Source organism: Leptosomus discolor, chromosome 8 (assembly GCF_034619465.1).
Source record: "Leptosomus discolor isolate bLepDis1 chromosome 8, bLepDis1.hap2, whole genome shotgun sequence".
Taxonomy (NCBI): Eukaryota; Metazoa; Chordata; class Aves; order Leptosomiformes; family Leptosomidae; genus Leptosomus; species Leptosomus discolor.
In genome coordinates, this window is record NC_141398.1 from 15,038,376 (window position 1) to 15,182,554 (window position 144,179).

Genomic DNA, 144,179 nt, shown 5'->3' on the forward strand with positions numbered 1-144,179 from the left:
AGGGATCTAGCGGTGAAAAGTATAAGGTTTATTTCCCTTCAGAAAAGCTCTTCCTTCATCAGCACAGTAAAATTATGTTAAAAGCAGTGTGAAGGTGTGGTAAGCCTTTGGGGGGGGTTCTTTCTTTCTGTGCTGTTTTTTAACCTACCTCTTTTCTGTCGGTGGGTTATTTTAAATCTTCCTGAGAACCATATCTTTAATATTTAATTAAAGGGTTAGCTAAAAGGAACATAGTGGGTGGATTGCTACCACTTCCCTCAAACCTACTTATTATGTGTCTTCTTAAGTGTGCTTTAAATAGTTACAGCAAACATCATCGCTAAAAATCACAGTTACTTTCTGGCTGTAGGAGGTTCTCTGTATCACTCAGAGTCTTGGAGCAGTAGGAGAGGCAAATCAAAAAATCTGGAGTACTTTGAAGCTGTAGCAGAAGGGGAGCAGAGTGTGTCTGATAAGCTGCAGCCACAAATCGTGCAAGGAAGAAAGAAGGAAAAGTACACTGCATGAACTAGGGCAGCATGAAGTTCCTGCCGCGCCAAAAATAAGAGTGCTCCTATTGAAGAAACAGCTTATCGCAGGAGCAGCCTGTGGTGGGGGAGATTCAGGAAAAAGGGGACAGCAGGGAGCACAGAAGCATTGTGCTTCTGACCAGGGAGGAAGGGAGATGGCTAGGAATGTAGTTAATTAAGAGATTTAGAAAGAGGGTTGATCTATTTTAGGGAAAATTAGTTCATGGTTTTTGTCTAGCTGTATGCTAGACAGGTTCTCCTTTCTCTGCAACAGAGAAGCCTAAAAAAAGTGAGTAAGAAAATTGGGAAAGGAAAGGTGTGTGGGAGGAAGGAAGAGAGCAAGACCTGAGAGAGAATAGTATGGGCTGGAGAGGATATAACCGGACAGCTAAAACTCAGGATAAAAAAAAAGCCTGATGATGGTAAGGTATAAAATGAGGGATCAAAGGAGAACAGCACAGTACCAGAAAAAGCAACAAGGAGGGCTGAAGGACACAGTTTAGATAGGACCTACTGCAGGAGGTGATTGCGGAGCTGCTCCAGGTGCTTTTCTGTTGAGGGGGCTTCAGTGAAGAAGATCCTATAATGGCCTTGTTGTTTGTGTCCTAGAAAGTGATATGTACTTCTCCTTGTTCTGTCCTCCTTCTGGCAGCTGCGAAGGATGTTAAGATTTGGAGCTGTGGTGTGGAACTCAAATCAGGCTGTCACCTCACTTCTGTGACTCAGAAATAAAGCCAAGTGTCACTCCCAGATCCTAAACTCGAGCAAGCCTAAATCGAAATAGGTTGGCCAGTTGTCTGCTTTGTCGAATTTCCTCTATCAAAGAAGTGGGAGGACTTTTTTTTTCTGCCGAGGGAAGTGGTGGAGTCACCATCCCTGGAGATGTTTAAAAAATGTGTAATGTGGCACTTCGGGACGTGGTTTAGTGGGCATGGTGGTGTTGGGTTGATGGTTGGACTTGCTCTTGGCTGTCTTTTCCAATCTAATGTTTCTATGATTCTATGATTTTGCAGACAGTAAGCATCAATATTCCCCCTTTATCCAGTCAAAAATCTCCTTAGGACTTCTTGTAAAATTAGCAGTCAGCACAGGTCATCCAGCTCTCATTAGACCCATTTTTATCAGGAATATTATTTTCCATCTGTTGTCCCCAGAATAGATCATTAATTTGAAACTAGCATCTGGGGAGGTGTGAAGATGTATTAGGAAGTTGCTTCCTGGCTTTGTTAGAATATGTCCTTTTGGAGGACCTTCTTTGAGTCTGAAAAAGCTACTTGGCTGAATACAGGCAGTGAATGCAGAAAGCTTATGGCAAAGGAAGAAAGTTGTCTCTGAATACCTAAACACTGAAAGATCTCCACAGAGCTGAATGATTTGTATGGGAATGTATTTCTGTGTCTTTAGAAGTTGGTCCTAAAAATTCAACAATCGAAAACTCAGCAGTCTAAGACCTCTTGAACTTGTTGTCTCTCCCAAAGGCAGCATGTCTCCGTCCCAGCCTGAACTTCAGTCCTGAATCCAAGGAAAAATAATAGCTATGGTCTGTTTATTAGGTGCTATGACACTGTATTATATATAAAAAGACACTTCATTCTCCTTGTCCAAAGCACTACATGAGAGCCTAAAAACGGAGCTTCTTGCATAAATAGCAGGGTTGGGACAAAGCCTTTCTAGTGTAACAAATCCATGTGATAGGACTGTGTAGTGTATATATATATAATTTTAGAAAACACATTTAGAAAAGACATTCAGAGTGCAGCTGCCAAGCGGTGAGCGCCGTGGTGGCCAGTGCTCTGATGCGTATGTGCTTCCCATACCACAGGAACTTGCGATAGAAAGAAATCTATTCTTGATAGGCTGCCTGTACAGAGAAAATAGCTGTAGAACTAACTGGCATTTGGGATTTAAATCTCAGGGTTTTCTTCACCACATTTTACTCCTCCTTTTCCCAAGGTTTTCAGGCACAGATGTGGAGCCATAGTGCCTTCGTTTTACACTAGCATTACGCCCAGTGTGGTTATTTACGTGACTCCAACAAGGTGGTCAGTCGTGAACACACTTCTTGTTGATGAAGTTTTTAGAGTTTTTAGAGTCTTCCAGCTGAATGCCTGGGCACAGAGCTTGGCTGATGTACTGAGGATTTGCTTTTCAGCGTTCCATGGGCAGATGCGATGCATGCTTAGGCATCTTGAAAGCTTAGCTGAAATTACATGGGGAAGTATTTGCATAGAGTCAGCATGAAAGGTTTGCCTCTTCCATGTAGTGGGTAACTTCTGGTGAAGAAGGTTCCTCTCAAACTGTACTATGAACTATAGAAACAGAATTATCCAGGACAACCTGCTGGTACAATAGAATTTTCCAGTTATGTGTCCTCTCCCTGACAAGCACCAGCCTATGTTAAATAGTCTGCCACAGGCGTCACATTTCAGAAGATGACAGTCAGTAGAGATGCTGAAGAAAAACTCCATGGTACATATCTCCTCCAGCCTTCCTGGTGCGTTCCTGGGGGGAAGATGCAGGCCTGATCTAAGTGAACAAGAGAGACCGAGAGGGCTGTGCACGTGCACCAAGAGCAGGCGCTGCCCTGCCAGGTGCCGGCTGTGGGAAGCTGGGGGCAACACGCCCCTGCCCTTACCTGGGCAATGTGCACCGTGTCTTGCGTTCATGCACCAATCTCACAAGTACCTCGCAAACGTGTGTGTTACTTGGACTGAGCCCAAAGGTTGAGTACATCTCTGACCTGAGTTCAGATCTGCAGAGCAGATGGGTTACTAAATATGCACTGGAGGTTTTCGTGTAAGTTAGTGACACATTTAAAGTTTTGCTTTGCTCGCGTTGAAGAATAAAGTGGCTGTCAAAGTAGGTCTGAGGACAAATAGGTTGAAAGTGAGTCACCTGCTATTATCAGCACAGCTGCACTGGAGAGGTGGTTTCCTTTGTACATCAAAGGGTAGAGGTGAGGTGCTGCAGCAAAGCAGCCAGTAGGACATTGCAAGAAGTTATAAAGACGGAGTTTGCCTCTCTGTTCTTCCCCTCCATCCCCCGGCCCCGCTTAATTGCATCCTTTTAAATGTACATTGCTCTGCTTTGTAAATTTTACCCCCCTTTATATCACGTCAAAGTTCTACTGATATGCTAAGGAAACCTTAAAACGAGTCATGTAAATTTACATTTAAAGCCTGCATTTCAATCTAGAAGTATGCAAATGCCATGCTGACACCTGTCAAATTTCACCAACAGGTTCCTCACACTAGTAAGTCTTGGACAAATCACTGATGACGGTGGTTAACACAAAAATAGGAACTGTGTGGTTTGGATGTTTGACTTGACTTAGTCTTTTCCCTAATTGCTTTGTCTTTCAGTTTGATTGACTTCAGATGAGAAAGTCAAGCTAACAGCAGTGAAACTGTCATAGTGTTGTTTATTTATAACGGTTCCTTTTGTTCGTGTTGCTAAATAAGGTGGCAATAAATATTCATTGCAGTTGTGTTTCACCAAATAGGCATTTAGAGCTATCTCCTCACACTCTGGAAACTTTGCTTTTCATACTTAGTGTTTGCCACCACACTTAGCATTCATTATCTTTTGCCTTCAAATATTCTTGTGTTTTCTTATTCAGTGACCTCATGTGTTTTACATTATTTGTGCTTTACTAACAGAAATATTTGAAGTATGTTGCAGGTCCTCTTGGCAAAATCAGTGAAACGTAACTGAACCAAATCTGATAAGTCTTTGTGATTTAGAGGAGTTCTCTCGGCATTTGCATTAAAAGATCTGTAGACTTTTACTGAAGGGAATCTTCTGAAGTTCCTCAACAAAACCAAGACTTAAAATTCAGCATGAAATCCATGCTGACAGGGATTAGCATGCATCTTGGGAATGAAAGCAGACCATCCTTAAGAGAAATTTAAACCATTTCTTCATTTACACCAGCATTGTTTAGTTCTGAGATAACAATACAAGCACAGGTGATGCCTTACACTGGATGAGATGATTCTTATTATTTAATTATTACATAAATATAGTTTTATAATGTATTAATAGTATTTATGATAATCCAACCAAATTGGGAGGAGTGATTGATATCCTGGAAGGCAGGGCTCACATTTGGAGGGACGTGGACAAGCTGAAGGAATGGGCCAACGGGAACTTCATGAAGTTTGGCAATGACCGGTGCTAAAATATGCCAAAAATATCCCTGTGAAGCTCTACAAGATTCAGAAAGCTGCTAACCTCCAGGGAGGGCCAGCTGATCATGACTCCATACTTAGTGTAAAATACCCACTTCCGAGCACCCTATGCTCTAACTTAACTGCATGGATGCAGGTATATAAAGTTGTGCAAACACCCACTGAAGGTGTCACTAATTAGTATATCCACACTAAAATTTTTACGTATGTACACCAGCTACCGGTCCACTGTTATAAATATTTTCCATGTAAATAGGTCTTTTGAAAAAAACTTCTAGTTCTGTTTTCCCTGGAGAACTTCAGGCTTTACAGGTTTTTCACGTTGTCTGTTTCCCTGCAATACAAGATTGAAAAATACTTCCCTCAGCAGAGAGAATAGGAAGGAAGCCACCTAAAGCAAGCCTGGAGCTTACAGATCGGATATTCTGCAGGAAAATTCTCTAAATTCTGGAAAGCAAGTTACTGTAATTGAATTTGTCTCGCAAGGCTTTCATGATTGCTAAGGCGAGCTATTCTTGAATTTCTAGGGCCATGTTCTCAACCTTGCCCTAGTTTTACCTGCATCCTCTAAACCTTCTGCAAATTAACGTCTGAGGTGAAAGGATTTTGGTGGCATTTCTGACAGGGACTTTAACCTGGAACGTATCACAGTGCAGTTCATCTGCTTGCGTTTGATGTCCCCATTCTGCTGCACAACAGATCCCAGCCTGGTCGATACACGTGTTTCCCCTGTCCACAGTGCAGAGTCAAAGACAAGGACCTGGATTTGTCTTTCCTTCCCTGCTCCCTGGTGTGCTTTGCATCACTCTTCCTGGATAGGAAAACCTTCTCAGATTGCGCTTATTTTGACCCCATTTCTGAGATAAATTTGTGTTGTCAAGTACCCCTCCCTCACAGGCGCAGTCAGAGCCCTTGGAAAAACAAAGGGATTGAACAAAGGACTAATGTATTCAAAGTGACTGGCCCTAGAGCACAGCTGTTAACATTGCCACAGTGAACAGAGCTGTGATTCAGCTCGTTGATCCTCTGCGCGGCGCGAAATGGAGTAACGCTGGAAGTGCGGTTGGTCCGAATGTTAAGCACCGCAAGAGCAGTTTTGCTGCTTTCAGCGACCACAGGTGGTGCCCAGCCTTGCAAGCAAGGTGTATCTCTGTTGGGTTGCCTGTCACCTCTCCTCCATCATCAAGCAGAAAAAAATCTGACCCTTGCCCTGACCTTCTGGACAGTTACTGTACAGGCACTCAGTTATTCTTGATGTATTTTTAATTTTTTAGATGTATCTTTGTTTTATATGTACATATATATGTACATATAGACAGATATTTTTATGTACAAACACACACATATATATATATTTATATACACACATACCTCGCCCTCCCTTCATACATCAGTCTCTTCCTTCCTGAGCAATGTAACACTTCGGATTGAACCTGAGAAATTACTTAAAAGAAAGTTTCACCTTGTCATTTTCAGAGACAGAAGTAATTTTAAAAAATCTCCATCCATTTTATCAGCACTAGTCAGAATAAAATAACCTTTTGCTTAGCGTAAAGCAACCCAACTATTTCAGAAAGTGGAAGGTGGCTTTGTGGAAATCAGTAAGAGTTAATTGTGGACTTCGATGGGATCTGTGTGTCATTCGGAGGATACGGTGGCTTCTCCAGATAGCTCTGACCGCCACAGCGCTGGGTGTTGGACTGAAGGATGCCAGAAGGCGCTGCACTGCGTCAGAGCTGTGCGTACCTTCAGGGAGCAACCGGAAAGGATGGTAATCATAGAATCATGGAATGGCTTGGGCTGGAAGGGACCTTTAAAGGCCATCTAGTCCAGCCCCCCTCCAGTGAGCAGGGACATCTTTAGCTGGATTAGGTTGCCCAGAGCCCCGTCCAACCTGACCTTAAATGTTTCCAGGGATGGGGCTTCCACCACCTCTCTGGGCAGCCTGTGCCAGTGTTTCACCACCCTCATTGTAAAAAATTTCTTCCTTATATCTAGTCTGAACCTGCCCTCTTTCAGTTTAAAACCATTACACCTTGTCCTATCACACAGGCCCTGCTAAAATGTTTGTCCCCGTCCTTCTCATAAGCCCCCTTTTAAGTACTGCAAGGCCACAGTAAGGTCTCCCTGGAGCCTTCTCTTCTCCAGGCTGAGCAACCCCAACTCTCTCAGCCTGTCCTCACAGAGGAGGTGCTCCAACCCCCTCATCATATTCATGGCCCTGCTCGAGCAGGTCCGCGTCTTTCTTATGTTGGGGGGGCCCAGAGCTGGATGCAGCACTGCAGGTGGGGTCTCACCAGAGCAAAGCAGAGCAGAGCAGAGGGGCAGAATCACCTCCCTGGACCTGCTGGCCACGCTTCTCGTGATGCAGTCCACGATATGATTGGCTTTCTGGGCTGCGATCGTACCAAATCTTCGTGGTTTACAGTGAGCTCTGGTTTTGTCTGTTGCTGCACCTGATCCCAGTATAAAGTTCAACATGCTCAAAGCTGATCAAAAAGGAATCTTAGTCTTCATATTGTTATGTGTGGGACAGCTTTGGCTAGTCTTTATTGCCAGGGCATTTGAAGACTCTGAACATGCTTTACAAACACACAGGCTTTTCCTAAAGAATGCCTGGCAATATTTATATATTATATCTCATAATCTTTCAATATTACTTGCAAATTTCATTCTGTCTTCTTGATATGCAATAAAAACAACTGGTTTATCTTGTGCTAGGCAAGATTTGAAACAGGCATCTGGTTTGTATTTTTGATATAGAAACGTTGAGATCAGTACAAATGAATTGTCCAGCTGGATGAGAGAGTCATCTAATTCTGTATCCTGATGGCTCAGAGGGGAGCATGAGACTCTTGTCTCGGGGATCAGAATGATTCAGGCTGGAATGGAGTTGATCTCATTCAACACCTTGCTCCAAAAAAGGCCAACTTCAAGGTTAGATCATGTTGCTTAGGGCATTGTCTCTCTGAGTCCCAGATATCTCACAAGGTGGACATCCCACCACCTCTCTGGGAAGCCAATGCTTAGTCACCCTCTGGGAGATTCACCTTTTCCTCCTGTCCAACTAGTGTCGTGGCTGCTGGCTCTTGTCTTCTTTCACGAGCACCTCTGAGAGGGGCCTGCATTTGGGTGAAGCGAATAAAACCAGTTCAAGAAAAGAGAAAAGCATCGTTACATTTTCCCAGTGTGTGTCTCAACATGACATCTTGGTGTTTTATCTGCCTGGGATCACCCACAAAGCAGAGGTCTCCCCTGAGCTGCGTACAGTGGTGCCCAGATCTCATCACCCTGTTGGTGTTCTCCATCTAAAATTCAAAGTGTTTGAACAGTTTTATCTTTTCCCTCCAGTGCTCTTTCCTTTGTATACACTATGGAGGGCCATTTGTCACGGTAGCCTCCATTTACTTGTCTTTCACTAGGTTCTTCTTCATTCCACTTGCCTTTTAATATTCTCAGGTTTTAACTAAAACAAATAGCCACGTGGCCTCTGCAGATTTTGCTAATTCACTGTTCACATCCTCTTTCCAAATTTAATATGTTACGCAGATCCACTGTTGAAACTTAATGTTTTTAAACATTTTGACATTTGTAATCTTTCGCCATCCTGAAAATTGATTTTGCAGTCCTACTCTGTTTTCTCTGTCATGGCCAGTGTAGCCATAAGAAGATTCTTCATTTTTATAACTCCTAGGAAAGAACTTCCTCAAAGGTTTTTGAATTATTAATTACATTATGTTGTCCTTTATCTGTTTGTTGGGTTTTTTTTTTTGTAATTTCAGATGATCAATTAAACCTCTTTGCCAGCTACAGACACAAGGTTTATTGGCTCTTGATTCTCTGGATCACCCAGAAAGGTTTTTTTTTAAATCTGAACAAAAACCCAAAACAGAATGAAACAAACACTCAACATTTTGCCTATCTTTAACCCTCTAGCACAAAATCGGATTTCAGTGAGAAATTAAAATTTAAAAATATGTAATACATATATGTTATACATTATGTAATACATATTTATATAGATAGAATGTGTAATGCAGTATATGTAAATGTGTCTAGGAAAACTTTACATTATGTTATATAATATATAAAACAATATTCAATGATATGTGATAAGATATTATGTAATTTAATATTATATAATCTATGAATATAAAATTATATTACATATGCATCTATCATATGCTATGAGTGATATATATTTATATATAAATGTATAGAACAATATAAATATAGAGTATATAATGTATGTAATATAATTTATAATATATAATGAATATAGTTTATAAATAATAAAATTAAAATTTTTAAATAATGGATTTAAAGTATAAATGAAACATAAGCATTTAACATAAATTTAAATTGATAAAATTAATTTTAGTATCTCTGTTTAATAAACATTGAATATAAAGTATGCATTAATATTTATAATGTGCTATATACTATAACATCATTTCATTTACAGTGCTTCAGTGCCAGGCTTATGTCCTTCCCAAGCTCTTGAACATGTACCAGCTGGGCCTGTTGGAACAGGCTACTCTTTTTCTGTGCCATTTTGGTTTGGTACCTACTGTTTTGTTCACCAGTTTGTTCTGGTACTTCCTGTGCTCGTAACACTTCATCATGACTCCCAAGCCCAGAACTGGCCCGTCTTCAACATTGTCTGCAGAGGCAGTTGCCATTAAGAAATCATGCCGCTTGCTAGCGAGGCCCTTAATTGCTGCCTTGAAGCACTCAAGAGACCAGCTCTTGCCTGGACGCATTACCCTCAGGAGCTGGATGTGCAGTAAGTGCATCAGTGCTTAAATGTGTTGTTCACTCCTAGAAGCCACTGTTTCAGTGCTATGCATACGCACAATGCCCCAGGTTCATCTTTTCTTTTTAACATTGGATATTTGACCTTCAAAATCCTTCTAACATTCCTCTCATCCACAGCCAGCTGCAATTTGCTTATTCTTCCAAATGTTGCAGGGTTCCTGTTTCTCCCAGCAATCCCCCAGTTTCCCAGGTTTCTCCTAGTGCTTATCCTTTGCCCTCCCACTTCTCATCCAGTTCATCACTTCTCCCTGAAACTTTCTCTCCCTTGAGGCCCCCCCGGGGACTCACAGCTCATTTCACTTTCCTGCTAGGAAGCACAGAGCGGTTTGTGAACAGACACATCCGCATGGGAAGAAGCAGGCAGGGCATCTTAAGAGTGTATTCGTAGTCAGGCCGAACAAGGTTTTCCCCAAACCAGGAAAGCACTGCAGGGGTGCCTATCAAAGGAAGCGGCTTTTATTCAGTGTTTGCAATGGTTCTGCTCACCCACTTCTGAGGGACCACAGAATCACAGACTGGTCAGGGTTGGAAGGGACCTCTGGAAATTGTCTAGTCCAACCCCCTGCTAAAGCAGGGTCACCCAGAGCAGGTTGCACGGGATCCCATCCAGGCAAGTTTTAAATATCTCCAGGGAAGGAGACTCCACAGGCTCCCTGGGCAGCCTGTTCCAGTGCTCAGTCATCCTCAGAGTAAAGAGGCTTTTCCTCATGTTCAGGTGGAACATCCTGTGGCAGCACCGCTCATGCACACTGCTCCACTCTGCAGTGCTTCTTCAGCGTCCTGGGCTCCTGCAGACCCATCCTACATCCTTCATGGGTGCAGGGAGACAGTGTTTTTGAACAGTTTCTTGAACAAGGTCACGCCCCCTACAAAGAACATTTATATAATGAGAGCCTGGGGAGTTGTTATCACAAGCTGCATATGCTTCAGCTTCTTTTGACGGGTTGTTTCTGGGCCGTGTCTTACATGTGCCATATGTGAGAGCAATTTGTTGCTGCTAGCACACGTCTTCCACACAGAAGGGGGTGAGCAGCTCTAGAGCTAGAGCCGACCTTTCTATCTGTGACCTTCAAGTTCAGTCAGGGGTCTGGAGGCAAATACAGTGGATTTCCAGTTATCGATGCATTTATTAGACTCCTGTCCTCAGACCTTGCTTGGAAACAACATTTGACAGCTTTTCTTGGTGCTACCAGCCATAAATTCAAGTGTTATCCTTACCAGCTGTTTGAGACTTTTAACTTCTTTTTATAATCAACATCTGCTTTTCATTTTTGCACAGCAGGCCTCTCCATTAGCAGTTTTAGCAGTTAGCCTGACGAAAGGTATCATTCATATAAATCTCTGTACCTTCTCTCTGTAAATCAACAGTGATTCGTTGGTAATTGCTCATTTCCTGCCCAGACCTCTCTGTTCTCCCATGTACTGTCATTTGTGTGTGTGTGTGTTAAACATGTACACTGTATTTCAGGAAAATACTTCATTACAGCTGTAGGAAGGGCCAGCTGCGTTCTGTTGAAAGCCTTCCCTGCAGGCATGGGTAAGCACAGGAGCAGTGCCCTGTTGCGGTGGACCCTCTGCCCTGGGACATTCCCAAGCCCCACCTGGACCCTGAGCAACCAGCTCCAGCCTTGAAGCTGGCCCTTCGTGGTGCAGGGGGCTGTGCTGCGCCATCTCCCCAGGTCCCTTCCAGCCCAACTTGTTCTACTGTTTGCATGGTCCCATGTTCTCGGTTTAGTGGACAGAGTCAGTTTGAAACACAGCCTCGTTTGCCTCAGAGCTTATAGCTCGGAAACTGATCTAGAGAGATGGAAAATTACATCAGCTTTTCACCAGACGGCTGGCATGCTACAAAGAAGGTATCAGGAAAAACACTCTGCTTCACGATACTACGTTTTCAGATTAACTCTGATTTAACATGCTTTTCTATGAACTTGAGGAAAGGATTGGGCTGAGTTCTGCTCTCCTTTCAACGTAGTTCACAGAGGTCAACAGCATTTCCCTATTATCGCAGCGCTTTACCAAGACAGAGCGGAGTACAAAATGTTAATGTTCTGCCCTGTGCTCAGACTCTTCAGAAAAAAAATATTTTTCACCATTAGTATTACATTATCCCTGCTATTTCTTCTCAGAGGGAACAGCACAATCTCTCTAATAGCATGATCAGAGATTTCATATTATTTTAACCCTGCAAACCCTTTTGTATGACATCAATTCTTAATAAAGCATGTCACTTCCATGGCTTGTTGTAATTTGTCACAGGAAACGTTAAAGAGTTAGTTCTTATTTGAGGGTTTTGAGTGAGGTATTATGTGAGTTATCCTGAACGCTGGATGTGGATTCAAATCCTCTTTGGATGTGAAAAGCAGAATAACTGGATTCTCCATAGGAAGCAAACAAATTGTCAGTTGTGATGACTGCTTTTGGTATTTCACATTTCACACATTTTTTCTAGGTTTTTCTTTAGGTCACCTTTTTTCCAGTGCAAGGCATACCAGTGTTGCTTGAAAGGCTTTGCTAAAAAAAAAAAAAACACAAACACCAAAAACTTTTTTTTTTTTTTTTAGAAAGAAAACCCAGATTAACTGAATTGCTTCTGATATTAGCCAAACACTGAAGTCCTACCCACAGGGAAGTAAGATTTGGTTGCTTTAGTGTCATCTCTGCCTGTCTTTAAGATATTCTAGAGCACCGGAAACATCTCCACGGGACTGGCTGATGTCACATGGGACCTACTGGATGCCCATCAGCACACGCATATATTGCTGCTCTCCACAGACCATTTCTTTTTGAGATGATCTCATGAGCCACCTAGAACAAAGCAAACAACTTGCTTGCTGTCAACACCTTCCACCAGTATTTCTTCCCTAGAGAACTTCCAAACCTCTTTGAAACATTCTGTAATCCTGCCAGGTTTAGTGCCTCAGGGCCTGTCCTTCCTTTCGTACTGACACTTCCTTTCTGAAATGAGGTAATGGAGAAACTGAATCTCTTGCGAACCCTGATTTGACCACATGCCAGCTGACGATGTCTTATATCCCCTGTGGTCAAAGCTCAGGCCTGGGCACAGTACTGAGGTGGCTCTCCTTTGGGTGGATGGCCATCTCTTGGACAAAGTCGAAAGGAACCATAGGCTTTCCTATGCTGTCTAGTAACTCGATAACCCTGCCCTCACTTCAGGCTTTTGCAGGAAATTAAAATGTTCTAAAACTGCTCAGATCTGCCCTTCCTACCTGAAATTCGTAGTCCTTATGTACAACTCATCCTCTGCCTCTAGAGACAATGTAACATTTACATCTGAACATATGACTTAATGAAAACAGGAGCAACTCAGATCTGTAGATGCCTCACATTGCTCATGTACTGCAGCTTCCTTCAGCTAGGAAACACAGGACACAATTCACCATCCTTGTACCTTCTGTAGTGTTACTGAAGTAATGGTATGGCGTGGTGGTACAAAATGCCAAGGTGGATGGTTGTTTCTACCGTAGCAACCTAACATTAACAATTTCATCAGCAGTTTTGGCTCAGTCTTCTTTTATCCTCTGATTTATGGTACAGTTGAATTAACAATAAAGTTATTCCTACTGCATTGTGGCAGATTCCACTGAATTAACTTTAATTACAGTAAATGAAAAGCACTAGCACTGCTAAACTACTGTACCTAGTCAGCAGGGGATCCAGTCACTGTGTTGTTAAACCATTGCACTCTGGTTTAACTTCAGTTCAACGTGCACATGCTTCCCTAATTGCTACAAGCAGTACTTCTGTGTCTGAATAGCCAGGGGGTGGCTGAAGGTGTATTGAGCAGAAGAGTCTCAGAGGGCTGTGAGTGTCTGTACGTAGCTGAAGGCATTCACCCGTGCAGTAAGCCTAGAATCAGAAAAAGATTAAGGTTTGAATCAGTTCTGGAGGTTAGCTGGTCCAACCCCCTGCTCAAAGCAGGGCTAGCTTCCCAGCTAGATGAGCTTGCTGAGGCCTCACTCAGCCAAGTTTTGAAGCTCTCCAAGGATGGAGATCCACCACCTCTCTGGGCAACCTGCCCCAGTGCTCAACGCCTCTTGCATGGAATAATTTTTTCCTCACGTCCAGCTGGAGTCTCCCTTGCTGCATCTTGTATCCTCTGCTGTGAGTCCCGTCACTTTGCCCCAAGAAGGGGCTTTGTCTTTTCTATAGCCACCTGTTACTGGAAGACAGCAATTATCTCTCACCTACCATTTCTTCTCCAGGCTGAACAAACACATTTCTCTCAGCCTCTCCTCACAGGGCATGGGCTCCAGCCTCCTAACCACGTCGGTGGTCCTTCACTGGTGGACTTTTAAGCAGAAAAAGGACTCATAAAAAGAGTGGAAACTTATTCTGTTTGCTAAAGTGAATGTAAAAGAATACATGCAGATAAGGAAGAAATATGTGCAAAATGAGATTCAGTTTAGCAAGAGAATTACAGGATAGTAAGAAATCATTCTCTGTGGTTTGTTCTTACCTTGTTGAACAGCCCAAAGAAAACACTGATAAATACATTAAAGGGAAAGGAACCAGCAGATGATTTCAAGGTGGATTGCCTATTACTTCTCTTGAATCTGTCCTCTCTAAATAGTAATTAATGTACCTAAAATGATGAACTAGCCCTTTAAAAAGATGAGGCTGTTCATGCACATAATATCGATGAAAAGGTCTCAGGGACCAGAGAAGGAACAAAATAAAGAGTAATGAAATAAGTTAAACCTAATGAAATAAATCAGACATCTTCAAATTAGACAAGGCTGATAAGCATAATCTAAGGATACATTGAGAAGTGGCTCTCACTGTTTCAGAAGCCTTAGCAGTCATCTGAAAAACTGAGTTATTGAAGATCAGAAAAGAGCAGATGTCTTTGAAAAGCTGAGAGAGAGGAGCTGGGAAATAATGGAACAATCAGCTTAACTTCAAGGCTGTCAATCTGGCACCTTTCACAAGATCTAAATTATTTTTACTATAACAATAAAATATACAAATCCAGATAACTTAAGCTGATTTTGCAGCAATCAGTTTCAATTTCCTCCCCCGCCCTGTGAAAATACATTACTAATGTGCAAAAAGAATACCTATTTCTAAGGTGTAGACACCTTCAGGTCAGCTGAATGCACTTGTCCCTCTACAGTTTAAAAAAACCTCCCTCAGATTCAAAGCTAGGATATAGAAACATATATAAAAAATAAATTTACTATAAACATCGTGAGGTCTGTGCCTATTGAAATGACAGGTTTAAAAACATGGAACAGACTGACTGAGACTGCAAAACTCGAGGTGGTGTTAAATTGTCCATAGGAGCAATTAAAGTTGCACAGGAGAAGTAGCAATGTCCAACCATTTTGGAAAGTGGGGGGTTGGTTTCTTTTTGTCCTTGTAAACAGCCATGCAGGCAGAAACTCATTGTTTCTGTGGATTCATGGTTAAGATCCTATAGGCACTAAGAAATTACATTACAGAAGACAGACGGAGGTTTCTTCAGAAAAGGTGTATATCTGATCACGGGCCACTAACACCCACCTCCACCTGTTATCTGTGGAAGAAAGGTGAAAGCTCAAAGAAGTGAGATCTCTTTCTCCACAGCTTAGAGATATTTTTTGTCAGTGTAATAGGTAACCTGTTGCATACAGAGAGATTTGCATTGTGAGGGCCTGGCACCAAGTGGTGCACATACTCTGGCCACCCTGGCTATCTGGAGGCCTCTTACCAAACCTAAGAAAACACATTATCTTCCATCCACCTTTCTATCATAGTCATCCTTTCAGTTAATTAGTTTTTTCTAGGAGGGGGAAGAAGTTGGTTGGATTCAACCCTCCTTGGAATCAGAAGCTCCATTACCTAAAATCCTAACCTACAGTTTTAAGAGGACATCGAGCTAAGGCAGAGAGCCCCCTCAGAAATCCAGACAGGACCTCAGACGAGGGGATGAGAAGCAGTTTGAATTGCTGTTTTGCTGGGGCTTTGAGATTGTCCCCAAGAGCAAGCCCACTATACACTGACCCAGAGAGCAAGACTCAAAGCACTCAAACACGCTTTGCCTGCAGGACATACATATGTAGGTGGTGGGTGAAGCTGGGAGCTTCTGGCTGTTCCTTTTTTTTTATCATGATGTGGTCATGCCCTTTGGCTCCATTCTGTACTGCAGGCAGAGCTGAGAAACATATCTTCTGCCTCCACAGCCCATACTTCTGGAACAATTTATTGGTCCATTGAGAAGATCATGAGGCATTCCCATAGGTTCCAGTCCCTTTCTGCATTAAAAGCTATGTATTTTGGGTCAGAAAAGAAGGTATGGATCTTTGCATTAAAGATGATCCATACATAAAATATATTTTTCAAAATAATTCAAAATATTTTACATTAATATCATGAGTATGTCACCACATAAAAAGCCCTTAGGCAATGATTACTGAAAAATCTCTGCATTTAATTTTATTTTCTTTTGATATTCAAGAGCACTATGCACAAAGCTAGTTATGTCTTCTTGTTATTCAGTAAATCGGCACATTTTGCACAGCTGCACAGATTTTTTCTGTCATCAAGAGAAAAGCAATTTTGAAAAATTAGAATATGAAAACGAAGTTAGAAGGCATGGAAACACACCAAGAATATTCTAGAATAAATGCAGCAGCATAAACTTCTTGAAATTTAAAACAGTCATCAAGTAGCTGGTGGTTTGAGGTAGTGATTATTTCCCTCTACTTGTTGCCTGTGAGGCTGCATCCACAGTACTGTCCAGCGTAGTCCCCCCATTATAAGATCTGCCAACAAACTGGAGAGTGAAGGCCCACCAAGATGGTTAGGAGACTCCAGTGTATGATGAATGAGGAGGGGAGGAGAGAGCTGGGTTTGTGCAGGCTAGAGAAAAGACTGTTAAAGGGGTTTCAGCTGCTCTCAACGCCCCAACAGGCAGTTGCAGAGATGAAGCCAAACTTTTTTCAAGGGCACACAGTGACAGGACAAGAGGCAACAGGCAGAAGTTGCAGCAGGGAAAACTCCAACTGGACATATGGGAAAACTTCTTCCCCACAAGAACAGTTAGGGATTAAAAGAGCTTGTCCAGGGAGGTGGTGCAAGTGACATCCTTAGAGATTTTCAAGGCTGATCTGGACAAAGCTTGGAGCAAACAATCCCAACCTTGAAGTTAGCCCTGCTTTGAGCAGGGGTTTGGACTAGCTGACCTCCAGAGGCCCCTTCCAACCTAAATCCTTCCATGTTCCTGTAAAATTATAATCAGAAAAACTGTCAGTGACTGACTGGCTCCTGATGTGCTGTCCTCAGCTGCTGTCTGTAGCAGGTCTTAATCTGCAAGCTCAGACTGGCTACCCCTCCATGGCAAGTATGTGGAACCTACAAGGCTGCCTAATCACACACGCGATTCCTGAAACACTTCAAAAATATCTGCTGAGAACCACCCTTCAGATAGCTCACCCTGAATCACTGAAGTTACCCGCCAGCTGGCTTTGCATCCTACGTATCTGCATCCAGCACCATGCGTGTTACTGAACAGTTCCTGTTCTGTCCTCCCTTCTCCCACTTATTCTGCCTTTTTCTTTGAGTGAAGAAACAAACCAAATGCTGATAAGTTAGCAAGTGGGTTTCAAAAAAATATCCTGGGAAGTTTTAATTATGCTGGTTGTCATTATATTCCTATTTCTTATTGGGAGATCCTACCATGTTATGACAGTGTTAGGTTCATGATACTGTTTGCTACCACGCAGGATCCAGAATTTCATTCCCAGGAGATTTTACATTTGTAAAAATTCAGACAATGGAAAATGAAGAGGTGGAAATTCAAAGTTTTCTACCAGGTAAAATAGCTTTAAAAATCTACTTAGAACATCTGAAACAGTCATTTTTAGTATTTCAAGCTGTTTCCCCAATTCCCTCCTCACTGCCCTAGGGTGGCAGCTGAAGATGTGGGCAGACAGCTGGACAGCGTACCAGACAGCTGGCTAGGGAGACATTCAGACCTACAAGGGCAAGAAATCCTCGTAACAGGATGTTCAGCGTATCACCTCGTTGCATGAGTTAGTTGCTGAATTTGAAGCCTGAGAAGCCACAGGAAATGGGAGTTGAGGGGGTGGATCTCAAGAGCCTCCCAGATAGATTTCTAGGTTGAGGAGCCCTGGAAAAGCCAGACGTCTGACTGCTGTGCTCCTAAGGAGACACTTTTTTCCCTCCAATAAGCTAGTATTTTCCAGATGAAAAGCATTCTATGAAAGAATTTCGTGGACAATTTTTTTTTAAATATTAGGAAGAAAGTACTATACTCTTTGGTGCTTGGTCATCCTGCTGATTAGCATTTTGATGTGAAATTCCTCTCCTACGATCTTGTCATAATGAAACGACTAGCTCAGGCTCCCTTCAGAGCTGCCAAGGACCTGGAGACTTCCAGAAGACTATTCTGGGTGGGATGCAATTCAATCAGTAGCTATTGGTTTAGGTCCAGCTACGAAGAATGGCAGAAGGACCTTACAAGACTGAGCAACTGTGTGATGAAACAGCAAATGAAACTCAATACAGAGAAAAGTGATTTATGTGGAGAAAAATAATGCTAACATCACATGTAAAACAACAGGTTCTCAATTCCTGCTCAGAACATGATAATGTTATGATAGGCAATTCCACTGAAACATCAGCTTGATATTTAGCAGCACTGAAAAACGCCATCCAGGTGACTGGAGGACAGAACAGAGAGCACACACTTGCACAAATGCCACACGCTAAGTTAAATGTGCAGTTCTGGTTCCCCCACCCGCAAAATGACATAAAAACTGAGGAAAAGTTCAGAAAAGTTTGATAAAGTTGCTGAAAGGTTTGGAGTAGTCTCCATAGAGAGAACCAACAACTAAGTTTGGAAACAAGATGACTGATAAGATATGACGACTATAAAAATCACAAGTGTCCTGAAGACACTAGTCAGCCATCAGTTGCTTGTTGTCTCTTCCAATGCAAGAAGTGGGGATCATCAAACAAAACTATTAGGAGCCAAAAAAACCCCCAAAGGAGGTAATACTTCACACAACAGGTACAATCTTGGGACTCCTTGACACAGCATGTTGTGAGCACTAAAAATTCACATGGTGTCAGGGAGCAATTGGCAAATAAATGGAGGAGAAATATGCAAAGGACCATTAAACCCAAAGACGTCATCTCTGGTCCAAGAAACCCCTGGAGCCTGGGAAAGTATTCTGGGCAAGGATCATTGTGTATTTGCCCTGTTCTTAGACAAACTATAAGAACTGTTTTGGCCACTGTTCCTATTGTTTTCCCTTTAGGAATAGGCAAAAGTCCATTGCTAACACACCTGAAAGCCTTTGAGCTACACAAAAAGAGGAGACTGAGGAGGAGTCAGTAATTTCAAGGGACGACAAATGGAAAACCGAGTGGAAGATGCAAAGCATCACAAGTACAAAGAGGTATACAGGTGAGGCAGGAACACATTCCAGAAGGATGGTTCGGTGAGGAAGTGCCTGCCAAAGCCACGCAGGGGTAACTCCTTTAAAGAAAAAAATCAGGATTATAGGCAAATACCTATGTAGCCAACAGCCTTCTTAAAAGTAACGGAATAGGAATACCAAGTGCAGAAGTAAGAAACTTCAATTCGTAACACAAGCAGCCAGACTGTAAGAAGCAAACCAGATTTTTAGTCAAAAAACAATACTCAGGTTTGTTTAAGAAACACAGAGCAACAAATTAAATAATAATGAAATACAACCACTTGTTTGATACGAGGATCAGCAGTAGGTGTGGAAAACCCACCTGGAGTGACAGAGGCGACACCCTGCAAGCAACACCGCGCCCCGAGGGCGGGCACAGCACTCTGCCCTGGGTCCCCCCGGAACGGGCCCTCGCCCCCCTGGGCGGGCCGCGGGTCCCCCCAGGCCGCGGGCTGCTGCCCGACTGCCCCGCACGCCAGCTGCAAAGCGCAGCGGGGAAACACGACTTCATCAGGGCGTTTGTGGGGAGAACAGAGCCGCTGCTGTGCCCCTGCCCCTTCGCTGGGGGTTGTTTACCAGGTTTGTCCCGGGCAGGCGGCAGGGCAGGACGCGTGCCCAGCTCCGCTCTGGGGCACGAGCACGCCACCGCTTGCCTTCCCGGGTGGAGCGTTCCCAGTGGAAGAAAGAAACGCACTGATTTCCCTTTGCTGCAGCCTCGGAGGGGGGTTGTGACAGGAGCTAAATTGCCTTTTTTTACTGCTAAGTCTAAATTTGAAGTTTATAGGCAGGAATTTTTCTAGAGGTCTGTATACTTTGAGAAGTCTCGTTGACTTTTAACAGGATTCAGACATTTAAGAAAAAAATAAATCACCCTGGTGACACGAGATTATGGTATATTAATTTTGCGGTGAACTAAAGTGTGAAAATTCTAACAAACTTCCAAACATTAGGTAAATACTAAAGAAAAAGCTACAAAGGAGTATTGCATGTACTGTTTTCCCTCCTTTTCTCTCTAGGTTTTTCAGTCAAGATTATTTTCTGAAGGCTCCAGCAGCTTCTCCTGAGGGCATCTCTAAGCAGAATACAATCAGACTATTCATTTAGATGCAGGAAATTTGTTCTTGTTTCCCCTCTACGACCTACAAAATCCCCTGTCATCAGTGCAAACATCTGCAGTCCTGTGTTTCTAAAAACCAGCAACATTAACTACAGAAATCTCACAACATTTAATAGGGACTGCTTACAAGGCTGGACTTAACTCGTGAACTTCAAACCTAGTGATTTTTAAGACTTTCACATTTTCAAACTTAACACGATTACACACCACTTCTCTTTCATACTCCTTTCCACCTGACCACCAGACCTGCAGTAACACATAGCTCAGCAGAGACGGCCAAAACACCCCATTTCATCGGGCCCCCAGCCTGGGAAGCTAGGACAGTGTTTCCAGCCACTACCTAGAGTTTTGGGGATCTTCCTTTCTGGCAATCAAGGCAAGAGTAACTGGGACAGAGCAACTAGTGTAAGAAAACTTTCAGTATTTAAAAAAAAATAATCTACAATCTCTAGATTTTTTTGAGATCTGGAGTAAACTGCTGATCAGCACAAGAAAATTAGAATCCCAGTTTCTTGGCAGAAATCTCCCACTTGCACTTGACAGGAAAAAAAAAAACCCACCTCCAAAAAGCCAAGAGCAAAGAAAAATTTCACAGATAATGCAGGAAAATGGGACTACTCAAAGGATTTAAAATTATGCAGATGTGGGCTCTTATTCTGTTACAAGTCTAAGTCTTAATCAATTTCAGTCAGTTTATGATCTACTTTTCTTTAGCTTCCAGATAAAAGCTTTCTACTCTCACTTTAGTCCGCCAGTGGTAAGCTCAGTCAAAAAAAAAATGAGGACCATTCATTTCCTTTACAGTTAGCTTTTTGCCGACTTAATTGTCTGGATTGTCTGTATCAACAAGCATTCTTATCAGCTTAACTTGTCATAAACTCATATCCTTAGCAGAGTCACTGACTGCAATGAAGCTTAAAGTGCTGCTCAGGGACATCAGTAGAAACAGTAACAGCAGGCATAATTCAAACCAAATTCTGGTTTCTTCACAGGAGTGAGGATAACTTGACCTTCTGATAATTTATGGAGCTCATTAGAGCATAAAAAGATTAGATGGATTAAAATCAATCATCCGCAGGGCTGAGTACTGCAGACTGTGATGGTGATGAGGACTTAGAAATGGCACTGGTCTTCCACCCTTCTTCCATTTCAAACACTCAATATGTCAGAATAAATGCAAAGATATGAAAAACAGTGTTAAGTTCAATGCTTGAAGTTTCAAGTTGCTATAATTTTTTTCCCCATACACTTCAAGAATTAAAAATGGTACCTTGCATATCCCTCCATTCAAAACAAGACTCCGCTATGCTGCTCTTCAGCCGAAGGAGCGGTCAAAAAAGCCCCTGTCCAATTGCAGCTCCCGATTCAAGAACAAACTCAAACCTCAGCAAAATGCAAGGGCAAGGACTGATTTTTTTTATTAACCTATTTTATGGACTCTCAGGAGGAAAATGAGTCCTGTCAACGGTTCTTCACTGCATGAGACTAATATCATATCAGAGGACATGGCATTATCTCACTTTCATGCCTCTCCCTTAAGGATACTTCCTTTGATGAAGTAGTTCAAGGGCAGGCATCAGCAAGTCTGTTGTACCAAGGTACAGCAATTAGATCCAAGCCACATTAGGACTTCATCAGTAAAAACACACAGAGTCAAATTCAGTTTGACAAGCAACACTAATATTTGCATCACCATGGTCCTAGTGGAGGACAATACCTTGTACCACTGGTCACTCTCCTTTCAGGTCAACTTGATACAAGTACAAAGAGTATTGCTGAAACTAAGCCACAAAGGATGGAATTTGTATTAGAAGTTTCTGAGGTAGCCAACTTTTTTTTTTTTTTTTTTTAAGTCAGATTAAGTAAATCCTCCTTTTGGACCTAAGTAACCCCTTTTAAATATCTATTATACAACAATATATATGTATCACCACACTTTTTTTTAAAGCATTATTTCAGCTATAAACAAGTATCTTGCAAAAATTAGAGATGACTCCGTACTTGAAGAAATGGCAGAGAAACAGATGACTGCAGTAGATCTAAGGGACAGTGAGAGACTCTTAAACAGGTACATTTCAAGATAGGAGTTGGAGGCATACGCAGCGTATCTAAAGATCTAGTTAACGACATTTACTAGCTGTGCCTGTCAAGCTGAAGAAGAATCTCAGACATCAGTCTCTGACAAAATGCATTCTGCATTTTTTTTTCTAGATGCTGTGCATGGGTTTATTTTGAATGAATGTTAACATCCAGGTTGTTAGTTTGATATCCTCTATGTGCATTTGTATGCATACTCACACCGATTTCCTTATCCACTAAAGAATCTGTGCAAGTAGTAATCAGGTTGGGTGGTAGGTGGGGTACGCAATCGTAAAAGAAAAAAAATGTTTTCTAGAAGTTATGTGCTTTGAATGAAACCCCATTTTTTTCTTTTGAAGGAATTCTCGACCAGTTACATAGGCAGTTCATTTGTACAAACCATTATTCCATTTCAAATATGGGCTTTAGATTTTACTGGTGCATGGTCCATTGCCAGCAACAGATACACAAAACCACCAGTAATACGGAGCTTAAAATGGTAAAAGACGACACACAGAGAAATCTCTTTATAGTTTTCATTTAAAAAATAAAATAGGCAAAACTTTAAGAGAGGAACATCCCATTCCAACCAAAATCTTAAAATATACTTCCATGCTAAAAGCAAAAAGTTTGGATCTGAGCCTCACGGAAGCTGCCAAGTAGTAGAGAAACAAACCTAATCTTTCACATTACTTGTGCCAGTGTCTTTGCTTCCCTGGCTTACGTGATTGTTGGCATTTTTACTAGATTGATCCAAATCCTCAATTTTGTTTTCCACTTCCATAGCACTGCTTTCCACAGGACTGCAGGAAGCTTCTTCACCTATTTCTGCTTCCGTTTTTGTGACTAAATCACATTCTTTATCTTCCACATCCATTCCTTCCTCTGTTTGTGCCAGCCTACATTGAACTTCTTCCTCTGCTTTACTTTCTGATTCCTCCTCTTTCCTCTTTGCTTTAAACACTTCAACTCCCATCATCCTCAGGTAATGAAGTCTCTCATTCTTGGGCACAAAGGCACGGAGCGATGTCTTTCCTTGCCAGCCACACAGCACTATAGGACACTGAAGATCATCAGGTTTTCTACAAACAAGCGGTTACATTCAGTCAACGATGAGAAAGTTAATCTTCAAAGCTTAATTTTATAGTGATACCCTGATCAATAAGTGCACAATCTTTAGTAGTAAATACATTTTATAACTATTTGTAGAAGATGCAAGTACATTGGTCTTAACTTTGATATTTAAACAGGGACCTGCTTGTCTACAAGCAAGCAAGCAAAAAAAATAAAGCTCAATGCTCTTAAATTTTTGCGACAGGCAAAATAATTTTCTGGCTCTGGTTTCAAAACTAATATAAGCAACTGCAAGATGAAAGTTTACATCTAAAAAGTTCTCAAGAGCTTCTAACACTACTTCATCAACAAAAATGAACAACAAAAAATTTAACTTTTTATATTCAAATGCTGGACTTCCCAGGGAAACAAACAAACGAGTCACATGCAGTGATACACATGCAGGACCTCTAGCTCTCCTTTATAAAGCTAAATCCTACAGTTGTTTTAAAGACACACAGGCAAGAGAGCTTATTTCCCCCTCACATTCTGTGTATCCTGCCTGGCTTGACTGTTGACCTCGCTGCATCTCTATGCCTCTGCTTCTGTTTCTGCTGAGTGAAAATAAATTCTTGTCCATGTTTTAAAACTGCATAAACGGGAAGCAACACATCTACTTACTCAGGGTCTGGGTCGTACTTCAGAACTATACTTCCCATCGCTGCAGGGAAGGGGGGAACAAAAACAAAACAGGTGTGTTACTCGGTGCGGTGTTACAATGATTGTAATTTGAAAATGTTCAAGAAAACAAGCTTTTAGACAACTGCTAACCAGCTCATGCTGTGTGGCTATCTACATCAGTACAGCAAACTATAGACAATACCAGTTTTTAACTAGTTCTTATTCTTTTTTTTTTTTTTAAGACCAAAGTATTTATATAGTTACAAAAGTAACTGCCAGCCCTGCCCCCTCCCAAACACCAAACAAATTGAAATACAAAACCACATAGCGGATTAATTTACTCAGTGAATCTAGCAAGGAACTTTTACTTAAGCAAAATGAACATAAGAGAATGCCAGCCCTAACTTTGAAAAATTGTTCTTCCCAATTTGTGTCATCAAACGCTGAAGTACAAGGACCAGCGGAGACTTGGAAATAAAACAAGATAAACAAGAGACTGAAAAGTAGTCTTCGTTTCTTCAAACATCCAAGTGTAGAGGAAAAAAAAAAATAATATGAGCAGACATTGCTGTCTGTATTTAAGAAAATAAAATCGGAATAAATCATGACAAACAAACAGTTTCAGCTGGAGCACTAACAGGTGTAAATATAAGTAGCTTATTCAAAGTCTTTATTCCTCAGATATTTCAAATGCTGCCTCACAGCACTGCTTCACAGAAGTCACACGTTTGTCAGCTCTTCTGTTCTCTGGAGTTCATAAACCTTAAAGACTGTGACCATAAAGGACTACAGTTTCTAGTAGCACACTGGGTTTCAGTAATGCTTACTTAACTAATTAACAAGTATATTTAAGACAATTTAGTTAAAATTTTTAGCAAACAGTTTATGTGACAATTTTCATAGTCTTCGATGTACTGTATAATAACCATTTTGTCATAGCACAGATTAAAAGGCTTACCCATGTCTTTGACTTTCTTCTGTGTTTCACTGCTAAATTTAGTTAAGAATGGATTTTCCTGGGTTAGCAGAATTTTAACATCTTCTATGCAGACATTTATAATCCTTGCATGAATGAATGGGTACAGAGTATAAATTCCCTGTTTAATAAATAAATATAATTATTTCAAAATGCAATCTCTACTTTCTGAAGGAAAAATGTTAAAAACAGTACGTCCTTTAGCTAATATCAGAAACCAATTTTCACATTTTGAACCATACTAAAAATGCAAATTGTCATTAATCTGACAAAGTTAACACCAGCTGTGCTGTAGGCTCTAGAGGAAACCAAAGCATCTCCTTTGAAAATACCACGCTGTGTAATTACCTCTTGTGCTAATCTGAATGCACATCCAAACTGTTCGCCATCACTGTTGCGAGACCAGACTTTTATCCCCGTGTTAATAACCTGCAAACAGCAAAGCCAATAAGCATCGTTAAGGCATATAAATTCCAAATTATCACTCTGAACTTTGTTTTTTCTCAAATGTTTGACTAAGAGGAGGAAGAAAGGATAATTCTGCCACAATGGTTGTTAATCTGCACTGGACACCAAATTAAATTAATGTGAAAATTCATTCAAGAGAAAAAGGAATTCCCACTATCAAAGTATAGTTCTCTCTCAACATGAACATCTTTCACTCCTTTCCACGTTGAAAACTGAACACTGTGAGGAAGTGACAGTCTTAGAATGAGGGCAATGAACTATCAAGGTCTAATTTTAATTTTAGTTCGAGTAAGAATTTTCTGGGTGATTTTGAGAGAGTCAGTCAAGGACGGGATTTTAAAAATGCACAAGTGCTTTATATTAGGACACTCTATCCTTTGTGGTACCCAAAGTCTCACTGCCTAATACAATGCACCAGTTTCTTAAAATGTTGTCAATTATGTAGCCATTTCCTGAATGTGGGATAAAAGGATAATTAGTTATCCATCTCAAAGATCTGCTGCAAAGATATAATGAGTATACTTGGAAATTTTCAAGATTTGACTGGACAAGGCCTCGAACCGTATCTGATCTAGTTTTGAAGTAGCTCTGCTTGGGGCAGGAAGGAAGATGGACTAGATGACCTCATTCTAACCTAAATTATTCAACAACTTTTAAGACAAATCTTTAGTACTTGCAAGGCATTTTCCATGGGGAGGAACATAAAAAAAAAAAAGCATAATTTTTCCTCCTAATTCACAAAAACTATTTCTTATCCCATTATCATTCAGCTTAACAACTTTTCAAAATGTTCAGTTGTTGAAATTACTTTGAAACAATGTCCCCATGTAACACAGTCAGTTAATAATTCAGCTGAAGTCATCTATTATTTTTGGTAGGTTTTCAAAGCTCTTAATACTTTCCCAATTAAGGGCCTTATAAATACAACAGTGCCCATGTAAACTTGTGAAGGTACCTGTAGACCACATAAAAATGCTGGTACACGCACAGCAGTTATATATTCCCTTCCTCTACCTTTAAATTCCCTTCCATCTGACGAAAAACATACTGATCTTAATCTTGGGCGCTGTTATTTACCTTTCAGAGACAACTCTTCATCTCTTTTACAGAGGAAAACATTCATCCAGACTAAAAAAAAAAAAGTCTATCAGAGGGCTAATCCTCTATATAAACAATAAGCTCGGCAATAAAGTATAAGGAGACATTCACTGACACTTATGATCTCTGTTGTGAAAACCTGAAGAGATGAATCATACCTTCATCTTCTCACTGTTGTTCAGAAGCACATTCCTGAGCTCCTTAGAAACCATGTACAGCTGTCTCTTCTTTCCTTCTTGAGTTCGAGTTAGTAAATTCATCTTGGGAAATGATGGGTCCAATGCATAAAACTTCCTGTGGCCATAATAATTGTTTTGATTAACTGAACAATGAAATGACACACTCAAAATGCAGGGGTTAGCCCACTTCCTCGAGCTACCTCAGCAAACACTTAACACTTTGGCTCCAGAACACAAAGATTAGACTTTCGAAGATGCATGACATCAGAAGAGACAAGCTGTCACAGATACTCTAAAACTTCCAGTGCAAACTGAAGTTCACTACTTTCATTTAAGAAGAGTTTAAGTGTTGAGGAGAGGGGCACCTGGTGCACAGTTAGGTAAGAAGTTTTATGTATGACTAACTAGACCCATCTTTTGCAATGATCTGAACTACTAATATTCCTAAACTACTAGGAATCTTACAGAAACGTTTTCTTCTTACTGGATAGGAAGGAACAGTGGATCATCTTCAGGGAGAAACACAAAAGGGTCTTCTTTAAAACCAAACAACTTCATTTTTTTAGATGGTGGTGGTCTAAAAAGAAAATACCGTTGCATTGTCAATTTTAGTGAAAGTACTTGGTTTAAAATCAGTATATTCGGTTCATTTAGTCAACACTTGCCTTATGGTAACGATACTGGGCCAAACAGAATACTGACATTTTCCTGTGGTTCACTAAGATGACACTACCCACAACTTCACTTCTTAAAATGACAAAGTGAAAGAGTGCTTGAAAACAGAAACCACAAAAGCAAGTAAACAGAGATTTCTGAGGGAGTAATTGTGAAGACAGTAAAGATCTTCCAAAGGTTAACTTCTGAAAGTAGTTTTTTCCTTAACAGAGAAGAAAGGACTGACTTTGCAAATGCTAATAAGAAAAGTGGTTATTTTCCTAACTTGCTGAAATACAAGACAGAAAACATAGGACAACTGAGCAAATTCATTAATTCTTCTTGACTGCCTTCTAAATTAGTCCAGTAACAAAAGAACTATAGAATACTCAGCAATTATGAAGCTGTCACAGGACAAATACTTAAGACATGGTCTCTTACCCACATACTCCTTCCTTTTTGCTTTGCTCAGTGTCGGAATTCTGCAATTCTTGCATTTTCTTAGACTCTTCATTTTCAGCAAGTGTTGGTTCTTCAGTAACACATTCAGAACCATTATCTGAATTAGCTGCTGTCACTTCAGTATCTCCTGTTCTTTGTGGTAATTTCTGATGAACCTGTTTCAAATTATAGTATTTTCAACAAAGCAAAAGTAGTACCTAACTTGTAACAAAATGTACCAATGTTCTCTCTTTGCAGGTGCTTAATTCTCATCAATTTGTATGTAAGTGCTTAAACAGATCCATTTAGGAGTTAATCTGATTACTAAGTCAAGATACCATTATAAATTGCATTTACCCCTAGTACTGATCTGAACAATTTCTTACCAATTGTCCAAGAAAGCTATTTTTGTACCATTTACAAAACCACATTGAAGTAGAAGACTACTTTAAGTCAGGATCTGCTGCTTTCCTCCTAGCACTCAAAGTGACAAACAGGTCCTGCTACTGCAAACTTTCTGCAAGAGTGCTGCAACACTAAAAACTTAGAACAGCATAAACTATTTGGATGACGCCTGCTTACGAATAAATGCACTTTCCTTACTGCCACATACATTTTACTCATAAGGTGTTCTAACAAAGCAAATCAAACAAATAGAAACAGCTAAAAGGGATTCACATAAGAAGTTTCTCTCAAAGACATGAGCAATCTATGAGATCAAATGAATCCCGTCAACTTAAAATCCTGTTGCCAGGATTTTAAAGACAATTGACAACAAATGGATTAAAGTCAGATGGCTGAAGCTGCTGCTGCTGCTGCTCCTAACAGTTTTACATCCATTCCCCCTGCTGCTGATCTGCTACACTAATCTGCTAGTGAATCACTCCTGAGCAACCAGCCACAGAGTAAGATAAACTGCCATCAGAATTAGCTTACAACATCACAGAAAAAAAGCCTTCTGCAAAGGGACCACACACAGCTGAAAGAAGTGACAACTTTAGCTACCCCATCTAATCTGCTTCTGTAATTCTTTCAAAGCCTTCATTTTAGGTTCAAGTTTTATCTTGCTATCTTACTATGATTTCAAAATCCCCCCTCCTTTTTTTGTTTTCTATTTTAAAATGAGAGGTTTTTTTAAAGTTCTGAAGGGATTGAGGAATTTATTTTTCATTGACACACTGAACCATAACTGAAGGGCAGATACAAAACAGTTACAGGTGTTTTCTGTTACATAAACTTTCAAAAAAATTCCAGAAATGTTACTAAAAGTTAACATTTTAGCTCTCTGAAAAGAAGTTACCTTCGGCTGGCGTTTATTCCATGGCATTGGAGATTTTTTTATTAACACAGCCACAAAGAAACCTCCTGTGTTCTGGTGATGTGGCAATATCCTAAGACTAGGGGAAAAAAAAATAATAAAAAATTAGCAGCATATTCATCATCAGCATCCACGCTCTCACAAAGTACTAGAAGTGTCACATTTATATTTACTTTCAGGATAAACTAAGTATTCCTAGTAAGATTGTCCAGATTTAATTTATCAAGCTAGAAACAGGATCTAAAATAGAGCATTCTGGCAAAATAACTTGCATCAGCGCAACGCATTCACTTCACCAGTCACATCTAAGCTTTAATGACTCATTTCTAAACACTATTTTTAGAATAGCTATGGAAAGTCTTTCATAGCAAATAAGTCATACTGTTAAAATATTAAAAGTTTTACATACTTTTCCAGTAATTTTGGCTATATATCTCTCTATCAGATGCAAAGAATTCAACCTGTTTGTGTGTGTACGTATTCCTTCCAAGCAACTTTCAGTAATTTTTCTCAGTTCACTGGAATTTAAATATTGTGTATTGCCATTACACATGAAGCAATCAAAATATACAAGCATAGGTCTACACTGCAACACATTCCTAATCTGACCTAATTATAATTTGCCCACCACCATACAAGGTAACCATCAAAACCTCATAAAATCTACTCTGGGAAAACTCACCAGCGCTCTAGGTTCATTGCCTTTAGCTTCTCCTCTTCTTTTACTGGAAACATAGTGGGACGTATTTGTGTTTGTCTGTTTGAAGGCACATCTTTCCACTCTTCAAACCACTGTCCATCTTTCAGCATTACCTTCAAAGGAGTAAATATAAATACTGTGAAGAATATAGGTCACCACTTTACATGTTTTATTTAAAATACTTTCAAACCAAGGTTTAGATGCCAAAAAAGAGAATTAATTTTCTGGTATAGTAAATTAAGTTCTTTAAAGTGTCTTTTTCCTTTGTGCATTGTACGTGTGCATTTAAAAGCAGGAGATTCTTGCCAGCTCTATCTCTTTGCTCCACTTTGTATGCGTCAAAAGGTGTGCAGTCAAGTAAAGACTGGCGCAGAATCAACTGCAGTAATCTCTGATAACCCGCTAGAACACACAGAACACCAAAATCTAAAGGAAGGACAGTGGTGGAATAGGTTAGAAGATTAGTAGGCCATCAGATTTAGGATGCTCTACTTTTTCTCCATGACTCTGGCTGTGAAAGGTTCTGCTATAGCCAGCTTCCAAGCAGTATACAGAAGAAAAGGGCTACTGCAGTCTACTCAAGATTAGAAACAAGGAATCCCTATTTCATTGCATTAAGAAAGATGGAAGAGTGCAACACAACAGCTTGGTAAGCGTAGAGCCCCATGGCACAGGCGTACATAGGTCATAGAGATGCTTTCAAGGAAAGTTACTGAAAAACCATGTCCCTGTGAATTTTCTAGTGTCTGTCTCTTTATCCAGGAGTCAGGACACATCTATAAATCCACTCTAAGATACTGGTACATCACCTCATTCTGTTTAAGAGTCAAAGCTTTTGAAGGACTCTTAAGATACAAGCAGAAGGTTAGAGCCACAACTCTTGCAGTAAGGCGTTTTGAATGCTCTTTAAGCGAGAATACCAAAGTGAAAACCAAACCAAAACAGAACAAAACCCCATCAGGGAAAAGTTTAGGTCAGATCTCCAGACACGTGGTTCTGTACTGAATGCTAGGGCTGTAAGAAAGGTCACATCTGGGGACGCACGGGGCAAATGCATAAAATTAATGACTGAAATGAAGGCCCATTTTTGTTGTTAAGGCAACAAAACAGAGAAGTCACAGCGATGGTGACTTCAGGACTGGCAAGTACTATGAAGCATTTCCATACATTTCGCTGTGATTGACTTGAAGGTTTAATTAAGTGTTCTACTGGAAACTGAAATGTAAGATTTATCTAGATTACAAGTGCACCAAGAATGTCAGAACAAAGATTTCACTGTCATGAAGTCTGGCATTTCTCAGCCACTGATCACATCACACCTAAAATATTGTTCCTGTGCATGTTCCTGAAATAGAAATGACTGTACTTCCAGAATTAGTATTTCAAGACCAAATACGCAGCATGTCACATTGCTAGATGGATACAAGACAAGACCATGATTCTGAACTGCTCTTCTTTGGAAGTCATGAGTTCAGCTTGAGAGAAACAAACAATGGAACTGATAACTGGCAGTGCAAACAAGTCTGGAACTATTTTGGATGTACTAGAATAACTGCCTAACATCCCTGCTCCGTTCAGTTTTGGTTTAGCAGCCTAACCACACAATGGTAGAATGACAAAGCATCAAAGAACACGCTGAACTCCTCTCTATTGCACCCTTCACTAGCCTCTTGTCAGGGTAGAAGGAAGACTAAGTGTTACAGAAGTAGATTACCAGATCTGGAGTTAAAAAGGACTCTTCCTTCAAGACTCTGAAATAATTCATTGGAGTTCACTCTGTCTGGCTTAAGGAGAGAGTACCGAATGCTATTGCTGCACTTAAGTGTCTCTTGAAAAAAAAGTTTATTTTTATTTTGCTATTTCCAGAGATTTATGGTCAATTGATGCTCAGGAATACTCAATGTAATCACTAGGTCACAGAGCTCCCACTGAACAGACGTTTCACCAGGAAACGAACGACTACACCAAGCAAAAACAGCACCAAAGCAAGCAAACGCATTCAATGACGAGCTAGCCAATGAGGCTTGAAAAAAATACAGTAGCAGCAAATAAGGGCTGAAGAAAGTCTTGCAAACTTTCAACAGATTTTATTACCCTCCTTTTTAAGGTATCCATTAGGGAGATTTATATGTCAACTGCAAACACTGAAATAAGTGTTACAGGGAATACAATATAGTACTAGTGATCTTTATATATGTGTGTGTGTACATATATACATATACAGTAGCTTTGTAGAGTACAGAAAAAAGTAAAATTAAGATCACAGAGCCACAGTTATGCATTTTACATTTATCCTTCAGGTACAAGCATACAATTTAAACTTTTGGAACTGGAAGAAGAAAGAAATCAGCTAGCTTCTAAGCTGGATTTCCAATGGCAGAACATATGCAAACCTTTATTCCATGCATCTTGTTCATTAGCCTACACAGCCACAAACCTGCACAGCCACTGCAACAGACTGGTGAAATGGTGAGAGAAGACAGGCCAACCAGTGGTGTGGCAAGGGCACACACTTATAAATAAAATTCAATCAGAGCTTCTTTCCTTACTAACAGGACTAGTCTGTTTCCAGAACTGAAATCACATTAAGGCCTGGAACAAAATACAGGATTCTATTAATATTCTAGGACTACCCACATCACTGCAGGTTTTACACTTACATCCATAAAGGGTTTAGCAGCTTTTACTTCCAAATGATTCAAATGGACCAGCTAAAGAACTGTAGCAGACTGTAAAGACTAGGAGGAGGGATAACTTAAAAGTGGCTGAAATTATGTTGCCATCTACAGGCCACGTACACACAACAGAAAAGTGAATTATATTAAGTATAAAAGACAGAGCAAAGTAAGCTAGAGTAAAATGAGGAGAGCAGATGAAGAGACAAGAACTTACCATCAGAAAGATTTTAGCCCTCTGCCCTACAATGCTATATTGCCTAAAATGCTAAAGAGCAAATCACTACCATTACTTCAGCTCAATCTAGTGTTTTGAAATGTTACACTTAAAAATTTCCCTAATTTAACACTCTACCACAGACCAAGAACTTCACAGAAATATCAGGTTAAGTACCTTCCATTTTGTAATTCCTGGCATCCTCTTCAAACCTGGTAACTCAGAGGAGACATCAGCAAGTTCCAAGGCACCTGAAATCCCACAAATACAAACATTCTTGAAAACAGAATTTGAGAGTTGTGTTCCTAATTAACTTTTCTAAGAATAGTCTTCCTTCAAGTTTTAAGACCATTTTAAAACCATTGCTTTTTAAAACTTTCAAGGACCAAAATTTTATACAAATTACTAGCGTATAAATTAACAAGAAAGATGGTAAGAACTGTTCATAATAACGACAGAAGTTTGCAACCTCTAAATCAACCAAAATACAATGGTTAGATACTTCTTGTAACAGCTGCATAGAGTAATACTCTGCAGCCTGGATCATTAAACATCACTGTTCCAGACAATGCAGTTATAGAAGTTTTTATTCTCACTTACCTTAGTATTTGGATTTACTACACCGATTAAGTATTTTTTTGAGAAATACTCTTTTGGGATGACTAAGCCTTTTAAAATGCTTGATATATTCTCACATTTTATGGACACACAATTTTAACATATTACAGCATGAGAGGAAAAAGAATTTTTTATTTTTTTAAATGGAAATGAAAATTCCAAACTGTTTAAGAGTAAGGTAAGTACTATCAACCTAACAGGACAAAAGGCCATGTGTCTAAAATATGTCAGAGATTACTACAGGAAACATCAACAGAGTAAAATTTAAATACCAAATAAAAACTTTAAGCTGCCCCAAGCCCAGAGAGAATGACATAAAAAACTTACTATTTAAATAGGTGACCTCTCTAGAGAAAAATAACCTTAAAATTTCTTTTTTTGTGATTCTGAATACTTAAGTTATTTAACAGTTAGGTAGGCTTTTCCTCATGTTGTAGGCAATTTCTCAACCTGTTCTACATGACTAACCATTTACTCTTTACAGTGACAGTTTAAGCAAGTCTTAAATAAATGAAAAAGTGATAAATGAATTCATAGACAAATTCCAAAATGACATTTCAAGTGTGATAAAACTTGATGTTTGCATCCATCCTTTGAATATTCCTGCCTGCCTACAGCATGACTTCAACTGATGCCTCAAGGCTACATCAGTCTGATCAGGCACTAAGTAGCCTGTCAGAAGGACTACAATTCCCAGTAGAGAAACATGGTACAAGTGGTTTTCCCTTTCCTTCAGCCCTAAGAGGACAACAATCTCTGACCTGCTCCACAAATAGCAGTGTAACACAGTGCTAGGAACTAAGTTAACACCTAAGAACCAACAAACCTTCAGGACTGACCTGAGCAAATCCTTGAGGTCCAACGCCCCTTGCAGATCACGGCACTACCTCACCTTTCTTTACCTACACCTATGTTCAAGCCCCAAGGACAACACTCTCTCACTGGGACACATCATTGCCTCTAAGTAAATACCTCCACTGGACAGAGACAAGATCCAAATGCCACAGCCAGTCACGATCCTTACTTCCAAGTACTGAATTTGCCCCGGATGCTGCAACTGTTGGCCTCCATTAACACCCACACTGTTTTGTGCTCCTACCCAAACTAGCCCTTACTGCTTTCCAGGCGGAACTCTGCCGTACCACAGCCTTCAACGAGCCAAGCATACTATAATTTACTGAAACATCTCTATGTTGTTCTTTGACTCAGTCTGCCAAAGAAACTACCTCTAAATAAAAATATCCTTTGAGTGAAAATTAAATATTCAATTCCTAATTATCTGCAGGCATTTTAGCTAAACTGCTGTTTCTGAGACAAAGAAATTTCATGTGTAATTTGGGGCCAGAATAGCGACTGGCACAAAGAAAACATTACACAAACCAGGCTATTTACTTCCAGAACCAGCTGAGCTCCAGGAGCAATAAATGCAGCTGCTTCTGCTCTGTACAAGGCTCAACTTCACAAGGCTCGTGGAACTTTTCACGCAAAATCCAATTAGATGTTTCCAAACTTCAGGTTACTGACTCGTGCAGCTTCCCAGCTCACCTCAATTCTTCCACCTCTTGTTACTTAAAATGATGGACACTTAATAGAAGGATGCTAAAGGTATCAGTGACTCCCACCTTACTGGTGCACAATAACATTCCTCTAACTGCTTAAGTACATTCTGGGCTTTTTACTCCTATAGCACACTGCAGTAATGTCCCACACCGTGTTTTCCGAGGAAATGTGAATGTCAGGCATGGACTTCAACCACTGGAACCAGTTGGCAGAAGCCAGATAACAAAGACTGAATTCCATTGATCTGTAGAAGTCTTTTGTGTATCAATAACAAAACTTCTTCAGGTTTTATGTTTCACTTGATTTAGGCCTATTTAAGAAGGCTGCTCCTATCAACACCAATGAAATCTTCTGGTACCAAAAAACTGCTGTAGTTTCGCATTCTAGCAGCACGTTACCTACACTAAGATTATTACTGGTACTATCACGCACATACCCTTTTTCAGGCTGAGAAAAAAAAAAAGATTCCCCCACTCCATCCAAGCTTCCATTCTCACCTTGACTCTTTTCCAGCAGAGATGCAATCACAGCTTCATTTTCGACAGGATTCAACGAACACGTGGAATATACCATTCTCCCACCTTCTGCCAGCTGTTCAACACCACGGGTTGCAATTCTTAACTGCAATCTAACAGAACACTCTTGGTCTAGCCAGGTATTATTCAGGAACCAGAAAGAATTGCCAGCAAATTTCTTGCCGGTGAAGCTATATGGCAAGACACATAACTCTCCACAGACTAAGCCAGCACTTACTGAGTTCCACAGCTGTCACCAGTACACAGATTAAAGTCAGTTTTAAACTAAGTCAGCTTAGTGCAGTCTATGCTGCAGACACACTCACAATCACACCTGTTAAAACAGCAGTTAGGTCAAACATAACACTATTGCATGGTAACTTCTAACATAACATTCTCTATTTTGTTCTTTCTAACGCCCCATCAAGTTCATTAGAAAGTACTCAACACCAGAAAAATAATACCCCAAAACCTGACACGTGTTCTGAGAAATCTAGAGTTACAATGACATGCAATTTGACTATTACAAATATTATGGACAGGGCTTGGCTTGCACTGGCCTTCTGAGAAGTATTGCTGAGCTGGATCAACAGCTTATACCCTACCTGCATACTTACAACTAAAATAAAACCTCTAATTATGAATGAGTTCCCAAGCAGTAACAAGTCACCATAGTTCAGCTGAGTCGCAGCAACTGACAGCATTCCCAGCTTGTTACAAATGCACGGTAAAACAATCTAAGCTTTTTCATCTGTGTTTAAATTACTGCTTTTTACCATGTGCCTGTGCTAGGCTAAGTACTCATTCACCATCAGTCAACATAATCTCAGATAACTGAAATTCTTTATGTATGATCTCTAATACTCTAAAGACTTTAAAACATTACTATTAAATTTTAGAAGTTCCTGTATATCTTCCAACAGTATTTTACTGGACCAAATGCTAAGAATCCCAACCAAATGATCTGTTCCCTGTTTTATTAGCTACCTTGTCTAAATTAATTCCACAAACATTAATATGTCAGATATTCGTAAGTATACATGCAATTTAGATCCACTCACTCCACTCCTCACATCTGAAACACTACACTTTCTCTGAATAGCACATTAGCTCTTGATCCGAGAGAAAAGCGACTACTCCTAGTCTCCGCTTTGTCACACATTAACATGTGAATGCACGCAGATGTTAAAGAAATCGGAAAAGGAGGAGAGAAATCAAAGAAGTCCAGATGTGTAACAAGCATTTTTACCCATGGAGCTGCAAACTGTTTTGTGTTGTCCACTTCTTCCATACATCAATGTTTTTCCTCATGGTTCCATCTCCACTGTAACAGAGGTTGAACAGATTTGTGGGTAAAACTCATTTCATATCCAAGTCATGTATAGCAGCAAAAAATAAACAGTTCTTCTCCCATGATAACTAGTTCTCCTATGCTGTACTGTTTGTTTCTATACTCTTTGTATTTCGGTAGCCTGAGCGTAAGTTCAGAATTTGAAGCCCTTCAGCTGACCAAATTTAGGTACCAATTGGAATGAAAAAAGTTCACCTTGATTTGATATCCCCTTACCTAAGACAGTTTAAGGCATTCACCTATTTTGGAGGTTACTATAAAACATAACTCACTAAGCAACTCAAAAAGCAGAACTCAACACAAAAAATTCTAGCACAGTAAAATCTGCATATTGAAGATTACATGCAAGATACCTGCAGGGGACGTCACACAAAATCCTGTCATAGAAGAGGATCTCTTTTCTTCCATCAACATCTATTTGTAGATTAGGAATGCTGGAGGCATCATGATTTACCACCATGATGCATGGACTGTTTAACCTCTTAGCCTGATGAACCAGCAAATAGCAGCGCTTGTTGTCAACATCATTAGCAATTACAAAACCCTCTGTGAACATAAAATAGTGGGAAGATGCTTTACTATTTAACAGCCAAATAATTTTACATAGTTTATTGCCTTATCTTCAAAGTTGTGTAAACCTTTCACTAGAGATTTTTACTTAAAAGACTGCTTATGAACAGAGGACCCCTTCCTGAACAGAAAATAACATAAAGTATGTCAAGGTTTAACTGATGTGTCAAATACAGCCTCAAGAGTTCTAGCTTCCATGCAGTGGCAGGAAGACAAAACCAAGGGCCCTTCGGCTTCTCACTCTCAAAGTAAAACTCTTGTAACAGAGAACACCTGCGCTGTCACCAAAGACAATCTCTGCACATCAGCAGATTTTCAGTAGAACACAGTAAGAATCAGCTCCCCCGAGTTTCATAATTTCTAGGGGCAGTATTTTCTGGGAGCATCTAATTGAAAGTAAAATTCTGAAGCTAAAAAAAGAATCCAAATATCACGACCATTTTAAGGCTACAGCAGCTTAATCCAGTGTTTGCAGGATACCATTAAAACACAAGGGCTCATGGGCCAGCATCTACTAAATAAACCTGACTTGTATACAAAAATTAAGCTCTAATCACATCTACTGTAGTCTGAACTGTGAAGATACATATGTAATCCATCTCTTTCCTTCAAGTCAAGAAAACCCACAAAGTTTCAAGGAAAAGGTGGGGTACTTCCCATCTCATGTCACTCAACCACTCTGGAGATTCAAAATGTAGTTACATGCAGTTACTGAGCCACGATATTAAAAATAATCTACAAGAAAAAGCAGAAATTCAAAGTCACAGAAGTTTCTGGTAGTTTTTCCAGACTTACTGGGAAAAGGAACATTCATGTCTGCATGCAACATTTCAATGAGTTGTGCAGTCTTGGATCCGGGTGCGGCACACATATCTAGAATCTACAAAGACCAGAAAGTTAAAAAAAAGTCCTACCTTGTATTTTTTAAGTACCTGAGAAATTTATTGTGTTCTTGTTTAAATTAAATATTTTTGCATACATTTGCAGAATTATGATTGTTCTGAACACTGATTCGCAAAACCATCAAGTACAGTTCTGTTCTTTGTACGTTTTATCTGTGAAGGTCTAAAATATAAAAAGGACTTCGGTTTGTAGAGAAAAAATACATCAGCCGAAAAAAAAGACTGAAAGATAAATCTGAACATAGACACAGGGCTATGGTCCTTTTATCAGCTCACAAGCAATTCCGACTGAAGTTAACCGGAACTTTACATATACACACACATTAAGGCCGAAGTTAGATTCAAGAGCAAGTTCTTTAACTATCACTAAACAAATCAGACTACACAGTTGATTATACATATTTCATAAAAATGAACTGTGCTACCGGTTTCTACTTTTGTAGCTAATGCAAAAGATAACGAAGTAATAAGCAAGCCTAAACATGCTCTAGTTTTGCTAGTCCAGCAAACTGATCGTGAGGGAAAACTAAATTGTGAAAAACAGATTAAAAATGAGCACAACTCAGAAGTTTGACAGTCATCAAGCTGATCCTTGTCTCGGATGGGAATCAGCCTGAAAGACATGATGTACAGAACATGCCGATTAAGCACAAATATGACCTGTAATTCTGGTCATAATAAGCAGCTCAGAAAATAAGGCACCAAGGACCATAACGCGTCCTAAAAGGCAACAGCCAAGAAACCATTACAGCAGCTACTTGCTGTCTTGTCACCAGAGAGGATAAAGAACCTGTTCTGAGTCTGATTTATGAGCAAATTTGCGAAGTCTTACATTTCTGGAAAGTATTTGCTGAAATACAGTCACCGAAGTGAAACATTCAACGCAAAAAACTTATACTGCTAGCTCAGTATACGCAGTATAAGTAAGGTGTGTGCAAAAATATTCTCACAATTTGTGTTTTACATTAAGTTGAGCACATTCACTACCTGTTCAACTCCAGACAAAACTCAAAATGCACCTCACAGAATCACAGAATGTCAGGGGTTGGAAGGGACCTCGAAAGATCATCTAGTCTAACCCCCCTGCCAGAGCAGGACCACCTAGAGTAGATCACACAGGAACGCATCCAGGCAGGTTTTGAATGTCTCCAGAGAAGGAGACTCCACAACCTCTCTGGGCAGCCTGTTCCAGGGCTCTGTCACCCGCATAGTGAAAATGTTTTTCCTTATGTTAATGTGGAACCTGTGACACATTGGGACTGAATCTATCACTCAAGTTTTCATTCATTTAAGAGATGAGAAGACCTTGCCTCATGTAAAATAACCATCAGCCCTGTGTCATACATTGGGTTGAGAGTGGAAGAAAGCAAACTGAAAAGTTATGCATGCTAAGTAACGTTAATATAAAAATGAGTATGTACAAATGAGTCTGTAAAACATACAGGCCAGAAGCTTGAAAAACTTAAATTTTAAGAGACAGCATGAAAATTTTAAGAAAGAAGTGCACAACATGGCTGCTTGAGATAGCAAGGCACTTCTAACTAGCTCATTAACGTAACAGATTAAAATAATAAGGCCACCTGACAGATTCATTCTGCAAACAAACATAAGAGTATGAAAACACCACTAAGGTCAGAACAGGAGTTTTGCTGTCAGATATCCCCATTCCTACAATCTCTCATTAGAAAACATCATGGGCATTCCTTAGACACCTCAGCTAAAGTTAGCAACTTACACTCTTTAGCCACTATTAACAGCATGTTTCAGCTCACCCAAATTATTTTGCCTAACAGATTTATAAAGCAGAAGTTTGCAGCTTCTTCGAAAGGCATACAGGGGTGAAAACTACCTGGCAGAGTATGTTATCATTTGGATTTAGAAAACACTTGTTCACAGTGTGATGGATAGCAGGAAGTTAAAAACAGTCATCTCACTTTAAAAGGGAGTTGAAACATGAATACATAACTTGGATGCAGCTAAATACATTTACACTTTGAAAATAAGATTTTGCAACTACTTAAAACTTAAGTGTTTTATACAGTGTATTACGTGTAACTGAACAAGGTGACATTTCCCTGACAGCATATTTGTGATCTGAACACTAGTTGACTGCTGTTTATGTGCAGAAAGCATAAAACATACCAACACAAAACAAAACTGTGCACCAGCATTGATATTGATGTTGTAATTTGTAGTTTAATTGAACTATCTTCTAGGAAAAAGCCTCTAGTACACAGTATATTCTAGAATTACCTTATGATGAGGGTTAACATCAAGCAGCAGAGGTGGGATCATACTAACAGCCTCCTGACGACTGATATTTCCCTTAAAACGAAAAAATACAACAAAATCAAACTCCTTTTTATTTCACAAAAGAATGCATTTTTTTACACCTTTATGTAGTAAAATAATACAGCAATCAGAACCACACTATCATAAACTCAGGATTAAATTTTGTTAGCATTTAACAAACAATCACAGTATTTCACCCAGTTTAGATTTATAACTGCGCATTTACTCCAATTTTATTAATTCTACAGACGTAGTTTCTCCTCAAAAGACATGAGAAACTGGCCTCAACCAAGTGAGAAACATCCATCACTAAGAGTAAGTCTTGTTATGTACACAGATGCACTCTTTACCAGATTTAAGCATCTGCTTTCTGATAGCGAGTATTATTTTACAGGGACTCATTTTCACACTCTCAAATAAAAAAAAATAATTCAATTAGTTTAGGAGAAATATCTGTAACTGCAGCTATGTGCCAGAGTCATGGGATGAATCACTGTCAACAGCAACACAAAGTCCATGTTATTCCGAGCTACTTAACTTCTGAGAGAAAAAGTACAGTCTCAATTTCTCATAATGCATTTAAACAAAATGCTGCTCAGGATATGAAAGAAAAAAAACCCAAGATCTACCCCAAACTTACACATTCTGTCTCGCTAACCAGAAACTGATGAAACTTTTCCAGTTGCGGCGACTTGCGTAATATTTTTCTACTCAAGTTAGTGTGCCAGGCCAACTCTTCTGGGTACCTGGGGGGACAGAGACAGAAAAAGGGCAGAGGCAAAAGCAAGAAAACAACTCTCAGGCTCGATGACAGCAACGGGCACGCAGGAGGCCTTGTTTCACTCCCAGCCCACTTACCAGCTCAGCGGCTGCGGCATTTCGACTTTTTGGCCATCTACCTCCAGGTCCTGCAGCTCCCTGAAGTACTTTTCCTTCAAGCAGTGGAGAATCTCTTTGGCGTGGCTGCAAGGCAGAGAGACCCGCGGGAGAAGCGCGGGTGGGGACACACCTTCTCCAGGCAGCAGACTGCCACCGCGGCACAAGGGGGGGTGCCGGCCCGCCCAGGGCACCCCGGCCCTCCCCCGGCCCCTACCTGCGGTAGCCGGTGATGCGCAGCGTGGCGGGCAGCGGCTCCCTCAGCGCCGCCATAAAGGCGTCCCACTCGCCGGCGGGCACGATGCCCAGCTCCCGGTAGTACCGCTCGAATAGCTCGTTCTCCTTCACGATCTCGGGGTAGCCGCCGGCCCAGCCCTGAAACACGCCGCCGCCGTCAGCCCGGCGGCCCTGACACCTCCCCGCCCCGGCCCGGCCCGGCTCTCACCGCCTGGTCCCCGCCACCGCCGCCGCCGCCGCCGCCCCGCTCCTGCCGCTGCTGCAGCTGCTGCCGCCTGCGGTCGCGCGCCCGGCGGCCCATGGCGGCCAGGCACCGACCGAGCCACGACGCGCGTCCCGCCGTGGGGGCGGCCGCTCCCGGCCACGGGAACCGCGGGGCCGAACGGCTGCGCCGCCGCGTGCTCGCGCCAACACGCGCATGCGCGGGCCCTCCCCTCAGCGCTCTTTCCGGGCGGCTGCACGCCGCGCCGCGCCGCGCCGCGCCCGCCCCGGCGGAACTTCCGTTCCCGGGCGCCTGCCTCCACCCGAGGCGGCGCCACCAACCGGCGGCCGGAGGGGGCGGTGCTGGCCACTCCCCCGGCTCCGATTGGTCCGCGGCGGCGGTGGGCGTGCCGCTGCCCGGCCCATCGATGGAGGCGCCGGGGCGGCCGCGGCCGCGGGCGTGTGGTGCGCGATGGGTGCCGGCGGCGGGTGCGGGTTCTGGCGGCGCGTGTCGGGCCCGGAGGAGCAGCGGCTGCTGGAGCTCCTCTCCTACGGGCTGATGGCGCTGGGCGCCGTCTCCGCCCTGCTGCTCCGCTTCATCCCCATGCCCTACGGCCGGTACTCCTCGCGGCGCTTCGGCTGGCCGCTGCCCGCCCGCCCCGCCTGGGCGCTGCAGGAGCTGCCCTCCCTCCTCCTCCCGCTCGGGCTCGCCGCCTGCGGCGGGGCGGTGAGCGCCGCCTGGCCCAACCGCCTCCTCCTGGGCTGCTTCGTCCTGCACTACGCGCACAGGTGCGGCCCTTCGGCGGGGGCGGAGGGGCTCCCGCGCTGGAGCGCCGGGCGGGTGGGGGGCGGGGGGGCTCCTGCTCTGCCTTGCCCGAGGAGCGGGGGGCGGCCGGTGGCAGGCGGCGTGCGGCTCGGGGGCAGCCTTGGCAGGAGCGCCCGGCTAGCTTTTGCCGGCTGCCGGGACTGAGGTTCTGCTGTCAGTTGATGTTTGTTATTTAATGTAATAATCGCTGAAGTCGTCCCTGCTGTTAACTGACGTTTATTATTTAATAGAATAATCTGTAAAGTCCTTTCTGCTGCTTTACGTTAAGGTGATCTCTGTTTTTACAAGAGAGTAAAGTAGCTGGGGCGGGGGGGTGCTCGCTGCCGTTTGGGGGCTGGCGGTGCGCAGCGCTGCGGCGCCTTTCAGAAACGGCATAAAAACGGGGCGCCCGGGGCGTGCGGCGCCACCCCTCCGCTGGAGCGGTTGCGATGACCGCCCGGTTTAAGCAATGGCTTCGCCAGCTGGTCTTAAGGACGCGGTGATCCAACAAGGAGTGCTCAGCTCTGGATGCTGACGTAACTTTACTGTTGCGAAGCGGTAACTATTTTCTAGTTACTGTTTAAACGGAGCGCTCTTTTTTTGGGAGTTGGCCTCGATGGTCCTTGTGGGCGCCTTCCAGCTCAAGATATTCGACGATCCGTTAAAATCGTAGCACGGCCGAGGCCGAGTGCCCCGTGTTGCCGTGTAGTCCGGGTATTTTGTAAAACTGCTCAGGAGAGGGCAGCTTATGTGAAGCTCAGCAAAGGTTTTGGTGTTCCCTTTAAGTCATTGACCGCAGTCACCGGTGGTACTCCATCGGTAATTTTGCCACCATCCTGACACAGCACAGAGGGGTTTGCCATGGTGGTTTTAAACCCAGCAGTGTGTCTTTACTCCCTCTTTTTCTGTTCTTAAGAGTAAAGAGATTAGCTTTGGCATGGGATCTTGGCTCACCCTTGGTGTCTGGGAAAAGCTCGAAGCGCAAGGCAGAGGTTTGTCCTGGAGCTGAGCTGTACTGCAGCTTCTGTTTTCCAGTTGCTTGCTGCTATTGCCAGACTGAGGGACTGTTCTGTAGGGGAACACGGACTGGGAGAGACCTCAGTTATCCGATTCTGTCCGTTGTAATGTAGCGGGCTTTAAGTAATTGTATTAATGAATTTGTTACGCTTTCTTGAAAGCCGTTACGGTTTTGCTTCCTCTGGAAAGGCTCCTTCCAAGTAGTAGTCCTTGGGTAGGTGGAAAACGTGTGAAGAATGTTTGGGCTTCAATAATCGTGCTCCTCTATCATTATAGATTATAATTAAATTGATAGGCGATTGGGAGTTGGCTAGTTACAGGGATGGAGCACAAAAACGTTCACCTGCTTTTCTTGTTTGGAGCTTGTTTGTTTACTTACATAATCCCCTGGGAAAAGCAATGAAGATTGCCTTCCTAGATGAGATGACAGTTGTGGATTTGTCACATCTTTAACAAGTGTCATAGGGTAGACCAAGATTGGCAAGGCAAAGCAGTTAATGTTTTTAAGTGACTTTGAAGGCAAGGAGGAAACTGAGCTCAATGAGGTTAATTTCAAGGGCAGTGACTTCTCCCAGGAAGTGCTGGTGGGTTTGGTGTTGGGATTGTGGAACCTGGCTGGTTTCAGAAAGCTTGATGTTACCGCTGAGGATTTGGCAGCAAAAGAGCACAAAAATACCCTCTGCTTAACATCGGTTGCAGAGGACTGCTCTGGTCAAAGTAATTGCCTCAGATACAAAGTTCAAAGTTTCTGTCATAAGCAGGGAGAGGACTAACCTTGTAATTCCGCTTAGGCAGCAATTAACATTTAGGTGTTAAAGCAAACGTAACTATCCTTCTGAACCAGGATCATAGACTCCACTGAGCATTTGACAAGCAGGATAACACTGGATGTAGACTGCAGTTTGGACATCAAAAGTATCTTTTCTGTTTGTTAATGCAACAGGGCACTCATATTTCCCCTTCTGATCCGGGAAGGAAAACCAACACCACTTTTCACTTTTGTGCTAGCACTTCTGTTCTGTGTTTACAATGGATACTTGCAAGGCCGAAGCTTAACCAACTATGCAAAATACCCTTCAGGCTGGTTAAAGGATCCACGTTTCATTACAGGTGAGTTAAAACATGTGATGAGAACATTAGGTGTAGTTTCCCTTTGTCTTCACAGCTTTTTATTTTTTATTATGATTTTATAGTATCTTCAATCCCATTTCATAACTTTTCTCATAGTTAATTCTCTTGTTTGCTGTAGCTGGAAGCCTTTTAACCTTTTTTTTATTTCAGAGCTGTGAACCGACACTTCTTCCCACAATGTCAGTGCTAGATGAGCTGACTATCATCTTTATTCTTTAACACCAAAGTAAATACGGTCATGTATTTTTTTTCAAGATAGGAACTTGAAACCTTAAATGGAACCAGCAGCATACAGGTTTAGAACAAACAAAGCAGATCTTCCACATAACATGTAGATTAAACTAAACCCCTTGTTTCTTGATGTCGTAGGTACTGAAGGTTTGTATGCAGTTGAACAGAAGTGAGCAAATTAATGGAGTGAAAATCCAGTAAGGGTGGCTGCTGAATACCGAGATTCCACTTCTAATGCCAAAAGTCCCTGGTGCTGAGATATTTACGAGCGCGTGCACACACGCGCACCGACCCGCCCTGCCCTCATAATAGGAGTGGGCTTTGCCAAATAACAAAACTGGCCCCCAAGGAAGGGGGTGGAGGGGTTGACCATTCGCTCCTGTCAGGAAGTGAGGGTACGTTGCTACTTGAAGCCATGCACATGATTAAAAGGCTGAGATGTTTAGTGACGCACTATTGCCTTTGCCCTGGTTTTTGTTTCCTAGGCATCTACCTTTACCTGCTCTCAAAAACATAGTATCATTTTCCAGGGAAATCTTTACTGAAAGATTTTTTTGATCTGAAGATAAACCAGAATATTTTGCCTTGCCATTTGAAGGCAGAATACTGGGCTGTGTGGATCCTTGATCTGACCTGTTACTGTTTTTTGTTTTTCTGGAGGCAGAGCAAGTTAGTGTTTCTCCCATGTTTCTCAAGCCTTTTACAGCAGAATAAGAAGTTTTTATCTTTATTACAGTGTCATTGCAGATGACAGTAGAGGACCACTGTGCTAAATGCTGTCATGACTATAAGATTGAAGACGTTTTAAATCAAAGTAGATTCTTTTGCCAAGATGAGGAGTCAGTACTGCTTGTGCTCTAAAAATGGAGACATGGAGGTACAAGGTAATGACTTCAGTGGGCACTAGGCACTTGGATATACTTGAAATTGTATTGGTACTTTGGAAATTCCAGTCTCCTTAAACTTGGATCCAACAAAAAACTGATTAAAAGATCCATTGATCAAAACTGTTGAAGGCTCTGATCAATGTTTCTGGTGTCCTAGTTTGTATCTCAGTACAGTGATGAGTCCGGAGCCATAAATTGATGCCTCCTTACTGAAAGATCTTAAAAAAGTGAGGTAATAAGACTGTTGCTCAGGTTTCCTTGTTTGTTTGTTGGGTTTTTTTTTAATGGGTTTCACGGATTTCTGAAGTGTAGATGTATAAATGATAATTGTTAGGTTCATCTGCCTTCAGTTATGAATACTTCTGTGTATGAATGAGTTTGGTTTGGGTTTGTTTGGTTTGTTTTGTTTTTTCCTTTGTTTTGTTTTTTCAAATACTATCAGTTTGGAATTTCCAGTACTGTTAATCATAAGCAAAGTGTTGCTTTCATGACTATTTTAAGTCAAAATACAGTCCTAAAATGTTATCCTAAGAAAGTGAATAGCAGCCATTTTAAGTGTCACTTGCTGGCTTTTTTGAGACTGTTATTACAATAAATCTTTAGATAAAGTTTGGCATGGCTATGAAACAGCCAAACCTAAGATGTCTTGCTTCTTTTACTCCTGTAACTAGACGTTATCTATGTCATCTGGTGCATCATGTGGTTCTGAGAACCTACTGGTGTACACTGTGACTCCCTTCCAGTTTACAGATCCATGTTTCCCCGTGGTGGAAGCCAAGTCATCCAGATTGTGGTGCATAACCATCTCTTGGCTTTGTAGAGTGCAGTCCTAGGACTTGGCCATGGTGAGAATCTGAGCTTGAGGACAGCGAAGTACAATGCCCGCAGAGTATAGGTGCAGGGAACGTGGTTATGCAGCACTTCAGGGCAAAGCGGATATTCAAATCAAAGAGGGGTGCTGTGAAAATAGCCTACGTTCATTGGCTTGTCCATGAAGAGAGATCTGATTTTTTCCTTCTGACACGTGGTAGGAGGGGTGAAAATGTGCAGAATCAAACTAATCTTCTATAGTAATTTGGCACTCTTAAAGCAAGCTCCAGTCTTCTTGCATTATCTGAAAACTTCTTAGTAGTTCATATACTAATTGACAAACAGATACTAATAGGGAATACACAGGTAACATTCTCCAAAATTATGGTGGCATTTCAGACAAATCAAAGGGTCTCTAATTTCCTCTCCTGAGAATCAAATACAGTATTCTTTCTTGAACTAACTTTCAGTATAGATTGTTTCCTCACGCTAATACTGAAATAAATTAGTAGAAATATTGTTTCCATTAAAGTAGAATTAATCTATGTGCTTGTTAAGAAATCTCTTTTCAAATTATTGTATGGATAGTGATAAAGGCTTGTTTATTTAGTTGTATGAAAGCAAGGGTTGTTACTCAAGGTAGTCTCAGTCTTCTCTGGCAATTAGCAAATTGATATATAATTTCTAATGCTAAGAGAAGGAAATTATTTTTGTTGCTGGATGCAGTGGGTGTTCAATATTCTCTGTTTGGATAGAGTTCTGTTTTGAAGTAAAAAAGTAAAAATTATCTGTTTTCTTGAAAGTAGAATTCAACAGCATTTGAATTATTCACCTGTGTTTTTTAATATTGTCATATGAATTGGTCTGTAAATTCCTCATTCCATTGTTCTAACCTATTTCAAGATAATGTAATTACATTGAATATATAGTCGAAAGTATTATGGTAAAATTCTACCACAAAAGATACTTTACATATGGCCTTGATTGCTGATGGAAACTTGCTGCCCTGTGCTGCATGAACAAAAGGTGAAGAAACATGCTTGTTCGCAGGACTAAATTCTACTACTAGTTTTGTAACATAAGCAGATTGTAACAAGCTAATCAAGCAACATTTTTTATTTATACAGGTAAATATGGAGAGAGCTTTCATGCAGAAACCTCAATTTCTCTGCAGAGCAGAGAAATTCTTCCTAATCCATGTGGAAGCAGACAGCTAGGTCCTTTAGGTAAAGGCAGCCCACAAGGGATTGAGAGAAGCAAGGTCCCTATCTAACAACCTGTTTGAGAGACAAGGTCCACTTACATCTGTAGCTGCCCTTTGAAATGTGGCTTAAATCTTGGTAAAGTACGCTCTGACAACCTGCTAGTCTTGCACATCTGGTATCCGCTCAGTGTCTTTGCTGAGATGATCAAGCTACTGGATTTCTCTGTATTGAAAGAGAACCACCTGAAAGTTATGGGTGCAAAAAGGCAAAGCTTCCTTTACCTGGTGTGTGAAGTGACTTTGTGCTAGAAGTATGCATCACTGGCATTTTCTCGGTAATTTAAATAAAAATCAACAATTTTAGAGGTGGATTCAAAACAATACAAAGGATCTACCCTCAAAATCAGAATCTTGTCTGCTCCTAGTAATATGGAATGCTGCCTTCAAAGGAAGATAGTGTAGATAATGTGTAGCCAAAGACTCAAAATGGAAGGGTAAAAACACTGAATTTCAATCCTAGATTCCTTTTGGTTTATCCCGTGAAATCATGTCAACAAGAAGACATAAGGATGCAGAATGTGACAATAATCTCGGTTTCTATGAAAGCGTGGTATAAATGGTTAAACCATTTCACTGAATGACACAAGTAAATGGTGCCTGAATTCCTTCACAATTTTATTATTCCTTTTATTGCACAGAAGTCTGCTGTGGAAACTCTGGTATATTGCCAGTTAAAAGGTGGACTAAGATGTGTCCCTCTGGCAGGAGTGAGAATGGCTGTTTCTTTGTGTTTAAAATTTCAGTGTATTTCTTTATCTGTGTGGAACATAGGGAAATACACATATTACATCTGTATAAATGCACATGCATACATTTATATAAGTCTAGCAACATAAGAATGAACTTTATACTTGCAGTACTATTCTTATCTAAAGACCTGTTGATTACTGTGAGCTCTGCTGACTGAAGAGATCAGTGCGGGACTGGGACTGTGCAGGATGTCACCAGTCTTGCTTATACTGCTTGCATTACTACCCCTTTGGGATAATATGCCTAATATGTGACTGTAGTTTGTATTCTGAACAAGCACTTTGGCTCAGTGTATTAAATATAGTATTTTAAATATTTCTCTTCAGGTTTTATAGGGTGGTTGGTTGGCATGGCAATCAATATTCATTCTGATCATATTCTCAGAAATCTGAGAAAACCAGGGGAAACTGGTTACAAGATACCAAGAGGTGAGTAGAAATGTTACAGAAATTTATATAGTGAAAGATATATCTGTCATATAAGGTGAGGCAGAGAGAGCTGGGACTGTTCTGCCTGGAGAAGAGAAGGCTCAGGGGGATCTTATTGATGTGTATAAACACATGATGAGAGGGAATGAAGAAGAGGGAGCCAGGCTCTCCTCAGTGGTGCCCAGTGACAGGACCAAAGGCACTGGGCATAAAATTCAAACACATGAAATTACATCGGAACGCATTTTTTGTTGTGAGGGTGGTCAAACACTGGAACACGTTGCTCAGGGAGGTTGTGGAGTCTCCATCTGCAGAGATACTTACTCAAAACTGGACTGAACATGCTTCTGGGCAACCTGCTCTAACTGACCCTACTTGAGCCAGGGGGGTTGGACTAGGTGATCTCAAGAGGTCCCTTCCAACCTAAAATGATTCTGTGTAAAGATGACCTTCTAAGGCTTGGTGTATTTTAGGGTAGATAGTCACTTATGATGTAAGAGGAAATGGGAAATAGCAGTTTGTTGTCTACCTCAAGAAGTGATTTTATAGTGTGGGAAACATTTTTTTTCCTTTTGAGCCAAGTATTCTAAGGGATCCGTTTCATGATATCACGTGGCTTGTGCACGTCTATGAATTTCTTGACCAATCTTGGCTGTATTTTTAAAAAGTGGTAAAAATGTAACGTTGCATTCTACAAATTTTGTGAGAATCAGCAAGTGGGTGGACAAAGACCACCTAAATTATCATCCGAGTGTGGGGGCAGGAGAGGAAGGCAGAAAGTACTTGGCAACTGTGTGTGGCTGGTCCATCTTATGTTGTCCCATGTATGAAGAGGGAGGGATCTTAGGTAATTGGAGAACAACTACTGCGGTAAGGGAGAAAAGAGGACAGAAATCCAAAGGAAGTTAGGCATTATAAATTCTGGCTTTCATGGGAAAATGGAGGATATGAAAGGACTTCTTATGGAGCCTGTTGAAGTGTTAAGGTTTCTCAACACTTTTGGAAACGTTAGACTCTTCCAGGTGTATTACACTCAGTGAAAGCAGAAAAATAATAGTTAGCTCTGAATTCTGTTGTTTCTTGAAATTTTTCCTTCAGTTGTTGCTCTCTTGGTTTTTATTGAGATTTTAAAAATAAAACTGGAAGAACTAGATATATAAGGCAGTAGACTTATTTTTCATCAAGAAGGTAACTTTACAATTTTAATAGATGTAAATCCAAGTGTCCATGTGAAAAAACGAACACGGACATACTGTACTATGTTCAGTGTACAAAGAAGTTCTGAAGGAAATAAGATGTTATCTGCCACCTGATCAGGAAGAGTTGGTCTTTTTGATATTGCTTATCCAGCTAGAACTCTGCTTCTCTTTTGTCACAAAAGTAAAGTAATTAAAGCAAGGTCAAAACATATCTTGTGTTACACTTGTCAAGTACTTGTTTGTTTAGTCCCACTGATAAAGCCCATAGTGAGACATTATCAGTTTGTTCACTAACTTTGGAATTAGGGTGAAAGTTCTTCTTTTACAAAATTCCCAGCAGGTGAGTAGTGATTGTTTATTCGTAATTGGCTGTAAAACACATTTAAAGCAGACTGCCAATTACTTCTTTCACTGAGTGTCAGGGCTGAATCAGTAGACCTGATGGGAGATGGGAACAAAAGGGCAACACATTTTAAGCTAGGCAATAAATTTGGAAACTTATTTCATAATAATAATATTGTTCATAATTAACTTAATTTCTGAAGTACTTTGATTAAAGAAATTAAGCCTTGTATGCTAACTAACCCTATGAGTATTTTCTGTGACTTAAAGGGGAGCATGTTTTCTGGTTTTCCATATTTTAAAAAACTTAGTTTATGATTGAAGAGCCAGTTTGCTATCACTGTTAAGTAATTATTTACAGAGGCATGAACTTGCTTCTGATACTGTTTTTATTTCATGATTTAAAGAGGAAAAATGGAGCAGGAGAATGTCTGTCTTTGAGTACAGCTTGAATTGAAAAACACTGCCTTTAAAAATTATGTAGAGACATTGGTGATACAGCTCTTATTTCACTTACAGTAAAAGATAGCATTGGATATCTCCTTGACTAAGGTGCTTTTAAGATAACTCTGTACTGCTTTCAGGAGGAATGTTTGAGTATGTCAGTGGAGCCAACTTTTTTGGAGAGATCCTGGAATGGTTTGGGTTTGCCCTTGCCTGCTGCACCATTGAAAGCCTTGCATTTGCATTGTGTACGCTTTTCATCTTGGGTTCAAGGGCAAAACAACACCACCAGTAAGTGTTTGTGTCTTATAATTTCTGTTGTCTCTGTGCCACACTTCACTTCTGTTTCACAAATTATGCCCCATCCCATAGGGATGTTGCAGAGCAAGTCTTGTGAAAGGCTCTGCTACTGCAGTGGAGAGAGAGGTTTTCTCATGTCTTGTTTGTAGGGTGTTTCAAGTCTGTATTAGCCTCCCAGTGAACAGGTTTTTCCTACTATCCAACCTGAACCTTCCAAGCCTGTTGCCTGCGATTATCTCTCCTTGGTTGACCACATGCTGTTACTGAGCAGAGTCACAGAATATCTTAGGTTGGGAGGAGCATCTGAAGATTGTCCTGTCCAGTCACCTGGTGTGACCTGCTCCAACCAGGGCTAACTGCCTAGGGCCTCATCCAGTTGAGTTCTGAGAGTCTCCAGGGGTAGATGCCTCAGCACATCTCTGGCAAAGCACTGGAACAGGATTTTTCTCATTCTCAAGGGGAAGAGGGTTTTTTCCTTATGTCCAGTTGAAATTTTCCATGTTGCAGCTTTTATGCCCTGCTGCTTGTCCACTTTCTGTGCACCTCCAGGAAGGGTACGGCTCTGCCTTCTCTCTAGTATCACTGTAGGCAGTGGAAGACTGCAATTAGATCTGCGCCTCAACTTCTTTTCCAGCCTGAACAAGCCTAGCTCCCTCAGCCTCTCCTCTTGTATGTTCCAGCTATGCAGTCATCTTAATGACTACCTGCTGGATTCTCCTCCAATTTGTGGACATCTCTATTGCACAGGAAGCTGAAAACTGAAGGCAGTAATGCAGATGCAGGCTCTCAGCTGCTGAATAGTGGAGAATAAGCACTTCCCTTGACTTGGTGGCTCTGTACTTGTTCAAGCAGGCCAGTATGCAGTTAGCCTTCATCATTGCAGGGATCCATTACTGACTCATGTCCAACTTGTCCACCAGGGTGTCCATGTCCTTTTGTGCAGAGCTGCTATCTAGCCAGTCAGTCTCTGGCTTGCACCTTTGCATGGGGTCATTGCATTCCAGCTGCAAGGGTTTGCATTTCATTCATAGTTTTGCTCCATTGTCTTAAACAACTCCCCTTCCAGTACCTGTAGGCAGCAATAACAGGGCCCCTTAGTCTCTTCCTTGTCAGACTAAGCAATGCCAGGTTCCTCAGCCTCTCCTTGTATATTATATTCTTCAGGGTCAAATTCCATGGTTGCTTTCTGTCTATCTTAAGCCTTGACAGCACTCTTTCAGAGCTCTTGACTTACAGAGCATTACAAAAAGCTAAACATTGTTAAAGGAATTAATTTGCACTAAAGGAAAAATGCATAAAAATGGAAGAGGAGTACAGAAAAAAAACCAACTAAAAATAGCAACTCTGTATAAGTGTAGAAATATTTTGTTGTAGTCTGTTTCATTTGAAAAACTTAGAATAAATGACTGAAAAGGATAGTGTTATGCTGGTATTTCCCCAGCTGGAGGTTATCATGCATTGCATGCTCTGTTCTCTGCTTATTCCAGCTTTGATCTTGTAGTTAGCTATTGATAATATGAATACCTGCGCCTTTGAGGAGCCCAGATTAAGTTAATTCTTTTTTTTATGATTTATTTATTTTAGAGAATCAGAAGAATAAATCGTTGAAAATGGAAGTAAATGTGTTTGTTATATGTGATGACCAGACAAATAATAACATTTGGTAGTGCTGTCCATTTATTCTTTTTAAATTGTCTGGATATTAAAATAGTGATGGTCTTTGAGGGGGTTTAGCAGTAAGGCTAGTGTAACGTTTGTCACATTCAGTTTGCTTATTCAAATCCTAACCGGAACTGAAGACCTTTCTATCCAGAACAGGACTGTCATTCCAATATGTGAAGTATCCCTTGCTTCCACATGAACTCATTACACAATTTGACGTGTTATCCCCTTGAATGCTTTTGAGTTCTTTTTTTTTTCCCCCTCTACTTCGAAAATGCAGATAGGATGCATAACAACATACATTTTGCAACAACAGGCTATTTCTTCCCTGGCTGCTCTCACATCTGTTTGTTTGATTTCCCATTGCTGGCAGCAGTAACTTTGTTTGTTTCGTTGTAGTTGGTGGTTAGAGCTCATTAGGATGGGTGTGGTAAATGGCAGGTTTCTATCCAGAGTAGGTTCTAAAGGCATTTTTTGGGTTTGTAGCCAGTTTAATGTGTATTAAATGGAACACATTGTACAATTACTTAATTTCCTCGGCAGCAATTTGAAGACTCAATACTCATCAAGTTTTTGTGTTTGTTTTTCAGATGGTACCTTGAGAAATTTGAAGACTACCCAAAGTGCAGAAAAATTGTTATCCCATTTGTGTACTGAGCTGTGCTTTTGACATGTTTTTTAAATGGATGCTTTTTGTAACAGCTAACGCTTTGCAGGTGTTGGCAGGTTAACAGCATACTCTGACCATGGCTATGACAAAGCCTTTGCATCAGTGCTGCTGCTAGTTACTGCTTTTCCTCTTCATGAAAACCCCGAATCTGATGGACATGGTGAATAGGAACAGAAATGCTTCTCCAACAGTGGAGGACCATCATAAATACATTAGGCAGTGTATCTGAAGTCACATCACGGACAGCACTGCACAGGGCCTCTGGTGCTTCCTTTCCTGCCTATGCAGACTTCTGCTGTTTCCACTCAACCTAGCCACACCATCCTGAGGATTGTGCCGTCAGCCCAGTCACCCTCACTGCAGTCTGGATGGGAGTCCTGCCTCTATTTGCCTGCATACACAAATGGGGTTGATTTTTTTTTAATTTTTTTCCCCCTTTCCTTCCTAATCCTTTCTCCCCCTCACCTGCATTTCCAGGAGAACTGATGATGCAGACCAAGGCCATTAGATTAATATAGTTGCTGTTAGGTGAGAGACAGTGTTCTTCCTCCTCTTTGCGGTCTTCTTCAGAATATGGACACTGTATAGATAATGCTATTTACATAAACAGTAACAGATTAAGATTGTCATCTACCTCTCAAACTTGATAACTATCCTAATGTTCAGTATGTGTTTTCTCACTCAACACTGGTTTTGGAAGGCATTCTTTATTTGGGATACTTAGGCCAGTCAACAATTGTGTAATATCTTCTAACTTTATTTAAAAAAAAAAAAAAAGGATTTCTACGAAATTCTCTTACTATGCTGTTTAAAAAAGATAATCAAGTGCCTTCCTTCTCCTGTTGATAACAGTATAGATGATTTTATATTCCAAAAATCTGGAATCTTTTAGTGCTGCTTGTTTTATTTATGTCAGGTTTCATACCCCTACATTTTTTCTCCTGAAGGACTCTAAAAGGGTTTCAAAAACGTGATGGGATCCCAAGCATACAGACTTCTGGGTTTCAGACACATCTGTGTCCTTTGCTTGTGGTATTAAAGAATTTTTTAGAATTGCTGGGAAAAAAAATCTAAAATTCTAGAGAAAACTTAACAAACAAACAAACAAAAAAAACCCAACCAAATGAACAACCAAATAATAATAATTAAAAACAAACAAACAAACAAAGCCCAAAACTTCCCACAAACCCTTAAAACTCTGTGGCTAATATACTTTGGAAATAAATGGAAATCAAACTTCTCCCAAGTGTCTTCTGACCTGTTGCCATTGTGTATGTTGGGTTATGTTCTTCAAAACAAAATGGTAACACAGTTCTGCCAGATGCTGAGTTTCCCAGTACGGTGTTGCAGTAAGCTTTGTCTGAAGCTCAAAATCCTGTCTTTCCTGTTAAGTTACACTGCTGTAGGAATCAAAGTAATTTATGTGCTGAACTTTACCTTTAAAATTTTAGGTATTTGTTTAAAAAAAGTACATTCAGGAAATAGGCAGTGAAAAAGGATTTTGTGACCCAAGCGTCTGCGTAACAGTTGTTCCTTCCTGCCATGTTTATACAGTACTTAGTGCACTGAGGTCTTGGCTATTATTAGGCTATTCAGTGATGTACTTAAGTGTAACAAAAATTTCTGTTGTTATTGACTGAAATAGTTGAAGGAAGGAGTGGAGAGAAACTGGCAGTCCTGCAGCGATGATAACTTACCTACAGCTAAACCCTTGGACTGCCAGTTGCTCCTCATAATGTTGACTAAGATGACTGATCCTGCTCTTGGCCAATATCCATAACGTCCAAAATAAGCTTTGGGATGAACATAGGAATACCCATTCCTTTGATGCCGGTGTCATTACTTGATTCTCAAATCATTTAATCATTTCTTTAGTGTTTACATCTTTCTTTACTGTGTTATAGGAAGTTTGAGGGTTCACCTGTTATTTCTGTTATTGCACTATAATTTGACATCTGATCCTAGCTGTTTTGATGAACACTCAGTTGTGAAGTTCCCTGGGGACAGGATGACGGGGAGGATGATTTACTCCTCAATGCTAAAGTAGAGTTGGTGAACAGTAAATTCAGTTCAATAGGATCACAGTTCAATAGGATCACTTAGAGCATATTCTGAACAGAATTTCAGAAACCTGTTTACAGGCTTTTGCAGTGAGGCAACATTTCTGTCAGCATGTACGTGCCCATGTGCCCACACAAAAACACATGTGAGTAAGCAATTGTGAAAATTCCTATTGCAAGACAACTAAAGAGACAAGACTAAAACAAGGTTTGCATCTGAGAAAGTTGCACAACTGCAACTTGCTGTCGAGCTGCTTAAAAAAAAAAAAAAGTGTTTTGTACATCGCTTGCTTGATTCAACATGTTTGTTTTGAAAGCAAACCCAATACGATAGGTTTGGTTGTGTACAAGTATGTGGTGGAAGCAATAGGTTATTTATTCACAGAGATGAAAGAATAGCTATATAACGATTGGTACAGCATTTGGTATAATGCTTCTCCAGAGATGATGCATTACCAGCGCGCTAGCAAGAGCCTCGCAGTGACGTTGTTTGTCCCTGCTCCCTAATATTTGCAGCCTCTTTTTTTGGAAATGCCTGTCTAGCCTGGTCACAGTTTCTGAGAGGACACAGGTGGCTGGATCCAAAGAGGGAGCACTAGCAAAGCCACATGTTCCAGCTGCTCTAGGATGGAGTGCTCCATTTCTCTTAGTCTATTGAAAGGGGAAAAAAAACAGTACAAACTTAGATACAGACTTCTGCCAGCAAAGAAAGAGCTGTGTGATCACATCCATGAACTGCGGTTCAAATGTTAAGCAGCACCATCAAGACTAAATAAAGGCCTGTTCAGTGTGAGCTAGCAGAAACTACCCTAGGTATCCACTATTATTGTGTCCTGCTGGCTGCTGTATTGGTTGGGATCCAATCTTTTTAATCCATATCAGTTTATCGGTGAATGGTCTGAGAGGCTTCCAGCAATGCCCCCCCCTGCCCCAAGTGTTGTGTTTGCTGCAGACCAAGAACCAGATGCTATGCAGAGCCAGGATTTTGCTAATATGCAAGTGGTCCTTGGAGGAAACACTGTGAGAAAGAAGCCCAGTGCACTAATGCAGATTTGCAGGACTTTACTGTTTTGTAAGGGCAAATATGTTTGCTCTTTCATTGTCTCCGTGCCTCTTTGAAAAATGGTGGCTGTATCGGAACGAGAAAACTGACTTGAAAAGTCCCCAATAGTATTTTGAAAGTGTTTAAGTGCTAAAGCTTAAAAAAGAGTCATTAATATATACTAACATCAGTAACCAAAAATAAAAATAGTCTTTAGGATGCTTCAAATCATTCTTGAAAATTTTACTAGGCCTCAGAACCGAAGAGTAACAGATTAAGCGTTATATTTAGCATAAAACAATACAGCATATGATCATTACAGATAAAATAAAGTAATACTAGGAAAAGTAGTTTAGAAAATACAAATAGCTATGCAAACAGCATACAGCAGTGTAGTCTTGTGAATAGGAATCTAAATGACCAAGAAAAAATGAGCTGGGATATTTTCATGAGCAAAAAGAGAACTAGGTTGTTGAACAGAATATAATTTTTATTAATTTTAGATTAAGATAATGTATTTGTTTACATATTAGTTGTTAAAATACTAAAGGAAAAATCTGGTGCTGTGCATTGAACCAGCATTCACCCAGAGGTTTCCATCTGCCAGTGAATTAAGTAGGGGGTTTCTGCCTTAATAGTTTAATTCACGCTAAGTGTTCCCTAAGAAGTACTCCTGTAGCGTTACTCCCGGACATCATTTTTAGATCCATGGCTTAGGGTGGTAAGAGGGAGGGCATCATGGAGCACGTGGCAGCAGCCCTTATCTGAGGCATGCTTGTTGAATTGAGAACAGCTTTCTCATTGCTTTCTAGTGTGTTCTCAGCAATGTCTCCAAGAAGATACACTTAAATCTCTCAGACCTGTTTCTGAGAAAGGATGCTATTTGGCCTGCTGAGGTGGCAGACCTCTGTCCTGGTTTGGCTGGGACAGAATCCCAGCCCAGCCATGCCAGGCAGGCTATTAGCAGTTTTGAGTCAGCCAGGGCAGCTGACCTGAGTGAGCTACAGGGGTAGCCCATCCCGTCATGGCACGGTCGTTATAAAGGGGGAAGGTTGGCTGAGGAAGGGGAACTCCTATGAGGCTCCTGCTCTGGATTTTTCCAAGGACTGCTCTCTGTTTGATTGCAATGACTGGATATTCATTTGGCTGAGTATAACAGTGTATATCTCTGTTGGTATTGGTGGTGTTTCCTTAAATCTGTTTCATTTCCACCCACGGGTCTGCTCTCCTCTTTCCTGATTCCCCTTCCTGGCTGGTGAGGCTTTGTCAGGTGATAGAGTGACTGTTACAGTTTAGCTCTGGGTACAGGCTAAATGTAAACCATGTATTTAGTACCCAAGTTTGTTTGGGACCCAACTTGAATAACTCACCTGGGAGTGTTGTAAACCATTAATTAAAGAGTCTCTAGGGGCTTTCAAGTTTCAACAGGTTTTGATAGAGTCATTCACTATGTTGGTGTTTGCACTTGGTGGAATTTTTGGCTATTTGGTCTTAGAGTTGCTTTAGCAGCTATGTGCAGCTTTACTGCTGCTTGTTAGTGATTTTCTGTGGTTCATCACTTTTTGGGCATAGGGGTAGAAGTACTGCTTTGCTGGGTACTCTGGTGGTTGGTTATGGTATTATAAATTCTTTTGTAGCTACACCAATTCTTGTTTTCTATGAAATGGCAATGGGCAAAGACAAGTGGCAACACCCATAGGATCTTTCCACCACCATGTTCATATTATCAGTCCTTTTCAGTATCTTTCTGCTTAGAGAAAAATACTGGTATAAAGGAGGGTGCGGTGCAGCTACCTCAGCCCGTATGGGAAACACTGAGGCTACCTTAGGCCCTGTGGAAAGTGTTGCAGCTACTCAGCCCCTAGTGACAGGTGATGCAGTGGACCCAGGGATTCTATCACTGCCAGTTGCCCCTGTAGAAAAGAGAAAATACAAGAAAATGGCAAGTCCTGCAGGAACATCTCAGGCAGATGAAGAGGTGACAACACAACCTCTCTTTGGGTGAATTGTGAGATATCCGCAAGGATTATGGCCAGCATGAAGGAGAGCCACTTGTTACATGGCTGCTCTAATGCTGGGATAATGGAGCCAATGGTGTGGACTTGAATAGTAGAGAAGCCAAACAGCTGGGACCAATGGTGAGAGAAACCGGTATTCACAGAGCTCTCGGAAGAGAAGCACACACCCTCTGGAGGTGACTCCTGTTAAGTGTACGGAACAGGTATCCGTTTAGAGATGATGTTGTATACCACCCAAGCAACTGGATGACCAGAGAAAGGTATGAGCTACCTGAGAGAAACAGCTGTGCGAGAACTGATCTTCCCCAACCTGGACAACCTACAGTCACTGGTAGACCTGTACAAACTTACGCTCACTGGACCCATGTGGTGCAAGTGGTCCTGAATGCACCACCCTTGTATGCCAACACATTGGCATTATTTCGCTGGAGGGATGATGAGGCACAAATGGTGGGCGAAACGGATAACAGGCTGAGACAATATGCCAATAACCTGCGTCCCCATGGGCTGGTATTTCTACTGTACAACAGACATCTGATAAACCCACAGAATTGCTTGGAAAAGTGTTAGAAAGATTGCCCCACTTGGAGGATAAAGTCCACTCTCTATCCAAACTGGGGCCTGCTCAGGAGAGACTACACACTTCACAAGGCACCCTGTGGTTCTTCCTGTGGAGCCATGGGGAGAATATGGGAAAGTGGGATGGAAAACCTCCCACAATCCTACAGGCATGTGTCAATGAGTTAAAAAGGTTAAAAAGATCACAAAAAGGTGCCCTGTCAGAAGACATGCTGTGCCAGTTTCCAGAGAGCAGCCCTGCAGACAGTATAATGGGCCTTGGATCTGAATTTAAGATGAGAGCAACAGTGATGAGAGAGTAGTTCACACAAGCTGCTCACGTGCAGATGTTAACGATGGACACCCTCCTTAAAAGTAGAGGAGCCCTGCAGGGGAATCATGTATACTGGACTGTGTGGGTTTGATGGCCTGGCACATCAGAACCACAGAAATATAAGGCTTTAGTTGACACTGGTGCATTTTGATACTGTCAAATTACAAAGGAACAGACCCCATTTATATTTCTGGAGTAACGGGAGGATCACAGGAACTAACAATAGCAGAAGCAGAGCTAAGTCTGACTGGACATGACTGGAAGAGGCATCCTATTGTGACCAGCCCAGATGCCCCATGTGTTCTGGGAGTAGATTATCTCAAAAGAGGGTACTTCAAGGACCCGAGAGGGTACTGACAGGTGTTTAGTGTAGCGACAGTAGAGATGGAGGAAATTAAACCGCTGTCTACTGTGCCCAGTTTATCAAAGGACCCTTCTGTTGCGGGGCCACTGAGGAACAAAAGGCACCCACTGCCACTGCAACAGTTCACCAGTGACAATATTTTATGAACAGAGACTCCCTGATCCCCATCCATGAGCTGATCTGTCAACTGGAGAACGAAGGTGTGATCAGCAAGGCATGCTCACCCTCTAACAGTCCCACATGGTCAATGTGGAAGTCCAATGGCAAGTGGAGACTGACAGTGGACTATTGTGGCCTCAATGAAGTTACACCAACGCTGAATGCTGCCATACCAGCCATGTTAGAACTTCAGTACGACCTGGAGTTGAAGGCAGCAAAGTGGTACGCCACTATTAATATTGCCAATGTGGTGGTTTTTTCTATTCCTGTGGTAGTGGAGTGCAGGCTGCAGTTTGGTTTCACCTGGCTGGGTATCCAGTATAGCTGTAATCGATTGCCCCAGGAGTGGAAACACAGTCCCACAACTTGTCATGGACTGATCCAGTCTGCACTGGAAAAGGGTGGAGCTCCTGAGCACCTGCAATACATCAACGACATCATTGTATGGGGTAACACAGCGGAAGTTCTTGAGAATGGGGAGTAAATATTTTACTTTATTCTAGAAGGCGGTTGTGCCATCAAAAGAGGCAAGGTCAATGGACCTGCAAGGGAAATCCAGTTTCTTGGAATCAAGTGGCAAGATGGGTGTTGCCAGATCCCATTGGATGTGATTAACAAAGTAACAGCTATGACTCCATCAAAGAAGAAGGAGGAGAAACAAGTGTTCAATCAGTGTTTTTCAAGCTGAGGTAGTGGTAATGACTGGAGATGGATGTCATTAGATGAGGCTAACGACTTCCTTGAGATGGACTGACAACCCGTGGGTGTGAACCAAGATGAAATTCATACCATCTCTCCTGTCCTGGGAGACTGCTGTGATGGATCCACAGTTCTGGACTGGACAAATTCAATGAATTTTTTTTGAGAAATAACCCATGAACAGGGGATTAGTATCTGTATATATATATATGTATTGAAAAAAAAAATGGAAATAATATTAGTGATGTGAGCATGATGTAAATAGTACGGGTTAAGCAGTGGAATGCTGCCCTGGTTTGGCCAGGACAGAACCCCAGCCCAGCCATGCCAGACAGGCCGTTAGCAGTTTCCAGTCAGCCAGGGCAGCTGACCTGAGTGAGCTACAGGTGCAGCCCATCCTGTTACGGCATGGTCATGATAAAGGGGGAAGGTTGGCTGAGGAAGGGGAGGTCCTGTGGGGCTCCTGCTGGGGTCTCTTCTGTTCTTCCTCTGGCTTCTCCTGAGGACTGCTCTCTGGTTGATTGTAATGACTGGATATTCATTTGGCTGAGTATAACTGTGTACACCTTTGTTGGTTTTAGTGCTGTTTCCTTAAGTCTGTTTCGTTTACACCCATGAGTCTGCTCTCCTTTTTCCTGATTCCTCTTCCTGGCTGGTGAGGGGTCACTGTGTGATAGAGCAAATGTTACAGTTTAGCCCCAGGTACAGGCTAAACGTAGACAACCTCTAACACAACTCTGAAGAGGTACTGTTGGAGTGATCGGGATGGAAGCACCTGGGATGCAGCACACCTTCTCACCCCCCAAATTTCACTGGACAAAAGTAATAACATGCTTATGAAACTGAAGTTTCTCTCTTTAACTATGCAAGTCCACTGAGGCAGATCTGCACGTATACTACTTTGTTTTTAACTTATTTTATGAGCTCACCTTTTTTGTTTTGGCTTTTTCTTTTAAATGATCAGTCAGCTTTCTAATAAAAGCAGATATAAAAAAATCAGGTTCCATTAAAAATTGCTGTACCCATGATATGTGACTCTCTCAGTTCTCAATTTGTTACTTCCTTTGCTCATGGAGGTCTGGTGTCCTCATTAGATACCATGTGGCTATTGCTGGTGGAAGAGTTTCTTCCTTCCATTTCTCTTCTCTTTGTAAATTAGTCCCTGCAACTCTCTGCTTTGTTGATTTGCTGTCCTTTAAAATCTTGGTTAAAAATGTCTATTTTTTTCCTTTACCCTGTGCAGTCTCTTTGCTATTATGCTGTAACTTCTTCTAATATAGAAGCTTTTTATAAAGCACATAATTTTTCTTTCTATCAACTTTTCTCATGAATTGTTATTTGTTCCTGATTAAGCAAATGTTTATGCAAGTTTGTGGGGGGGTTGACCCTGGCTGGATGCCACGTGCTCACAAAAGCTGCTCTCACTCCCCTGCTCAGCGGGATGGGGGAGAGAAAATATAATAAAAGGCTTGTGGGTCGACATAAGGGCAAGGAGAGATCACTCGCCAATTACCATCACAGGCAAAACAGACTCGACTGGGGAAAACTAGTTTAATTTATTGACAATTAAAAGTCAGAATAGGGTAATGAGAAATAAGAACAAATCTTAAAACATCTTCCCCCCAACCCTCCCTTCTTCCCAGGCTCAACTTCACCCCAAATTTTCTCTACTGCCTCCCCCAGCGGCACAGGGGGATGAGGAATAATCAGGGTTATGATTGGTTCATTGTACGCTGTCTCTGCTGCTCCTTCCTCCTCAGGGGGAGGACTCCTCACACTCTTCCCCTGCTCCAACGTAGGCCCCTTCCACAGTGTGCAGTCCTTCAGGAACAGACAGCTCCAGCGGGGGTCCCCCGCAGAGTCACAAGTCCTGCCAGCAAACCTGCTCCAGCGTGGGCTCCTCTATCTACAGGTCCGCAGCTCCTGCCAAAAGCCTGCTCCAACATGGGCTTCCCACATGGTCACAGACTCCTTTTGGCATCCACCTGCTGCAGTGTGGGGTCCTCCATGGGCTGCAGTGGGTATCTGCTCCATTGTGGACCTCCATGGGCTGCAGGGGCACAGCCTGCCTCACCATGGTCTTCACCACAGGCCGCAGGGGAATCTCTGCTCCGGTGCCTGGAGCATCTCCTCCCGCTCCTTCTTCCCTGACCTTGGTGTCTGCAGAGCTGTTGCTCTCACATATTCTCACTCCTCAGTCTGTCTGCAGTTGTGCAGGTTTTGGATTTTTTTTCTGCTTCTTAAATATGCTATCCCAGAGGCGCTACCACTGTTGCTGATGGGTTTGGCCTTGGCTGGTGGTGGGTCTGTCTTGGAGCTGGTGGCATTGGTGCCGTTGGATGCAGAGGAAGCTTCTGGCATCTCACAGAAGCCACCCCTGCAGCCCCGCTGCTACCAAAACCTTGCCATGCAAACCTCATACAAATTTTATAAGATTGTGAAATAAAACAATTACATGGCACTTGCAGGCAAAAGTCTTTTGTCAATTGCTTTAAGTGGTTTTATTAAACTGAAACTGTCATGCAATGTTTTAGAAGGTAGACATTTCAAACCTCAATGTATAATACACTGTAATTACTGCTTTTAAAAGGGTTATTAGCAAAAGTCTGTAGAAGTGAAGTAATTGTACTTTGTTTCCTAATTCTTCACACTAGATGAATTGCCATCACAACAGCTTTTAATTTCAATTTAAAGCGGACAAAACAGGCAACTCCTTTGCAAATTAACCCCGTCTGCTACTCTGGCTAAATCTAGCAAAATGTCTTTCCCTTAGTGATCTAAAATGGTGACCTAATACAAAATCTACTCTACAGCCATTTGCACAAACAGAGTTACTGTCTGATGTTCACACAAGGAATTTAACTTCTCTATCTGCTTCCCAGAAGTGAAGTATGCATATGTGAAAATAACTGGCCCATATGTGTGCAGGCTGAGCAGAGGTGCCTTCCAAGCATCAATACAAAGCAAAGCAAGTAGCAAGCTAGGAAAAGCAAGCTTCTGTAAGTCACCCATTTGGCTTTGCCATTACTATATAGTAATGAATAGTCATTACTACAATCGTTATTATATAGTAATGGCATATTGAATAGTATGTCATTACTATTCTCATTAGCATGACAGCATTAGTCCCTATCTGGGAAATAACTACAGAGTAAAGATTACTTACTAAAGCAAAGTTTTACTTTGTTGTTTTTCACTTGATTGTGTTGGTTTTTTTTTTTAAAAATAGTATCAAGACTCTCTAACACAGAATTGTTTGTGTTCGTGCTGGTGAATTTTAGGCAAAGCAATGTTTACAGGAGGAGCAGAAAGGGAAATGCTAGTACTGATCAGAAGCAGAATTTGGTCCTACATTTATTTGTGATTTGCAACTTAAATATTTTCTAAAGTACATGAGTGCAGCATAAGATGTAGGGAAAAAAATACAAAGCACAGCTCTATTGTTTATAGAGACTGTTTTCCAGAAGACCATATTTTTCAGCCTAAGGAAGTATGCCCCCATGGGCACTTTGAATGGGCTTTCATTTTAAGTAAATCAGTTTTCTTAAAGGCTCTCCAGCAAGCATTTGGAATGGATATTAGTGAAGTCTCCAGGGAATTTTGGTCTGTGGGAACATGGTCTCTTACCTCTGTTAACCTCTGTATAGATTCCTTCAAAGAAACGTACTTCCTTTTTCTACTTTCTGCTCCAACAGCAAGGCCAGCTGTTTGGCAGCAAGGCTGGGCACTCAGCCAGAGCTCTACTTAATCTAGAAAAGGTTTTATCTTTCCTAATGTAACTGTAAATATTTAGTTCTAGCAGATCTGATTTGAAATTTTCCTGGGTGATTGATAAGATCTGCCCTGAGACATCACAGACTATTTCTTCTTCCTTGTGGATAACTGCAGATGTAATTTCTGAGACCAAAACATTTTGTCCATAATTATTGGCTGGGTTCCATGTGGCCCAAATGCAACAGTTCAAAATGAATGTCAGAGTTTGAACCAGACCCAGCAAAGAATTACACCATGCAGTACAAATGTCAAGAAATTGTTCTTAGCAGCTGTGCAGAAAGCTGAGGCAGAGCTGTCTATCCCATAAATGGCACAATCAAGGTCAAACCACTTCCACCCTGTCTCCTAGCCTATGCCAGAGCCATTGCTAGTAACGACAGATCGTTTCCAGGACAGCACCAGGCAATAGGATCCTTACGGCCAGACTAAGTAGCACTAAGCAGCACACTGTGCACCGTAACCTGTCGTCAACAAGAAACATATTACACTCAGGGCAGGGGAACGATTTCCCTTGTCACAAGGATGCAGAAAGTAGAAAACAGCTGGAAGAAATATAGAGCAAAAGGTGAAAGAGGCAGGGTCCATATCCTCAGGACAGGAACTGTAGACAGATCCTCGTAGTTTCTGCTCTCTAATCCTAACAGATACAGTCCAAGGGAAGACTCTGAAGTGGTCCGCACTTCACAGACAAGAGTCAGCCATAGATTTAAGCAAGCATCCCACTGGGTAGTATGGGGTATAGACTGTTCTCATAGGAAAGTTAAGGAAGAGGATGATCAAGACAGAGTCCTTACTAGAGGTGTAGAGGGACTGGTCAATCTATACAAATGAGGAAGTAGAGGAGGATGACTCTATCGTGTAGGAATTGGCTAAGTCCCTGACACAGCATCCCATGAGAACATTACTGTTCTGACAACACTACTGGCAGAAAGGATCGTCTCTGGACAGCATGATCTAAACCATCAAGAAGGGAAGGAATCAACAGAAGCATTTAAAAAAATGCCACCAAAGTTGTCAGAGAAGCACTTTTCAACCAGTAAGCGATATGTGTGCAGTCAGAAAGGGCAGTAGCATGGCTTTATGGTCAGAATCTCTTCTGTGGAGTTGTCTGCATCGCCAGTTTGACTGAATTCCTCCTAATTCATGGTAGATAAACTGAGAAAATAAGAGGCAGGGACTGCAGAAGAGTTATTCATCGAATGCATTTTGTTCTACAGTTTTCTCCCACCATGCAAGACTCATTGGCAGCATGAATCTTAACTCTTCACATTGGTAGTCCCATGGATTATCTGAGTTCTGAGAATTTTGCACAATCCTAAAAAGCTTGAGGTTTACATTGTGTTAATGTCCATCACCTGCTGAGTATATGCTCAAGAGATTATTTCCATCCAACAAAAATAGGTCTCATGAACCATGTCTGTCACTACCTCATGAGGAATCACCTGGGATAAACTTCATAGACATCACCAGGCAACTCTGAATGAGAAAGCTGGTGATGAAAAGAGGCTCTCCAGGTCCCACCAGGCAGCCCTAGAGCCACAAGCACATTTGCCTTGTGTCCAAATTAACTTGTTTCCAATGAAAAGGAGGTCCATGCATCCTTGCCACACACCAAAAGAAAAAGACAGCTGAGCAAGTTTTGTGTTTCTGTGAGCAGAATGAGTGCTCCAACTACCTGCTCCATGGCATCAGTCAATACCACACCGTGAACTCTGCCAGAGACCCTGCAAGTAAAGAGTATCCCATTGTGAGCTTCATCCAGCAGCCACTATGACAAACAAACAGCTTCTAGTTAAGACTTGTAGTAGTGGAGGACAGACTGTTGAAAGGTGGGCTCCTGGCTGCAGGGCAGTCAGACCTCTCACTCAGACAATAAAAAATGTTTCCATAAATACATGAGCAACAAAAGGAGTGCTAAGAACCTCCATCCTCTGTTGGATGCAGGGGGAAACACAGTGACAAAGGATGAGGAAAACGCTGAGGTACTTAATGCCGCCTTTGCCTCAGTCTTTAATTGTAAGAGCAGTTGTTCTAAAGGTACTCAGCCTCCTGAGCTGGAAGATGGGGATGTGGAGCAGTACAAGGCCCCCATAATCCAAGGGGAAATGGTTAGCGGCCTGCTACACCACCTAGACATACACATGTTTATGGGGCTGGATGGGATCCCCTCAAGGGTACTGAGGGAGTTGGTGGAAGTGCTCACGAAGCTACTTTCCACCATTTACCAGCAGTCCTGGCTAACCAGGATGGTTCCAGTTGACTGGAGGTTAACAAAGGTGATGCCCATCTACAAGAAGGGCTGGAAGGAGGATCTAGGGGACGACAGGCTTGTCAGCCTGACCTCGGTGCTGGGGAAGGTTATGAAGCAGATCATCCTGGGTGCCATCATGCGGCACACACAGGATAACTGGGTGATCAGGCCCAGGCAGCATGGATTTATGAAAGGCGGGTCCTGCTTGACTAACCTGATCTCTTTCTACGATAAGGTGACCTGCTTGGTGGATGAGGGAAAGGTTGTGGATGTTGTCTACATGGACTTTAGTAAAGGTTTTGACACTGTTTCCCACAGCATTCTCCTGGAGAAACTGGCTGCTCATGGCTTGGATGGGAATACTCCTAATTGGGTTAAAAACCGGCTGGATGGCCAGGCCCAAAGAGTGGCAGTGAATGGAGTTAAGTCTAGTTGGTGGCTGGTCACAAGTGGAGTTCTCCAGGGCTCAGTACCGGGGCCAGTTCTGTTTAATATCTTTATTAATGATCTGGATGAGGGGATCGAGTGCACCCTTCGTAAGTTTGCAGACAACACCAAGTTGGGTGGGAGTGTTGATCTGCTTGAGGGTAGAAAGGCTCTGCAGAGGGATCTGGACAGGCTGGATTGATAGTCTGGTCCTGCACTTGGGTCACAACAACCCCACGCAGCGCTACAGGCTTGGGGATGAGCGGCTGGAAAGCTGCCGGGTGGAAAAGGATCTGGGGGTGGTGGTTGACAGCCGACTGAATATAAGCCAGCAGTGTGCCCAGGTGGCCAAGAAGGCCAACAGCATCCTGACTTGTATCAGAAATAGTGTGGCCAGCAGGACCAGAGAAGTGAACGTGCCCCTGTACTCAGCACTGGTGAGGCTGCCCCTTGAATACTGTGTGCAGTTTTCTAGAGAACAGGTCTTATGAGGAGCAGCTGAGGGAACTGGGGTTGTCTAGTCTGGAGAAGAGGAGACTGAGACTCAACAACTACCTGAAAGGAGGATATAGTGAAGTGGGTATTGGACTCTTTCCCCAAGTATCAAGTGATTGGACGAAAGGAAACGGCCTCAAGTTGTGCCAGGGGAGGTTTAGATTGGACATTAGGAAAAATTTCTTCACTGAAAGGGTTACCAAGCATTGGAACAGGCTGCCCAGGAAGTGGTCACCATCCCTGGAGGATTTATAGATGAGGTGCTTAGTGACATGGTTTAGTGGTGGACTTAACCGTGTTAAGTTAATGGTTGGACCTGATGATCTTAAAGGTCTTTTCCAACCTAAATGATTCTATGATGCAGCTGGGAAGCACAAGAATTATCAGTGAACTGTCTGGACATCAGGACTCAGCAGAGAGGATCACTGGCCTGTGCAGTCTCTCTGTTGGCCTCACTGGAGGAATCTGGAGCTTTTTCCAGCCTTCTGGATGCTTTAAGCCAATGGAGTTTTTGAGACATTGGAGAAAAACAAAGCTGCCCCCTCTTGAAATTACATGTGTTTCACCTTGGCATGTGGCAGCAAGAATGGCAGCCTCTCCTTGCTCTGGTGCATGACCTGTCTGGAGGGGCAACAGCTATTCTCATAGCTCAACCTAAGCACAGTAACCACAGGCAACCAGAAATCCTGATCTGTTCCAACACCGACATTTCACTCTTCCTTCCTCAAGCCTTTTCTGCTCTCACCGCAGTACACGAATGCTGTTTCTTCAGTGTTACCAACATGTCCATAGAACACTCATCAGCCCAGGAGCTCAGAGGCATAGACTTCCTGTGGAGCCGATGCTGAGATTGGAACTGGTATTGTGAACAGGCTCCTTAACTCAAGTCACATGGCTGTGGAGTGGAGACTGCCATTGCACATAACTATCCTGTCCACTGCCGATACTCACAGACAGGAGATAGAGGCACTGCCATCACAAGGGGCCTTTGGGATATTCAGGTATGTTCTGTTCATCTACAGTCTTCAGGATCCCAAAGGCATGTCTGTTCCACTGCATTTGCGTAAGCTCCCAAGATGAAAGGGTATGGACAAACTGAAGAAGTCCTGGAGAAATCCCAGGTGATCTCTGTCAACAGTCTGTCCATGCACTGGAAGGAACTGATGAGGCTGGTGAGGCTGCTTATCATGCCTCAAGGGAGGCAGAGGAAGTTGTAAACTGCTATATGGTTCCAGTATAGCTCTACAAGCTAGGAGGATTTGGTGCAAGAAAGTTGGAGTGCTGGAAGAAAGTCTGGGGAAGAGGTGTCTGAATACCGTTCTGCTGGTCCTCATCCTTGACTTTAGCTCCTTCAAAAAGCAAATGGCAAATGCATGTGCTGGCAGATTAGCCATCACTGTGCCAGTTTTCCTGCCCCCCTGGCCAACACCCACATCTGCCTACTCCACCTCCTTTGTTCTCCTTGTGCCTAGTCCAGGTCTTTTTCTACATCAGTTTAAATGTTCAGCCATGCTCTCTTACCAACTCACACTTTTCCCATCCTTGTTCCTATCTTCATTCTGAAGGACCTGCTAAACCATATTAGCCTTTCCTATCAGTCCCTATCTAATCTATCCTACAGCTGCTGCACATTAATGTTACCTAAAAACCCTGCCAAAAAATCTTGCTCTCCTTTGATCTTCTGTACTCCTCTGCTCACCTACCCATGGGCCAATGTGAATATGGCTCGGATCAGCACTTTTATACTGGCATCAAGCTGTTTATTTTCTGGAAATCTCCTTCCTGAGATGTCCAAGTGATTTAGTTGTGGCCCAAGAACAGTTACAAATAATAGCTTTGAAGGTGGAGATGCAGGACATATACATACTTAAGGAGAGGGAGGTGCATTGCCACAGAGTGCAGTTTCTATTTAGAGAGCAAACGCATACAGGTATATATGCATGTGCTGCCTATAGATGAGGATCAGCGGGCAGGATGAAGCAATGAAAAATACTTAGGCAGCTGACCACGCAAGATACATTAGCTTCTTGAAACCTGTACAAGATCAAATATGGCTTTGATCTGGCTTGGAAGCTAATAAAAGTGAGCTACATCTTTCACCATGGCAGTCTTTGTTGACACACGATGTAACTTTTCTTTAATTCTATCTACAGTCATTCTGCTATGCATAAATGATTCTTCCAGGTTTAGTACAGAAGCAGCTGGTGCCCTATCTGATGCCATGTTAACACGGCAGATGAGGGCTTCAGGCAAATTTTACATCAGCTCTCTCACAGCTTATCTCATATGTCTTAGCACTTTTTTATCCTGTTTTTCTTAGGGTTTTTTTTTTTGTTGGTTTTTTTGTTTGTTTGTTTGTTTGTTTTTTAATAGTATCTTGCTCTCCTCAGCAGAAAGCTTACGTTCAACACATCTGAAGGAAAGCATTTTTATTGAAATATTGATCCTCAGAGGTCTAGCCAGATCTACTTTTTCCTTCCATTTTAGAGCATTTGCAACCACACTGTGACCTGGGATCCCTTCCCCTTGCCAGGATTCACACAGCAGGTTCTATATGCCCTCAGCTGTTCTCTGCACAATAGCCTGGAGAATGACAACTTAAAGATGATCCTGGGACCTCCTAGATTGCAAACATGAGTAAGGGAGGAATCCTGACCAGTTAATTCCCAAGAACTTTCATGAGGGTGTCCTTAATGTGTTCTCTCAACCTGTGATTCAAAGGCAAGTGATCTTTCTTGAAAAGCAAATCCTTAAAACGCACCTCTCTGCAGGGTTCTGTATTAACCAGGACAAGAAGATAGAGCACCTGATTTGACATAACTCTTTGAATTCCACTTACAAAAATACGTTCAAGAGCTTTATAGATATTTAACATAAACTTGTTTATGATTTCTTTCACAGATTATTTTCTACATCTAAAATCATTCTTAAAACCCTCTCTATGCTTGTTATCACAATTTAATTTCCATGCTTAAATAAGACTTTGAAGAAAGAAAGTCTGTATGATTTAATTGTCTTCATTAGGTGTTAGTGCTGGCAGCACATTCTCTCTTAAGAAAACTCACAAGTCTTAAAGGCAGAAATTCCTAATTTCTGAGTTAAAATACAAACCTTCCAAAATCTGTATCCTTCCAAACTTTCTCTAGATGAGGAAGAGAAACAAAATAGAACACAAGAACAATTTAAATATGTGCATACTGTCCTCAATACAGAACAATTAAGTAAGTATTTATGTCACATAAAACTGTAAAAAAATGCTGTGTTAAGTATTTAATTGCTGTGTAATAAGCCAAGGTAAACATTCATAATATAGCCGTATTTTGAAAGTAATCCCTACCACAGCCCCAAATACATCAACGGAACTAGAACATGGGTGTATCAAGGTGGCATGTTTATCCTGCTCCTATTGTAGTACTGCTCATCTATACAACTTACACAGTGATTAAAGGTCTCCAAGACAGAGTTCCCACAGGAAGCGTTGACACACATCCAGCAGTATGAGGCAAGACTCACACCTAGCTATCCAAAAAACCTCTCCCCTCCAGGCTGTAAACCTGACCGCAAACGTAATTGAATGGCTTATGAACCACCTCCCACGCTTTCTCCACTTACCACCCAGCTATTTCACGTAGGCAGCAAGAAAAGGATTTTCAGGCGTATGAACATGCCTGGCTGGAAGCTGCAGCTGTTCAGCGGTTGATTTATCATCTGTTCAGCTTCTCTGACACAGGGCTGGCAACCCTTGTAAGAGTGGGGGAAGATGGAGTGGGAAGAGGAGACGGCTGGTAATTGACAGCTGTTTCAGCCTCTGCAATTTAATTGGCTCTGAATGTGCCTCAACACCCTAAATTTGGCTGACGCCCAGTGTTCATCAGAAGAGGACGTAGAGCCACGAAGAGAGGAAGGACTGAGCAAAGTGGAAGATTTAAGGAGGAAAAGAGAACACAATTTAGCCTATTCAGGGTTACTCATGCCAGGCCTTCTCTAATGGGAGACAGAAGCCATTTTGAAGAAGGTAAAAGCCCATGTTTCCAGAGGACAGATTACAAGAACACCCCAAATCAAGCCTTGTAAGAACTAGAAACTCCTGTTCTGGATTTCTACTCATCTCCCCATTGTGATCAGCTCCATTAGAGACGAAAACTGTATCTCTGCTCTCCTCTCCAGGAATGTACTTACTGCACAAAAAGGTAACAAGAGCACAGCTAAGGAAATGATCTCCCCTTTATCTCCTCCCGAACACTGTCTCTGGGTGACTAGTACACTCTGAATCTCACTTGTTAGAGATACACCTCCTTGGCTGGACTGCCTTTCTCTCACATCCCTATCCAGCTCAAGACCATGGTTTCTTCAGTTCTTCCCTCTTCCCACCTTCAGCAGATACAAGTCTAGTCAGACATACTGCTGAACTCAACTCTCCGTGCCTTCTCCATCCACCCTACGGGCTGCAAAGGCTTTAAAGGAGGAGATCAGAGCTGGTGAGCGTGCAGGAAGTGATGCATCAGAGGCTTGCAGCAAGATTGTGGGTGACATGAATGAAGGTCATAGGGGACAAAATCCTGCAGTGTCCTAGGGCCTGTTGGTCACCTTTCAGCTGCTGTGTCACCCTGGTGGAATCACACCCGTGGCAACTCCCAGCTTCAGAGAACAGAACTAAGGTTGCATCACATGGGTACGCTGTATTAGTATCTTATCATTTCCAGAAGTAAACAGAACTATATTAAAGGTATTATATAAACTATCTGTCTTTATCTGCGTTAATGAGTTCAGAGGGCTTGTTAAAAAATATAGAAGAGCAAGCATTGGGCAACACTGGCCTGTATACATCCCACTTACATAATCAACTCAATCGCCATTATTTACCAAAACATATGAACTATTCACAGAATTGGAATTGCAGTCATCAGGCTGTCAAAATCATCATCTACAAGGTTACCAAAGACTCCAGCACTGTCACTGTTGCCAAGTCAAAGATGTATTTGGCTGAAGCTGAAACTGAAACATAATCTTCATCCAAGAGGGAGCTGTGGTTGTGTTCTCTGAGACAAGCAGCCAGATTAAAACTCTTTATAACAGATTAATTAAATGACCTCAGAAGTAACGAGATTACATTTTTAGTCATTAGTTCTATAACTTTGAAGTTAAGCCTTACCTTAAAGAAACTGAATTAATGAAAAAAGAGTAGATACAAGGACATTGTATTACTGCCTTAAGACAGGCAATGCTAGTATAAGGCATTTTAATGTGACATTAGTGATCTGAATTTGAACTTCCCCATGGCAAACAAGGCATTGTGTCTCCTGAGGTTAGGATCTCTTCATCACTGCGTCCTCACAAGCTCACCAGTGGGAAGGAAGCTCTACTGAAAACACAGCAAACTTCTCTGATGATCAAAACTACATTTGACTTTCAAACTTTCTGAGAGTATTACATTCAGTGACTACTTTCATTCAGTAAAGAATAACTGAATTAAAATTCACAACTCTTTTAAAAAAATCAATCCTTGCAACGGAAATTCTCACTTACTACCTTTAGAGGGAAATTCTCACTTTAAGGAGACCAGATTAGAAACAGGCTTTACTTAGCTTTCTTAACGGAGATGCCAGAAACAGAGGGGGTAAGAGCTGATGTTAGAAGATGATAGTTTTTCTTGTGCCACAACAGGACATTGGATGTTACTTCTTCATATTACACACACTTATAAGGTAAACACGCAACATTGTATAGGAAAACCACCTGGACACATTCCTGTGTGACCTGCTTTAGGTGGTCCTGCTCTGGCAGGGGGGTTGGACTAGATGATCTTTCGAGGTCCCTTCCAACCCCTGCCATTCTGTGATTCTGTGATTTTCTGCAGAGATACTGCAGTGACTTGCTGCAAGCTTCAACGAATCATCAGATACATGAGCAAACTGGCGTATTAACAAACCACTTATAGGTTTCTTAGAGGAGACTTCCTTCTTCTCCATATTCTTAAAATGTGGACCCCTGAGTAGGATGTGCCCAAAACTTCCATCCCATGCCCTCCATTACACTCACACGGTATTTGCTGCCTTGACCCCATAGAAAGAACTGATAAAGCACCATTGTAGCTCAGGAATTCTGTCTACAGGAACACAGTTTAAGTCAGTGAGAGGCAACCCCTTCTGAGAAGACTGTAGCTGCTTCAGGAAACAGCCTGGCCCCTTCCAAGACAGCACTGGGATTGGCAAGAGTCTCAGGAATAGTGTCTCTCCTCAATCAAAAGCTGCTTTTGAGTTATTGCCTCTAACACGGCAGCAGTCTCTACCTGATAGATCTTAAAATGAAGTTGGAGATAATTTTAGCAAAGTGGCAAATCAGGCCCTCCTGAAAGCATTGATTTAAAAGATGGCAGTAGGGCACGGAAGGAAATAAAGAAAAACAGGTCATGAAACAGATGAAACAACAGAGCTTGGAATTGTGAGATCAGTCTTCGTCTCTTTTTTCCCTTTTTTTTCATCCTCCCTTCTTTATTAAGATTTTTTAACTCAGCAGCTTGAATATGCGATTTTCACCCGTTGCGTGAAAAGTCAGAACGCGGAACTAAAATGCTTGAGATCTGGGCTCTACAGCCTCCTCAGTACTTCAAAGTGGATCTACAAAGCAACCATTTTAACGACCAGCGTACCATACCAGCTAGGCTTGAGGAAATACTGCCAGTCCTTGCCTCTCCTTGCTGCACTCGGGCAATCACAGAGGCAAGACTGCAAAGTATTCAGGGCAGCAAGAAGAAGGAGGCAGTATAATTCTGTGGTTTATTTTGTACGGCATTTATATAAAGAGAACAGAGTTGAGGGTCCTGTTTATTTGTCTGTACTCAAGTTCAATTAAAAACAAAACAAACCAAAACTATCCAAAATCCTTTGGGAAGATTTTGGACTGTAAAACCAGGGACTGCTATCAGTAACTTGAGCGGCTGAAATCTGTGCTGAAGTTCTGTATACCTGGTTGACCACGCAAGTTAGAAGGGTGCTTTGGTTTCATCAGACGGAAATTCTGGTGAGCATGCTTTTATATGAGACAAGCTTAACAGCTCTTTTATGTGGTTTGGTTTTGATTAGTCTATTGTGTACCTTTATGGGTATTTTGGCTGTTATTCCTGTCAACAGATCTGTTTCTTAACAATAACAAATGAATGACTTGCTCTTTCTAAAAGACTTCCAACAATAAACATTAGGCTGTCACCTTCAAATCAGCTTCTCCTGCTCTGAAGTCTAGGGGTATAACTAGAATACAGCTGCATCAAATACAACTGCCCTCTGCTAACAAATGACAGTCCTGTTCTCTTACCCTCTCTCCACTCCCTTCTTAGTGCCAGCTCTGATCACAAAGGAAGCTCATTCAAAATGAACAGCTGAAAACTATTCCTTTTCTTCCTAGTGCAGTTTTCTGCTGAAATAACAAGTTAAATTGGCTCACTGATCAATATAAGGGCTTTTGCAAGGGAGCAGGGAAAGGGAGCAGCAGGATTATGGTGAGCGCGACCTCTCCTCTTCTGTGGCAGTAGGTTGTTAGATCACCTAAGATGTACTACACACCTGCATTGGAAGGGCATTGGAACTGGAAATCCCTGAGACTATTTGTCATTATGCATGTACAACCCTCCTCTCTGCTGTGCTGTAGTCAGGTAAGGGCTGTATCCAGTTGATTGACTGGTGACTTCTGGCCTGCTGGAGACTGTGAGTACCCTGGGGAGAGGACACTCGGTCCATACGCATGCTGAAGCTGCTCAAGGAAAAGGCCACATCACTGGATTAGAGAGAGAACAGTTACGAACATCAATCTGGAAGGCTGGCTGTTAAAAGCCGATCTTTAGACCACAGGAGAAACACAGCGTGTTTGCATTTGATCCCGCTCCAACAGCCATATGCATTTTACCCAGTGATCACTCTCCATCTGTTACAGAAACACCGCCCAGCACAGGCCCTGTGATCCAAGACCAGTAAAAAACCTCGGTATTCAGTGAAAATGTAGTACGGTGCTTCCTTGGTGCTAGAAAGGCAAGCAGGAGAGCCTGCCCTGGCTTGTGAACTGCGTGCTTCTGCCGGTACGCACGACCCGCCCGCCTCCGGGCCTCCCCTTTCCTCCAGAGGGTCAGCACAGCCCTGCCCAGCCCCGCATGCCCGGCTATTCAGCCCCTCTAGAAGTAAGCCTGCCTGTGCTCGCTCCTCATCTCAGTTGCTCCTCCAAATTCACCTTTTGATTTCTGTGGGAACAGGCCCGCACCTCTCCAAAGGGATCACACCCCGGCACGGAGAAGACAACGCGGAGCCCGTGGGAAACCGCCGCTGGGCCGCGGCTGGCCGCTGACCCCGCACCGCGGCCGCTAACGGCGGCGGCCTCGCACCGGCTCCCGCCATAGCGGCCGAACTGCGGCAGCGCTGCCCGCCCCGCCGCCCGGCGGCGCCCAGCGGCGCCCAGCCCAGCGCGGTACCTCGCCGCCGCCCGCCGCCCGGGCCACAGGCGGGCCGCTGCGCGCAGGCGCGGTAAGCGCCCAACCCCCTCCGCCCGCCCCAACGCTTCCGACGTCCCCCGGGTGCGCATGCGCGTGAGGGCGAGCGCGCCGGAGCGGGGGAAGCCTCGCCAACGTCCTTCTCCCTCCCCCTTCCCACCGGTCTCGGCGGGCCTGGCCCCTCCCCCCGGGGCGGCCAGCGCGCATGTGCGGTTGCCAGGGCGGCCGTCTCCAGTGAAGGTTTAAAATCTGCGGGGCATGCGCAGTGCCGGTTCTGGCCCTGGCGAGGGGGACGCCACATTGGAACGGCGAGGGGAGCGCTCCGGGCAGCGCCGGGCCGGGTACAGTTTGCGCCGCCTCCGCTCCTCCCGAGCCGCGCTCGCCTCACTGGGGTCTGCCCACCCCCCCGCCCCGTCTCCGGCCGCCCTCCCTCCTCCCCGCGACACATGCCGCTGCTCCCGGCCCGGGTCTAGCGCCGCTGCCGGGCCCGGCGCGCCGAGGCGAGGGAGTGCGCGGCGGGCGGTGAGCGGGCGGCGGCGCGGCGCTCTGGCCGGGCCGTGAGGGTCGGAGGCGGGCGGGCGTGGATGGATCCCCGCGTGGCCTGGATCCAGCCCGAGCAGAAAGGCCCCGCGAATGCGCTGTGGATGCAGATCTGGGAGACCTCGCAGGGCGTGGGGGGCCGGGGCGGCGCCAGCTTCCCGCACTACCTCTGCCTTAACTCCCCGGCGCTGGACTCCGCCGCCGCCTCCTCCCCGCCCCGCGGCCACAGCTGCGTGCGGCTCGGGGCGCCCGGCGGCGGCAACTGCTGCTCCTCTTCCTCGCCTCCTTCGCCTTCGCCTTCCCCTCCGGCCCTGCTGACCGGACTGGTTCCCGCTCCCACCGCCGGCCCCGCGGCGGTGAACGGCGGCAGCGAGGGAGGGCGGCGGCTGCAGAAGTCGCCTTCCGTGTCTTCCTCGTCCTCCTGCTCGTCGGTGGAGTCCGGCACCGAGAGCCCCGGCTTCTCCTCCTCGGGATCGTGCAGCGGCGGCGGAGGCGGCGGCTCCTCCTCTTCCTCCTGCGGCCCCCGGGCGGCGGCGGTGGCTCCTCCCGGGCTGCTGGGCAGCGGGGCCGGACCTGGGGAGTTTTTTAACTTCCACGAGAACAAAGTGAACGGGCATCACCAGCCCGCGCATCTGGCACGCAGCCCCCACCCGCCGCCGCCAGCGTCTCCCCAGCAGCACCAGTACCACCCGGGCCGTAGGAAACGGGAGAATAAAGCCAGCACCTATGGGATGAATTACCTACTCTCCGGCAGCCGTGGCGTCGCCATCAACTCCCCCCACCAGCAGCGGCAGCCGCCTCAGCCAGCACTGCAGAGCCCCGGCACACCCTGGAAGACCAGGAAATACAGCCCGGGCGTGCAGGGGTGAGCAGCCGGGGCCCCTGGGGCTGCTGCAGCCCGAGAGGAAAGGGGGACCTCGGCAGCCTCTCCTGCGGCCCATCTGGGCACGGGGGCGGGTGTGTTGGGGTCTCACAAACTCCTCTGTAGCCGGCTGCGGCAGCGAGGTTGATGATAGGGTATGGTGGGGCACGAAACGGTGTTCTTTTGTAAATCACCTTGGTCTGTGCCGGCTGGGTGGCTCCTGGCCGAAGTGGCGATGCAGGCAGCGACTGGGAACCCATAGATAGAGGAGGTTAGGCCTTGTTTTGTAGTAGGTTGAGAGGTGAAGTTGTCAGGCCACTATCAAACGGCATCTACAATAATTAAAGCAAAGATGGGTGGGGGAATGCTTGTCAAAGCTGGTAGGGGTCAATTCAGATTGTAAAGGGAATGTGGAAGGCTTCAGTTCAGAGCAGCTCGAAAAACGTCCTTGCGCTAATTTTTAAATGCCTCTGCTTAAGCTGTGGCGGACTGGTTACCTTGGGGAGTGTTAGGAACATCGTTTGAAAGGGAAGTGCCCAATTCTGACTGAAATAAGCATGAAAGTCAATGTGGTCTTAGAACATTTTTGAGGGAAGTGTTCTAGCTCTACAATAAGTTGAGGCAGCAGGTATACGAACTGAAATTTTGGCTTTCTAAAGAAAACAGTTTTATGATGTTTATCCTAGTTTGTGGCCATAATTTTCGTATATAAATGAGTTGTTAGTAAGGCTGAGTATTCACTTTGGTTGGATCGGCATGTAGGAGGGACTAAACTTAAACAAAGCAGCTCTGGCATGCTCCATGAGATTTCTGTATTTCAGCTGTCAAATTGCACTCAGTGAAGGGGAAATGTTGCTTTCTAATGTTAAGGTTATTTTATTCATGGAAAAAGTGCTAACTGCATTGATTGTCCACCGCGGATTTCTGATGTAATTTCGAAAATAGGTTCTTGTAACTCCTGAGATCTAAGACCCTTGGATGCTTGTGGGGTAAAGGCACTGCATATTTGTAGAAGGAAACAGATAAAGATAACAGCGTACCCTTTCAGAGCTGGAGAAATTAAAGCAAGAGATTTAAGGACAGTGCCTCTTCTCTTTTCGGTGGTAGTTGGGCGTTGAGTACATTAAAGTTATCCAGAAGTGTTAAGAGATGTTTTAAAGTTCTGGTTTTGCAAACCATAGCCTCTCCTGGGGAGGACAAGACTTGTGACTACTGCTTTTTAATTCCAAACTGACACTGAAAATGAAAATTGCTTAGAGGAAGCTGAGATCTGGACGTTTAAGAGGTGTCATATGCTAGGAGCTTTGGGTCCTGTACTGATAAAATGTGTGTCTAAAATTCCAATAGTGTCTTAAATTTTTAGTATCTGAATTTTTGTTTTATTTCCATAGAGATGCAGTAGAACCCTGAGCTAACATTTTAGTTTTTCTGTGTAAGATAAGTCAGTGTCACTGAGGTAGATCTCCAGGCAGATGGATGAGGGAGTTGCCCGAGGTCACCCAGCAGGTCTAGGGCAAACCTGGGAACTGATCCAGGCACTGCAGGTTCTGTGTCCCCTAGCTGTTAGGCAGTACCACCTATGCCAATCACGTATCCTTATCTTTTATGCTCTGCTCTGTTGTCTTCTGTTGGTTTTCCTTTAATAAAGGTTATGTCACTTTTCGCTTATAAATTGATATAGAATCCATACACAAGGAAATTGTTTAGCCGAGCTTCAGTTGCGCTATTCAGTTCCATAATAAAGGTTGTCATTTTGCTAATGTGTTAATGATATTTCTTGGCTGTATATCTTTGAAAGTGGAAGCTGTGTTTCCTGATCTTCTGCAAGGATCTTTATTACTACAGTGAGACCTGATGCTAGGAGTGTGACACCAGTAACTATAGCGTGTGTGATCCCATAGTTCCATCTTTCCTTAGAGTAGCAGGGAACTAGTGCTGAAGTAGAGCATGGAAGTTGAGACCATAGACTTAAATGAGAGAAGCAGTTTCTGCCTTAAACTTTGAGTTCTGTTACCCAAGGTGAATCTTGGACAAGTATGTATTTAAAAACAGTTTTGTTTGGTGTTAGAAATTTTTTTATGAAGTACTTATGTGATTGAAATGATAAAAATATTGTCAGTGATGGAGCGGTTTTAGGTGTCTGTCTTCTGCAGTAATACCTGACTACTGGTGAGTTTAACTTATTTTTCCTGAAGCCAGGCTGGTCTATTATTTGGCTGTTCAAATAAAAATGTACTGAAAAGACTGGGGTGGGAACAAATTCCTATGGAAGTTTCTTCTGGATCCTTTATGTTCCTGATTTGTTGCCTGGTGTTAACTTGGCATCGCTTCCATAACTGCGATGGTCTATTGACAGAGCATCTTCAGTGGTGTCAGACTGGTGTATGCAACTGTCAAAAAAAATGTGATCCTTACAAGCTTTGGTTGCAGTCTGATTTGGACATAGGTTATAGGAAGAGGCCTAGATCATAGATGCTCTCATGCTTATATTATGCATGAATGTCAGAGCTTACTCTGCCATGAGCATTGTTCTCTGCAGAATGTTCTACAACAGGCTGAAATTTCCAAGTGATAAGCAGTAACTCACAGCGTTATTGTGTTGTCTTTTGGTAACTGACTAGGAAAGGTAATCTCTGCCCTCTTCCAGGCTGCAGTGGTACTTTCGGTGAAAGATCTGCATGCTCTGAAGTAGGACTGTGCTCTCTGCATTCTCATTCAGAGCTGGAGATGGTCTGTAGCAGTGCAAGTAGTCATTTTTTTTCAAATAGATCATATTCAGTGGCTGTGTGGTGGTAGGTGTGGTGATGTTTAGGAATGCTTTATGTTGTAAAGGCTGTGCTTTACTCTGTTTTATGTACGGCATTCCTTTTTTCTAGTGCACTCATCCCTATTGCTTTTACCACCTTCTGACAGCAGCATGCCAGTCTTTGTGTTGTAAAGGAAATTCTCCCTCTCATAAAACACAAGAGTGAACAGCCATGCTTGATTAGATTTTGTCCTAAAGCTGTGCTGTAGGATGCCCTAGATTGGCCTGTGTCATCTTTTTCCAGATTTTTGGAAGGTAAGGAGTGAGGAGAACGAGCTGTATTTATTCCAACGCTTCAAGAGAGTGATTAGTATAGCAACAATGTAAACTCTTAAATGCCTGGGTTTAGGTTAGGAGTGTGGATGACAAAATGATTCATTTCGAGTGTGATGCAGATAAGCATCCTTCAGTATTATGAGGTTAGCTCGAACTGTTGTGACTGATGTTCAGAACTAGATGTGGTTTCTTGCTACTGTAAAGTACCCTCGAGTGGTTTTAAATTACATCTAGCATCTTAGGGTCTACTACCTTCTTCGTACATCAGAGTAATACCTTCTGTTTCTGTAAAGTCAGTATTTTAAATATATCTGACTAATTTAAGCATCCAGAGAGTTTAAAAGTGGTGGAATTCCAATTCAAAATACGAAATCAAGCTGTTCTAAACTTTTTACTGAGAATTCTATTGCTAGGTTTTCATTGCTTGGGTACACAGCTAATAGGGCAATCTCTCTTAAGACGTAACTAATAGCTTGTGAATAGTATAAAATCATATTTGATTTAATTATTCTGCTTCTTAATATGAACTTAACAAAGTAAGTAAAGAATTAAGGCATTTTTAACAATATGAACGTGTTCTGCTTAATACTTTCAACTACCTAATCAGATTGATTGTAGATGTTAAATGAGATTATTGCTGAAATACCTGGCATATCTGCTTGGCACTTTACAGTGTTGTGCAGAAACAACAGAACTGGCTTGTTGAGGATTAGTGTGGATACCACAAGTGTTATGGTACATTGGAATGGTGCTGCCTGGACTAATTAGCATTGCAAAGCATCTGAGGACTTACTGCGTTCATTTTTCCCATCTCGATACTTGTTATCTTTAACCATTTCTTGATGACAATGCAAAAATTCTGTCATAGAGCACAAGAGCTCAAACACCTCCATGTTTGGCTAGGCTGAAGGAAGCTTCAGGCCAGCATTTGTCAGGTGACCATGGCGGATACCCGGGGAGAGTTCTTATAAGCAAGGTAAGCTTATGACAGTGCTTCCCCAGAAGACTTGCTTCAGGGTTCACTGGTTTGCAGCTGAAGGATGCTGTGTACCAAAAGTGATGTCCAGAGGTTTATTTCTGTAGCTGCTCAAAGGTGGTGACGTTACTATATAACAAGTCTATATTAAGTTTTGTTTATTTTTTCACCTGTGTGCTGAAGTGGTTTTAATTCCAGTATTACTGTGTTTTTTGCTTTTATGGTATATTGCTGAACTTTGTTGACCGAGATAAATTTAATTGCTGGGTTTTGTGCAATGCACTACTGAAAGTGCATTGCATTCAGGACCTTCCATACCTCTAGTTCTGTATTTCACAACCCTTGCTTCTTATTATGCTGCTGTCAGAGCTGGACAGCGTGAATTAATGGGTAGGGTTGCCACATTGTGAGCCCCTTTTGCAGATTTTATTTTGATGTACTTTGAGCTGAGAAAATGCAGACTTTGGAAACTCTGTGAAGCCTTTGCTGTCTGCACTGGGCTGTCCAGCATTTGTAAAGGCTTAAAGGGATTCCCAAGGGTGGTATTCTAACTCTTCCCTGTACTTGACAGTGCTGTCTTGATCTAATACCTTCTAATAAAGAATCAACACAGTGGGCTAGGCTTCATCCACACTGCTGTTAAATCATTAGTGTCTGTTATCTGCAATGTTAGGTGGATGCCTGTAGTGAAGGTCTTAATGTAAGAGGCAGGCAGTGCTGGCAATGTACACTGGATTCCTGTTTCATCTGGCTTTTGGATCAGGGCATAACTAGGCAGCATATACTGTAGTGTGCAAGGGGGAGGGCAGGAGTAGTTGCCTGTTAGTCATAGTAAATTTCTGGAGAGAGACTTGAGAGAGCATCGGGTTGTGGTTGAACAGATTGTTTTCGTGCCTAAAGGTTGGTACGCTGCAGAGTTCAAGGGTAGCTGCTGGATGAATTGTCAAAAGAACATAACATCTCTTTTTTGCGGTCGACCAAGTTACCTAGAGTACATAAAGCTCAAAGTTCCCTTGCAAAGGGGAGCCTACCATAGAGTTAGACTGAGGCTTTCTGTAATGCAATGAAAGGAATATTTTGGCAGCAGTAGATTTGAGAAAGGACATAGTAGTAGAGGTCAGAAAGGCTGAGCTACAGTGGTAAAACATGAGAAGGCTTTTCATGACAGATACTCACATCTGTGTGTAGAGGAGAATGGGACATGTTTGGAGCAGTTTAATCCTGGCATCAGCTTCATGGTGCTTTTCACAGTTGTTAGGCTTTGGCAGTAGAGGTAATTGGCACTAAGAACATAAACAGCTGTATCGGGTGAGACCATTAGAGGCTAATGCCAAATGTTGGGAGAAGAATATACCGACATGAGCCTGTGGTGATATTTCCTGGAATAATCTCTCAGATTTAAGTGATCTGTGGTTCTTGGACTACCTGGGCCACGTGTATTGTTAAGCTTACTGTGGATTTTGTGTATGAATGTGTCTCATGTCATCTTGAGCTGGTATGAGCTTCTGGGATCAGCAGTGTCTTGCAGCAACGTGTTCCTCAGTTAAGCTGTGCATTATGTATAGATGCCAGGTTTTTTTGTCCTGAGGCTGTCACTGGGGTTGTAGTTGCTGCAGTCCACAGGTCTGTGCATTAATGAGGCAGTCCATGAGTGCTCTTTGCAGCTGACTTGAAAGAGGGAAGGGAGAAGTTGAATCACCTGACAATTGTCTGTTTTTTAGTCTATTTAATCATTTCTTCTATTGAAGCTGTTTGCTGCCTCTAGATGTTTATCACCGCTGCATGTGTTACGGTTCTGTTGTATCCTTGGGACTCGTTGAACCGGACCTGTGTGTGGTAGTGTCACAGTATTCCTACATCTTGGGCTATCTTGTTCCATCTTGGACTTTGTTTCCTGATTACTAGCATGGTACTGACCTGTTCTTTTTGGCCACTGAGTGTTGAACAAACCTTTAAACAGAATTCTTATTTCAAGATTTTGATTCTCAGTGTTTAGAGCTGGTGCAGAGCCCCTCATTGCATCTTTGTGAATACAGAATTTTCTCATATGCTTCTATTGTGCTTATATTTATCCTATCTCAAATTCTTCTTGCTACTTCATTGTGCAGTCTATTTTAATGTCCAGTTCTTGAGTTGGCTTATTCTAGATAACCTTGCAGCCTTAATTTTCTGCTTTACTATTTGTCCCATTGCCAGATCAGATATGAGGATGTTGACTAGCATAGGGCGCTTTGGGTCTTCATTAGTGACCCTCCTTTAATATGGAAACTAAGAGTTCCAGCTGCTTGGTTTCTGTTTATAACAGTTCTTTATTTACATGAAGGTCTTCCCTCTCATCCAATGTCAGCTTAGTTTCTTTGTAAGTCTTCGTGAGGACCATTATCTAATGCCGTTTGGAAATCCAAGTAGGTAACAGGATTTCTTTTGTGGTTCGCTGATTCTTGCAAATAATTCCCAATTGTTTTAAGACACTACTTCCATTTATGAAAGCGATGTTGACGTCTTGATATAATCATAACTATTCATGTGTTGCATTGATTCTACTTTTGACTAGTTTGATTATTGAGTGTCAAAACTAATGCTTTTAAATTAAGAAAAAGAAAAATTGCTGCTTAATTCTGATACAAATGCAGTATCAAGTGAGTGGTGCTTTTGATGAATATCAATTATCAGGAATAGCTTTTGCTGTGAAGTATTTTCTACTAAAAAGTTGGCTTGGGACAAGTTCTCCCTGTGTAGTTAGGGATCAGGGAAACCTCTGAGGGATAAAAAAAAAAAAATTACTAGCTTCTCTACTTGTCGTGTGTTGTGATGACTTAACTTTCTCTTTTCTGATCACTTAATTCACTTAAGAGAAGCAGGTTTTTGGGCTCCTGAGCTAATTTATCCTTTCTTAAGCATAGGTTTGCATCTCGTTAAGTTGTTCCTCATAATCCTTTTTGATATCCTTAATCTTCCAATCCTCTTTTCCTGCTTTATACATGACTTCAGTGTTTCTGAAGACATCTTCTGATGGAATCCTGGGACAAGGTAGTAGAAGTTCTTTTTCACTAAAGTCTGATTAGTGATGCATGCTTTTGCTAAACAACCAGTGTGGTATCTTTAATAGTCTCTGAAACACCTTATTCTTTTGGTTGAGATTCTTAAGAACCTTCCTCTGTATGTGGTGAACTGCAGCAGTACTTAAATCCAGAAAAGGCTTTTCTAGCTTCTGTTGCCTTGCAGAGAAACTGACTTTGAATGTGCAGGGTTTGCTGCTAGTCATGCTTTGGTTGCATTTTGAATTACTCTGCTGCTTGAGATTGTCAAGAGTTGCCTCTCCTCTTAAATATTGCAGTGGCTAACCTAGTGTAATGCATACGTGATTTACATGGGCATAATTAGTCTCTCGTCACTGATGTGTTTCTGTTGTTGCAACCTTTCTGACTTGTCTGGGATGTTAATCGCTTGCTATCTTTGGGCATTTGGAAGAGAATAGTATTAAGACAGGAATTTCAGTGTTTAGCGGTTCTATTTATTGGCATAGCGAGCTTGCTGATTCAGTTCCAAGGTTTAACGTATGCTATGCTCCTTCACTGATGCAACAAAATAATTATGTGATGTTTTCTTGATGTTGTGGTGAACTCAAGCAGCCTAAATCAGGAGTAATGTACAGCTGTTCAGAAGCTTACGTAGCAAATCTATTTTGCCATGTATTAACTTGAAGGTATATATCAGTTTCTTTTCTAGATTTTTGTAATAAAGCTTTTTCAAAGTATGTTTGGCCATTAATAAGGCAGTTGGTTGAGTTTTATTGGCTTCACATACTTTGCAAAAATAGATGAATTTTTGATTCTTTTTCAAAATGTAAACAAATTCTGTTACTTAAGTCTGGAAATTTTTGGTGTAAATCAGTCCAATAAGCTTAGTTTCTTGAGTGCATGAACTGTTAAAGCGCTCCTAAGAGGTAAAATTTGATTGGCAAGAAACTCAATCTGACATCAGAACTGGCTCTGACTTGCAAGAATATGGGGCAAAGAGGAAGCTTAGGAAATAAGAGCAATACAGTCTCCTGTGGAAAAGGTACAATATGTTTTATAAACTACTCTCTGTGTTCTGTGGGTGAGAACGAAAGTACTTTTTCCTTCCCTCCTTAGGAGCTAACTGGCAAAGTAAGCTTGAATCTTACTTGATTTTAGTATTTAGAGTACCTGCCTTTAAAACACTTCACAGCTCTGATTCATAAGTTCTGTATAGTTTAGATTTTTTTTTATTCTGCCAGCCTTTGAGTTCACTACCTTCCATACAATTACAGTGACAAAGATAATTGCAGTCTGAATTATGTGGTAGTATGAGACTGATTTGGTGTGGCAGTGTAGTCTGTGAACGTAGCACCATGTTTTCGTAGCTCCTGTCATCTGTAAGCCTGGAACGTTGCATAGGGCATAGAGTACTGTTACCTGAGTGCTCCTGGTAGTGAGGAGGACTGGTTTAAAAAAGTAAAGGCACCTTATGGGTGTTGTGAGTGGGTTGGGAAGAGAAGAATTGGAAGTTCATCTCCTCAGTCATAGTTCTAATTTTGCTACTTTTGTAGATGTCTTAATCCTAGATCATATCGGAAGAAGTCTGTATCTCAGAATATACTATTGCTTTCAATCATATATATTCTCCTTTGTTTCACTAAACTATGTTCCTGAGTTTTAGCCTGTAATACTGATTTCAACTATTGAATGCATTTGATTGTTGTAGTGTAAGATTTCACCTGCATTTCCATGATAATGCCATTGCGCTTTGCAGTAGTTGTAGGTGAAGATTTCTGAAATATGCAGAGTGGCTGCTGAGCCTTTCACTATTTAGTCTTGAGACAGTGGAGTCCCCAGGCACGTTTCAGAGTTCACACTGCACTGAAAGAATGTATCCTATTATTTGTAACCTTTATTTCAACAAAGCTTCTCTTAAAATGCTGCCTGTGCCTTTCCATTTCTTTACCTCCCTCCCCTGATCACTTAGTGTTACGCCCACGTGCTTTAACTGTGGCATCTATTCTTTCCTTTTATAAGGGTTCTTGGCTGATGTGTTAGACTTTTCAGTTAGAAAAATTTTCGTACTAGAATGAGTATGTTTGTAAAAAGAATCAGTTGTGCCATGTAAATGATGCAGTCATGTTTCTGTATGTTCTTTTAGAATAAATTAACATGCTTAGTAATGTAGACTTGATATTGAAACAGGATGCCTACTCGAGGGAACAAAGTCTCTCTAGCATTTCATTCACCTTCTAGTTTGTTGATGCTGTTTGAGAATTTCATTTCACTGCATTGAAGTTAGCCCTTGAAGTAACAAGTCAATGTTATATATAATAATAGTTGTAGATACAGTAAATGATGACTAAAGTAAATGATCTCCTTTCTTAAAAACCTGCCTTTAAGGAAAAACTTTTTAAAAGTCTGAGAATGTCTCCTGAGTATTACTTTAACTTGAATACTAGAAGTGCTTCTGCCTTTCCTAAAACAGTAAAACAGATAATTTTTTGGTAAACAAAAGGTGTCAATTCTGTTGCATAGTTCAGCCTGTAAGCAGCAGATGTTTACTGTGCTTTGCAGTAATAGCATTAGTGAATGGTAGGTTCCTCCAGGCTGTTAAGATTAGCAAGCTGAGTAGTGTAGCAAGTACAAGCAGCCCATCTTCTGCATCCTTTCGTTTCTAATCTTTTCCACCTTACATTAAAAGTACAGTTACATCTCACCAACAAGTTTTGTTCCCAGTGTTTTTACAAATATAATGAAACCTGATTTTTTTTTTAGCGCAGTATTTGGATATCACTACAATGTGGAACTGATGTTTCTTCAATTAGAGGGAAATCTTAGAAATATGTCTACATCAAAAAGACATTTTTGTGAAGTATCACAGCAGTAGTTATTTGCAGTTTTTTGGTTTTGTTTGGCATCGCCTGATGCTTTTCCATTAAAAGCAAACATGACATTCACCTGAAAATTCAAATTGACTTCTTTCAAATTTGGCAGTGGGTGTTCTATAGTGTTGAGAGATGGGAAACAAAAGCACTTAACATATAAAGATTCAGTGTCAGAACTCCTCAGGTAGCACTCGTATTAGTGTACTTTATACTTGAGAATGTATTTTACACTTCACACTTTGAGTAGTTGGGTTGGAAGGTCACTTCCTGCATGAATGAATGGCTAATAAAGGGCTTGAGTGGTCAAAGGAGTCCCCATTTGTCAAAGTGGACACTTTCACATCAAGGAATACTCAAATGTCCCTTTTATCGCCCTCTACAAAAACTCATTAAAGCCAGTGGCCTGTTTCCAAGTCCGTGTAAACTTCCGCATACACAGAAGTAAGAACCCCTGGAAGTATAAGCGTACTTGAAGATTTTAATTGTTCTTGTGCTGCTTCATGTTTGGATCATCGTGTAGTTTTTAAGACTATGCTTTGATTTTTAAAGAACATAATCTTTGGGAATCAGGAATTGAATTTGACTTTCACTGTAGAGCCAGTAAGAAGGTTGGTAAATGTCTACTAGTGTTTGCATGCTGTGTCTTTTGACGTCTTTAGCATTTAGGTAATGTGATGAGGGCTGGTGTGTAGGTATTGTTGAGATTACTGTGAGGTGCTGCCACGAAAATCAAGTATGAATATATCTGTCCCAGATCCCAAACCCTCCTTTTTCCCATATGAAAGACAATTTGTGGCATTCACCTTTCTTGAAAGTACTGCTGGTTTAGGTTAAATGATGATATTAAATAAAGCCTGTGGCCTGGTTTCGTTGATATTTATTGTAATAGTTAATTTGTCATTATACCTGATGCTACTTTCTCCTCTAGACTACATGAAGAAATAATTGACTTCTATGACTTCATGTCCCCTCGTCCTGAAGAAGCAGCTATGAGAAGAGAAGTGGTAAAAAGGATAGAAACAGTCATCAAAGATCTTTGGCCTACAGCTGATGTGAGTGTAATCTATGTGTTGATTTGCTTCTCTAGTGTAGAACTCCATTCACTTAACCTTGCTATGATCTTTCTGTGTTTTAGAAACGAACAGGTAAGACTTCAAACTTAAAGCAATTGACTTAATATCACAGCTCTTGCAGTACTTGGCAGTTTAGTTTAAAAAGTGGAGGAAACTTAAAACCTAGGTTTCAAGTTAATAAAGGCTACTGGTAATTTTGTCATTTTGAGAACTGGGGATGTGAAGAACTGTCCACTTTGAGTGCATTTCTTAAAGTAAATGCTTATTAAATTAATTGTCCTGGCATAACTTCATTTTGAATATAAAAGTGAGACTGGCTACCTATGTATCTGTTTCTTCAAGGAGTCCTGACTCTGTGGGTATTTGTAATTGCAAATATTTTACAAAAGAACAGTTAAAAACCCCAGATTTTTTGTACTTTAAATTTGACATTCAGCAATTCATTTAGCCCTGCTTTAGTGGGAAAATTAGACTTGACTTCCTGAGGTATCTTGCAACCAAAGCTGTTGTATTTTTAAACCCTTTATTGACCAAAGACTAAGTTTCCTCCAAACAAAAAACACCCAAAAGGAATGTTATGTAAAGTGTATCTCTAGCATCAGCTTTTGGATTACCAGTTTTGTCATAGTCACTAAGAAGCAGAAAAACATTTCAGACCACTGTGATTTCATAGCCTTCCATGATGAAGAGTGAGGGCTGTGGCCACAGTACTGAGCTAAAGATACTGTAAAGCTCATCTACTTCATCCTCACCTGTGATTTTCCTTAGTAGTAACATTTTTCTAGCTTGTGGGAACAGATGTAAACACCAAAATGGCCAAGTGTTGCCCAGCCTTTTCATAGGTCACTTCAAAGAAGTGAACTTGTAAATTGTGCTCTTCTGTAGCAGAGGGGGAAGAACATCTTAATTCTCTAGACTGGAAGCATACTAAGAGTGTTTGTTGTGCATGTCTCTTCAGCACGCCGCCTTTCCCACACGCACAAACACCTACCGCAGTTTCACAGTCATCCTTACAGTAAAATCTGGAGTATTTGTGTTCATCTGAATTACGTGTTTAGATGCACTTGCTGAGTTTTAAACCTAAAAATTTGGAAAAATGTTTCTCTTAAACTCTTCCAATTTCAGTACATCTGTCCTGTGAGGAAAGAAGGGAGCAGGAAGGAAGTAAGTTTATAACAGCTTATACTTCTATCAAACTGGAAATAAATAGGGAGAAGAACTTGTTTCAAAAGTTTGTGCTCTGCTGCTAGCAGGATTGGTAGTAATTTCATGTTAAAAAGAAACGATTTCCTCTAAAGTTGCATCTGTAAGAGAAAGTGCATTTGTACAGGCTTAACAGTGTGTAGTAAAGTAAGTTTGATACCGTTTTTACCGGGCTATAACCTTAACAAGTCCAGAAAAATATTAATTCTTGTGAAAGTAAAATGAAGTGAGCATTCATAATTACAAGATATTTCACTGCTGTGGTTTTTTTTTTCAGGTCCAGATATTTGGCAGCTTTAGTACAGGGCTTTACCTTCCAACTAGGTAAGTAATAACTGTTATATAAAACTTTTATATAACACTCGTCTTCTTTTAAAGTAATGCTGAATTTCAAAGGGGAATTTAGATTGCAATGTGTAAACCTATCAAACTTGCAGTAAAATTTTTGCCTAATGTCCCATGTGACAAAGGGAAGAGTTTTTGAATGTACAGATTTGAGATTAAGTATTTGATATATCATTGTATTTCTCTAGGCACTTACTGACCCTTTGGTCAATTACCTTTTCCTAGTGTCTGGGGTTAGTCTTTGGCTCTTTGTTTTCAAGGTGCAATGAAATTGAATGTTTGATATTTCCTGGGTAAAGTTTGTGTTTTGTTAAATATGGTGAATTACTGAGACTGTCTCACTTAGCACAGAGTTACTGTACAAAGTCAGAGGAGTCATCACAGCTATGTTTTCCTATTTCTTTTTGGAGAGCAAAATGTCTTTTTTAATTCTGTGTTTCATATCGCTTAATGGTTCAATAGATGGATGTGGAAAACCTGTGTAGCTGTGTCTTAAAGACTGTGTTGTCTTTACGTCAATTAATTTTTCAGTAGAAAAGCACTGGAAATTTCATTTCTATGAAGAACAATCACTGATGAAAATTGTTTGGACTATTAATATGCCTGTCGACATGGGTAGATGAGGGATGGGATTGGGCTGTAGAAGTCAGAGGGGAGGGAGCAAGAAAGGTGAAAGAGAAAGGAGCTCAAAGAACTAGTCAGAGAACTGGAAGCAAGAAACTAGAATACTACTTGGGGTCCTAAAGCACACTGGACTATCTCTTAGTTAACATTGCTAAAGGACACTTATTTGGAACCTAGATTAAAAGTTGCAAAATGATCACCCTGGAGGACTTGTAATATGTAGAATGTCAATTTTACAATTTTTTTTCTGATGGAGTATTATGCTTTAGACTTAATGGATCTTATGCTGTGTGCTTTTTGTCTAGTGATATTGATCTAGTTGTTTTTGGGAAATGGGAGCGGCCCCCTTTACAGCTGCTGGAGCAGGCACTGAGGAAACACAATGTGGCTGAGCCATATTCCATTAAAGTACTTGATAAAGCTACGGTAAGTACTAGCCTTTGGAATACTAAACTGAAAAGCTTTGAGACCCCTTAAGATATTTGTGATAGATAGTGTTCTTAATACAAATGATACTGTCTTAAACACAATGTTTTGCATCATCTGTGCAAGATTTTGGTAGAATCTGCATGTGCTTAGCAATAGCACTACATCGACAATGGTATTTCTGTGTATTGTGTTGCTGGAAGGCCATACTTAATACTTATGTTGTCAATAAAGATCTGAAAGTCAGTATTTGCAAAATATCTAGTAAAATAAGTTAAGTATTTGTATAGAGTTTTTCTACTGACCTTTGAGAGGACTTGATTTAGGCAGGGGTCAGTAACTAAAGCTGTCTAGCTTGAAATCCTGATTTTTCAGGTTGTCTTGTTTCTGATGGTATAGCGAAGTGTTCCAAACCTAACATTTGTTTTTCCCTTCCAAAATAGCTACTTAAGAGCTTTATTTAATTTGTGAAACTGATGTGTAATATCTCTTGCATATGTCTTGTAAGACTAACAGATCACATTGAATATACTAAAACCCGACAGCATGAGAATTTTATGTTACTGAGCAATTGGTACAGAATGATGCTATACTGCTGCTCTTTTTTGTTTTGTTTCAGATATAAGAATACAAGAAGTTGAATTTAAAATATATGTTATCAGCTGAAGTTTAGGTTGTGATTGTAAGATGATTTTGTAGGATATTGCCTTCAAGGTGGTGGTGTAAGACTGAACTACGTATTCAGTAGTTCTATAATAATTTACTGCTGCCAGCAGAGGAAGTAGTGCTACTCCTGCTTTGCTTTTATCCGTTCTGGGTTTCGTTTGACTCTGCAGTGAACCAGTTCAGCTTGATAAACCAACAGACAGTGCTTTATTTTTTCTGCTAGGCTAGTCTTGTGTCAGTTTAGCAGTGAATGGTGCAGTGCTGGGTCAAATGAGTGCAGTTCCCACAGGTTATGGGAGTAGAATGTCTCCGGTTAACAGCACAGAGTCACTAAATTAAGTAAACTCAGTTCTCTTACAAAGCACTAATATTGCGAACTATGAAGGAAGATATCTAATAGCTATGGGAGAGTACACGAGTGATCATAAGTTAATGTGATCATACATGCCTCTGTTTTCAGTCATCTCACTAAAAAGCGTTTGCTTGTCGGTCAAGTTAGGATTGTTATCTTTTCTCAAAAACATGTTTCCTTGTCTTGATAGTTGAATTCATTTGGACTGATAGTATCCATGTGTCTTGAGTAAGCAAGTGGAGAATAGCACCAGTGTTACATTTCTGGAGATTCATAAAACCTTGTTTTAATCTTTTTCAGGTACCAATAATAAAACTTACTGACCAGGAGACAGAAGTGAAAGTCGATATCAGTTTTAATGTAGAAACTGGTGTGAAGGCAGCTCGATTTATCAAGGAATACATGAAGGTATCCCAGAGAGGTGGTGAAGTCTCCTCTGGAGACATTCAAAACCTGCCTGGACGTGTTCCTGTGTGACCTACTCTGGGTGGTCCTGCTCTGGCAGGGGGGTTGGACTAGATGATCTTTCAAGGTCCTTTCCAACGCCTGCCATTCTGTAATTCTGTGACATTGTGAATGTTACACTGCTTACCAAGGGTGTGCTAGATACATGCTAAGCTTTTTTGGTATGGCTTAACATTATATTAGTATCTGTTCAGCATTGCCTTGTGCTAGGTGTTTGTGTGGATAAACCTGCACAGTGAAAGGACTTCTATGTCGTACCTAGATCTGCAGATAGGTACTAAACTTTGCTTCTGAAGCAAGTCTGTTCAAGTTTTGCTTACCTTGTGTTTAAGCAATGCTTGATTACGAATACTGTTTTGCTAAACGATGTCTAAACCAAATCCTTCTGTAGCTATGTGCTTAAAATGAAGTTTACTTTTATGCTCTGCGGTAAAAGTACTGTTTAGAGGGAAAGCTTTGACTATGAGTGACAGTGGCAGTCAAAGAGATAAAAAAATCTTCTTGTTTGGGGGGGTGTGTGGGGATAAATTTGATATGTGAACTGTTTGAGCAATAATAGTTGAAGACTAGTCATCTGTTTCTAGAATTAAAAAAAGTTTCAGTTCTTCCTGTGGAAACACTATAGCACACTACTGAATAATATTTTTGCATTAGAAGATGAACTTGTGTTGAGATTGTGTAGTTCTTTGTTTTGGAATGTTGGCATTATCATTGACAAGACTTATTTTGCTTTGCAGAAATATTCTTTGCTGCCTTACTTGATTTTAGTATTAAAACAGTTCCTCCTTCAGAGGGACTTGAATGAAGTTTTTACTGGTGGAATTAGCTCTTACAGCCTAATTTTAATGGCAATTAGTTTCCTGCAGGTAAGTCTGTTCCTTGTTTGTTTCTGTGTTCTTTAAAATATTTTGGTTTCTGTACTTATGCCCTGTTATGGTGCTGTGTCTTTAGACTTCCCTAGCAATGCAAAGCTTTAGGGCTCTAGCTGTTTGATCACTGGCAGTTCCTATGGACTACCTCTCAAACCTTTAAGAACTTCTAATCACTGTGTGAACTGAAACAGCAGCAGGAGCCTTGTGAATGGCATAGAGGCTGTGTATTGCTTTCTGTGCTAGCACCTGTGATGTGGATTATGGGCAGCCTACTCAGTACCTGAATCATCTTACTGGTGTTTTGTAAATCAGCCAGGATGCAGTTTAAGTCTGCTTCCCAGACTACTAATACTGAATGTACAGAGTAGTTGACTTCAGTGTTTATTAAAATTGTGAAATCAACCAATCCAGTTGTTTTTTAATTGTATGTTGGTCAGGTTTTGACATACTTTAAACTGGCAGATACTGTAGGTAACTGATGAAGTAGCTAATGAGTTCTAACTCTGCCAATACATTTTTTGTGACAGTAAGCTTTGTACAAGTAGGATGAGGGACAATGTTAGTGTCTCTCAGCAGCTGTGATAATGGAAAAAGCTACATATTCTGCTGCTGGTATTGATTAATTGAAATATTGCTATAGATTTTGCATATTGTATATAATATGGGGAGACTGAGAAAAGAACTGTATTTCAATTGGGGTAAATGGATTCCACCCTGGCTTCTGAAAACATTAAGACTGGATTTTTTGTGAAAAATCAGGTATTACTGTTACTAAGCCGTGATGTAGTATGCAGTACTTCATATCTTTTGGCCTAGGGAAGAGAATTTACTAATCCTCAAAAAGCTGGAAGAGGAGGGAAGAAGGAATTCTTTGGCTTCCAGATACTGCTGAAGTGCTGCCCCCTCTTGGTTATGTGAATGTACTTTAAGTATGTGAAGAATTAGTGACTCAGTTCAGATTTGTGTGAAGAGATTCTATTCAGCTGTTTAAATGAGGGCTTTTTGTTGCACTGTGTTATGGTCTGAAAAGCATTAATTTTTAATAATTAACAACTGTTCTGTCACAGCTGCATCCAAGAATTGATGCCAGAAGAGCTGATGAAAACCTTGGAATGCTTCTGATAGAATTTTTTGAACTCTATGGAAGGAATTTTAACTACTTGAAAACTGGTATTAGAATAAAAAATGGAGGTGCCTATATTGCCAAAGAAGAAATCATGAAAGTCATGACTAACGGATACAGACCATCCATGCTCTGTATTGAAGATCCTCTCCTGCCTGGTAAGATTGTACACTTCTTGCACTATTTCGGAGCTCTGGCTCAACTTGTGCTCTCACAGCTTATGTTCGTCCTTAAAGTCTGACAAGTGAGTTAAGCTGCCCTGTGAAGAGACTGTTGCGGGTGTTGAGGTACGGTTATGAGATGGGCTAATGGATAAGGACCTGGAGTCTACCAAGATTCATAGCCTGAGTAAACTGGCTTGCACGCGAGCAGCGCAAATACATAATGCATTGGAGATTTGTGACTGTGTTGAGTCTATAATAAGATTCTGTGACAGTGCTGAGGGGTAGCAAAAGAAAGAGGTCCAGGAAATCCTGGAAGGGAGTTTGTTCATAGGAACAGCTCTCCGTTGCTTGTTGAGAGAACGAGAATGGGAGATGTGGCCTTTCCTGTCACAGTCTGTGATGCCATACTTGAGATGAATTATACCATATGGGAAAGAAATGCCCCAAATGAGGTACCTGTCCTGCGGGGTGGTGCCGTAGAGACTGCACAGAAACATGGGTGTATATCTGTGAATGTGTAGCAAGGGAGCAGCTGTATTATGGTGGTGGTGTGAAGAGCGGTTTGCATAACTGGCGGCTGTGCTGCACAGGGACCTTTAGAGAATGCCAGTTACAGTTGCATGTACTTTTTAAAGTAACCAACATAATTTTTTTTTTAAGATTTAGTTTTGATTCAGTAACCTTCAAAGTAATCAAGATTAATTTTGGCTGAGCTCCTGAAAAAAATTTCCAGCTTTGTAGTACTTAGTTTGGATTCTATTTAGACTGTCACAAGTAATTGAAGTTCCAAAACAGCTTTTTAACAAAGTCAATTTTCAGTTAATTTGGACTTCAGCATTGGTATTTCTAGAATGTAATTGGCACTCAAACTCCATATTGTCGCATCTTGTGGATAGACTGCTTATGTAGAGCATTTTTAAAGCAAATACCATGGATCAGGAGCTGAAGCCTGGCACCTTTTAAATACTGAATATGCTAAATGTTCATGGTTCTCTAGAACAGGTTGTAAGCTAAGGTACTCATTTTGTCTAACGACATCTCGGGTATGTTTGTAGGTCTGAGTTTGTGTCCATCATGACTCTTGTACTAGGCCAGGCATAGGTGTGATTTTGCAGAACTTCCATTGTGTTATTGAGATTTCCTTCAGTAGCTGTGTACTGACTTGCCTGAAGACCCATTTGAGTAGCAACATGAGCCACATTTCTTTAGAGTCAAAAATATTTACTGTCCTCCAGTTTTGTTCCTTCCTCCTATCTGCTGAGGACTGAAAGAGAAGAAATTATGTATGCTGCACAATGTTTTCATCACTGCTTTGCAATTTTTTCTTATCTTTGACTCTTAGAGAAGAAAAAAAAAAGTTGCAGGTCTAGTAGGGGCTCTGAACTGTTCCTCCTAGCATAAATCTTGCAGAGTGAAGAACTATAGTTTAGAGGAAAGATGCCTAGTTACATGCTATTAAAGAGTTGATAAGAATTACATTTTAGATGAGGTTATATGGGCTGAGATAATGTAATTGTTACGGGAGAGAAAGTGTTTTGGCAAGCGAAGTGAAAGCTGACAATAACTTGGAGCTGTCTGACCACTGTGTCCCATAGGGATATTTACTTGCAGCTACCGCAGAGCTTCAGAACTTGCCTGATGGAACGAGGAGGAAAATTACATAGAACATACAGGATGGCTTTTTGAATCTGATCTCACCAATACACCCTCCTTAGGACTAACCACATACTCCTACAGTATCTAAAAGTACTTATCAAATGTATGTAGATAATGTCTAGAATTCTGTTGGCTTAGTTCTGTTACTGCTGGTGTTTTGGTAAAAAAACAAACAAACAAAAAACCAAAACCAAAACCCACTTTTGCAAGGGTTCAGCTCCTTGCCCAGTTGGCAAGTCATCATCTCTGCTTGATTAGATTGTGGTCAGATCTGCTCAGTGTCTAACTCCGTGAGGGTCAGTGCCAGTACTGTGGAGAAGGTGAACAAGTATTTTGGTAGAGATTGGACACAGATGTTTTTTGACTTTAATTAACATAAGCTGCTGTAGAGTTTTTCCCTCAAACCTGTATGCACAAGTTCTTAATCTTTTTTTTGAGATCCTTTTTTAGCCTGATCGCAGCACTGTCTAAAGTTCTGGTTAAGCCTTGGAAGAAGACTTCAAAAGACAACTTCTTAATCCATAAATCAGACAAAAAATTTGGGGGTGAAAAAGCCTTTCAGTTTCTCAAGATTATCCAAGTAGTGTAAAAGTCCCTCCTACGAGCGTATGCACTAGTTCGGCAATAGAATGCCAAAAGGATAATTCATAGGAATAACTTTAGACAGTCTTGTAGGGGACAGGATTAAGTTCACTGTGATTAGTGCTTTTAAGTTGGAGGAACTGCTTTTTCTTCAATGTGAAATGGTGATGTCTGGCTAACAGATAAATGATGTCATCAGAAGGATATGGTACTTAAGTTCTACTTGCTCGTACCCTCTGTTAGTTCCTAGATTTGGAAGGAACAGGCGTCAACCTGTCTTGGTTGTAGTGGATCTTGCTCAGATTTTCTTGGGTGCTGTAGGGTTTCCTCTGAGATTTTTCAAGACTGATTATTGGGTGCTAGAGGATTACAATTTCTTTGATTTGAGAACCAAAATTCCGAACCAAAATTCCAACAAAGATGTTGAGAGCCTGCACTTGAAGTGGGAAGTGTGTTGAATTCTGCTTTTGAGATGTCAGACTAATCTAGCTGGTGGTGCATTTTAAAGTGGCAGTTTATACTTGATCTTCATACATAGCCTAAGATTCTTTGTCTTGAGTTAATGTCCTACAACTAGGTGATGAGATGAAAATCTTTCCCTTAGCATCATCCAAAGAAAGGAGTTTCTATAAACACCTTGTAGCTACCACCATTTCAGTTTCTCAAAGCAGTTGTCCTTTCTTTGTGTAAAAAGTGAAAGCATTCGTTTAGGAGAACTGTAAAGCCAGGCACTCAGAATTCTGTTCACAGGAACATGTTGGAGCAGGGTAGGTCATGCCATCCTAGAAGAGGTTTGTACGGAGTTGGTCTAGCAGTATCCTGTCTTGGAAGACATTATTCTGGTTGCAGGTGACGAAGTCTTAATCTGTGGTTGTAAAACAAGTTTGGCATTTATTCAGCAGATTATTAGGGAACCTTATTATTTTATGCCTTTGAATCAGGTAATTTTCAAGGTCCTTCAGTCATTTCTGATGCTCAGAAGAGGAATGATTTTGATCTTTATTCAGACTGGCAGTGGCAAGTGTAGCTAAATTGCAGTTTAAGACTTAGAGCTTCACCTGCACTGCTCCCTTCATGAGAATGAAGAACAACCTTTCTGAATTGCCACAGGCACTAACAAGTTCTAAACATCATTCAATGTGTTTTCTTTGAAAAGAGACTCTTTAACTTGCAGGACTAATTGTGCTTCATGTTGCTTGCTTTTCAGTGTCTGCTCTTTGTCATTAGGACCTGCAAACATATGTGTGTATAGAAAATATATGCATTTATAGAAATACACAAATACGTTGAAGTTAGCATCTGAAAGAACCTCTATAAAGCTGAAAAAGGTTTGCAAAAAAGGTACTTACTAGATAACAGCTTAACATCAATGGATCTGTTCAGTCCTAGCTTTATGGTCTTACCTTTACCTTTCCAGGCCTTGTTCTTAAAACTGCTTCAGGTAATGGAAGGCCAGCTGACGGAGTGGTAATACTGACAGTGAGTGATGGAAATCTTAGACATGCTCCTTTAGGAATGAAGGCTTTGTAAGAAAGAATGAGGATTGAATTATACATGAAATCACACACCATTGTTATCTACTAATGTACATCTCAGGATTGAAGTCTGTATGATTTTTTAAGAGTGAGAGCATTTGGGTTATGTGCATTAACTGATCAGTCTGTAGACTGTGAAGAAAGAAGGATGCTCAGGTATGCAAGATGTGATCTGCTAATGAGAATGCCTTTCTCAAAAGAAAATCTATTCAGGACAGCAAATGCAAATGTGTGATCTTCTGGCTTCTTTAATATGTTGCTTTCTGGATTGGGTAGGATCACCTCTATACAGACTTGACTGGTACAGTTCACAGTAGTTCGCATAGTAGCTTTGGCTTCCGTACCTGCTTTTCAGCTGCAGTGCAAGTCAGAAGCTCTGTGGACTGTATCGTTGAATAAGATGTGTTTATTCAGACATTTTTATGAACTGATTACAGGTGCAGAATGAGGCAATCCAGGAACCTAGGCATGCTATGGCATGAGCTATCCTGCCTCTGTTCTCAAATCTGCTTCAATCAAGACTCATACACAACTTCGTTGGTGGTTTAAACTAAACTGCCTGAGTTCGCCGTAAGTGGATTAGGGAAGGCTTATGATTTCTTTTGCTGGCACGACAGTGAAGGCGGTGGCAACAACTGACGAAAGGAGTAACCAACAGTTTGTAGGAGCAGTGTCTTCGTTTTGGTGTAAATCTGTGCAGGATGCATGTCAAATGTAGCTGTCTTAGCACCAGATTAGACTAAACTAATGCAATTTGACTGTGTATTCTTAATTCCTGTTATGTGAATTTATAGAGTTATTTAGGTTGGAAAATGCCCTTAAGATCATAAAGTCCAGCTGTAGGTGGACTTGAATTTAGTGGTAGGTGCAATTGTGTGTGTTTAGCCACTTGTATATATTGCATTTCTGTATTGCTTCTCAATTTAATTCTCTTTTGTATATATGTTTAGCATGTCAATATATGGAAGGTGGCATTGTTGCATGACACAACGATGTGTCCTGCCCCTGGAAAACCTGTGCTGAATTAATCATTGTTTTTCTAGGAGAATTAATGTTTTTTGTGTTCCAATTTCTTGACAACTGAAATAACCTTGGTCTCTATTCAGTTGCCTTTGGATTAAGTCCTTTGTGAAGTCCTTTGCTATGTTGTAGTGCAGCTCTGAACTTAACTACAATGTGTTTCTTCCTAGATTCAGTGTCCTAGGCCCACATTGGTCTCTGCTTCTACTTCAGGATAGAGTCCAATTGCAAATATGCCATTTAGAGAGGCTTCTGTAATTTTGAGACTAGTAGCTGCTGGATACTGCAGTGGTGCATTCAGAATGAGATACTCAGTTACCTTCAGTAAGCTGGAAGTATTTCTTAAATCAGTTTTTGACCATATAAATTACTGAAAAAATTCTGTGTTCCCAAAATGCTTGTATGTTCCTAGTCTGTTTTCATTAATTATGCTTTTCTGTTAGTGGCATTATGGTTGGAGAATCTTGAAGGGCTAAATTGTGTTGTCAGATAGTAAAGCCAAGGCTGTTCTTTTTTTCCCCATGGATGCAGACCTCAGCATGTTTGTCTATAATGGCTTGCTGGACAAAATACTTCAGCGAGTGAAGGGTTCCTCTAAAGTCAAATTCAGCCTCATTGGATTCAGTCCTGCAAAAGATAGATTCTGTCCTTTACCCATCAATTTTCAAAACAGATTAAACCTGGTTCATGGGCCCTGATCTCGTTTTCAAGCTTAAAATAAACATATTTGGTGGTTCATCCCTTTCCAGTGTTCTCAGAGCTTTCCAAGCATCATTCTGAAGGCGGGAACCTTTTACTGCAAGCAGCTTTCTACACACTCAAGATCTAGTCTGTTTTAGACATGCAATTTCAGGGAGTTTTCTTTATGTTTCTTAAATTGAGTGGTGGCAGTGAACCTTTGGTGTCTGATGCCAAATACATCTACAAAAAAAAAAACCCAAATGTTTCTTCTTGCTAGTAATAGCTAGATCTTTCTAGGTGTCAAATGGGAGACCAATGCTTGTACGTTGTTACAGATACAGAAGCTTTAGCATGCTCTTAACTTCTTAACTGCAGTTCCTCACATGTGGCACTGGATTTGGAAGGAGTTCTGCTGTAAATGTCACTCATGCTTAAAGAGGGGCAGTCAAGAAGTGCCGCTAACTTGATCAAAAAGCAATGTTGTACAAACTTTTGGAATCTTCTCTGATAAATTTTGACAAACAGGTTTATCCTGTGGAGATAAATAATCTGTATGAGCTGGTTTATTAATCTGTAGTTTTGATAAGGTTAATTAATGTAAGTATACGTAGCCCTACGAAGATAATGTGGTTGCACAAGTGGAATTTTAAGCTGAATTTGGCCTGCAGAAACTCTACTGGTAAGTGAGACATGATGCTTTAAGCTTGATAGGTTCCCTCTTAAAAGACAGCTATAAGAGCTTTAAGCTGATATCTGTTCTCTGTTTCTTTCAGGCGCTGGTACATCGGTATTTTAAAAGTGATATGTTTGCATAATGTTAAGTGTCATTCCTAAGGTTAGCTTCTTTTGTTGAGATAGGCACACTTAGTTGTTCCTGGTATGAGTAGGATGGGCTAACTGGTTTAAACAGAGTTAAGCTGTATTGTTAAGGCTTCTGAGCTTTAAGTATGAATAATTTTCTGGTTACTGATATTAAAAAAAGATGATCTGATGACTGTCACATTATTTCAGGAAACGACGTTGGCAGAAGTTCTTACGGTGCCATGCAAGTGAAACAAGTTTTTGATTATGCCTACATTGTTCTTAGCCATGCAGTATCACCACTTGCAAGATCATATCCAAATAGAGATTCTGAGAGGTAATTAGTCCACTTTTTGAATATCCATTTGTCTGTGTAATCAATTAGGAATGTTTGGGTCTAAGTCAATAAAAGGAATATTGTTATTTATTGTTTAACTGCAGCTGTACTGAAATCTGCTCAGAAATTTAGGCTGCCCAGTGGTATGAGAGTGTAATACCTCAATGTGCAGCATTGAAATGAAGACAGCATGACAAAACCCAGGATGAGTCAAATGTGAGGTTTTCTTAGTGTGGAAGGGAGACAGAAGATAATTGGTCTTTCCTTAAACATTCTGCTAAAGTATTTCAAAGGAAGGTCTGCTGGTTTAATGTTTGGTATGATGTATGCCTGTACTGTGGCAGAAAGAAATGTGTGTGATCAAATTGTTTGTTTAGACACAAAACTAGACAGTAAGACTAGGAATTTCCCTAGTTCTTTAATACACGCACCCATAAGCTGTTTTAAAAGATTTGATGTGTAATTAAGCTATTAAAAGAATCCATTCAGTTTGGCTATAATGTCAGAACTGCCATTAAAAGTAGCATACTTCTAGACATGCCATTTTTAATGGAGTTCATAACGTCTTTCATAGAAACACTGTACAGCTAGTACTTTCTCAGCTCTCACCTTTGCAAGTTTTCTATTTTTTTGAAAGGGGGAGGAGAAAGAAATTGAAGGCATGTCAGCCATGTTGTATTTTCGTTCATGTATCTGATCTGGCATCTGTTATTCTAACTCTCAGTACAAACTGGGGCTAGATCAGAGGACGTCTCTTCCCTCAGACTTCCATAGAATCCCAATGGCTTTGAGCTCCCCGGCTAGTTGCAGGGAGGGATGTCCGTAACAAGTCACGTAAACCATCTAGATACAATTCCAAATTCTAATCAAGCTGTTAACTTCCAGCATTAATGTCATTGGAAAGTGGAATAGTTCTCCTATAGTAAGTCCACCACAAAGTGGATGAGTCTTTTTCTTGCAGATTTAAAACTGTCAGTATTTCAATAGTGCCTGTGAATCTCTAGGTTTTCTGTGGTGTTAAACTCACAAAGGCTGAGACTGCACTTGTGCCTGTGATGGAGATGGGATGTGATACATAGTGTTACATGCTGACATTTGAGACTGCTGTCTTAAGACAGATTAAAGGTGTATTTGTTAAATATGTACTGGCTGACAATTCTTATTGTTGAATGGAACTTCATTGTTGTGTAAGTATAGATAGAGCAGCTTAAGGCTTGTTGAAGTTTTGCTTGTGTCTTGGGTCCTGGCCTTCCTGATTCTCTGAAGGGTAGAGTAATTTTCTTGTGAGGTACTTGTTTGTTATGGATGTCAAAAAGTATATTTGTAAATGCATTTAATGGAAGCCTTGGATGTCATCAGTATGTGCACTTCACATGTACACTTCTTACTATATTTGGGAAAATGTTTGAATTTTGTCACAACTTCAAACCTGAGGACAAGTCCCAGCAGCAGTGTTCAGGTGGTGTACATCTGACCTGTCTTTCTGCTAGTTCTGGGCTGTCTGTGCCAGTGATGGCTGTCTCAGAACTCATCATGTCAGTGGCTTGCCATTCTGTCAAAGGGAGTGGTGTCACAAGAGGAACAGCATTCAACAAAGTCCTGTGTGCAAATAGTTCCCCCAGCACCGGTCTTGTCAGTGCTGAAGGACCTGTAGGTGGATGATGAGCTGTTTGGTAACAAGTTTGTTGCAGAATGTCAACAGCAGTCTGTGCTCAGTCTCAGTTTTCAGTGAAACCTGATGTGCTTGGGCAATCCAGGTGTATTGCAGATCCTTCTTCCACCTGTTTGGCAGAGTGGTGCAGGCTCTGTGTAAAGACTTTTCTGGTGACCTGAAGCCTTAACTGTCCAGGAGCCCTTTGTCCTGATCCATTTTTTTTTCCCTTTTCTAGGCTTGTTATGGGTAGGCTAAACTGTAAACAGTGGCTCCATTCAAGAGCAGTGACTAGCTATATGACTTTCTACTAGAAGGATTGACAGAGACTAAATGAAGAGCCCTTGAAAGGGTAGGGACTTTCAGGAGGCTGAACTCCCCAGGATGACTTGAGTTTATTTAGTTTTGTTATAACTGGGGCTAGCTTTCCCATAAGTGGAAGGGTTTGTCATTGAATTACCTGGTGGGTCTGAATTCATATCAGCTCTTTCCAGGGAAAATTTCTGTGCACAGAGTCCTATTTTGTAGATGACAGTCTTGATAGATTTCAGATCTTTCTGGGTGGTCATCATTACTGCTCTTTTTCAGGGTCAGTCCAACTCAAAGGAACACAAGCCTAAATTCATTTAAGGCTTTCTAGCCAGCTGTTGCTTCTGATATTCCCAGTGTAAAAAAAAAGTCAGATTTTGAGTCTTCAGCATAGGTGTTTTTCTTGTCCATGTTCTGTAGTACAACTTCCACAGAATTATAAGAGGTAGATTCAAATCACTCTTACCAGTGTCTTCAGTCTTCCAAATATAACATCTGGAGTGCGGTAGGAGTTGAAAGCTATTTTCTGTCTGAGTGGAAACAGTAATGAGCTGAGTCCTGAAGGTAATTCTTACAGCTACAGGAATTACCTTAACACTAATTTGTCCCTAGTCTCTCACCCTTCAAGAATTGCTCAGGAGAGGTTGATAGACAGTACAGTAGATTTTGTTAGAGCAAACAGATTCCCATCATCTTGGGAGGAAGGATTTTCCTAGTAGGAAAATGAGGAGACTGATCCATTTTGAATGTTTACAACTTATATGCAAGGTCAAGTTTGGTGCTGTGACTTCAGCCAAGGTGATTGAAAGTCACAATTGATTTCTTAATATTTGGGATTGCAAGGACATGAGTCTATCTGTCAAAATATAATTATGGACTGGGTCTGTAACTGCTCAAGGGTCAGTGTCAGTATGTGCTTTGAACAGCTTTAGTATGGTCTCTGGCCGTAGCCTGTCTCTAGAGAAGAGTTGTCATGTTAAGTGAGCTAACTAAAGAAGTCTGTAAGTAGTGATATTTTCATAGAATCATTTAGGTTGGAAAAGACCTTTAAGGTTGAGTCCAACTGGAAACCTCACACTGCCAATTCCACCACTAAGTGTGTCCCTAAGCACCACATCTGCATGTCTTTTAAATACCTCCAGGGATGGTGACTCAGCCACTCCCCTGGGCAGCCTGTTGCAATTCTTGATAAACCCTTTCAGTGAAGAAATATTTCCTAATATCTGATCTAAACCTCTGCTGGTGCAACTTGAGGCCATTTCCTCTTGTCCTGTCACTTGTTAATTGGGAGAAGAGACTGACACCCACCTCACTGCAACCTCCTTTTCAGGCTGTTGTAGAGTCTAATAAAGTCTCCCCTCAGCCTCCTTTTCTCCGGCCTAAACAACCCCAGTTCCCTCAGCTGCTCCTCATAAGACCTGTTCTCCAGACCCTTCACCAGCTTCATTGCTTTTCCTTGGACACAAAGTTTCAAGTTAGTGAAACTAATCCCAGTTTTATTCTGTGTGTTGATAAAACACAGGAAACCTTAGCAGATGTTTGGCAACACCCTCTTGCTCATTGATTCATGTTCTTAGAAATAGCGGACTGTTACTACCCTGTCCATGGTTTCTATATTAAGGTGCAATTTCACATTATACCTTGTCTAGCCTAACTATCTGTGGGCTGTCTCCTGTCAGCTGCCCTTTTTCTTCTCTCTCAGTCTGTATATTCCTGACTCTGCCTTGGATCAGATCTAGTGATCCTGCAGTCAGAAGGCAAGTCAGACTCTCTGGTCTGACTGAAAACAAATATATCAACACTTCTGTCATGTCAAGAAGTTGATCCAGCTTGTGGCTGCATGAATGACAGATCAGAAGCAAGAAAAGCAGGAGGAGTTCACGTTTGAGGGAAGATGGAGAGAGTGGTATTGTACCACTTGACAGCCATAAGTTATGCTGATCTGGATGTTACAAAGATACATCCTTAGGTTAGTATGTGTGTCTGTAGATCAGGATGTTGGCTTACATGTTGACCTGTCATGTGGTTCAGATACAAGTGTGTGCTCAGACTTCATCTCTAAACAGCAGCATAGCCACATTTAGGAGGCAGACGAGGTCATAAGAAATGAGGAACGGAAAACTGGTTCTGCTGTGATGTGCCCTTCCAGTATAACTAAGCTTTCTTCAGTTCCTAGAGTTGCAGATTGGTAACAGGTTCCTCCTTTTTGATGCCGGACCAGTGGTGCAGGTGGATGAGGGAACAGGACTGTCTTGCCAACAGGCCAGAGTTCAGAGTTTGAGGAAGCCTTGGCAGGGTTTTACTGCTACATGTCTGGAGTTGTTATTTACAGGTGATAACCTTCAAAACAATAGTCTGGGCGATATATAAAGTGGTGTTTCAATCTCTGTGCTTGAAAGCTCTGTAGTCTCTTCCTAGTGTACAGTTCAACAGATCTAACTGATGACAGGTCTGTGTGGTAGGTTTGGATTGCCCCTGGTTGGCCAAGATAGTCCTGGGAGCTGTCAAAGGGAATGTTAAATTTGCCTGCTCTATCTGCTGACACAGAAAGCACAAATGGGTATATTTTGTAAGTTCGGTTAAGGCCCACTGAACAGTTATTTTGGCTGTTCTTACACAGACTTGATGTTTTTTCCTGCTCTGGTACTCTCCCGTTCATGTGGAGCTTGGCTGGAGCTTTAGATACTTCATTTTACTGAATCTTATGTCAGCAATCTGAGCCCTTTAAGAGCAATTTTAAGATTTGTCCTGTAGTTGTGCTATAATAGCAGCTAGAAAGTGTCCCTGTGAACTGAGGGCTTGCAGCGTGTCAAATGAGGAATTTCTAAGCTCTTATAAAATAAACTAGGTATGTAAATAGCTTATTCCTGGTTTTACTATTTGATAATATTAAGGGAAAAAACCTTAAAGGGGCATCGTTCTTCAGAGAGCTGTCTAATTTTATTAACCAGTTAACCATGTTTTTTCCGTGTCTTCCAAACAAGCATCTTTGAGGAATTGTGGGAGTGTCTCATGTATCTGTAGAAATTCTAGCCTCAGCCAGAAGAAGAAACCCAAAAGCATGGAATTTCCTCATACTGAAAACAGGGCAGACCAACAGATTTTTTTTTTTGTTCCTAAGCCTTTTCAGTGTTGAAAACAGATATAAGCACAATGTTTGAATGTTTATTTTAAGAAATAGTTCTCTGACCCTGTGGATGTGCTTGAGTTCCATACATTATGAAATGGTGTTCTTTGAGAGCAGTATCTAGTTTGATCACATTTGCTTCCTCTTTGCTGCTGTATTAAGTATATGACAGTATAGCTTTAATCACCTTTCAGTTTCTGGTGTCTCCTAGTGAATGTTTTTAAGTTTGGTGTACATGCAATGTAGGATGGATTTGCCTTTGAGCTCCTGACTGACCTGGTAACTTAGTGACTTTATTTTTTGATACATCTCTACCAAAAATGAGAGTTTTGGGGCTTTGATCTCTGTTCTCTGTGAAAGGAGCTAGTGAGAGAAGAGATTCCCAGGTTCTGTATGTGCAGCTCTGCCGTAACTGTTGATGTAGCAGTAGTTTCACCCTTTACACCTATTTGATCGCAGCCATTTTTGGTATATCAGTCACCCAGGCTGATAAAAATACCATCTGATGTTATTCATTTTCCTTCTGGTCTATGAAGGCAGGGCTATTGATTTGCTTCTCGGAAAGTACTCCAAGAAGCTTCAGACTTCACAAACTCCTTCTCCATAAGAGCTTGGGTTATTCTGTCCATGTTCATTTTCTGATTCTAAGAACACAGCTGGTAGTAGTTGTGAATTTTGTAGGTTATCCTGGTGTAAAAGCTCAAATCTTTCTGAAGGCATTCTCAGATGAAACTTTTGTAGCAAGATTTCCTTCTCTGTCTCAGTGCTAAAGAGACACAGCATGTGTATGTTTTGAGTCCCATACTGGCATTGCTGTCTTGGGAACTGCCTGCTTCAGGGCTACAGCTAATTCTCTGCAGTATCGGTCCTCCCTGTCTTTGTTCTGTCTCCTCTGGTTTAACTCCCTGTTTGAGATTGAGAAACCAGAACTGCATCCAGTGTTTAAAATGCTGTTATGTCATGGGAGTGTACATTGACAAAATATTGTCTTCTGGTTTATTTGTTCCTCTCTTAACTTACTCAGTTATTGAACTGTGGTTTCCAAAGAATTACCTGTTACAACCCAGATCTTTAGTTCCTGAGTGGTGACAGTCACACCTCTTAATTCTGCATGTGAAATTAAAAATTTTATTTTTCAACATGCATTATTTTATACCTAAATAGAATGGTGGATGACATTAATTCTGTCTGAGGCACTTCTGCAGCTATTGGACTTGTAACTTAGATACTATGTGGTTCAGTATTGACTTAAAATGCTGGACTGCCTTTTCCAGTACTAACACACTGATACGTCTTTAAAGTTGGAAGACTAAGCATGGAACATGCAGTATATGGTTTTGCATGAAACAGTAATCCCTAAGGCAGTAGGAGAATTATTGCTTCTTTTTAAAGTGTTACCATGAAATGACTTAATAAATGTAGCCTAAATGCTCCCTTCCCATTCTATACCTAAACCAAAAGAAAATTCCAGTACAGGCACAATGTTCCTTTATGATGTGAAATACAAAATAAGTTTTATTGTAATCTTTGAAGATTTTGAAAACTAAAGTAACATTACTTTCTCCAAGGTGGTAGCTTTTCACAGCCTGTTTTTATACAATAGTCAGTCCTTCCTGTATCCTGAGTGTAGAGTTTATAGTCAGTGTTTCAGCCACTGGTTGCTGATGAAGGGAAAGTGTGAAAGTTTTTAGCTCTCAAACAAGGACGCAACTCCTACTCAAGAAGTAGTACAATTCAAATAGCTGAATGTTGGGAAGCTATGTTGGAAAAATATTACTTTGTACTTGTTAACTGGTCACTGTTCAGCAGGAGCAGGTAGGGTTTTTTCTTTGAGCCACTTGCTGTTACAAATGTGCTTAAATTCTAACTTATTCTGGTTTTGGAGCCAGTCTGTTTCTTGTTTCCACTACCTCACGATCCATGGTACTTCCTTTATAATTGTGAGGATCTTAAGTCTTTAAGTTGTCTTGTAAATCTGTAAGCAAGGACCAGTGAAGGTCTCTGTCTTCAGTGTGAAGGTCAGCTGGGGGCCTGGGATATCAGTGTCTTCAGTGCATCCCATAACTGTTGTAATCCAGATTCTGTGGAAAAAATGTTTTCTGTATGGAGAAATGCAAGAACCTGTAAATTGCTTTTATCAACGACACTGGTATCTGCATGTACATTTTTGATAATTAAGATGCACTCCATTTAGAAATACAGAGTAAAAATCTTACCTATGTGTCAGCGCTTGCATGTTAGTGTGGTAGAAGCTAAGTTGTATACTAATTTAGAAATTGTGACACTTTAGTGGGTTAAATGGCTCACTAAGGAAATGAAAGTTCAAAAGGATTCTTTGGTTAGGGATATCTTAAACTGACTTCTAGCATAATTTGGTTGTTGAAATGCTTGAAAATGTATAACTACAGTCTTTGTTTAATACTTAATTGAAAAATTTTTTTAGCACATTAGGTAGAATCATCAAAGTGACCCAAGAAGTGATTGACTACAGGGCCTGGATTAAAAAGAAGTGGGGGAGCAAAATTAATTTATCACCTGAACTTGGTAGGTATAGCAGGAATCTTTGAAACCAACTTAAATTTTTTTCTTGAATTTGATGTAATTCAAAATACTCATGCCTTGAAATAAGTCACTTTCAGATATGTAGGAAAAAATAAAAGGAATTCGTAACTTTCTAACCCAGGACTAGTTTTCTCTGAGCTTGTTTTTCAATTAGCTTGTTAAACTGCAGCTATTAGACTTCAAGGCCCATGTGTTTGTATTCTGTGCTCTTAAATGATACTTATGTTTTCTGTTAACAGATAATAGGTTGAAAATAAGAGACCAGGTAGCTCCGTGCAATGGAGAACAGCAGCAGAACAGAGACTCTGAACCATCTTACAACCAACGCTTGGCTTTGTCACTGGCTAGTACACAACAGTTGTCCTCTGGCTCATCTGCCTCTTCTGTATCATCACTCTCCGGCAGTGACATTGTAAGCTTTTTCTTTTAATGGGTTAAACTAATAAGAAGCAGAGTTTATCATACTCTTCAAAGCCTCAACTGATACAGCAGCAGTTAATGCGATACTATCACTAAGCTGCTACAGCAAATTAATAGCTTCCCCTGTTCAGAAAAATGATTGAAATCAAATATTTTTTCATGAAATTAAATGGGTCTTAACTCCATCCTAAATGTTTGGTACGCTTCGTGGTAGTAGTTAGATGTAATAAAATACAGAAGCCCAAGTTAACAGTAGCTGATTAGGTAGAAGACTAGAAATATATCTTCATAAATCTTCCCATCAAGCAAAGTCTCCCATTGTCAGATTCTGGTACTTTTTCCCCACACCTCAGATTGAACAGGAACATCACATCTTGCTGTGAAGGTGAATAATATTCCTTACTGCTTTCAGCCAAGCAGTCACTTCATGTTTTAATGGTAATGGGGCCCTCATATGTAAAGTCTTACTATCACCTTCTTTGAAAGTGCAATTTGAAAGTAAGTGCTGGGCTTTATTGTAGCTTCCTGAAAGAGGAGGCTGTAGTCTCTTTAGGTCTGCACCTAGCCTCTTAAGATTCTATAAGGTGGTTTTGTTTTGGTATGGAGTTAAATCAACATGGAATTGGGCAGTGCAGATTATAGAGAACAAAATTACATTGCATGGTGTGAGGTGCTCACTATCGATCTACTGAAACACACTGTGCTAGGCAGAGGTGTGGACTGGAACAAGATGTAATATCCAGTTAACTACAGCAGTGAGTAACTGGATGATGCCAAGAGAGGTCCAAGTACCTGTTTCTTGTCTGCTTTCAAAAACCAGTCAAATATTGAATTAAAAGTTGGGAATTGTATTCAATAAAAATTTATTAACTTTTGAGGGCCAAGTGCCTTTTTTTGTATGTTCTGGTTACTTTCTGTAATTCCTTTACACTACTGAATTTTGTGTTGAAATGCCTTTTCACTCCTACCTCCAGTAAATATGGTAAATGCTTTAGTTCCACCATCTGGCTAATGGAAAAAGAACAGCATGATGCTTGCTGGTGATACTACTAGCCACGCTCCTACTTTGAGTATGTCAGTGAGAAAGATTTTGCTGTAATAAGTTTTATGAGAAAATGCAAATATTTGTGTAATATTGTGCTCTCCCAATGTAATGGGTAGTGACTTGTTATGACCTCCCCTTAGTCCCTTTTTGCCTGATGTTGATGATGAAATTTCATTGCCTAATGCCAGAGAAATTATTTGAAAAGTGAAAAGGAAGCTCTGAACAAGAAAGACCTGCAATCAGTTTGGGCATCCACAAAGTAAATGGAAATATTACCTTTTTAGCAAAATAAAAGCCTTATGCCCCTGTGCTTGTGACAGATCTTAGTTTAAGCCCTGTTCATTTATTGGTATTGTGTCCTTAGTAGACTGCCAGCATGTTATCTTAATTTGGAATGGCAGGTTTCTAACAAATAACTGGTGAGTTCGTCCTGCTCATGCTTGAATATATGAGGATGGGCAAGGTCTGGTTGAGCAGTCCTGGTTGAGTTGAAGAGGCTATCCGTGACATGAGCTGGCATACTAGTCTAACCAGGTGCCAGCAAAGGAACACCTAGCATATTCTAGCTGGTATTTGTGCCAAAAACTTCTGGTGTTCTGCAATAGTATGATGCAGTGAACTTTGGTAGCGGCTTCAGAAACAAAGGAATATGAATATGGTGCATCTCATCACTGTAGAGTTATATGTGGTGTTAGCTCTGATCTTGTGGAAGGATTGTTCTTCAGGAATGATTCTGTATTCGTTTGAAGTTAAATCTCTGATACTGAAGACTGAAAGCAAGTTACAAGTTATAAAGAAAATGCGGGAGACAGTGAGATACTAGATCGACAGTTTGCTGATCTCTTCCCAATAATTAAGGTTTTATTTTAATAGTAAAATATTCATCCCTATGATGTCACTGTTAACTTTAAGCACAAGGCCTGTGTCAAGACACTGTTTCTGGGGATGTGTTTGCATGGCTGCAGAGTATCTTCTGCTGTGTATCAGCTACAAGATCCTAGCTGTCAAATTAGAGGTACTTGATAGTGTATTTGCTTTTCAATTTACTGCTAAAGTTTCACTGGTAATAGTGATCAGCTGCACCTTGACCTTTTTGAGGTCTGCCTACCAATATAATGGAAGTCACCTTGTGCATGTTGAAGAGGAGGAAATGGACTTGGCAACTTGTGACTTTACTTGGTCATGTTGCCCCTCTCTGAACTTCAGCTTCTACTGAAGTTCAAGTATTCAGCCATCTGCTTTATCACAAAGGTAGCTATATTCTGAAGTCATCACATCTCTGTACACCAGCCATAAGTCTGCAGGCCTTGCGTATGTGTCCTGGAAGCAATATGTTAAGTATGCAAGCATTATCAAAGCAGTGCAGTATTGCTCACAGGGATTCTAGAATTTTTTATTAAACCCTATTGTTTAATAGTTGGTTGTAACAGTAGTTAGTTTAGTTGGTTGTAATACAGCATGCTGTATGGCTTTTAAAGATTTGCTTCCTTTAAGTTCTGACAGTGTTGCAGGTTTTGCCCTGTATCTTGTAAACAGGGCTCAGCAGCTGGATAGACAAGGCTCCTGGTGTCTTGGACTTAAGGGCACTTCAGAGATAGCAATGGTTTTAGATTTGTTCCAGCAGCAGGAGAACAGGTGTCAGAATAGAACAATGAAAAGGAGTAGGTTTTTCTGGAGACAGGATTGGCGGAAAGTGGAACTAACTTTTGGAAGTCAGCCTTTCCACTTTTGTACTTGTTCAGAAAAATGGAAGTGCAGGAATATAAGAGCTTAAAGTTGCTACCCTGAGTTCTTTCCATTCCTTCTACTGCTTTCCTTCCTTTGGGGACCACACTGATGGTATCCTTTTGAAGATGAGAACTTGTGTACCACTGAGGAACAAGAGAATTGCCTTCTTCAAGGACAGCCTTCTCTTTACCTGCATATTTTAAGCATATATGCTTTTCCTCCATACCCTGCCTCAAATTCAGGAGGATGATTGCTTTAATCTCTGCATGTCCAGGACTAGCTTGCAGGTGAACATACTTCTGTGCCACTGTCTACACAGCCCAGAACTAAGAACTGGATCTAATGAGGCTAAATCATAATTTTTACAAAAAGTATCCTTTTATGGGTTTTCCAAGGCAGCAATGCTATTTACAAAATGCCTTATGCTATGACTGTCTGGCTGATGAAATTCTAGTTGTGCTGTCTTTCGTAAGTGACCTAGCAAACTGAAATCTTAGCCACAAAAGAAAGCTTTTGTAAGGACCAGTAAATTTTGGATCAGAGACTGTGTAGAAGAGAAATCTGTATTCTGATATCACTATTATTATTAGTGAGATAGCCGTTCAGTTTATGGGTTTGTCTTACTGTGCCTGTCAATACAGAGCTCCTACACTCTCACTGGCACTTCTAATGTAATTCCTTGCAAAATACTGAAGTACTAAAGTTCCTACCCTGTTACCTCAGCTCTGTGAAGAATGTACATATTAGTGATCAGGAGCAAACTGAGGAACGTGTGAAAATAAACCTATGGATACAAGGAATCTGATCATCAGAACGTATTTGCCTATATATTTTTCTGGGTTCTGTTAATTATCAAACTGATCTGTGTAGTAAGTCTTTTCTCAATGAAGTATTCTGCTGTGCAGGTATTTAAAATACCATATGCCGCCCTGTCAAAAAGGCGGTATGTATTCTTCACTTACTCATGCAAACAGGTAAGTTGCAAAATATGAGGTGTTCCCACACGATCCAACAAATGTTGAAGTGAATAATGGAAGATGCTTTATGAATATTTTTGCCATCAAGAACAGTGCAAAGTGTGTGACTTTTTACTCTATAGAAGCAAGAGCCAAACTGTTCCACAATAGAAAATAAGCCTCTGGCATTAGGAAATCTTGTTTTTACCTCCATAGTAAGTTAAGTGATTGTTATGAGAATCTGAAACCAGATGAAATGAGCTATGTTGCAGATCTCAGTCTGAGAACCCAAGCAGTGACCAAATTCCTCTTAATGCCCCCCCCCCCCCCCCCCCCGCCCCCCCCCCCCGAGGCTTTTTTTGTTCTGGACCTGCACTCTAACTGGTAACCTGTATTTCTTGTTTCTTAAGCATTGTGGAAAGCTGCTTTTTATTAGTTCAGGAAGTCCTACAGTAGTGCTGGAGAATATCTGCTGCCTGATCAACAGTCTCTGCCAAGTAAAAAAATAATCCTAGATATGTTTTTGCAGTTTCATTTTGGTCTGCTATAATTTCTGTTGCTAAGTATGCTCCACAGTTTTGATGCTGTTTTGCCGAATAAAACATAGCATTTTATGTGACAGTGATACCTGCACATCAGTTACAGATGCTCATAGGAAGGTTTTAAAGCTCTTTTCTGTTACCTAATGGATGTGTTATCTCATATCCAGTCCAGCACAGCATCTCAAAGTTGTCTGTTAGAAGTTTGGATCTAAGAAATTTCATATACTTTATCTTAGTGTTTCTGGTGATAATATTCTTTGGGCTTCTACAAGAAGATTATTTTGTGAAGAGTTCTGACTTCTCAAGACCATGCAGTCGTGTCAAGGTAGTTGAAGTTTCAGTGAATGAGATACCTGTGTAGTCTAGTTTGGGGGAGAACACAATCCTTGTCTCTAACTTTTCAGTGTACGTGTTTAAAATATGTTCTTTCAGACTGTTCTTGAAGTTTTAGCTGTAGCCACTGCTGTTCAGGCTTTATAACACCTTTCATCAGAATATCCATGCTCGATCTGCCCAATGTTCTGCCCCCAACAGCTAGGGGATGCACAGAGCAGTACCTTAGGTGTTCCGTGGAATGTCTATTTTCACTGTCTTCAAATATTACCTATTAAAAGTGCTTTGATCAGATGCTTACATTGTGAGAGTAATAAGTATGACTGGTAAGACTAATACTTATTATTCCTGTCTTTCTGCTGAATGTGTACAAGATCCACACTGGCTTTGGAACTATTACTTGCTCTGCAGTAATTGTGGGTTAGTACTTGAACTCACTGTGCTTAATGAAGTTATCACCATCTCCCCTTCCTTCCTATTAGTCAAAGACTGAATTTCAGCTTATTAGCAGGAACTATTGTACTTCTCTGTTCACAGATAAAGGTGATAGAGTATATGACATATCTTGTTCTGATAAATCTTGCTTTTTTTAAAGCAGTTAAATTTGCAGGTGTAAGGCATGTGCTTATTTGCAGGTGAGGGACAGACACTTCAGAATAGTTACTGTAACAGCTCTTCTTGTAGTCTTGTGAAGTCTGTCTTAATATGTCTATGATTAATTTGTAGAGTTCCAGTTGAAATTGTGTGTGTAGGGAGAGGGGACAGAAGGGGGTGGCCTAACAAAATTCTCAGTCTGAGAGCCAGAGCTACACAGACTTCCTCCCTTCTTTCTACGTGCCTGAATGTTCTCATGTCATAACCAAAGTAATAATTCAAGTATGTGTATGGATAGGTGATCATCTTTTTATAGAAGAATGCAGATTCTATTTATTCTTTTCCCCTTCCTGAACAAATAAAGGCATGTGCTCTAAAAAGTAGGCATCTTAATCTTCAGTTTTTAAAGGAAGCTTTAAGAGCTGATTTCTAGCCAGCTTGTCTCCAAATAAAGCAGTGGGCAACCTTGAGGTGCAGAGACAACCTGATATTACCAGGGAAAAGTTTGACTGACACTTGATTTGGTGCATTTAGGATTTTAAGCCTCAAATCCTTCCTACTTTTTTCTTCTGTTCTTGCTGTGCAGATTACTGACAGTTTCTCTGCACCAGAGGGGAAGACATTTTTCCAGTGCTGCTTTTGCCTATTTTCCTCTTCTCCATATAGCCGCACATTTGCTTTTGATTTTTAACTCATATCTCTGACCATGTGCTATTTCATACTGTCTTATGCTCTCCTTTTTCTTCAGTCTCAGGTTCTTAAGCAGGCTTATCCATATACACTTGAAGTAAGAGTAAATTTCTGCAGAGCTGCAGGAGGCACAATTTTGAACACAAAATTATAAAGTAATTTTATTTAATAAGTTATTCCAAGCAGCAAAGGGTACAGAGGGAATGTGTAAATCAGCAAGTAAAATTGGATTTTACTGTTACGATGTCAGTGAAGCAAGGAGAGAAGCACACGATTTTGTAAAAGTCAAGCTCAGAGTACTTTCTGATGCCAAAGGCTAATTGTATTCTTGCCATATCTTAATATTCCCTTCCCTGAAAAAAACACAGAGGTACCCAAGTCATTTTAGGATTGAAGAAAACTTAAATTCAGTATTTATATTCTAGTATAGTATATGTTCAGCTTGCATAATAATGAGTCCTATAATTTAGTGCTTAACTTGAAAAATACAGTTTGAAATGGAACTATGAGGGATAACAAAGGAAATTTGAAATTATACACTTCTGGGACTTTAATTTAAGATGGCTTATCTGAAATACAGTGAGTATTGATAAAAAATGGAATAAGCCCACAGTCAGGCCTGACAGGATATAATGAGGTGAGGCTAATGGGGGTACTGTGCTTGTATTTAATTTTGGTAGATACTAATTCAGTTGTCCTTCTATAAAACAAAACTAATGCTTTTGGAGGATGTATGTTTTTTCAGTTTACTTGTGAATCCTGTATCTCTTCTTTCGCTTTTCCTGTCCTGTAAGAACAATGACCAAGATACTTTCCTCCTATAATGCTGTTGACCTAAAGGCAGAAAAATCAACCCGTTCAGTCTTACTCGAGACTATTTTGTCTTGTTTATAGGCTGGCAAATGGAAATGGTGCAACTGTATTGATGCAAATTCTCTACCCTGTGACCTTCCATAGAAATAGAAATTTTGTTCATCTCAATTCTACATTATTTACACCATAGTTAAAGTTATGGCTCCACCTACCGAAAAGGGAAATGGCACAAGCTGATCTGGAAGAAATAAGATGGGGGGTTGTAATTCCTGAAATCACCTTGGAAGCGTGTTGATTTATCAAGCAGAGTTAAGTATACTGGGGCTAAAACCATTCAAACGAGAGCATGCATTGCAGTTCTGCCCCTGCACATGGCCCCACACTGTGGAATGTCTGAAGTTTTCTGGTGTTGCTTTATGTGCCAAGGAGTGTGGTTTTACACTTTTAGTAAACCAATCCAGTAGCTAGATGTTCTTGCTATGGGTGCTTCTGTTCAGTAGCTGCTCCTGCTTTTCTACACTAGTGTTGACGTAATCCTGTGGTGAGCTGATTCAGAAGGTGAAGCTGTAAAAAGGGGGTTACTGTTTCTGTGGTTCACCTCTGTGAATTGGCTCATAGTAATGTCAAATGCTAATGCAGGTATGGTGGAGAAGGCCAGAATGGGAAAAGAGGCAAAAGGAGTAAGACTGGTGGCAGTTATCTCTTAAATCATTTTAATTGTAAGAAAGGAGAGGAGTGCATGAAAATATCTGTATAGTGTAAAGTGTTAAGTATAAACAGTTTCTCACTATTTTCAGTTCTTTGCTGTCACAGATGGAACACAATTTTTACTGAAGTGGTCATTGTTCTCTTACAGCTTCCAGCTCCTGAATGTTGTGGGAAAGAGAAAAAAAATCGTTTAATTAGTGGGAGAAGTTTGGAGAGTGGAAACAATAAGACCTTTTTGCCAAGACCTCTGTAGTTCATTCTTGGGGGTGGGGAGTGGGGTGTAAGAACCCAAATCTGTCACATTAGCAAGAAACTTGCATTCTCTATTGTTTAAGTTTTGATTTCTGAATACTGACTTCTAGGATAGTTGGACTGTTTTACCACTGGGTCAAAACTTAAACAGCGTGGGATTGTGAATTAATCTTCTTATGCCACTCCAGCTTTTGTAAAAAATATTGTCTTGGAAATTGAAAGCTCTAAAGTGGTAGCTATTGTAAGTCAATTGAAATGTCTCAACTGACTACATCATGAAACAAAGCAGAAGGCACAACTTTTTAATGCATTTAGAATCATGGAAAGGAAGCTTATGAGTATAATTGAGTGCACATGAAATTCTTGGAAACTGAACTATTGTCTTGGATGAATGTACCAATACAGTTTACCTTGTATCCTAAATTTCAAGTTATTAATGGAATTGAAATAAGCTCTTAGCACCAGACCTGGTTAGTAAGTGGCTTCTGATGAGTTAATAATCTCTTGCTGATGAGGCCCTGGGACTTTTTATAATGGGAGATGCATTTTGCAGAACAGTAAAGGAATTTTTTGTTCTTTCCTGATGTCAAGAAGTTTGGATTGTAGAATTGTTTCAGCTTTTCATCTTTCATATGACTCCAGTGTTTCACTGTTTCTGGCTAGACAGAAGGCTAGGTGATCCCATTTCTCAAGCAAAATTTGCAGTTAAATGAGAGCTCGTCAGTAACACTTAAGTTTCTAAGTCTCTTCCATACTTTATCATCTTTCCAGCATTAAGGTGATTAAAGAGTCCTCAGTAATCAAGGCTGTGAATAGTAAAAATCTTCCTTCCAGGTACAAAGTTCTCACTCAGGAAGTTGAAACTGGTTTAAAGAGTATGATTTAAAATGGAAGATTTCCAGTATGATAAACCTGTATCTGTCAGTCTCTCTTTGTTTCCAAAAGCATCTCTTTAGAAGATAGTTTCCTTGCAGGATGAGGGACTCTGTATGATTGGCATGCATAGTAGTAGTATTCAAGAGATCTGAAACTTATTTTGGCTCTTAGTGCAGTCATTGTAGCTTTATCCCTAGGTTATTTGCTCTTGAGGGGTCTTACCCCTTTATTTTACATTCATCTTTTTAATATGTGACCTCTGTAACCTTTACTGTAGTAAGGGTCAGAGCTTTTGTCTTCCAGACATGGATCTAAAGTGTCAGAGCAGTACCTGTATGCATTTACTTGTAGGTCTTCTGAGCTTCTGCAGTGCTTCAGGTTTGCACATTACACTTAAGTCTTACTTGGACAGGATTCTTAATTCCTCAGTTTTGTTCACATTAGGCTCAATTTCCTGATCACCTTTCAGTTTGAGTAAGAAAGATAATGCTGCTCTTTGCAAAAGGATTTTAATGCTGATGAGAAGTTACGATATCAACTCCATAGAATAATCCTATTAGCAATCCAAGATTGCCTCAGGAGAGAGATACAATATACTTGTATGAGGTGTGTATCAGTAAATAATATTGAGGTAGAAGAACATAGGTATTACAAAATGAAAATAAAGCAACACATGCTTCCTTGTGCTGAAATTTATCTAGTCTCAGTTAAACCATATGGCTCCTTCTTTTCTCCCATCTGCTGCTGCTTCCATACTGGAGTTAACTTTTTGTTGCACAAAACCCTTTAGAAATCTTATAAATGGGAAGTGTCCCATCTGGGTTAGATACGTGAATCTTCAGGGGGTCTAACTGTATTTAAGCAGAAGAGAAAGGGGAGGGTCTTTGAGCGGAGAGACTAAAATTATTCTTTGGTCAGGTTTATTAAGGTTGCATCACAGAAGATAATGTATTGGTTTGGATAGATGATAAAGTCCCCTCTTCCCTCCCATCTGCCTGCTCATGGTTGCTTGTGAGCATGCTCAGAAGTTGTCTCTTCAAACAACTACCTCCTCTTTATTTTTCCCTCTTTTTTATAAGCTTTTTAATAATTCCATGACCCATAGTGTCTAAAGAAACTGCAGCTTAGAAATCCAAGTTCTTGCCCCTGTACCTGACTCTACCACCTAGTTAGTTAAGAACATATCAGCTTCGTCTTTGTAGAGACTGTAGCCTGTTCGTGGCCAATATTGTAAGACTGGGCAAAGGAGGAAAATGCCATAGCATCCAAGCAGTCGCCTTTGCATGTGCATACAACTAAGCTTAGTTTTTTGATCAGTGGTACAGCATGTAGTTGCCCACTGTGAACATGTTAGTGGTAAACATCTGATCTCATAAGACGTAAGTTCCTGCACAGATTCTTGTTGCCAGTATGATATGTGTCTAGTGAAGTCATGATGCAGGTATCTGAAACTGCCTCACAAAGGCATACTGTAACTTTTAGCACTAGTTGACCTAGTAGGGGAGAGCAGCTCTGTTCTAGAACTTGTTTTTTAGTAAGTGCAACTTTATATGAACCAATGAAAGACTGATTGTTGTAATAGCTGACAGTTTCATTGAGAACTGTTTCTCCTGTAGGTATTCACTTCAGTTGGGATGCAAGTTTCACTTTCTAGTAGTTCAATGCTTAGCCTGCCCAGTATTCACAACTGTCAGTGTCTCTTAAATAACCTTCTTCTTTCCCCAAGAAAAGCTTTAAAATATTTTATTGTTTCTGTTCTTGAAAGTATTTTCCTAGGCAGTGTATTCTTTAACAGAAGAATATAATTTGGAAAGCAAGGCCATGTGAGGGCAAGTAGTAGTGCTGGAGGTCTATTTAAAGTTTACTTGGTTTAAGTTTACAGTCTTTCCTTCCAGGCAATTAATCTTTAGAGAAAGAGCAGTAGAATGTTTCGATAATTAATTTAACAGTGAAGATCTTTGATCTGAGCCAATAATGTCTTAATATGGTGAATACTAATTGGCCAAGCCCCATGTCTTGCTATGCTTTGAGTCAGATGCCTGGGAATGGAAAAAACACTAGTGGTTTGGGATAAAGAATAGATTTTTCCATTATTTTCAAGTTCAGAATGCTTTGGAGTTAAGGGTGAGGTAAAAAGCACCAGTAAAATACAGGGAAAGCTACTTATCTGTTGCCATTGTGTTATGGCTGAAAAATAAGTTTTACAAGATGTGTTCAAAGTTGTTTCAGAAGGCTGTGGCTTGTTTTTCAACTTTCTCAACTTGGAAAATAATTGGTCATTTAGGAATTGAGGCAGTCAGGTGTTTTCAGACTTCAGTAATTCCTGTAAATCCCTGCATCTGTGCTTGCCTCCTTGCTTGTTGTCTCTGAAGTGCTCCAGGCACACAGTATTTTAACATCACCAGTATGGCTGCTCATGATGCGTCTGTAATTGCTGTTGGTCAGGCTGTAAGGGGAGAAGGAATAGTAATCAGTAATATCAGTTTCATTGCAGTATCTTTTTCCATAATCCTGTATTCATCTTGCTTTCCCTGAAGAATTATCATTCAGATTCCCAATGGAAAGTGAGGGGAGCAGATCTCCTAACTAGCAGTGAAGTGGGTGATTGGTGTGCATATAGTAGCCTTGACTGGCAGACCATCTCCTTATTTCTTGGTAGGTGGAGCCCTAACTTTGCTGTTGCTGGGTAGAATGGGAGAAGAGTATAACAATTACAGTGAGTAGCTTTGCTGTACAGATAAGTACAATCCAGAGCACTGTTCAGAGGACTGATTCTGTCATGACACCTAAAATTCTACTCCTTGTATCACTAATAGTGCTGCTGTTCTTGTTCCGTTTTTTTTCCCCAACCTTAGTTCCCATCTTTTAATTCGAATTTGGTAGAGATATGATTTTGGCGTTAGATTGCGCTGACTGGAACTGACCTGTGATTGCCATAGACCTGTTGACATTGTCTCCTTTATGCAGGTTCAATTAAACTTTTGCTAGATGTGTAAAATAAACATAGTGCTGGCTTGTATTTTATTTTTTACCATTGAAAAAACAATTAAATTTTATAGTATTCACATGAGTTGATATTTGGGTGCATTTTCACATGCATAGCCTGTATATACTGTACTTTCTGTAAAGTTGCTTTTCTTTTCCCCTTTTTCTCTGCCAAAAGGATTCTGATACACCACCTTGCACAGCTCCTAATGTATACCAGTTCAGTCTGCAAGCACCGACTCAGCTTATGGCCAGTTTACCACCCGCATTGCCTATGCCAAGTGGTAAACCCCAATCTGCGCCTACGAGAACCTTGATAATGGCCGCCAGTAATCAGGTATGAGCCAACTAAATGGAGCGATTTTTTTTTTCATGAGAAAGTGATCAAATTGGAAGTGTAGATCATTTGCGCTGTGCTGTCAGTCTAAAAAACTCTGAAGAGAGAACCTTCATATAGCATGTGCTAAACAAACTTCATGTAATCATAAAAGTACTTACCTGCCATGTCAGAAGTGTGGGGAGAAGAATGGGTGGGAAAGGGTTTGGTGTTTGAGATGCATCTCTGAATATGTCAGACGTCTAAGTTGTATTTGAGAGTCCTGATGCCTGACCAATGACATATTTGCGTATCTTCAGGCTATTTACCTTCCTGTTCTTAAAATAGAAACTTCATGTGGGTAGTGTATCTCTAAGTTAGCTTTTGAGTCTGAAGAATTAGTACTGATCTGTCTAGGCTTGTTTGGTTGTCTTGATTTTGAATTATTAGAAGAGGTCTGACTGCACTTGTAACTTTCTGTAATACATTTTAAAGATAGAAAGTAGAAAATTATAGGCATGTGTACAAGAATTTTTACCAGAATACTAAATGTATACTTAAACGTACTGGGAGGTGAATGTTCAGGTAAACTGTATGTTACTCAAGTAGCCTGAAGTATTTTAGCTAATGTATCCATTATCGTACAAGGGGAAGAAAAATCCTCGTTTTTTTCTTACAGCCTCAGTGCCTCTTATCATTAGGAAAACATTCCCTCAATCTTCATTATTAAAACTGTTAAAACAGCTGCCTCACACGAGCTTTAATGCAAGTTATGGGTTGTAGGTTACCTATGATAAAGTAATGAGCTGGTTTCTTTGAAACCTAGTTTTGGTCAGGTTCTTGGAATGTTCTTCCTTCTCTCAGTCCTATCGCAGTTTTTGGGGGTCTAAGGCCAGGATATTTTCAACTTAATGACTTTGTTTTCTTTTATTCAGCACTTGCTTGACACTTTGGGCATGACACAAAATGTATTTGCTTCAGTTTCTGCTTTGAGATTGTTCAAGTCTTTTGCAGAATAGCAGAATAGTTGAGGTTGGAAGGGTCCTCTAGAAGTCACCTAGTCCAATGCTCCTGCCCAAAACAGGGTCAGCTACAGCGGGTTGCTCAAAGCTTTGTCCAGTCAGGGTTTTGAGTATCTCCAAGGACAGAGATTCCCCAACAGCTCTGGGCAACTTGTTCCAATAAAGTTTTTACTGAAGTTTAAGTGGTGTTTTCTGTATTTCAGTTTATACCCATTGCTGCTTGTCTTTTACTGGGAACCAATGAGAAGAGTCTGGCTTCATCTTTTTTATACCCTCTCATTAGTGAGACTCATCAAAAAGATCCTTCCTGAGCTCGCTCTCATTGAGATTAAACCATTGTAGCTCTTCATCATGTCTTCGTATGAAAAATGTTTGTCCCCTGTTTTATCTTCATGGACCTTCATTGGACTCAGTCCCATATGTCCATGTCTCTCTCTTACTGGGGAGCCCAGACCTGGGCCCAGCACTCCATGTGTGGCCTCACTAGTGCCGAGTAGAGGGGAAATGATCACCTCCCTTGACCTGCCAGAGTTACTGTTCCTAATTGTAGCCCAGGATGCTGTTTGCCTTCCTTGATGTAAGGGCAGGTTGCATGCTCGTGTTCAACTTGTCCACTGGGAATCCCTGGTCACTTTATGCCAAGCTGCTTTCTAGCTGGTCAGTGCCGGGTGGGTACTGTTGTGTGGGATTATTCCTTCCCAAGGGTAGAGTTTAGTATTTCCCTTTTTCAAACTTCATGAGATTCCTGTTAGCCCATTTCTCCAGCCTGAGGTCCCTGTTTATGGCAGCAGAACCATCTTGGGTATCCAATTTTGTATCATCTGCAACCACTCTTTCCCATCATCCAAGTCGTTAACAAAGGTGTTAACAAGTATTGGCCCTAGTGTCAGCTCTTGGGTTATACCGCTAGCTGCTGACCTCCAGCTGGACTTTGTGCTGCTAATCAAAATTCTTTGAGCTTGGTGTGTAAGGGAATACTTTTCATTCAGCTTGTGATCTATGAGTCTAGAGATGGTAACTGCCACTTACTACAGAATAAAAAAAAATAGAAATCAGATAGTGCTTTAAACATTGCAAGTCTTAGATGAATAATGAAGAGATTTCGTCTAGACAGCGTTTTCAAAGTTCAATAATATCAGCATTGAGTTAGGGCATGTTGTAGCTTGATAGTTACTACACAAGTGCTTGTTTTAGGCGCTTCACTGAAATGTTTTTCACCTTTTCTTTTGTTTAGACAAGGCTATTTTCCCTTTGCATACTGTAGGCGTTCCGCTGTTTCCTTGCAGGCAGGTTAACATAGAAGGGACACAGTCTTTGAAAGCTGTTATCACATGCTCTTCCCAGCTACCTCTGCAGTCCTTAGTCATCCACCAAGCCCCGCTTGTATCTCGAGGTATTTGTTTTAATCTTCTAAGTGATTACACTTAAATTCCTCCCCTGCTCTTCCCTGTCTTTACATATCTTCCCCTACTGCTGAATCTTACCTAGGCAAAACCAGCTTTCCTGCACAGGAAATGTTTTCTGTTACTGAAAAGCTAATGGAACAATGTATTTCTATTTTAGTGTCTGCAATTGAGTATTCACATGCTAGTGTACAGTCTGAAACTTAGCAAGTTTGTTTAAAATAAAACTGGAGAGCTATTATAAGTTAAAATTCATCTAAAATACAAACTTAGTCTAGTTTGCTCTTTTCCTTAACATCTCTGCTTTACTGAAGTGGTACCCTGGAGCTTAACTTCATCAACATTGCACAAAAACAATAATCCAGTTTTGAGGCATGCAGGATTCGGTACAAAACAAGTTAGCACCAGAGCTTTTGCCTCAGCTGTGAAGAGGCAATGTGTTACATGAATTTTGGATCTCTGTTGGAATTTTGAATCTTGGAAAACAACTGCTTTGTAGCACTTTTTCTGGCTTTCCGTTACTTGGCTGTCCTCTCCTATACTTGTTAACTGTTCTTTTAGTAGTTTGTACAATACTTATGTGTTTAAACGTGGGAATTTTTCTGTGACTTGTACTTGACAAAGACATGCCTTTGAGATTTGTGTTAAATCAGGATTTTCTTGCTATCTGCAGTTCAGAAATGGGATGATGGTTTTTCTGCATTGAATTTACCAAAGCTTATGTATTGTGAAGCAGAAATGGCCTTTTTTTGATAACGATTATGACCAAGTCAAAAGTGGGAAATGAAATCGTTCTACCCAGAATACTGTAAATGTCTCCATTTGCAACTTTCTGGAGCATGACTGAGCTAGATGAGGCTGATGGCTTTCCTTTTGCAGGTGATCTAACTTAAGACCATGCTAGTTCATAACTTTTAATGGGCACATTTTACTAGCTTGGAGGACTCCTGCCTGATAGACCTGAACACGTGCAAGCCTTTTTCTTAACAGCAAGTGTTCTTTCAGATTCTAAGTATTTGAAAGGGTTAAATTTGCCCACATGGTATCTTCAGCGTTTTCCCTGGCAACATTCTCTGCCTCAGTTCAGCTTGGAATCTGTACCTAGGTGTCCAGTACTACCCTCAAAAGCAGGATGTGCCAATGTCAAGAGCACTAAGTGTATTTTGAAAAACTTGCAGCCTTCTAAGCAAATTCTCTGCCATTAGAGCTTCCTAATACTTTGGTTTTTTGAAATAGCTTTGGTGTGATGACCAATTTTATTTACATACTGCATAATTAATTGGAGAATTTCCAGGTGGTTCAGGGACTAATTTAACTCCTGGTACAGGTCTGCGTGCTTTTTAGGATCATCATAATCATTTTTCCAAGGTAATAATTCTTCTACTTTGCTGACAAGCAGCTTGAAATTTCACTTGGGAGAGCAGAACAGTTTATGAAGCAGTGCTGCCCACTGGAATAAGTAGAAAACCAGATATTGGCATGCATGTCCAGATGAATGGAGGGGGAAGAAAAGCTTGGTGACTTCCCATGGAGAAAAAAGGACTACTTTCCTTGTTGTTTTGGGATGAAATAAATTAAGTATGTTCTTGGATTGCTGATCACTTAATCACCAATGAAGACAGAAGAAACTTCATGTTGCTTGGGTCAGAATAACTCTTTTCTTTTCCTTTTTAAGTTGTGGTTTGTGTGTATTTTTTTTTTCTCCCCCAAAGAGTGATCTTTTGATTCAAAAGTATCTAAAGCCAGTGAGCACCAGTCCTGCTGCACTGGCTTCCAATTTGTCTAAGATAACCTCCACTGAAGACCCTTTAGATGCATGGTGTCTGATGGTGAGTATGTTCACTGAAGATTTCATAGCAGCCTTCACTGGCTGAGTTGTGAAGCACAGGAGACAACTAGGAAACAAAACCTTAATGTCAGTGCTGAAATACCGTGGTGTAAATAACTCTAAGAACAACTTGAAGTAGTTTGTTTTCAGATTAGTTTGTGTTTGGCCATATAAGTCCAGACCCTTAAACTTAGAAACTGCTTGTTTATATTGTTTTACAGGCACGTCACTGGCTAAAATACTTTGCTTCAGAGTTTGCTCTTATCCAGGACAATTGTTAATGGTGTTGCTTTGTCTCACTAGTAATGCTGCTATTGCTAGTGTCCCTGGAATGATTCTTCCAAAGCTAGCAGTGTTGGAAACAAAAATAGCATTGGTCAAGGGCTTGAGTCAAAAATGTATGTCTTAGATGAGTGCATGCAATGAAGTGTAGTTCACTTTGAAAGAGGCATTTGTAAGGAAACATTTTAATTCATGTCAACTTTAATATTAGTCCGCTTTCCCAAATATTTCTGAGAATGTGGGTGTCATCGACTAGTCAGATGTGCTAAATTCCCTTAGTGTAGTGTGATGCTTCAGAGTTTTTAGTATCTTAACCTTCAATTTAGAAGTGACCCGATTTGTTTCTTCAGTGGCATTATTAAGCTGTTTAGATACTGAAGGCTTATTTGTCAACCCAATGACATTTTTCTTACCTTTTATTTGAAGTGCTGTTGTTTAGCGAGGAATACTCTTTTGGTGTCTATGCATCTTCTTAGGCAAAGGAAGGAGGATGCTACTGTCTACTTTGGAAACAGTTTTGATTCTAAATGTCAGACTCCCATCTTCTGCGTGTGACAGAACATTGTCTGGTTTTTTTATTTAATACATGCAAAATTAGGAAAAGGTGATGTTTTATTTCCTTTCCTAAAGAATGGAGAGAAAAAAAAACTGCACCAGACTTTCAGAGGCTGTTTAGCTGAAAACAGTACTCAAGATATTTTTCATCTTAGATTGTTGTATATTTATATGGACAGTCTTTATGTGGTGATATCCTTCTGTGTATGGAAACTGACTCAGCTTGACAAGACCCTGGATAATGTAATCTGACTCTGCTTACAACAGAAGTTTGGATTAAATGATTTCCAGAGGTCTCCATATAAACATCCACCCTTAACACTTAGATCCATGTCTCCAGAGGTCTGCATGTAAACATCCAGCCTAGGTGTTTGTAGGACTGTATAAAAGTCTCTGGCTGCCTTCGTCGTTGCTTCCTAAGTGCTTTTTGAGTTGCAGGAAAGACACAAAGTCTAAATAGTAGTTTCTAGGAACATAAATAAACTCGCCATAAATAAAAGATAAACTTGTGGCAATGTAGTAGTAGTACCCGATTTTTGTTTGTGCATTACACCTTTATCTCACAATGTCACTGTAGTCATATTGTTGCCCCCAAACTGAGGTTGATTTGAATATTCACATATGCATTTCCTCTACTGACTTTTTCACATGTACTGTATTGATACCAGCTCATGCTTTGGAAAGTATTTTGGATCTGCTCACTGTAATAATACTTTTTTGTTCCAAATAAAAAGGTGAGAAATCTCAGTGAGGTAAGATTTCTCTTTAAGGTCTAAAATTGTCAGCTTTATGCTCAAGAAGCTATTATCTCTTGTTCTCCTTAATGACAGGTATGCAGATAACATTTCATGGCCCACGTCACAACAGCAGTAAAGTTGCAGTATGATTTCTGTCTTCTGGTAGTGTTGTTTTGACTCTTGCCCCTCATTTTTGAAACTTGACTGGTGATGAGATCGAAAAGGGTATTTATTTCATGTGTCAGATTCTGCTTTCTTTACCATAAGGTAGTTCAAAGTATGCTCAGATTATGATGGTAGTCTCTACAGTCAGCCACTCATTCTGGGGATTAGGTCCTCTGACCTCTCAAATACTAGTTTGTCTTTGAACTGGTCATACTAACAGTTGTCTGACCTGTTGTTAAAGGTGGAGAGAACCAGAAACTTCCCTTTGTTACAGGCTACTGTCAGAGCTACCACACAAAGTAAAATAAGCTACGAAGTACTGGTATAAACCTGTTCCCTTCTGACTTTGAGTCTTTCACTTCTCTAGTGTTAGAAGATAAACATATAAAACTTTTTTGTTGCTTTAGAGCTCTTTCTAGTCTTCATGTTGATTTTTTTTTTTCCCCCTCTTTGCTGCACTCACAGCTCGTTGCATAAATGCTGTTTTCTCCTTTCAGTGGGAGCAGAAAGGGGTTTTGGCTCATTTCATAAAATCTGTTCAGGACTCAAGATCTTGTCAGTTGTAGCTGAAAGTAGCCAGTAGGTCCAAACAAGGGGCCCAAAAGGAGGGCAAGTGTCTTTCATGTTTGCTGTGCTTTGGGTTTTATTCCCCTAGATGACCAGCTCTAAACAACTTGAGTAAGAACTTATTTTGGTTTTGCTATACTTCGGCTGAGAAATCTAAACCACTTCTAAATCTTACCAGTTTAAGATTATGCCCAGGTAGCTGGTGCAATATCTTGTGGAATCCTGTTAGCTAATTTGAAGTAATAAGGCTAGGTTGAACCGTTGCCTAATACTTGATTTATTGCCTGTGCAGTAATGACTAAAATGTTGGTTAGACCATTGCCTGTTGTTTCTCTGCAAAACAGTGAATTTATTTCACAGAATCACAGAATGGTAGGGGTTTGAAGGGACCTCTGGAGATCATCTATTCCAACCCACCTGCCAGAGCAGGACCACCTGGAGCAGGTCACACAGGAACGTGTCCAGGCGGGTTTTGAATGTCTTCAGAGAAGGAGACTCCACAACCTCTCTGGGCAGCCTGTTCCGGTCACTGTCAAAGAAGTTTTTCCTCACGTTCAGGCGGAACTTCCTGTGCTCCAGTTTGTGCCAGTTATCTCTTGTCCTATCACTGGGCACCACTGAAAAGAGCCTGGCCCAATCTTCTTGACACCTGCCCTTTAGATATTTATAAGCATTGATAAGGTCCCCTCTCAGTCTTCTCTCCAGGCTAAAGAGCCCCCGGTCTCTCAGCCTTTACTTGAGAGAGATGCTCTAGTTCCCTCATTATCTTCATAGCCCTCCACTGGACTCTCCAATAGTTCCCTGTCCCTCTTGAACCTGGGGAGCCCAGAACTGGACACAGCACCCCAGATGTGGCCTCCCCAGGGCAGAGCAGAGGGGGAGGAGAGCCTCCCACCACCTGCTCGCCACGCTGTTCTTAATGCACCCCAGGATGCCATTTGCCTTCTTGGCCACAAGGGCACATTGCTAGCTCGTGGTCAACTAGCAGTCTGCTTTTTCATAAAGAACAAGATGTGAAATTTTACTTGTGTGCAAGATGCATTTTTAGTATATTTCCAGATGCTGTTATGCTTGGAAATATAAATCCTTTAAAAAAGGGTTCTTTATGGTTGGTTCAGGTTTTTTTTTTTTTTTTGCTACAAGACTGAAATAGAGAATTTGGAAATATTGTGAGAAATTGAAAAGAACTTTGTGCATTATTTTGAAGATGTATGTTAAGTTATCTAAGGGGACACTTAAATGTTAATGGTGCATTAAAGTTGTTCTGAATACTACTCTAATATTTCACATGGAGTGATTTTGAAGTGTATGAGTTTGATTACAACTCTGATCAACTGCTTACACCTTTTCTAACCCTTTTCTTTAGCTTTGTAGGTCCTTACCAATTATTTTTGAGCACTGTATGTATAATATTTTTTCTTTTGGAGTTAAGAGTACTGATATTTCATTTTCATCGCTAACACTTCTCTGTATTTTTTCTCCTTACTTGAGTTGCTAACAGGCAAAAAAAATCAAACACCAAAACAATTCAGAAACCCTGTTTATGTTTAGACTTCAGCTCTTATGTTACTTGTGTTATTTCAAAGTGTAGGTGATTTATTTTTGGCTATAAGTTTTCTTTTTAAATAATGACAGTCTTTGAATGTCAGCAGTTTTGTATAGTAAATTTGCCAGTGTTTAAGAATAAAAAACCTCCAAGAGTTTGGTTTCCTTAGCAAATAATTTCTTGGTGTTTCAGTTTCTACCAGATTTCTGTTGTTTGGGGTAAAGGCCAGGAACATCCTTTTCTTAAATTTCTATTAAAATATCTGAAAATGTTTTTAACCTGGTGTGTGATACAGAATCCCAACCCCTGGCTAGTCTTAAATGCAATTTTTTAGTTTTCCTTCCGGATCTAGCAGCTTTTATTTGCACAGCATCGAATTCAACAGAATTGTCAAAAAACCCCAAACAAAAACCCAAAGAAACAAAAACCACCAAAACCCAAATCTGTTTTGTCATTCAGTTGTTGATTCAATAGCCCTATGATGGGAGAGAAGATTGTTCTATAAAGAGAAATAGATCTAAAGAAGTGAAAACTTCTAAACCAAAGGTCTGTCTGTTGTATCACAGATAAAGCGCTTCCTTTTTTGATTATCCGATCTCTCTCCAGCCATCATGTGCTTACGGATGTGCCTTTTCTCAGTGATTGAGAAGCCTGAGCATGTGAATATCCGGAAGTGTGTAGACATGAGAAAGCTGTTTGATACAGCCTCTTGGAATTTCCAAGAGACATGAAGTAAATTTCTTTTATGAAAGATTCTGAAAGAAACCAAGTGAAAGGTGTGTGTCCTCTTGTAAACAGTTAACTAGTTAGAAGAAGAAACAAAGATTTGGTTTTTGTAGTAAATGGAGTTCGTCAGGAAAGCCCCATAGGAGTTTGTTCTGGGCCTCGTGTTGCCTAACATCTGAAAGGCAGTGGATGAAGTGTGGCGAAGCTTGGTTGTGTTAAGCTCCTTATGGGCGAACTGAGAAGGGGGTGCAGAAGGACCTTTCAGGGTGATGCATCAGGAGGGAGAGAAATAATTCAAACTTTTTAGAATGTGGTAGGCCCTGGGCTGACAGTTTCTTGCAAAGATGAGATCTTGATGTTTTTGCAGAAAACTGTTTTGATAATGCTTTCTTGGTTTCCTACTGAGAATTGAATGTCAAGCCAAATTTCAGACATTATTAAGAATAAAGAGCAGAAATGGAAACATCATGTAAAAATCCATATAGATCCTCCATCATGAACAGCGAGTACAACTTTGCCTCCTACATCAGAAGAAAGTGATAATACAAGTGGAAGTAGAATAGGGAAGGATGGTAAGAATGGTCAAACATAGGGAATTGCTTCTGTGTGAAGAATGAATGATTCTTTAACCTGGAGAAGAAAATGAGGAGATACATGATCCATGTCTGTGTAGTCATCAGCAGTATATGGAGAAGTCAGAGCAGAATAGCAAGAAATTAATTACCTCAAGAACTGAGAAATCATCAAATAGTAGGTTGAAATTAAATATGTTGCTCATTTAAGCCGTGAAATACCATAGCATGGGATGCAGGATGCTAAAAGCTTGTGGTTTCAAAAAATCTCAACAAACTAGCAAACAATGTCTAGTTGAGAACTAGTAAATATAGAGGCACCTTCTCTGACTTATGAGGTCCCTGAGTCAACTTCCTTGAGCACCTGCTCTCAGCTGATGAGTGATGACAGCTGGATTCAGATTCTGCTCTGATAGTTTGACAGTTTTTATTGTGATGGCCTAAACAACAGTGTGAAATGCTCCATAACAAGCTAGAGATCTAGGTTCTGGCTAGGTTATTGACCGTTCTTTGACAGTTTGATTACCTTTTGAACAAACCAGGGATATGACTTCTTCTAGGGCACAGGTAGGTAGGCTTAATTGTCGTACTTGCTGTGGTGCTTGTGGTGACCTGTCTTCCTGCTCCCAATAATTTTGTTGAATCCTCAAACTGAGGAAAAAGTTGCCAGATTTTTTGCATTTCCAGCTGAAGGGGATAGACTTGCTGCGACTTTGTGTGCTCCTTGATGAGTGTTTTGTTCTGGTTGTACAGTAGCAAAACTAAAGTTTTGCTGTAGTTGAGGATAACTGTAATGACTGGCTGTTTATAGTGTTTTGACTGTTGAGGGATCATTTTTAGTATTTTGACCTCACTTAGTGTAGATGCTTAATTATCTGCTTATATAATTGAGTCAGATGTACCCTTATTGAACTAGAAAACTTTGCTGCACAAGAATGTGACAAGATGGTATGTTTGCTTGAAGGACCACTTGCCAAAAATACAAAACATATGTTAAATTTTATTTCATGTTGTTAATTTTCATAAATAGCTTCTAGTAGATGTTTTACCAACATATGTCAATAAATAAGGTTTAGGCAGTTGTGTCTTTTCAAAATGAGGGATTCTTAGCTTGCATTCTCTTTTTCTGTTTGTCCTTGAATATTTTATCAGTAGCCTGAGGATAGCATTTAGCATGTCTGTCTTGGGAGTCTAGAAGTTGCATGTTGAAGGTTGATTAGGTTGCTGTAGGACACATGCTACAAATTAAAAAAGTTTAAGGGGTTTTTACCACCCTGCAGCTGACTTTCATTATTGCTCAATACTAGTCTTCACCAGTTTGTTTTCCTGTATGATCAGTGTCTCTTCTAATTATAATTTGACAGTAAAATGTTGCTTGTGGAATTGTGCCTTCAGTAACTGTTTTGGTTTTGTGCACACAATTGTAATGATGGTGTTCTCATATTTCTTTCTACTCCAAACTTGTTTGGAAATACAGGTTATTAAAGTAGGTGCAGGTATTTCACATTCTAAGCAGATTCCTCAAACGTTACCTTTGTGGTGTTCCTGTTGTTTAACCACTTAGGGTAGACAAAATGATGTATTAGCTTTTGTTAAAGGCAGTCAGTTGTCTGTCTTACAAGTTATTGCTGTCAGACATCAGAAAAGGTTGCTTGCATTCAAGTTATCAGTATTTGGGAAGTCTGTTTCAATATCGTCTTTTGAAACTCTTTTACATACTCGTTGAAGCAGGTTACTGTACGTACTTAAGTACATATGCATTAAACCAGGTTACTGTATGCCATTAAGTGATAGGGATGCCTGTAGTACCTTATGGTGTGGTAGACTTACTCAGACTGCCACTAAACCTTTTTGGCAGTTTCTCTTCCAAGTTTTTGGAGATTCCCCCCAAAGAAAGTGTTGTACTGTGTTCCTGATGATTTAATTACTTTGCCTTTATCTGGATGTGAGGTACTGTCTAGGAGCTGTGTAGCCCTATGGTCAGGCCATAGGGCTACAGAATTTACAAGCTCCTTACAAGCCACAACTAGTTTACTTGTAGCTGAGTGAGATTATGGGCAGAGCAGACTTGTACTTTGTGTGTATCAGCTTATGTGATCACGCCCTCACATTTATCCATGATGTTTCTGAAAGTCTTATTGAGTATCTCACTTGGTCATGCCCTTGCTAAGATCCTCTAAAATAGACACGAATGTCACAATTAGTATTTAATGTGGAAGGTCTCTTTTTATAAAGGTGAGGCACAGTGTGTGTATTTCATAATGAGATCCAAGGGTTTTAAGGATGCTTTGAAATCTACACCATTTCATTTCTAGGACACTTACTTCAGAAAACAATTCTTAAGCTGTTAGTGCTGTTGGACTTGCACAGCTAAAGTTAGACAAGCATGAAAAGACCAGCTGCTTCAAGCAGCGTTCTGTGGGAATGACTTGTATGTTGAGGAAATACCACTGGTAATATGTGCTTTGTTCCAGTTGTTTGTATGCCTGAACTCAGTGCTTATCTTGTGTTTTTTAGCAGCACAGTGGAATGAAGTTTTCCATGAAAGGAACTCACAACCAAGGCAACAGCTACAGCCCCGTCAGCAGTGGAGGCATGAGACAACCAGTTGGTAACAGAGGACACCACCAGTACAATCGTAATATATGGCGAAGAAAAAAACACAGAGACAGTTTGCCTATTAGTCTGAGCAGATAATGGCAGATGCCAAAATGACCTTCCCTGTTCAGACAAACTGAGTGAGTGCCGCTCAACTTGAGGGATGGAGACCAGCGTCCAGCACATCGTTTTATTGGTGTTGCCAAATATCTGCAGCTGACTTCTTTGCATGTTTCTTTGTGTGGTGGTTCAGTCCATCTTCAAGAAGTAGTTGTGCTTATCTGTGAAGCCTTATTAAATGTGGAAGTTTGTTTTCTGCCTTCCCACAATGGTTCATACAGTGCCGAAGCAGCTCTGACAATAGAACTGCAAGGACATTTACAAATGCTGTGGCTTTTTTGCTGTGGCTACATCTGTTCCTTTGTGGGTTCTGTTTTCTTTTATTTTAGAAGTGAAGGAAACTTCAGCCCCTTGGAATTCTTTAATTTTTTTTTTTCTTTGCAGCAAATCAAGTTGGGAATTCATAAAAGTAAATTTGCTGCTCTCCTGTTTTTGTTTCAACGTTCAGAATTTTTTGCTCTGTAAATATTGGAAGTATAATTTGTGCAATAACTTGGAATTTTTAATTTAATTTCATATTGTCACATAAGTTATATTTAAGGGGAAGAGGTTTTTTAATTTACAGATCCTTTCCCAGGTTGCATTATCTAAGTTGGGTTCATAGTTTTGGCAGGTTGTCTGAGCAGTGTTACAAACATGACATTTGGTAATATTTGAGGCTTCTTGATTCACAATGAAAGAGCGATTTGGCTTACGGTTTTAAGAAGGTATTAAGCTCCAAAGCATTTTGACCCTGTGTTTTTTAGCTCATTGTCTGGCCTCTATCAGTCGTCTTGCTCTGACCAATGAGTTTTAATTTTATTCGTTTAACTAGACAACAAATCCAGCATTTCTAGTACCAGAAGTAAAACTTTTGAGAGGGAGAGGAAAAAGGTTGGTTCAAGTCCTGATGTGAAATTAAAAAGCTGTGAACTACACGCTTTGATGCATTTTCGTAACGTAACCTGTTAATGTTTGGGTTCAAACAACATTATTAAACAGAGGTACCCGGCTTAAGGAATGTGGAGAAAGGAAATATGTTGATTCCATTAAGGAATCTGTATAGCAGTATGCATTAGTTCTGTTAAGAGCAAATATATAAAAAGTACTTCAGCTGCTCTAAGCATTACGAGGAGTATCTTTTAATGTATTGCAGGAGAGCACAGCCCAGTGTTGTACACAGTATGAGTGGCTGGCACTTAATTTACAGATGCATACAGGTATACTATGCAAGTGTGTATTGCCATGACAAACACTGTCTTTAACTTTTTGAAAAATGTACATCCTGCCTAACCCTGAGTTTTTAAAGCACCACAGTTGTCCTGGGAGTAGGTCACATCTCACGCCCTCTGACTTCCTGTTTTTTTAAATGAGAGTTCTTAAGCTATACAGAAAACTTCAGATCAGTTATGTAAGTCCATTAGCTGAGAAAGCTGAAGAATCCCATTAACAGGACATCTATACTGTGTACAGGTATGGAAGGTTTTAAAACTGATATCTGAATATTAAAATGAGGTGTCAAGCATGAAGCTTTTTAATATGCTCTATGCCTTTGAAGCAGAAGTAGTTCATGTTATTACTGAATCTGTCAAACACAAACAGGTCCTTGAGGGGAGAGAGGGCAACATTCCAAAGTAGAGTAGTGCATATCTGTTTGCAAAAAGTTCGTCTTAATGCTCCGGACTCATCACAATTGAAAAAAAAAGTTTTAAAAATTGTGAGCTGATTCATAAATAATAAATATCTAAGGGCTGTTACATGAGCCTGTACTGCTTAGTCTTCACACACTAGCAATATCAAGCATAACTACATTAAAGAGCCTTCAAAGGCTTTAGTTGGTGTCTTATACTAGTGTCCATTTTAAAGCAAAACTCATTTGAAAAGTGGTATCATGTAACACTTCAGTCATGGTGAACCAAATAAATTGGCCTGGCTATCACTGTGGTTATGTGCTACAGGTTTAAAAAGAATCATGTTAAAATTTTTTGTGTGGACAACTATGTGGAAGCTAAAATTGACATATTTTTATGTAAAGTTTTCTATTCTTTGATTTTTAATAAACTTTGGAGACCAGCTACTCTTCTGTACATTTTTATGGGAGATGTAATGGATGAACTAATACTTGACCTTATCCCATTTTCTGCATACGCTTTGGACATCTGCTTTAAATTGTTCATGCTGAACACCTTCAGAACTGAGCTTGGAAGGTGGATGGAGGCCCTCCGCAAAGGTTTGTGATGTGTTTTTAGAGAGAGTAATATATGTGTGTGGCTGTTGGTTTTGTAGTTGGGGATCCCTTGATAATGACAGCCAAGGAGCTGGAGGTAGTTCCCAACAATATTCTTAAAAGAGAAGATCGACTAACTGATCTGTTGGGATACCTTAACTTTCCATATAATTTTTTAGTCCCTCCCTGTAGTTTCTAAGTTACTTTCAAAATCTTTGTCCAGTTTTCAGCCTCCTCAAAGGCTGGATGTACCTTGTCTTTTTTGTTGATTTCTATTAACCCCCTGAGAGGACTCTTGAAATGTCAACAACTGACTTGAATTCAGAATTTCAGAAATTGAGTCTTGGGAAGGAACTTGTGTAAACGTGTGAACTCCAAGAAAGGAAACTGAAGTATTTGTAACGAGGCAGTAATGCAGGGCTAGGGATTCAGGGTCAGAGAGGTCTGTGGTACTTGGTTGGTCTTAATGAGTATACACTGGAGAAAAATAGAGAAGGGGTGGGAAGGGAAAATAAGCACTCGGCAATAGCTGGGATAGTAATCCTTTTCTGTCACGGTTAGTTAGCCAGTGGGCTGACAGCGGGATCTACAGTCTCTGCAGGCACTAAGATGTAGTGCAGCAGCATTGGTCTTGGAACTTCACTTTTCCTGGGGTCTGTCTTTTCCCTTTTCCTGTCCAGATGATGGCTTTGCTTTATTCTTCCCACAGATTCTGCCTGCCTATTTATCCTTATGAGTAGTCTCCTTTTAATGCATTAGGAGTCTCACTCTATTCCTTTGAACCCATGTTCTCTGATGGTAATCTCAGATATCCACCTGATCCGTTTCCCAGCCCTACTGACCATTTTGTACACTGTTCATAGGCAGAATTAGCCGTGGACTTTAGATGTGGAAGGAAGAGGCTGCAAATTGAATGGATGAGCAGGACCCACAGAGCACATCACAGAAAGAGCTCAGATGCTCTCTGTTGCCATTTCCCAGAGATGTCAACGTTCGTGTTGTATTGCATTTTTCCTGTAACTCCACTTGCCCATGCACCAGGGCAGGGTAAGATGACAGAAGCGTGACTGCTGGTACAGCGTTGCTGGTTCAGCAGTGTTTCTTTCCATGGGAACAGCATCTAGAGAATGGGCATAGCAACAGTCTGTCAAAGAGCAGTGTTGAAATACAGTATATCTTCAAGCAATGTGACCTCTTTATCATTTGTGGGCAAAAAGAAAAACGTAAATTGTGCGTGCTAACAGGCAAGAGAACTCCAGTGTATATGTGGGCGAGGGGGAAGTGAATGTGTCAACTTCTGAGCTCTCATGGACACCAGACCTACTTGCTGGCTGCTGCAAATATAATCTGGTTATAAATTTATTAACACCTGGACTAAGGACAAAGATATGTCCTGAATTCTCCATTGAAGAGACATGACTAAGCCGTTGATTAGGTGGCTGATCACGTCTTGCACTTCTGCACATACGCTATTTTGATTTGGGCTTGGAGTGTTCTGTTGTGCCAAAAAGGAGGATTTTGGAAGTGGCCTTAGAAAGAAGGGTAAGCCTGAAAAGAAAGTTCCTGGAAAGACAGGAACATGTGTGGAGAAGAACAGCAGGGTGTGCCCTGGGACCTTGGCTGATACTGCCTGGGACTGGTGACTGTGGGTAGCTGTGTAGTGTGAAGGGACGTGGTTTTCTGCCTGACCTTCGTGCACCAGCAGCAAGCTGGGAAGAGAGTTGAGATCCTTGCAAATGCAACGTTTTGGGAGTGTGAGTGTATAAGTGTGAAATAACTGTCTGGGATAAAAGCTCTAATCTTGTTGGTTTGTAAATAAACCCCAGTATTCAGACCCAGCACAGGTTGTTGTTTACTTTTATTCATCTGTGACACAAGATGGCCTCAGAATGACAATACTGACCATTTACTGCACCTCAGGTTCACAGCCAGAAGGCTGTTGTAGCTGACCTTTCCCAAAATCTTCTTCAGATGTCTTTAGGCTTTCTTTTCAAGCAGGATGTTAACTTGTATTAAATTTGATTTGGTGGGTGGTTGGTTTTTTTTTAACTTCCAACACACTGCATAAAATTCTGGAGATGCCTTCCCTGTTTTGGATAACAGAAGTCCTTCATTTGTTCTTGGCAGTAGGAGATCACTTAAGGAAACCTATGGACAGCTTGTGTCTGCAAGAGATCTATTGGGCAGAATGTTTTTAACTTTTTAACCAAGGATTCGTACTAGAAGATCAGACATATTTCTGTTATAATTGGTTGGAGTAATGGTCACAGGCTACAACTGTGTTTCAGTGAAGTGATGATAGGGATGCCTCCTGGAGAACATTTTTGTACCTAAAACATGCAAAATTGCTGCCTGAAGCTCTGGTCATGTTTCTTCTCATGTTACGCTACTGCAAAAGTTTTGGCACAGACTATTACCTATGGCACAGCAGCCTTTTAGTTTCAAATCAGTTGGAGATCCTCCAACCATTTTCTTTTTTAATAAGCCTTTTTTTAATTGAGGGATTGTTGCATGAACATTAAAAGAAATTATGAACGGAGGGATGTTTTTTGTTCAGGGAGTAACCCATGTGCATACTCGTACTGTTGATATACATATCTGTGCTTGAGGTCAGGACAATTTTCTGCTGCGTTATGGCTAATGGCCTTTGTGCCACTGCTGCTCCTTTAGGATTGTGGGTGCAAAGGGCATCTCCTCTGACCCCAGCTACTTTCCCCTTACCTGCTGATGTGACATGTTTTTCTGCTGTGAGTTCTTAGCTGTGCAGCAAGCTGTCTCCTGCTTCAGTAACTTACAAGTTTAACCCTCGTTGATTTACTGTCTTACCAAAAAATGGGTTCCAAATAAATGCTTCACTGACTCATTTTTAAAGCAAAACCAAGCAGGATTTAGGAGCTTCCGTTACAGGATTTTCTGTGTGAGAGGATGAAAGTGATGTTTAAACTGGAAGTCCATAACCTCTGTGCTAAAATTGCCACTTTCTATCAGTGAAAGCTTAGGCACCGATCCCCTTGGGGATGTTCTTTTGAAAAAAAAAATCTTTGCATGAAGATTCCTTGCTTCTTGCTCCTCTTTTTAGACAGGAAAAGCTGAATCTTCTGATAGGCCAAGTCTACAACTTCAAGATTACTGTTGGATGCATCTGACTAATTTGAGGAGCCAAGATGAGTGGGTGAAATATCACCCTTATTAAAAGTTGTCTGTCCAGGTGATAGCAGACAACTTGAGTACCACTTACTATGGAATCATGGGCAAGGTCATCAAATCATCTCTGTTCTCTCAGAAATGTCTTAGGACTCTGAGGAACAGAGAATAAGATTAATCTATTAGTCATTCACATATGTGCGTGCAGTCTTCTGCGGATGAACGGAGCAGAGTCTCAGTTCTCAGCTGCAAGTGCACGATTTGTTCTGCTGCCCTTACCAGGGCCATGGGGGGAGCAAAGTCAGCCTGGTAGATCTGTTTGCCCCTCAGATTAAGAGGAAACGCTGCCACTTCTGCTCAAGAGCAGGTCTGTGCAACAGTCTTCTGACTGGTTCCTGATATAATGGCTGAACAAAATGACTTGCTCTTTCTTCCCACTCCTCTGTTAAAAAGGAGTGGTCAAGGAATGTAAGGTTGTGTGAGTTACATGCACCGTGTGGATGTGCGTGTTAGAAATCATGAGTGGTTAAGCACGAAATACAAATGCTCTAGAGTGGATATGACATTTCCACCCTTTGAAATTTTAAAAGCCTGCCTGGACAAGGCCCCAAGTAATGCAATCTAACTTCAAAGTCAGTCCTGCTGGGCCGGGGGGTTGGGTCACATGATGTCTGTTGGGCTCCTCCTAATCTAAATTTTTCTATGATACCACAAAAAAGAACAACCGTTTTTTAATTTTACTTTGTCTGTTGAGTTTATGAAATGTTTTAACAAGGACAGAAGTCAGGCAGGAATTGTTCAATTTTTTTTTTTGCCTTGTCCTGCACTTGATAAAATGTATTTGCAAATTCTAGGACCATCAGGGTGAAACAGGCAAGAACATACTGACTTCTGAAGCTGTTAATCCCTGGAAATGCATAGTCCCCCAACACAGATTACTAATCAAGAAGTAAATTAATAAATCTTCGTGACTAAAATGCACTTTTGTTTGTATCTTCTCTGTTTTATTATTATTGATAAACATATATTTTGTCTCTTCTGGTTTTAGTCAACTTGCATTTGCAATAGTAACAAAACAAAGGGGTGTGTGAGTAGTGGTTTGTGTAGGACATCAGCAAAATACTCCAGAATGTTAAATCCTTCACCTTTTCTTCCTGATAAGAGTTGCATAGTTTTATCATGGAAAGATAATTAAAATCTACTTGTTTGCATTTATTCTGCAGTACAGGAGTAGGTAGATTACTTACACTTAATACTCCCTGAAAGACTGTAAAACAGTGCTGATGGAGCTGGAAGCATCATGAAAAGGCTTTTTTGGAACTAAGATTTGGAAGCTGCTATTAACCCAAGTTTTATGTAAATAACTCTAGATCATATCTATCTAGATGGAACTGTCCCTTACTTTGCATTGTAGAAATCAGAGAGAGAAGAATGTTTATCAGGAGTGCATATACAGAAAAGGGAATTTCCACAAAGGAGGAGGAAGCAAAATAAAAGAGCTTAATGAACTTAACTTGAAATATAAAACAACCAGCCCAGCAGAATGGGAATTCTGACATGCCAAGCTGCAGATCTGTGAATAAGGACTTAGAACCGCCAGTAAATAACCCCTTAGTGCTAGTGCGATGTATAGAGAATAGCTCCAGGATTGGTAAGATGCTAGTATTGCTAAGAAATAAATATTTAGGTAACAACCACCAAAAATTCTGTAATATAAAGCTGTACAACCATGCTATAATCTAAGGGCACACTCATGGCAGATTTTTTTAATCATTGGATTTAGAGCTGCAGTGAGTGTACAGAGGAAAAAAACAACTATATCCTGCATAAATCTAAGAACATTGCTATTAAGATTACTGTAGAGCAAGTAACAGGTAAAATCAGCCTAATGGGGATGTTCAGGCCCTTTGGGACAGACTAGACTATCTATACCAAGCTAAAGAAAATACAGTAAAATAGCGGAGAAGAAAATTGTTTCAGGTCACTAAGACCTAAATAAAGTCATTATCTGGACAAGTCGTATCAGTATTTCATCTTTATTTCTGTGGGAAAGCAGAATAATGCTAATTAGAAACTGTGGTAAAATTTAACATTAATTTATCAAAGGTTTTGTAATTTCCAATCCAGTGTTGCTGCTGTTAAAAAAAATTGATCAGTAAAGTGTATGGTATGGTTCAGCGCCACATGGTGCATGAACCAGGGTGTTACCTTCTACTTAACTGGAATGGAATCAATAGATGGCGCTGAGTGCAAATTTTTGGGCCAAGGTGGTGCAGATAGTTGAAGATTAACTTTGGAAACTGATTGTTTCGGCTGTGTCTGCTAATGATTGTGGCACAAGAACTGCCATGTGGCAGATGAATTTGCTGATGGGACAACTGTGGGAAGCATGGCCAACACACAGTGTTAGAGTTTTGTAGTACTGAGTATTAGAGATGAGATGAAATACAAAGCACAAGGCTGGAAATGGAGAATTTATAGCTACTTCTCAACAGTGAAAGCTTATGGGTAAAATATGATAGAGAGGAGCGAGACCTGGGCATATTTTTTGACAGCATGACTGAATTCACCAACCTGCTTCATAAAGATGATATATGAACCTAAGACATACCAGATGAAATATTTCTAGTAATGTCTGTGATTTTATTACAAGTCCAGAGTTTTACTGGTTAAATTACCTGTGACTTTCCTCATTACAAGGGAAAAAAACCAAAACAACAGAAACCAAAAAAGAATTATAATCCTCTTGTTTGTTTATTCAGTCATGGCAGGAGCTACAGACAAGGTTTAAAGAATCTTCTGACACCTGAGGATCTATTTCATCTGGAGATTCATCAAAGCTCAAGTTAGCTTTTATGATGTCATGTCAAAATGATAAGTACTAGGGATGACAGAGACCGTCACCCAGCTTTTTGCATCAGTTTGCACTATTCTTTTATTGACAAACTTTTTATCTTTGGCTTTGATGCAGGAGTGACTTGCCTCCTGGGGATGCTGAACATACTAGCTGGCTGTCACTTCAGATCTATAGATGACAAGTGGAAGATCTGACTGGATGTAATCCGTCTAGGGAATGTGGATTGACTGAGGTAGCCAGGCCTCATTTCTCAGTTTTGGTGGAGAAATGCATGTGGTTTGACTCTGGGTTTCCTGTCAGACGCTTTTGTGGTAGCTGGAAGAAAAAGGCATGCAATATCTCAGACCCCTCCAGTAACTCTGAGCACTTCAGTGGATAAAATGGGACGGGAATTTCATGACCACCTTTGACCTAGCCTCTCATCCAAGACCTAGCTCACTCCCTGATGGCTCTTGCTTCCCATTCCTGTTCGTTGACCTACTGATACAGATAGGTCCAAATGCAAAAGTGTGGGAGAGGAGGGGTGGGGAGGCAACTGGGATTGTGAGGAATGTAATCCTCTAGGCGTGAAAGCTATTTAAGTTCTTGTTGCATGGCTCCTGCAAGTCTGCAATGGCTTGGAAAAAAAGCTAGTTCTTCATCAATAAGAAGGGTCCTCCCATGGGGAAGGAGAGATGTACTACAGGATTGTTGGGTCTAAATAGAATAAATTTTGCTGTCCTCTCCCGTCAGGTCAGGTCTTAGTGACCTGAAACAATTTTCTTCTCCGCTATTTTACTGTATTTTCTTTAGCTTGGTATAGATAGTCTAGTCTGTCCCAAAGGGCCTGAACATCCCCATTAGGCTGATTTTACCTGTTACTTGCTCTACAGTAATCTTAATAGCAATGTTCTTAGATTTATGCAGGATATAGTTGTTTTTTTCCTCTGTACACTCACTGCAGCTCTAAATCCAATGATTAAAAAAATCTGCCATGAGTGTGCCCTTAGATTATAGCATGGTTGTACAGCTTTATATTACAGAATTTTTGGTTGTTGTTACCTATCTTCTGGAGAGAGTCAAGGTTCCAGACTTAATGACAGATCTGACCTTGTTGAATCTTTATCCTTGCTAGTTTCCTGGTTTTACTCCTTTCAACTGTCTGATGCAACTTTCTCTAGAGAACATTTTGGATTAGAAAGTTATTTTATTTGTTTATCTTCTCAGATCAGAGACTTCCAGGCCAGAGGAATTTTTGAAGTTTTCTAGACATCTAGGAGATGCCCATGGCACTAAGCCTTAGTCCCAGTACTGCGCCTACAGCAGACAGGTTGTTGGGACCAACCCTGACTATACAGTTGCCATTCAAGCTGGTGGGACACATCAGATTGCATTACGAGTCTGCTACATGATCATGCAGTAATCACAAGATGCACCTTAGTGACCAGACCACGTTCCATCATGGCATAAGCCACACATGGAACTTTGTTCAGAAATGTCTTCATCTCCGATGTGTTCAGAACAGCTAGATGGAACGTCCATGGATGTGTTCATCAGGCATCATGGAGCCATTGAGACCCCCGAGTGTGCAGCAGCATTTTGCAGAGCAGTGTTAAGATTGTTGTTTGCTTGGAAGGCTCAGAAAGTGCAGAGAGGCCCTAAGGTGTGGGATGCTACCTGGAGGTTCCAAGGGTATAAACAGTCATGTCAACCAAAACTCAAAGAAAGAAAAGGCTAATATACAGTTCCTAAAATGATCCACTTGTTGATTCATCTCATTCATCTCACAGCTATCTTCTCTTTTTCCCCTATAGCCTTTTATCTTTTGTGGGAATGAAAAACCTGTGCTTTCTACCTCTTGTGAGCTCCTGAGAGGAGAGAGGACTGTGGGGGAGGAGGGGCGGGGAGGCATCTGTAATCCTCTAGGCATGAATGCTATTTAAATTACCAAGGCAAAATGCGCTATTCATTATGCATTTAAATTTCAGAGACCCTTTTGATGCACATAAGGTGGAAAAAGCTCAGCAGGATCTTTGTAAAGATATTTTATGAAAAGGATGACGGTGAACATGAATTAATTTTTCAGCATTGTTTAAGCAGATTGCTGTCAGTAGTTACTTCACAATTAGCTTGTCCTTTTTCTTTCTAGATAAACAGTGAATCTGGAGGGTAAAAAACCCTTTTACCTGTGCGTTTTGCAGAGGTTTGGGTTTTTTTTTTTTATTTTATTTTAAGTGGAAATCTCCATGGAGTCCTGGAACTGAATGTTGCTCATCTAGCAGCAAGACTTTAAATTGACTCGAGCATAATTTTTTTTTTTTTTTGCTTACCTCCTTACAGGGTATTACAACAT

At 41.0% G+C, this 144,179-nt stretch overlaps 3 protein-coding genes across 3 annotated transcripts; 2 read left to right on the forward strand and 1 right to left on the reverse strand.

Annotated features, from left to right (window-relative positions):
- Positions 1–22,684: 22,684 nt before the first annotated feature.
- NSUN2 (NOP2/Sun RNA methyltransferase 2) lies at positions 22,685–41,844 on the reverse strand. The gene is made up of 19 exons (XM_086469042.1): positions 41,752–41,844; positions 41,524–41,681; positions 41,289–41,393; positions 41,071–41,176; positions 40,392–40,463; positions 38,032–38,116; positions 37,020–37,212; positions 36,565–36,639; positions 35,298–35,428; positions 32,800–32,873; positions 29,713–29,843; positions 29,013–29,109; positions 27,713–27,888; positions 27,102–27,194; positions 26,597–26,732; positions 25,221–25,301; positions 24,855–24,993; positions 23,897–23,936; positions 22,685–23,244 (listed from the first exon to the last, which is right to left on the reverse strand). Exons 1-19 carry the CDS (start codon positions 41,842–41,844, stop codon positions 22,839–22,841), a joined length of 2,391 nt encoding a protein of 796 aa, XP_086325168.1. The 3' UTR covers positions 22,685–22,838.
- A 360-nt stretch (positions 41,845–42,204) lies between these two features.
- On the forward strand, positions 42,205–53,671 carry SRD5A1 (steroid 5 alpha-reductase 1). The gene is made up of 5 exons (XM_086469365.1): positions 42,205–42,533; positions 44,510–44,676; positions 48,966–49,067; positions 51,193–51,343; positions 53,605–53,671. Exons 1-5 carry the CDS (start codon positions 42,217–42,219, stop codon positions 53,669–53,671), a joined length of 804 nt encoding a protein of 267 aa, XP_086325491.1. The 5' UTR covers positions 42,205–42,216.
- A 23,250-nt stretch (positions 53,672–76,921) lies between these two features.
- On the forward strand, positions 76,922–133,640 carry TENT4A (terminal nucleotidyltransferase 4A). The gene is made up of 12 exons (XM_086468865.1): positions 76,922–77,742; positions 88,616–88,739; positions 90,241–90,287; positions 91,238–91,358; positions 92,677–92,784; positions 93,579–93,707; positions 94,781–94,994; positions 101,486–101,612; positions 109,143–109,243; positions 109,501–109,673; positions 121,382–121,540; positions 133,440–133,640. Exons 1-12 carry the CDS (start codon positions 76,922–76,924, stop codon positions 133,617–133,619), a joined length of 2,304 nt encoding a protein of 767 aa, XP_086324991.1. The 3' UTR covers positions 133,620–133,640.
- The last annotated feature ends 10,539 nt before the right edge of the window (positions 133,641–144,179 follow it).

Bases quoted from the DNA above. Each gene is read 5' to 3' on its own strand.
- NSUN2 (XM_086469042.1), bottom strand. From the start codon at position 41,844: ATGGGCCGCCGGGCGCGCGACCGCAGGCGGCAGCAGCTGCAGCAGCGG. The intron at 37,213-38,031 runs GTAAGTCTGGAA...TTATGTTCACAG, and splicing joins CATGAATGTTCCTTTTCCCA to AGGGTTTTGTAATTGCTAAT. The intron at 27,889-29,012 runs GTAACTTCTTTT...AATTTGAAACAG, and splicing joins GGAATAAACGCCAGCCGAAG to GTTCATCAGAAATTACCACA.
- SRD5A1 (XM_086469365.1), top strand. From the start codon at position 42,217: ATGGGTGCCGGCGGCGGGTGCGGGTTCTGGCGGCGCGTGTCGGGCCCG. The intron at 42,534-44,509 runs GTGCGGCCCTTC...TTAATGCAACAG, and splicing joins GTCCTGCACTACGCGCACAG to GGCACTCATATTTCCCCTTC. The intron at 49,068-51,192 runs GTGAGTAGAAAT...TACTGCTTTCAG, and splicing joins TGGTTACAAGATACCAAGAG to GAGGAATGTTTGAGTATGTC.
- TENT4A (XM_086468865.1), top strand. From the start codon at position 76,922: ATGGATCCCCGCGTGGCCTGGATCCAGCCCGAGCAGAAAGGCCCCGCG. The intron at 109,244-109,500 runs GTAGGTATAGCA...TTCTGTTAACAG, and splicing joins TAATTTATCACCTGAACTTG to ATAATAGGTTGAAAATAAGA. The intron at 109,674-121,381 runs GTAAGCTTTTTC...CTCTGCCAAAAG, and splicing joins CACTCTCCGGCAGTGACATT to GATTCTGATACACCACCTTG.